The following is a 144,179-nucleotide window of genomic DNA, read 5'->3' on the forward strand; positions in this document are numbered from 1 at the left end:
CCACAAGGTCAAGGAAAATTCAATTCAAGATATGTAAAACGATTTTTGTGAAGGCCAAACAGGCCCTAAATAATCACCCATGAATGCCGGTTTTTTTTTGTTTTTTTAAAATAGAGGATGGTAAGTCTGTAAGAGTTGCAAACAAAGAGGATCTTTCGGAATCCACTCTGAAGTTTGCTATTGTGTCACCCACCAGAACTGCCTTCCCTCCAAAAGCAATTCACGGTTCATGGAGAGGTCGATAGAAATTTAGAAACCCGGCTCGTGTAAGGTTCCAACGACCATGGAAGATATGCACTTTTTAGGCCATTCCCTAAAAGCATCGAAAATCCAACTCTAAACAATCTTTTTTTACAGCCAAATGTAGAAGTTCCAATTCTTCTACAAATTGATTTGATGATGGAGAAAACTCAAGGACAACTTCCTCTCAATACAGAGCTAATTAAATCCAAAAGGACTTTGAGAAATCACATTCAAAGAAAAATTGTTTCATATTCTTGTCAGCCCTTCTGTATAGCACATATTGAAACAAAACTGAAGGACCGTCTCTTTCTAATCGAGTCAACAGGGCATATGCTCCATGCAGTAGCTTCCATCGAAATACTTCAATTTAATTTTTGTAGGCATATTGCACCCTCATAATACAGACCATTTCTTATTTTTTACACCTCTTAGTCTAATCGATTCCCATGCACCTCATGAAGAGAAATTGCTCGAACTCTCGAGGGAGCCCATTCCAACTTATCTTATGTATGCTGCCACAAGATTGAGGAACAGATTTCTTCATAAATGACATCATCTTCAATGAGTTCTCTTAAAGCTTCGATTCCATTGCCCATTTTCCTAAACGTCTCCCACCATTAGGTTGTTGAAGCCCCAAGGGAAAGAGTCAATCAGGGGCTAATCTCTCCTCCAATTATGGAAAAAAGGAGAGGTAGAAGAGGGCATACGAACCAGAGCTCGAGATTGGGATATAGTGTGCTTCATTAGTTTTTGAACTGCATTCCACATCTTTGTGCACCTGCTATAATTTACTATAAGTCCACCAAAAACAATTTGTAGCATATTTTTCCTTTAGATGGTCGATCCAAAACCCTTTACCAGATAAGATCCTCCAAAAAATTTTAACCATTCCCGCCTAATGCACTTCTAAGGAGCGAACCCCCAAACCCCCTTCTCTATTTTTTCAGTTCAGTTCGACCTTTTCCTCACAAAGTACTTTAAGGTGGGTTGTGGGAGGTTCATCCACACACTTGTATTTTTTTCATCGTTCATCAAATTTTGAGCATGAAATTGCCCACAAACAAGACTCAGGCTCAATACACCCAGGCTTCGGCTTCTGTCAAGAAAAGGCAATGAATGTTGTTATTTCAAGAAGAGTGCCGATGATGAATAACACATAAACAGAAGGAAGGCGATAAAAAATTCTTTAGTTATATATATTATAGATACAAAAAACTTGCACTATCTTGTGATCTGTAACGATGCCTCGCGATCTACACTCCTCATACCCCTGGGTGTGCCAACAACACCACCTCTCCAATGCCCAAGTCAGAGCCTTAGAACAAAAATAATATAGAGTTTAGAGGGGGAGAATCTCATACCTTTTAGTTAATTTGTCTATGTATTTATAGAGGTGAAACCCTAGGATCATTTTTTTTATCTACTTTCCAATTGTGTCCTTATCCATTTTAATAAGTTATTTTGATTAGGAATGTGCATAATCCAGATTTCGTTTTTATTTATTCCTTCTATTGGAGGATTTTCCCATAAATTAGAGATCTTCCGAATTTGACTCCACAATATCCTTAATTTTAGGGATTTCGACTAAGTGAATTGTCCTACCATACATCATTAATCCAATATTCCCCGACCAACTGAGATCCAAACCCATGGTTGGTTTGCAATCGAACCACCGACCATACCCTCATATTAACTGGCTCAGATTTCCATGTCTAATCCAAATCCCTAGGTGCTACGCGTCGCCCCTTGATACCTAATGAAAAATATTCTCTACAATACCCCTCTCGAGGGTTTGGACTTTTAGTCCAAGTGTCCGAGAATAAATGAATGGTACTATGCAACACGTGGGTCCCGTTCGATAACACTGCCAAAATTTACTGTCAGATTCTACTGTAAGAAGCAACTGTCAAAAACAACTGTAAAAAGATGGAACACTAAAAAACTTGTTTGATAGAGTCTTTTAAAAGTGTTGTGCTATTTACCAGAATATGGTAATTATTATTTGATACAGCTGCTGTATTCTGGTAAAATGACCAGAATACTCTTAATGTTGATAATGCACCCAGAATGCACCAAAAATGATCAAAATACCTTTATAAATATATAATTACACTAAACATATTAAAATTATATTAAAAAAATTAAAAAAATAATTTTTTTTAATTTAAATAAATTTATAAATTTTATAATCATATAGACATTTCAACATCTCTTAAAAATGGACATATGAAATTTTCCCAATAAAGAAAATACATATATAATTCACAATCTAACATCCATATTACATTATATATACATAACGCATCCATATTACATTATATATACATAACACATCCACATAACATCTCATTTATATTTTGACATTATTTAAACATAATAACCATAGCTAATATAATAAGTAAAATTGAAATAAATAAAAACATGAAAAATATGTATCCAACAAATGCATACAAGATATATTTTTCATTCTTCTTATTTGCCTCCATTACTTTATCTTAAGTAAAATGATCAAAATACTTTTTATGCTGATAATGCACCCAGAATGCATAAAAAATGACCAGAATACCCTAATAAATATATATTTACACTAAATATATATCAATATAATCAATTTATATTAAAAATTATAAAAATAATTATTTTAATTTAAATAAATTTATAAATTTTATAATTTTATAGAAATTTCGACAACATCTCCCCTTAAAAATGGACATGAAATTTTCCTGATAAAGAAAATACTTGCATAATACACAATCCTTTCTTACATCAATGACAACCTTTCTTCCAGTTTCATGGCAGTCGCAAAATCTCTTTCTTACTATTTGCCACATTGAGACCCTCCCGATTGGTCAAATGGATAGTTTTCTTGCCCAAATGCACATTCAAATCTTTTCCTAAGTAACATCGTTAGAACTTATATACTAGCATTAAAGATAGTTCTCTTACATGTTTTTACGCTAAACTTTTATAATCCCACATCAAATAACATTTTTCACAGTGTTTAATAATCAAACAAACATAATCAAACCTTCATACCCATTCTTTTGTTGGACATCCAATCATTAAGCCGATTCAGAACCCTTCATCAAAGCCAGCTTCTCTTTGAGCACGCCTCCTTTCTCTCTGAGACACACCCAATATAAGTATATAAGCTTTCATTATAAGGAAACTACACAGAATAACTAACTACATCTACATAAACAAAAATAAGAAAAGAAAATAGAGTTGTAATAAGGAACCAAAAAACAAATTTCCTTGGGAAAATATGAAGATAAGAAGTATACCCTTCTTTCCCAGCATGGAAGAAAGCAGACAAAATCATAGACTGGAGTAATGGTTGACATGAGAATAGCGTTCACTCCCATAAACAACAAGAGTGCTGTCATAGGCCGTGTTCTATGCGGAGGTGCCATCTTTTCTAATTTTTATATCCTATATCACAGTAATAATCAATTCATGTTTGTGACATATAGAGAATGAACATAAATAAAATTGTAGGCATTTACTAAAATTATAAGTTTCTATTAGAAACAACTTAACAATTGAGATGTTCAAATGGACTTTTTTTTTTTCTCAGTAAGGAATTTCATCAAACAATTGTCTTGCAGTCATTGTATTACAAGTTCCTTGATACAAAATTCTAACAATAAATAAACATAGAAATACCAATGGATTCAATAAACTAATTTTGCTGAAACAAAAAAAAAAAAGAGGATTCAATTCAAATTGAAATCAAAAGAAGGATTCAATTCTAAATTTCTAATTCGAATCGAAAAAAGTACCTGGAGACGTATAATATGGTAAAGCAATTTAATACATCAATGACGTCGATCGTGGTCGTTCTTGCTGTCGGGTTTAGGTTGAACGAAAACAGCAGTGAGCGAGAGAGAAATGTCGATGGGTTTAGATCAATCGGACTTCGTGTCGTGGTTGTCAATGGGGTCGCAGTTGCTATAGAAATCGAAGGTTGACAAAACAGAATGAGAACGAGAGAGATAGAGTTAGGTTTAGTCGATCGGACTCTCCTTGGAAATAACAAAAATGAAGAAGGGTATTTAGGTAATTTCACTTCAACTCCTTTGTTCCGCTCTTCAAAACTGCAATAAAAAAAAAATTAATTCTACTTTTTGAAGCATTATCAGGCGCAAATCGCAGCACGAAATCGCATTTTGACACCAAAAAGATGTGAAAAGTCACTTTTTGAAGCGCTATCAAACATGCACGTGGCTTTTCGCTGCTAGATTAGGTACTCCCTTAAATTCTCATTTTGAGGTCCAAGGTTCGTTCGTAATGTTCATGCCATGCATTATCCGACAATTTCTCCTTCAAAAGCGTGGTGACTATGATTGTCTTGATTTTTGAAATGTTATTGCAATCATTGATCTCGTTGCATACCTCAAGGCATTTTTCCCTATAAATACCTTTATTCATCTTTCCCTTTTATAATAATAAAAATTTTCTTTTATGGACCTTGGTTTTCAATACACCAAAGCTCTTAATCCAATAGATCTGACCCCAAATGGTCGGGTTTTGTTCTCTCACATACCAGTTATTAAAAACAAAAAAGAACAAACCGACCCCCAATGATTGAGTATGGTTCCTTTTATGAACCAAACTTGGATAAACACTTAAACCGACCCCTAACGATCAAACTACACTCCCCTTCCTTAGGAGCCAAGGCTTCCATTGTAAACCGACCCCATTTTGGGTCAAGCTTGGCTCCCTTTACGAGCCAAGTCTTCCATTGTAAATCGATCCCCTTATGGTCGGACTTGGCCCCCTTTACGAGCCAAGACTTCTCTTGTAAACTGACCCCCTTATGGTCGGTTTTGATTCCCTTTATGAGCAAAGACTCCCATTGTAAAATAACCCCCTTATGGTCGGACTTGGCCCCTTTTACAAGCCAAGACTTCTCTTGTAAACTAACCCCTTATGGTCAATCTTGGTTCCCTTTACGAGCAAAAACTCCCATTGTAAACTAACCCCCTTATGGTTGAGTTTAGCTCACTTTATGAACCAAAACTCCCATTATAAACCGACCCCCTCATGGTCGGACTTGGCTCCCTTTATGAGCTAAGGCTTCTATTGTAAATCAACCCCCTCATGGTCAGGCTTGGCTCCCTTACGAGCCAAGGCTTCCGTTGTAAATTGACTCTCTTATGATCGGGCTTGGCTCCCTTTACAAGCCAAGGCTTCCATTGTAAATCAACCCCTTTCTAGTCGGGCTTAGCTCCCTTTATGAGCCAAGGCTTCCATTGTAAACCGACCCCCTTATGGTCGGCTTTGGCTCCCTTTACGAGCCAAGGCTTCCATTGTAAACCGACACTGGGCTTGATTCCCTTTACGAGCCAAGACTTTCGTTGTAAACTCAACCCCCTTATGGTCGGGCTTAGCTCCCTTTACGAACCAAGGCTTCGGTTGTAAACCGACCCCCTTATGGTCGGGCTTGGTTCCCTTTATGAGCCAAGACTTCCTTTATAAATCAACCCCCTTATAATCGGGCTTGGCTCTCTTTATGAGCCAAGATTTCCGTTGTTAAGAGACCCCCTTACGGTCAGACTTAGCTCCCTTTACGAGCCAAGGCTTCCGTTGTGATCGAACCCCTTTATGATTGGGCTTGACTCTCTTAATGAGCCAAGGCTTCCATTGCAAACCGACCCCCCTTAAGATCGGATTTTGCGCTAAGTGATCCCGCATGACTAACTTAAGATGTGGACCAGACTCCCTAAATGAGTCGAGTGTTTCACTAAGTGGTCCCGCACGACTTACTTAGGATGTGGACTGGACTCCCCAAATGAGTTGGGTTGCACTAAGTGATCCCACACGAACGACTTAGGATGTTGACCGGACTCCCCAAATGAGTTGAGTATTGCACCAAGTGGTCCCATACAACCGATTTAGGATGGACCGGACTCCCCAAATGAGTCGGGTTACGCTAAGTGGTCCTACACAACCGACTTAGGACGTAGACCAGACTGTCCAAATGAGTCGGGTGTCGTGTTAAGTGGTCCCATACGACCGACTTAGGATGTGGACCGAACTCCCAAATGAGTCGGATTGCACTAAGTGGTCTCGTACAACAGACTTAGGATACCGGACTTCCCAAATAAATCTTGACTTACCGAGTCGAGGGGATCTGAGTTAAGAGATCAACTTATTAATGAATTTAATCAAACCTTGTTACTTTATGCAAGGACACAAATCGATTAACACTAGATTGAGTATACAATGTTTTTTAATGCAATTTCTATTATTTTTATTGCTTAGGAGATGCAACTTGCAAAGGAATTTAGCCTAACCTGACTCATTTGGGAGTTCGATCTACATCCTAAGTCGGTCGTATGGGACCATTTAACGTAACACCCAACCCAACTCATTTGAGGAGTCCGGTCATACGGGACCACTTAGCGTAACCCGACTCATTTGGGAGTCCGGTCCACATTCTAAGTCGGTCATATGGGACCACTTAGCGCAACCCCCGAATCATTTGGGGACACTCTAATCTACATCCTAAGTCGGTAATGTGTGACCACTTAGCATAACTCAACTCATTTGTGAAGTCCAGTCCACATCCTTAGTTGGTCGTACGAGACCACTTAGTACAACACCCAACTGATTTGGAGAGTCCAGTTTACGTCCTAAGTCGGTCACACAGAACCACTTAGTGCAACTCGACTAATTTGAGAATTTGTTCCACATCTTAAGTTAGTCGTATGGGACCACTTAGCGCAAAACCCACTCTTAGGGGGTCGGTTTACAGCGGAAGCCTTAGCTCGTAAAGGAAGTCAAGCTCGACCATAAAGGGGTCAATTTACAATAGAAGCCTTGGCTCATAAAAGGACCCAAGCCCGACCATAAGAGGGTCGGTTTAAACAGAAGTCTGGGCTCGTAAAAGGAGTCAAGACCGACTATAAAGGGGTCGATTTACAACGGAAGCCTCGGTTTGTAAAGGGAGTCAAGCTCGACCATAAGGGAATCGGTTTACAATAGAAACCTTAGCTCGTAAAAGGTTTACAACAGAAGTCTTGACTCATAAAGAGAGCCAAGCTCAATCATAAGGTGATCAATTTACAACAGAAGTCTTGGCTCGTAAAAAAGACCATAAGGGGGTCGATTTATAACGGAATCTTGGCTCGTAAAGGGAGCCAAGCTTGACCCAAAAAGGGGTTGTTTACAACGGAAGCCTTGGCCCATAAGGAGAGCGTAGTAAGGTCGATTTAAGTATTTATCCAAGTTTGGTTCATAAAAGGATGCATACCCAATCGTTAGGGGTCAGTTAGTTCTTTTTTGCTTTTAATACTTGGTCTACGAGAGAATCAAACTCGACCATTGGAGATTAGTTCATTTATTTTGTTCAAGACTCGTTCGTAAGAGAACTAAGTCCGACCATTGGGGGTCAGATCTATTGGATTAGGAGCTTTGGTGTATGGAGAAACCAATGTCGACAAGAGAATATTTTTATTACTATATATAAAAAGGGAAAGATGAATAAAGGTATTTATAAGAAAAAATGTCTCAAGGTATGCAACGAGATCAATGGTTGCAATAATATTTAAAAAATCGAGGCAATCATAATCGCCATGCTTTCGAAGGTGAAATGATCGGATCACTCATGGCATGAACATTATTGAACAAATCTCGGACCTTAGAATGAGAATTTAAGGGAGTACCTGATCTAGCAGCGAAAAGCCACGTGTTGCACTGTACCGTTCATTTGTTCTCCAGCGCTTGGACTAAAAGTCCAAACCCCTGAAAGGGGGTATTGTGGAGGATATTTTCATTAGATACAAAGATGCGACACGTGGTACCTAAGGATTCGGGTTAGACATGAAAATCTGAGTCAATTCATACGATGGTAAGGTCAGTGGCTTGATCGCAAATCAACCATGGATTTGGATCTCTGTTGCTCGGGGGGAATATTGGGTCAATGATGTATAGTGGAACGGTTCACTTAGCCGAAACTCCTAAAAATCAGGGATATTGTGGAGTCAAATTCTGAAGATCTCTAATTTAGGAAAAAACCCTCGAATAGAATAAATGAATAAAAACGAAATCTGAGCTAGACACATTCCTAATCAAAACAACCTACTAAAATGGATAAGGGCACAATTGGAAAGAGGATAAAAAAGGATCTTAGGATTTCACCTCTATAAATACATGGACAGACGCACTAAAAGATCTGAAATTTCCCCCCTCTAAACTCTACACTATTTTTGTACTAAGATTCTGACTTAGGCATGGGAGAGGTGTTGTTGCAGGCACACTCAAGGGCACAAGGAGTAGAGATCGCGAGACATTGTCACAGATTCCAAGATAGTGCAAGTTTTTGCTTCTACACACATCAAAAATTGATGTGGTTGAAATATATTTCAAAATACCCTCTTAAATTTTATTGCACCTTATTTTTTACTAGCAATTTGAATATGGTTCCATACACGGAATTGTTGCAGCAACACGCCCCACATCCAAACTCCCCCTTTTAATTATTATGTTACGAAATACCTTTTACAACAGAGATTAAAGGGATAAAGTCATAAAACTGACCTGGCGTGTGCGATCCAAATCGAAAACATGGATTTTAGTATCCCTATCCACAAGTTCCAAGTTTTGAGTCGCCAACTCATCAACTAGGTGCTAGGCCACCTTGTTTTTTTTTTTTTTTTCATTTTTCCTCTTTGATGATGTCCCAATCCTATTTACCGCCACCATTAATAACCTTTTTTTAATTTGGTTGTATCATCTAAGATCTTGGCAATATCAATACTTGAACCTCTCCTTGTTGACGCAGAACACATAAAAGGGTTTAATCCCTTGTTGCTGCCAATATATATCTCCAACTCAAGGTTATGCTACATCATCCATGGATGCCCCTTTTTTTAATTTACCTTTCAAATCTTAATCCCCTTCCTTTGGAGGGCAGCCACCATGAACCAGGGAGTAGCTCTCCCATTTTAGACTTTTGTTTTCTTCTTCGAGAACCAAAACTTGTTTGTTTTCAAATTGAAGAACATGTGACCGAATAAATAAAGATCTAGATTGTTCAAAGCATGATCAAACAAAGATTAGATCTAAAAACCCTAGACATGCAAATCGTCGATTTTGCAGGTAACACCCAGCTCTTGATCGAGATCTAAATCGTACCATGAGGTTTTCAGGGTTCCATATTCAAATCATACGGACGGCGCCAAATTATAGATGCAAAAATTTGCACTACCTTGTGATCTGTGACGATGTCTCGCGATCTCTACTCTTCAGTGCCCTTAGGTGTGCCTAGAAGAACACCTCTCCGACACCCAAGTCAGAACCTTAGTACAAAAATAGTGTAGAGTTTATAGGAAGGAATATTATACCATTTCGTGTCTTTGTCCATGTATTTATAGAGGTGAAATCCTAAGATTCTTTTTTTTTATCATCTTTCCAATTGTGCCCTTATCCATTTTAATAGGTTAATTTGATTAGGAATGTGTGTAGCCCAAATTTCGTTTTTATTCATTCCTTCTATTTGGGAGTTTTTCCCTAAATTAGAGATCTTCCGAATTTGGCTCTGTAATATCCCTGATTTTTGGGTTTCGGCTAAGTGAATCGTCCTACCATACATCATTGACCTAATATTTCCCCGACCAACCGAGATCCAAACCCAAGGTTGGTTTGCGATCAAGCCACCGACCTTACCCTCGTATGAATTGGCTCTGATTTCCATGTCTCACCCGAATCCCTAGGTGCCACGTGTCACTCCTTAGTACCTAATGAAAAATATCTTCCACACATACTAACAAAGAAGTCCTAAATTAAATAAGTCCCACCAATGAAAATATAGGATTCAAATCTAATGATTTAACAGGATCATTTGAAGTTGCGTGTCATTTATCTACAACATAAGGATGACGATGCATAGCCTTGTGACTGTTGCTATAGGTCATGGATTTAACTGAAAGGGGACACAAAAGACCCACAAGAACCTACCACAAATGTCCAATTAACCCCAACACATGGTTGCTTGCAAATAAGAACCAAAACTTCTTTCCCTCACTAGGCCATCAAATATCAGAAAAATAGATATTTCAAAGAGGAAACAAACCACTAACCATTCTTAATGCTAGCCCACCATGTATGATGTGAATGGCATTAATAGACACATCCCATTCAATGGACTAGCACTTCATTGAAGGGAAAATAGGAACAAAAACCAAAACTCAATTTAACCATTTCGAAAATCTTTTCAAAGTTTACAATCCTACAACAACAATAACAACAAAGCCTTGTTGACTTTCTTTGTTGCCCAAATTCAATCCAGCAACGACATGACTAGGGTTGGCAAAGACCAGCAAGACACTGAAGTGAAATATCACGAACAACAATAACAACAAAGCCTAGTCAACTAAATGAATCATGTTCGTCCATCGACTCGTTGAGACCCCAGTCTATTGTTATTGGAAGTGAATTCATATTCTCTTTCACTATATCTCCATCCACATTCTTTTGGGTCTTCCTCTCGCTCTTTTAGAACCATCAACTTGAATATTTATTCTAAATTGGGTTGTAATTAATTATCCTTGGTTGAACATGCCCAAAACATCTCAACCAACTTTCTCTGAATTTATCACTATTGGAGATTCTCCTACATTTTCCTGAAAGCATTCAGTTCTAATTTTTAAAATCTTTTCTAGTCTTTCCACTCATCCATCTCAACATCCTCATCTTTTTTATGTCCAATAAATTAATATGATGCTTCTTGAACACCCAACATTTGGCTCCATAAAGTATAGCCAGTCATATTATCCTTCTAATTTGATTAATATGCACTCCGGAAGCACACCTCCACTTTAGCCACCCATTTTTTGTTTTACCAGCAATATCTTCTTTAATCTATCTATCTATCTATCTATTTGTATAATAAACTAAAGATAACGAATGTGGTCACTTTGTGATATTTCTAGACCATCCATTTTTACTGGACTTTCCTCCTATTGGGTGTCGGTAATATATAAACACTCCACATACTAATCTTATTTATACTTATTTTTAAAGCCCTTCAACTCCTACTTCTCTCTTCATAATTCTAGTTTTTTGTTGATTCCCACTCTGAGCGCGTCAACTAATATTTTTAATTTTTTTTATCGATAAAGATAACTTTATTGATAAAAGAAAACAAGGGGGGTTGAGGAGACCAACCCAGAAAAGAAAAGCGACAAGACAAGGAAGGGAAAACAACAACAAAGCGCGAGTAACAACTTACTCTCACAACAATGAACAAACCCTATCCCATCTTATTACGAAATCTTCAAAGAAGACCCCCTTAAATTCTTTATAAAGTTTGTTCCAAGAGAACATGAGCTCCAAAATAGATAGAACTAGACCTTCCCTCGTAGAGACTTTCCCTTCAAAAATACAATTGTTGCGTTCTTTCCAAATTCCCCAACAAATTGCAAGAGAACATGATGTCAACTAATATCACATCATCCACAAATAACATGAGTCGTGATAATCTGACTCAGGCACATGGCATACTCAATCGATGCCTATGACATGGTAAGAAGAATATTTGCTGCCACATCAGACCACTAAAAAAATCGGAAAAAAAAAAAAAGGTAAAACCTACTCGTCAATATCAGATCTGAACAAATCAGTCATTTCAAACTCATTTCGTCTTCTTACCCATGAATCCTTCATTTTCAAACCCATTTCGTCTTCTTCCCCATCATCTCTTCATCCTCTTACTTTTCAGATCCCACTTTTACAAAATTACCCAAATATCCCAGGCTAAAATGCATATCAAATGAAATAAACATCCATTATTTCTAAAAGATGATTATAGAGCTTCGAAAAACTAGAATATGTGAGATGAAGAATTCTTTTACTTGAAGAATTTTAGGCCCTGACCCATCAAATTGCTGTTATTACTTCTACATTTTTTTGGATAGGTAAGCAGGACTTGAACGCATGACAGAACTTTGTTACTTTGAAATGTGTCAAACCATCTAAGCATGAGCTATGGGTCTAAATGTGATTATTAAATTGGACTTATAGTCTATATTGCTAGTCAAGACTTAAGATAAGTTAACCAATTTAGCCTCTATATTGCCATCCTCAAAAGTGATTATCCAAATCCTCCTGGTCATGCAGAAAGCATGGTTATTATATTGTGGAGTTCAAGTGTGGTGATTACAACAGGGCAGGCAAAAATTTTATTGAACTGAATGGTACACCAAACAAGTCGAACCTTGGACTGCAAGGTTGCTTCCCTTCAGAAAAGAACAATACCCATGGGTATCATGGATCGCAAAGAGGCCAGCAGAAAGAACATTGGTAGGAAAGTACTTAATTTCTTCTGTTAGGTATTGTTTTCCTTGAAGATGTATTTATATATGAAACAAGTAACCAGAAGATAACTATACTACTATTGTCTTTAAAAAGAATATTTGATCTAAAAACAACAAAATTGTCTTTCAAGTGGACAAAGAGACGATGGGAAGACGAAATGGGTTTGAAAATGAAGGGTTCTTTAGAAGCAAAGAAATGGGGAAGAAGACAAAATGGGTTTGCAATGGCTGATCTATATCAGATCTGAACTTGACGAGTGGGTTTTTTCTTTTTTCTTTTTTCTTTTTTCTTTTTTCTTTTTTATTTTTTTTATTTTTTTAACAGTATGACGTGACAGCAATGAAGTCAAATAGTCAAATATTCTTCCTACCACGTAAGGGGTGTCGATTGAGTATGCCACATGCCTAAGTCAGATTATCAAGACTCATAACATATACCACAGTATGTGTTGCTAGGACATGAACAGGTAAACACGGAATTGTCCCTCCCTCCCCCCACCCACCACGCACACACAAAAAAATAAATAAACAAATAAATAATTGTGAAGCAATTCTAAGACAATTGGTGAACATAAGTCAATTGTTGCTATCTGCATATGCCTGAACCTGTACCTTTTCAAATGCACTAAGTTATACCTTGCAGTTGAAAAGGGTTTATTCACTTCCAACTCCAGAAGTACCGATAAATTGCCACCAAATCATCTCTTTAGTAGGAAGCCAATATTGCAAGCTGACAAAAAGCAAAGATTAAGTAACGCTGAAATTACAGTAGTCACAAAACTTCCATGCATAGCCAGGCACAAAAATTATTGCGAACAACAAAATACATTGAGGGACACAATAACAACAAAATACATTGGGGTTGCCACTTGAAGGCCAGAGTGAGGCAACCAGTATGTAAGCTGCACAATCACAAGTTTTGGAATCACCCACTCATAAAACACTTTGTGACGTGCAAGGTCACCCAAGTAATCAAACAACAGTTTCCATAGCCATAGTAATTTGATTGTCATCCTCAAAGAGGGAGCCCATACTTTGTGCTGATTTTCAAAATCAGGTTTGTGATAAAATCCAGTTTCTCCTGAAAGAAAGGTTCTAAACTGTGAACAGATTCTCTTAATCATGGTTTAAAATATCGGAATGTATCGGGTCGATACGTATTGGTATCAGCCAAGACCGATATGAAACATTGACTCCAAAACACTGAATGTTTCAGGAATGTATCGGGTTTGTATCAAATGTATCAGCCAATACCGTAACGGTTTTTTCATTGACTGAAACATTCAATCTATACAATATTTTAAACCATGCTCTTAATACAATCAGGTAGGGCAGGACCTTTCACACACTGAAATGTGCCCTCAACTCCTTAATTCTCCTGCAATGCAACTGCCATAGATCATAATCTATTTCATTTTGTTCAGAATAAGTATCATCACAAGGATAATAGATTCATGGTTCTCACGCATTTGTTGCCATGCATTGGGATCAGAAGGGATTCTAGCTTGGCCTGACTTACGAAGCCTACTCCAACTCAATATTCTGTAAAAAGAACAAATATCAGTAGTGTCCATCACAATTTTATATGTAAAGTACGATACTAGAAAACAAAGTCCCTTATAATCAGATCTGGAGTGGTTGCATATGCAAATTTATTCAATTTCAAATGAATTGTTGATTTATTCACTTATTCCAAAGCTGTCTACTGACTGCAGCAAATATTTAAATAAATCCAGACTTAGTATTTTCCAAATCCAAATAACATGACTATAGAGAATCTCCAACTGGTCCCTACATCTTCAAATTTAGAAAGGCTGTCGCAAAATCAAACTCCAACCGCTCTTCAAACTTTAAAGTTCCCCACTATATCTCTATTCTTGAGATCAAACATAGAGGGGGGGAATTTATAAAGGCCTCCCTCTAAATCTGCTATTTACTTCCCCTGAATTTTCATTTTTGTCCTTCTGATTCCATATAACTTTTTTAAATTACATTTTTGTCCTTTAAAATTTTCAAAACAAACCCCTAACTTATTTTAAATTATTTGCATGGCCTTTTGATAAAGGTGAATTTTTTAATCAACTCACCAACAAACTTTAAATACCTTTTGTGTCCTTTTGGGAAAAAAAATCTTTTAAATCAACCCATCTCCACCATTGGATTCTCAACCTATTCTTACACTGCATCCAATACATTTGTCACAAGTCTTGTTTATCAACCATAAGACCAAACATGCTTTCACTCCTCTCATATTCACTTGTATGAAAAAAAGTGTAAGTGGATTCTCAAATTATTCTTACACCATCCAAAACATTTGCAACAAGTCTTGTCAATCAACCACAAGACCAAACAAACCTTCAAGGCATTGCCAACAAAAAATTAGATATGATCGGGTATGACCAATAGAAAGATATAGAGAAATCAAGCAAGATAGAATATTAGATCGCATAAATCGGACCCTGAGGCATTGCCTCGATATTCGCATAACTACTTGTAAGATGATCCTTAATCAGAGCATCATCGATGAGATCGAACTACACCATTGCATAGATCTCGTCGAATAGATGAGAATCAACTATTGGATCGTCAAAATCGGACTCAAAACAAGCCCGGAAGAGCAATCCAAAATCTCATTTATCGAAGGTAACTTTATATATCACTACATGTAGCATACAATAGAAAATATGTCCCTAATCATTTCAAACTGACTGCTTACATCTCGACAACATCATTGTTGCAAATTATTACATATGGTCTTGCATGTAAGACTTGGTTGCCATGCGTCCAACCCACCTACCATGTATCCAATCACTTGTCACTTAAAAATTTAACCCTCTCATTGCTATCCACCTTACCATAGCTGCCAAATCAGATTTCCACTCAAAGAAACCATGTTTTTAGCTAAGAGACAAGTGTGTAATTGACCCCCATGCATTACCCCTAGTTAGAACTTAGCTTGACCATGGTTGCTTTAAACTTTAACCAACCCCAACCACCCATTAACTAGGGTGAAATTCTAACTAATCTTAGTTAACTAACTTGACCCTAGTTAGTTTATCTCCACCCACGATTAAATGTCAACCCAATATATACGATCCTATGTAAGCACTTCTTACAACTTGACACCCTTTATTTAGTCTATATGACTCCATATTGCCACCTCAACTCATAATTCTCTCCATTATATAAAAATTAGGTAAATCTCTATGTCTCTACTCTTTCATGCATTCTTCATTGCCTAAGCATCTCTAGAGATCTCTCATTCCTCTCAATTACCTCCACAAATCTTTTTAACTCAAGTCTAGTGTATATGACTCTTCTAAAGGTCTTCTCTCAACACCATTAAGAAGTTCTAAAGGATTCTTGAAGAAAAATCAACAACCTTCTTATGTCACCTAGTTTGGCATTTGAGAAGAAGTCTTCATTTAGTACTTAATAAAGTGGTTTCCCACTACTACATATTATTCTATATTTTTCATTTTCTTTTATCCAATTCTTATTCCTACACCATTCTTCTTTATTAGATTCTTCCTTCACTTAGAAACTATAACATCAACTCTTCTAGGAGAGTCCACCTTCAAGCATTTTTTAAGAGGAACACATACAACCTTAGGTAAGATCTATTAGTAAAAATTACTTTAGCTAGAATATGAACTATAGACATTCATACTTAATGAAGTCTTTTTTAAATTTTTGCCCAAAAAGAACTCAAGGTAGCGGAACTGGATCACGAAATCGAGACCGAGGAATGGGGGTTTTGCGAGTTGTACTTGCAGTTTGAGAAAGTATGTTCTTTCTCACCCTTGGTAGGCTACCCAGCATGTTTTTAAAATACTTGTATTACCGATTTTAAAACTAATAGTTGTCAAAATCTACTTCATTCAACTTATTTGACACAGGAGGGAAAGATAGTGTGTTTTATATTTCACTTGCCATATGGTAGAATGATTTTCTCGGCTTAATTATACATGACTTGGTTATTTGATATGAATCATTAGAGAAGAAAGTTTCATCCTTAAATGTTTATATACTTCTAAATTATGGACTATTTTCACCATCTTGTTAAACATTAGGAACATAACTTTTCGAATAAAGAACATCACTAGAAATCTTACAACCTACCTCTCATAATTATTATGTAATATTTCTATTTTATAACATAGAAAATTCTTATGTTATTGATGTAATATTTCTGTTTTATAATATGGAAGTACATCATTGTTACCATGAAATGTTAATATAAAATGTGTATGTTTTATAATCTACAAAGTTCTCAATATTTCTGTTTTACCATATAAATATACATCATTTTACCATGAAATACTTATGTTTTATTACTTAGAAAACTCTCAAATATTTCTGTTTTACATCATACAAATACCTCATTTTTATCAAAAAGAATTCTGTTTTGTAACATTGATTTATAATCTAAAACCATCTCATCTCACCCATGCAAGGTATTGTTTTGTAAATCGTAGTAATGTTTCCTATTTACCATAACAAATTTATAATTTATAACTTAAAAACCTCTTATGTTTACTATGAGATATCATGTTTAGAACTTAAAAATATCTCATTTTCTTATCAAATATTTATATTTTGGAAACAAAGAAACCTCTTCTATTTTCAAAGTTTTCTATATAGATGACTATTGTGAAGTGTACTCGTCACATGAATACCCGGTGGTGTAGTTTAGGAGTGATAAGGTGGACAATTTCTTCAGGATTTCTTGCAAATAAAACACATACTTATATTATTTTAATATCCTTGGTGAGCCGGAAAATGACCGTGAAACTACCTTACGAGTAATCCCTTGCCTCTTCCGGAAATGAGAAATTACCTAAGATGTCGATGGATTTGACTTACTTCTTGGTGGTATGGGACGCCTTGGAGACATTCACTCCCAACGAAGTCTAGGAAGTACTGGTTACATCTTTTTCCAATAAACCTTGATTTTGGTTGTAAACAGGTTGAGGTCAGTAACTAGAGGAATTTGAGATTACACGTATGCCTAATAGGCATTAAACACGAGGTTCACACCTGGTTTAGACATGGATCCATCCTAAACTATAGTCATCGAATGGTTGACTGCTATTAGGTTTAGTTGGGCAGCTGACCTTATTGTCAAACGGCAACCTAGACCAGAAAAGATGGCATATTGCGATTGACCCCACGCTCTTTATAGGAGCCAATAGTTACCAAGCCAAACCGAAAAATCAAGACAGGTGAAGACGCCCGACCTGTGTTAAAAGACTAACAATGTTAGAATCCCTCATCGGTAAATTAATGGGACCCCGGTTCCATTATATGCCGATACATAATAGAACTCTACACAACTAGACAGACCGGTTTTGATCGGAAGATCAATCGCAAGCTTGGACCCGTTTGAGATACTCCTCACCTCATGTATTATAATGTGATGTTGTATGCATATTTATTATGCCATTATATATCTAAAACTAATCCAAAATCAATTGGTCATCATTGCAACGCTTTAGATATGCGACTATCATGAGATTTACTTGATTTATTCTATAAGTAAATGAATATAGCATATGCATTTAAATATAGTTAGATATTATTCTCGATTTATGAATCATGATGTTCATAAATAAAATTCATTTCACATACCATATTTTAAATGTATAAAACTTAGAAACTAGATTGTTTTCTCACCCTTGGGTGACTAGCTTAGGGTTAGTCGGTACGTATTGGGCAACTTTGTCGCTCATACCATTTTTTCCACCTTTCAAGTTTCCCTCTAAAGGACACCTTCTTGGGTGGAAGAGTACGTTGAGGAGGAGCCATACTGGGAACTAGAGCGAGAGCCATACTACGAGTCAAACTTTGATACAGAGCTCGTGCCTTGAGGAACCATCTATTTGCCGTTGCTACGATCAACTTTCCTCGAAAGTAGGTCTTTTGTTAGATGTTGGGATGTCTTTTGTTTATTTATGTACATTGTCCTTCGGGACATACTTGGTTTTTTACTTTTGTTATACCCTATGAACTATTCTTTTGTTATTATGTCACTGAACATCTTTATATGATAGTATCACCCATGCTATAGATAAAATTCTTGTGTTACAAATTGTTAACTTGTAGAATAATTAATTCTTCCTATTACAAAGTAATTTAAAATTTCTTTGGGCAGAATGGTCTTTGAGTTACCTCAACTCTAGACCAATAAGCTTTAGATGTTGACAGATCTCTACCTCGCATAGTATTTAGATTTATGCTTAAGTTTCGAGTTTGGGGTAGGGCCGAGTATCCCCCAATCATATTGCCGAGTCGACGTATATTCAGATTTGGGGGGCGTGACATTTCTCCACCTTAAACCACAATTATTTCTCAAACAATGGGAAGACTTTGAGCATTCTTTTCCAACCCTCCCCCCCCCCCCCTCATTCATAAAATCCAGTAGCATTACCACTTCTCCAAACAAGCTTCTTCACTCCATACTTCGATAACACATTTTCACAAGCCACCATCTTCAAATCTGAACCTCCATATGATATAAGAGAAACTTGGATGATCGAGACAAATCACCATAATCAGCCTACAACTCTCGAAAATTTCAGAAATACCCTTCCTCAACCACTTCCCACACCTCATACCCCCTCCCTCAACTTTCTAGCCATATTGTACCACTCCTAGACCCTAAAAATCAAAACCCTCACCCTCCAACAACCACATATCAGCTCCCACAACATGTTTTTCATAACCCCAACCCTCTATATAATGTTCAAAACCCAAACAATCCCTTATACTGATTATCTCGATGAGCTAAATCCCAACTATATTTTGTCACCCACCCAAATCCATCAGGTTGAATATTGGCTTCAAGTAGACATTCCACAATTCAACGTCCTCCACATAGAAGATTTCCTTGATTGGTTGTTTAATGTGGAACATTTCTTGGAGTATAAGCATAGGCATTTCAAATCCTATGAAGGAGATTTGGTGATGGTCCACCTTAACAAGGATCGTTTTCCAACAAGCACCTACAACAAGACAAAATCGAAGAAGATAGGTCCACTCCACATCCTCAAGAAAATCAACAATAATGCTTATGTTGTGGACTTATCGGAAGGCATGCAAATCTTTCCTTACTATCCCGACTATAGAGTTTTTTTATTTGTGCCGAACTTGGGGATGAGTTTGCTTCAAGAAGGGGGCCTAGTGTAGGATATCTACAATTTTAGTTAGAGTCCTAAGTAATTTCCTAATTTTAGTAGGATTTGTTTTTATTTTCTATTTATAGTAGATTACCATTTCATAATTACTTCAGGAGTACTATTCCTTATCAGCTTCTAATTTGTTTTTAAGTATCTATTTTTTTTTCTAAATTCGTTTTTATTCTTCAAGCTATAATTAGAAGTACTTATAAGAGTCCAAATCAAGTTATAATAGATTTAGAAAGTTTCTCTTATGCTATACATAGATTAGATATGTTAATTCTTAGTATTTTAGAAGGTTTCAAAGTTGTTATGATGGAATTATCTATATAATGAGCTTCAAATACGAATTTTTAAATGACAACTCATTCAATAAATTTTGAATTTAACTATTTCAATATTTTCTGGTTAGCCCTTCTTATTCAAGCTTGAATCTATTGATTCAAAATAGTTTTGTGTGTTCCATTGAACACAGTCTCTCAATTCCTTTCGAATAAATTGATTCACATGCTATCGCTACGTCAGTTATATTTTGCATTCAATAGTTAGCACAAGAAGTTACAGGCTTGTTTGATCTTGGAGTTGATGGAAATGTGTTGAATAGAGCATATAAATAAGTTGAGAATTCAATGATAGATATAGATTTTACATTTTTTCATCCGAAGGTTGATATAAGAGGAGTGAAGGGCTTGTTTGGTTTTGTGGTTGATGCACAAGAGTTGTCATAAATACGATAGATAGAGTGTAAGAACAAGGTGAGAATATAATGGTGAAGATAAATTCCTTCTTGCATCCGAAGGTTGATATTAGAGGAATGAAATGCTTGTTTAGTCTTATGGTTGATTGATGATTCACGGATGTATTGGGTAATGTAAGAATAAATTGAGAATACAATGGTGGAGATGGGTTGATTTAAAAGATTCTTTTCAAAACGACGTAAGAAATTTAAAATTTGTCGATGGCTTAATTTAAAATTTTCACCTTTATCAAAAGGATATATAAAAGAATTTAAAATAAATTGGGAAAAGTTTTGAAATTTTCAAAGGAAAAAAAAAAGATACTTAAAAAAGTTGAATGGAAGGAAATGGACAAAAACAAAAATTCAAAGAAAGTGAATCCAGATATAAAGGGTGCCTTTATAAATTATTCCCCTTCCATGTTTGATGTCAAGAACAAATATATAGAAGAGGCCTTTAAAAATTTTGCAAAAGCCTATCTACAGTTGAAAATATAAATAGCAATAGGACATGCTCTCGAAGTGAATACAAAGGAAATGACTACCACCTCAATAATACTGACAATTTAACTAGTTTTTTCTCAATGTATTTTTGTTAGTTTTCTAATTTAAAAATATAAATATTAAACAATTTTATATAAATAACCATATAGGCAGAACATTACCATATCTTTCTTGCAAATGGTCAATCAACATGTTTAGAGTGCCTAATGAGCACCTTTGTTTTTTATTTTTTATGTCAAGCAAGGAATTGTTAGAATCGCTCCATTTCATGTACTGCTATCTCAACATTTGAGATGGGTTCTTGATTAGAACTGACCCAAAAAAAAACATTTGCATACCCATCATGGTCATTCTCGACAATCATGTTGTGCATTATGATGCATGGGGCACAAACATAATAACATGTAGTAATGTTTATCCAAAAACTAATCAAAAGAGAGTAATGCTTATCTCAAAAACGTGTTTGACCCTTAACAATGACAAATCGTGATTGAAGAATTTCAAATGCCCATTCAACGCCTTTCCGACATGCTTCTTGCATCATTGCAAACTATAACTTCTTCAAATCTTAGGGTTGGGAGATGATTTATATAATAGTTGACCACTTTGGGTAAACAGCATCGGTAAATGATAATTGACATTGCATTCTATATCCAAAGGTCATAAGATGTCACTGCCTCGAGAATGATAGTTTGGGATCCATGACATCTTGAATATTGTCTTACCCAAGCTGTTGGATAATTTTTCCAAGTCCAACGCATACAGTTAAGACTTTCCAACGTGAAAGTCATATTATCCACCTTTTCGTAATAGCCTTGCAACATCATCGGCATTGAGTGATCTCAAGTATTCCTTACCAAATACCACGACAATTGCCCGACAAAAGCCTTGCACAAGAAAAGAATCAATAAAGCAATTAACTGCTTGAATCAGCATCCTAATGATTGCATGATCCAAAATCCACATTATCTCCATCTCCAAACTATGAAAAAACAGTGATTCCATTACACATGATCTTGGTTCAAGGTATCATTACTCCATCTCCAAATATCGCATTTGAGATGTCTCGTTTCAATAAAGTACCAATCCATATATCGAAACCATAAAATCATCTTAACTAAATAATCTTCCAGTATATGCATTATAAAAGTATATAAGTTCACTAATATCACACTTAATTAAGCATTTATGCGGATAGTGAAACAGTTCGTTAATCTTTCTGGCCTTCAGAGCCTCATTTTGAGGTCATTTCAACAGTTTTTTTTTTTTTTTTTAGTATTTATTTGAAGGGTAATTCATTATGGAAGAAACCGAGATTTCTGAAACCTCTCTCATTAGGGCAAAATACAACAACACAATCTATCCGAAACGAGATCAGATTGAAGAATTATATATCAGAAAACCAGAATTATTAACAACTATTTACAATTTTCTATGCAATTATAAACCAAAATATATATATATATATCATCGAAGAAATTTAACCAGAACGTTTCTGCGAGTGATTAAAGGTGGATGAGTAGATGAAATTGAGTAAATCTGAACCGTAAATCATACTGGAATTCGATGTCTAATCAACCAAGAAGAAGAGATCTCACCTTTGGAATCAGATATGGACTCTGGATAGAGGAGAGGGTTTGAGGTTTGAGATTGTGTGGGTTTGGTTTTGGTTTTGTTTTGCTATTTCGATTTTTAACTCTTTCTTTTATGGGTAATTTACATATACCCCTCCTTGTTTGGTCAATATTAGACATACCTCTATATTTTTAAACTGATAAAATAACCTAAATGCCCTTATCTTCAAGTCAAATTCATCAATTTTTCTCCAAGAAAACATGGTTTTAAAACTCAGTTTCGCGGCTCGTCTCATCCAGGCCCGATACCGAGTAGTCTCGGACAAGTTTTCCGATACATTTGAGATGTCTCATGAGACAAACCAAAAATTGAACATGAGTCCTAAATCTCGGTCAAAAAAGTGACTTTGTGAGTTGGTCTCGTTCAATTCTGATACCGAGTTAACTCGGGTGATACATCTCGATCTCGGACGAGTTTTAAAACCATGCTAGAAAATCAGTAAGTCAATTATCTTCTTGACTTTAATGACGAAGGTAAACTACTTTTAACCTATTCAACCTCATTTATAATGTATTATAACCCTTGATTTCTCTACTTAAAAATATTCTCTCACTCTCCAAAAATACTCTATTGTTCTTGAGGTTTGGATGTTTCAAGGTTGAAGTAAAATAGAATCTTAAGGTTAAAGACCAGAATAAAAATCATCAAATCGTTAACCTTTAGGATAATACTTTTTAACCTATTCTATCATCATCAATGTGTTATAAAAATCCATGATTTTTCTACTCAAAAATTCATTCTTGTACTTTTTCAAAATCATATTTTGTTGAAGGTTGAAGAAGATAGAATCTTGAGGTAGTGGAAGAGAGTAAAAGAATTTAGCTTAACATTTAGGGTGACTAGGTTTGAGTGGGAAGAAAATGAAGGGGTTTGCAACTAGAGATCGAAAATGAGGGCATTTATGTCACTTACTTTACTCTCTCAAAGAATGCCTAAGCAAGTGGGCATCTAATCAGATTGAAAACATGGCATGTTGACCAAAACATGGAGCTGTCCAAGTCTAAATCACTTATTTTTTAGGAAAAATTACTTAAAAGGCCTTGGTAGAAGGACCTTTTTCTAAATAGTTCCTAAAGTTTTTGGCGCTCTTTTGATAGTCCATTTAGTAAAGTTTTCATTTTCGATGATCTTTGATCATGAATGATGAATGGAGAATGATATTCTCTTAATTTTGAATATTTAGACTCTTTTTTTCGATCATTTATAAAATATAAAAAAATGAAGAACGAAGTTGAGATTCTCAATTTTTTTTATGATTATGTCGTAATTTTTTATTTGCAACTATGATTTGTGCATTTTAGGTATTACGAAGAGATTTACCCAATATCAAACTAAAAAAAAATAGTAAAAAATAAAAAATCTCAATCACATTTATTGTGTCGAGTTCACCACTTTTTATTGTCTACTTCAACATTTTTGTTATTGAACTCACCACTTTTTATTGTCTAATTTAATATTTAATTATTGTCGAGTTCGACGGTTTTTTTTATGAAAATATTGTCAAACTCGATAGTAATTAAATGTTAAACTAGACAATAAAAAGTTGTGAACTCGACACTAAGTAGTGGGTTTAACGATAAAAATGTTGAACTCAACACTGTAATATGAATCAAATTTTTCATTTTTTTTTTTTACTTCGATACTTGGTAAATCTCCTTGAAATACCCAAAATGCATAGATTATAATTGCAAATCAAAAGTTACAATGTAATCATCAAAAAATTAGAATCTCAACTTCGTTCTTCATTTTTTTAATGAAACATCGAAATAAATAAATAAAAATACATCTAAATGTTAAAAATTAAGAGTGTCATCATCCATTCGTCATTCATGATCAAAGATCATCAGAAATGATCGAAATAGCCATTGGAAAACCTAACTAAGTGAAGAAGATGAAAAAAGGATAGTTTGGACATTTCAAATATGTTATAAGCGTGAGATGAGGTCGAAGGACTACTAAGAAAAGAAAATTTTACTAAATGGATTATTAAGAGACAGCCCAAAACTTAGGACCTATTAGATAAAAGTCCCTTCGCCAGGGTCCTTTTAAGTAATTTTCTCTATATTTTATTAGAGTCATGTTGGAGTGATGAAAAGCATCTATGGTTCCCATACACTTTCACGTCAAGAAGTGTGATATGAGGTTCCAGCCTGAGGTCACTTTAGCATTATTCTTTTTATTAAATAAAGATAAAGATAAAATTGAAAAGTGAGCTTGAATTATGATTTTTAATATTGGGTTCTCATCTCATCTAGCACAGACAATATTTGAATGATTCGAACAAGTCATTTCATTATATCGAAAGAGGTAACCGATTTTTTATAGATAATCATTGAAACATAAAGAAGAAGAAGAAATGAATGTGACTTGATCATTTTGTTTATTTGGTTCACAAACGATATCGAGATACCTTGGATGAATGATCTCAATCTCGAACGACTTTCAAGATCATAGGTTGGATACATGTGTCAATATCAAAAACTTGTGCCAATATTATAAAGCCTCTAGTAACTTTTAGTACACAACTTTTGTAGGATACACCAATTGATTAAATTAAAAATAACACGTCAAATAAGGATATGAACATGTCAAAAAATGTCAGCACGATCAAAAGGAGAAAAACAAAAGATATAGAATAAAGGAGCAATTGGAATGACAATCCAAATTCCAAGGATAACTAACTTTTGACTACTTTCTTAAAGCTCTCTCCAAAATATAAATTATGTCACTAGGTAGAATTTCAAACAATTAATATGAAAAAGGGTGTCAACATTGAAAAAAATAGAATGATTATATCCATGCCTCAAACTCGATATTTACTTTTCTTATTGTGCATTTTTTTAAAAACGGTTGTTACATTATCATTCCATTATAGTTGTTGTAGACACCTCAATTTGCACTGGCCCTACTCGAAAAGGTAAAACAAATTGAATTTTAAATCAAAAGCCTAAGGGCCTATTTTTTAAAAATCCTTATAAAATGGCCCAAGGCCTTCAATTGGCAAGCGGACTCACAAATGACTCGTTTTCGAAGCCTCATTCAATGCAATGCATCCGATTCTAAGTTCATCATTTCGAAACAACTAAACCAATCCAAATCAACCCAATTCCAAAAATTACCCTAACCTAATCTCCAACCAAAATCCCCAAAACTAGCCATAAGCCTAATTATAAGCCCAACTCCAACACTATCTAAATTCATTCCATTCAAGGTCCATTGACAAAGGTCAAGGTCCATAAATAATCAAAAGTCTATTCTCATAAAATGGACACATGTCACCATCACAATTAACCTCTTAAATCCATTCCAACCAATCTCATCATCACCATAAAAAACTACACATAGCACTCCCCCACCATACCACGCGTCATTATCAAACCCCCACCACTCCCTTTCTCCTTAATCAACTCAGCTAACTCACACATCTCCATACTTTTTATCACATGTCATCACTATACTCACCCTCCTAAAATCTAACCACTTAACTTTTACAATAACCATTCCTTCAACCGAACACCCATACCCTTTAACTTAACTACCACTCAACCTAGGGGTATGGGTTGTCAAACCAATCCATTTGAATCTTATCCATGGGCATTGGTCAAAAGTAACCCATTTACCTCTTTTACCATATTTACCCTTCCCCAACCTTAAATTCCAAACATTTTTTTACTAAAGCTCTTTTCTTTCTCTAACACCTTCTACCTTGAATATTTTTAACCCTAAAAATAACCCTCAACACATATAAAAACCCATTCTCCTATTAAAAAAAAACCATGCTCTAAAGCCCCCCTCTCTCAACCTAAAACTCTACACAAATCTATATTAATTTCTCCACTCTCTCTCTCTCTCTCTCTCTCTCTCTCTCTCTCTCTCTCTCTCTCTCTCTTACTCTTCTCTTAAAAAGGATTCAACATAAATATCTAACTAAAGACCTAAGAAGAAGAAATAGAATTCAAGCTTCAAGGTGGATTAGATTAAGGTATATTTTTAAAGCATTGTACCCCCCCTCTCTCCCCTCTCCATCTCACTATCCTATCTTTCTCTTTCCTTTCTTTAATTTTGATTAAGGGATCCTTATGATGTAATGTTCACCCTCTCCTACTCCTGATAGATCGGGCCTAGACTTGGTCGAAAGTGTAGGGGTTGAAGCCCATTTCAAAATAAAATCTTACTCACTTTAATCACTACTCACAACTTGCACATACCACTAAAATTGTTTTGAGGCTATTGGCAATTGAATTCTCCTTATTCTATGAGAGTGGGCCCATAACCACCAAAGCCAACATTTTTCAAACTATCTACTTTTAAGGAAAGAAATGGTTATGACTCCTCTCTAAATGAGGTGATCCTTACGATCAAGGCCAATATTAAAGTCCTTTACGTTTAAGGGCACAAAATCACCATTTATTTGGATATTTTTTTCTTAAAAATGGCCATGTTTTAAAAGTTGCCACTTTTTGATGAAAAGAGGGGTGTCTAACACCTTCCTCAATCTCTAATTGAATCTCTTACCTAGATCTTAGGTGAATCGATTACTTTATCCGTACGAGAGTCACTACAATACAAAATAAATTTTCAAAACCAATTTTCGGGTGCCTATTCACATCCTTTTCCAAAAATGAATGGTGATGACTCCAATCCTTATAGTATCGATATTTCAAACTCGAAAATTGCATAGCTACTTCCAAACTTGATCACTTTGTTAAGGCTTGGATCAACACAATCTTAACCGAATCATTCTTAGCACAATACTTGGTATTACATCTACCAATGAGGCATAAGATGTTTTTGAAGAGCTTTTCCAACAACAATCAACATGCAAGACAAAACTATCTCAATATACGATAGGGAACTTCGTCTGCTAGGGATTACTTGCAATGTCTCAAAACTCTTGTGGATTCCATGATTGTTATTAACGAGAAGGTAAAAGACTCTAATCTTGTTGGTCACACTTTGAACGGACTTGGAGTTGATTATGCTTCCTTCATAACTACCATAGAAAATCGTAACCCAACACCTTTAATGAATTCTAAGCAAGAATTTTGATCCATTATCAATGGCTACATTGCAGGTATGGTTCATGTAGCTATGTGATTGTCGAATTCAAAATATCGACACAATGAGGATTGGAGTCACCACCATTCTTTTTAGAAGAAAGTATAAATAGCTACCTAAAAATTCGTTTTGAAAATTGATTTTGTATTGTAGGGACCCTCGTATGAATAAAGTAACGGTTCACCTAAGATCTAAGTAAGGAGTTCGATTAGAGAACGGGGGAGATGTTAGGCACCCTTTTTCTACACCAAAGGGTGGTAACCTTAAAAACATGTCCATTTTTAAGAAATAAAATAAAAAAGAGATCCGAATAAATGGTGGTTATGTTCCCTTAAACATATGGAACTTTAATGTTGGCCTAGATCATGAGGATCATCTCATTTAGAAAGGAGATCACAACTATGTCTTTCCTTAAAAGCACATAGTTTGAAAAATATTAGTTTTGGTGATTATGAGCCCACTCTCATAGAATGAGGAGGGTCCTATGACCTTTAACCTCAAAATAATTTTAGTGGTGTGTGCAAGTTGCGAGTTGGGATTAAAATGAGTAAGATTTTATTTTGAAATGGGCTTCAACCCCTACACTTTCGACTAGGGGCAAAGCTAGGATTTTTTTCCAAAGGGGGAAAACTATAGTAGTCAACTCAACTGATAATATGAATAATAGTCTTACCAATTTTTTTTTGTGTGAATAACAAAAGGAAGTGAAAATATATATATTAGCCAACCCTAATCAAGTCCAATGCCTTAACCCTTGTTTTTTAGGTTGGGCAAGCTAAGTCAGTGAGCTAACCCATCCAATTGTGAGTCCTAAGAATATGGTGAAAATTAATATTTCCTACTATCTTAGAGTCTATGTTCACCAAGAGGTGAAGTGGCTCCAAATTTTTTAACATTCTAATGAATTGTTGGAAGTGAGGTAGTTTATTTGGGCCTTTAATCCTTTCAATGTATTAGTATGTTTAGGAAGCCTTTAATGTACACCTAAATCCCAACAGTTGGACGTAAAAGGTCTTGACCATCTGATTAGGTATTTCTCTAAATAGTTGGAAGTGGGATCCAAAAAATAGTAAAACCTGATGTGGGTCCCAATGATTTTGAGGAAAAAAATCAAAATACAAATGAGTAAATGTTTAGTACTGGCGTATCTAATTTCGACAAAAGCAAGAACCCGTCTTTTCAAGCATTTTCTGTGAAATAGACTTTAGGGTTTAGAGGAATATATTTTTTATGTACTAGAGATCCGACATCATTCAATTTCATGGCATAGAAAGTATTCCAAAACGTCACCTTTGATGTGAATTACAAACCCTTAGTAAAAGGGTAATTATAAAAGCACCCCACGGATTAATAAGGGCAACGCACACCATAGCTGAATGATTTTGTCTTATATGGGTTAAAAGTTTCAGAATGAGCTGATTTTTGGTGAGGATGATCTCTATAATAAGGTGATCATCCTCACAAAAAATCAGCCCATTCTGAAACTTCTAATTAAAAAAAGTTCAAGAATTGTAAATCGTCCATTTTTTTGTAAACCAGTTCTGATGGGGTTAGAAGTTTCGGAATAGGTTGATTTTGGTGAGGATGATCTCCAAACCATAGAGATCATCCTCACCAAAAAATCATCTCATTTTCAAAATTTAAGACAAAAAAAATGACTATGGTGTGGGTTGCACTTAATAATTTATGGGTGCTTTTATAATTACACCAAGTGAAAATTTTCAAAAAAAAAAATCCAGGGTCGACAATTGCCCCCCTAACCCCGTCCCTACTTTCTACCTAGTTGAGACCCGATCTATTAGGAATAGGAAAGGGTGAAAACATCCTAAGGATCCCTAAACTGAAATTAAAGAAAGGAAAAGGAGAGATAGAAGAGTGAGATGGAAAAGGGAAAGTGGGGGATACAATGCTCAAAAATAAACCCTAATCTAACCTACCTTGAAGCTTAAATTTTCCTTTTTCTTCTTATGTCCTTAGTAAGATATTTATATTGAATCATTTTTAAGAGAAGTGTGTGTGAGAGAGAGAGAGAGAGAGAGAGAGAGAGAAAAGAGATAAGTAGAGATTTGAATAGAGTTTTACGTGAAAAGAGTGGGTTTTAGAGCATGAATTTCTTCAATAGGAGAGGGTTTTTATTATAGGTGTTGAGGGTTGCATTTAGGGTTAAAAATGTCCAAGGTAAAAGGTGTTTAAGAAAGATATGAGATTTAGACAAAAAATATTTGGAATTTAAGGTTGAAGATGGGTAAATATGGTAAAAGAGGTAGGGTTAGTTAGGCAAGCCATACCCTAGGTTGAATGATGGTTAAGTGAAGGGTATGGGTGTTTAGTTGAAGAAATGGTTAATGTAAGATGTTAGATGATTAGATTTTCGAAAGGTGAGTATAGTGATGACATGTGGTAAAAAATATGGAGATGTGTAGGTAAAGTGAGTTGATTAGGAGAAAGGATATGGCATAATATGGAAACAACTTGTGATTGAAGTTATGGATAAAGTGATAGTGTTTGATAATGACATGTCGTATGGTGGGGGAGTGGTGTGCGTAGTTTTTGAGGGTAATGATGAGGTTAGTTGATATGGATTTGAGATGTTAATTGTGGTGGTGACAAGTGTCCATTTGATGAGAATGAACTTTTATGCTTTATGGACCTTGAATGGAATGAATTAGAACAGTGTTGGATTTGGGCTTAGAATTAAGTTTATGGATAGTTTTGGGGATTTTGATTAGATTATGGTAAGTTTTGGAATTGGGTTGATTTGGATTGATTTAGTGGTTTAGAAGTGGTGAATTTAGAATTGGATGCATGGAATTGAATGAGGCTTCAAAAACAAGTCATCTGTGAGCCCACGGGTCAATTGAAGGCCTTGGGCCATTTTATTAGGAATTTCAAAATTATGCCCTTAGGCTTTTGTTTGTAAATTGATTTAAAATTCAATTTTTTTGGGCCCTTTCGAGTGGTGCATGTGCAAATTGATGTGCTTGTAATTCCTTTTCCTAATCTTTTGTTGATTGTAGTGTAAAAATAACACTTTACAATGGCCAACAACCACGGGGGCTCTTCAAATCTTAATAACCATTATAATTGAACTGATTTGAGTAAAGGATTTGATGAACAATCTAGATTTGGTCAATCCTTTATTTAATAATCAACAGATTTACACTCCTCGACTGACCAATGGAAACAACTCTCAAGGCCAACCTATTGTTAAATGCCAAATCTGTCATAAAATTAGTCATGCAGCCAACAAATGTCATTTTCAATATGCTGTTAGTCTTAATAGGAACAAAAACAGCACAACTGATCTAACTCAGTCCTTTGCAGTTCTCTTCATGAAACCGTAATCTTCACAGCCAAGAGCATTTTCTTCCCTTAGCGACTATTAGTGGATTCCTGACATTTGATCCCACAATGCTGCAGCAATTTGGCACTTATTATGACTCCAATCACGTCTTTGTTGGTAATGGTACGGGCCTTTCTATTACTTTTATTGGATCAACCTCAATTCATACATCTACTTCTCATTTATTTCTTGATAAAGTCTTAGAGGTGCTAACCATTACTCAAAATTTATTATTTGTTTCTAAGTTGACTCGTGGTAATAATTGTTCGGTGAAATTTTTTTTTTTCTTTGGGGTCTTTCTATCAAGGATCTACGAATAGGAACAACGATGTTGTCTGGTCCTCTCAAGGGTGATCATTTTGCTTTGCCAAGACAACAAGATTTTTCAATAAAAACAAACTCCCATGTCTTTGTTGGAGCTAAAGCACCTGCACATGTGTGACACCAACGGCTGGGGCATCCATCTTCTTGTACTCTACACCATCTTCGGCACAATAAGACTTTAGATTTTTCTGATTTTTTAAGTGTTAATAAAGTTTGTGAGTCCTGTCAAATGGCAATTCAGCAACTACCTTTTACTCATTCCAATAGGGGGCCAGCCCCAATTGCCTCTTTAGTAGATTTCGTTCTTACAATATATTTGTGGATGACTATAGTCAATAAAGATAGATGTATCCTATTCGTGCAAAATCAGATGCTTTGGCTTGCTTCCACTACTTTAAATTGATGGTTAGAAATTTGTTGTCAACTATTATCAAATACTTTCGAAGTGATGGTGCACTTGTTATCCGGTAGATACTCGAGAATCGAATAAAAATATAATTGACTGAGGCTTGTATTGAACACAATGTCTTTAAGACAATTTTGTTCCCGCAACTTGGTGCACACGGATCAATGAACAATTGTCTTACAGGATACAACGATCACACGTGTAGAGGCAGCACTACAATATACACGTCTAGCAAATCAAATACTAAGGTTGTACTCTCAAATAATGCAAACGAGAAATTAGAATGCAAGCATTTTAAAATAGCAAAGAAGAAGAGAAATTTTTTGAATAATTAAAACTAAGGTTGAAATGACCTATTAAAATATAATTAAGAGACAAGGTGTCTCTTGGAAAAGGAAAGTTATAATTAAGAGACATAATATCTCTTAGAAAAGGAAATGTGTGTCTCTTAAGAGACAACCCAAAGACAAATAGGCACCCATGTGTGTCCCTTCAAAAGAAAATTCGGATTCACGCTCAAGCCCAAGCCCAACATGTAAATTAGCAAACGGGCCTATCGTGCGCGCCCACATGTTGAAATCTGCACCTCCTTTGGCCGCACACGCATTAAGGATTTTTTGGACCAATGGATCAAATCCTTTTTGAGCCCATGGGGCTCTTGTACGCGTGCGTGGGCTTATCCAAGTCTCTCTCTCTCATATTCACGTAAGTGATATGAGAAATTCTATATAAGAACTAGACAATTTTCTTATTTCTATCCGATGTGAGACTAAAGAGTTTTACTTATAAACTCAATAGTTCTATAAACCACATACAACAAACCATGGTTAGTAGGGATTGTTTGGAGTTGATTTGTCATTCACTCAAAATGAATTTTTGACAACTAAATACATGAAACTATTCTCTTCAATGAGAAGAATAAGTTTTCAAGTGGTCCTGCCTCAAATAAATAATGAGACCCACTAAAATGTAGCTCAAAAAGACCCACTCGATCACAAAAATCTGGAAAAAACTGTAGATTTTTTCCAATAATCCCCCACATGAATGAAAATGGCGACAACTAAAATGATGATAAAACAAAACAAAGAGAGTACAAAAAGGAAAGATACTACATCGGGATAGGTAGCTTGTGGCTTTGAACCTTCTTTAGTAAAAAACTATAGGATTTACTCGCTAAACAGTGAACATAATGTCTTGAACTGTTCAAGCTTAAGTGTAAATCAAGACAATAGAATTCACATAGTTCCTTTCCTAACATAGTCGATTCTCACGATTATGCTTATTTTAGCCCTGAACATTCATGGATTCATGAGTGGTATAGAGAATTTATGCCTTTATAAATTTTCATGGAAGTGACCCAACTTCACACTCACATAGGTGATTCCTATTAAGAGTACCATATTGTACCTCACTTGATAATCAAGTTATAGGCATCATTAAAAGTAAAACTTATCCTAAAAAACCATTATAGGCAGCATTATTATATCATAAGAGTGGGTAGGAGGATTTATCTCCTCAATGCTTTTGGTGAGTCACACATAACTAGTTGTCCTATTGAACCTAGATCTTGGGATCTCTAGTCAACTAGGTTGGGTTGCCATTGTGATAACCCTTTTGTGTAGACTTTAATCTCATTCCCCTCGATGTGCAGTATATTTGCTCTCTTGTTAAACCTTTGGTAAGCGGATCTACAAGATTTTCTTTAAATTTTATATAATCAATGGAAATAACTCTATTTGAGAGCAACTATTTAACAGTATTGTGTTTACAATGAATATGTCGAGACTTACCATTATAAATATTATTTTCTGCCCTTGCTATCGCTGTTTGATTATCATAATGTACACAGATGACAGGTACAGGTTTTGGCCATAAAGGAATATCTTCTAAAAAATGTTGAAGCTACTCAGCTTCTTCTCCTGCTTTATCTAACACTATAAATTCCGATTCCATGGTAGATCGGGCTATACATGTGCATCTCAAAGTGTAAAAATATATCTACTTGTGGATTTTGATTCTTCAGAATCTGATATCAAATTGACATCACAATATCCTTCAAGTACCGCTAGATATCTAGTGTAGTGTAACCCATAGTCCAAAGTAAATTTTAAGTATCTTAGAACTCTGACTAATGCCTTCCAGTGATCTAATCATGGATTACTAGTATATCTACTCAATTTGCCAACTGAGTAAGCAATGTCTTGTCTTGTGCAGTTCATTAGATACATTAAGCTGCCAATTATACGAGAATACTCTAACTGAGAGATACTATCTCTAGTATTTTTCTTTAATGAAAATTAACTTCTATTGGTATTTTAACTGGACTGCAATCAAATTGATTAAATTTCTTAAGTATTTTCTCAATATAATGTGATTGAGATAATACAAGTCCTTCTGATGTCCTACTAATTTTTATCCCTAATATAACATCCGCAACACCTAAGTCTTTCATTTCAAACTTATTAATCAACATTTTCTTTGTTGATTTGATAATATTTTTGTTAGTTTCTAAAATTAACATGTCATCAACATATAGGCAAACAATGACATAAGCATCTCAATGCTTTTAACATATACACATTTGTCACACTCATTTATTTTGAAACCATTTAACAACATTACACTGTCAAATTTTTCATGCCATTGTTTAGGTGCTTGTTTTAATCAATAAAATGATTTAACAAGTCCGCACACTTTCCTTTCCTGTCATTTGACAGTAAAATCTTCTGGTTGTTTCATATAAATTTTCTTATTTATGTCACCATTTAAAAAAGTTATTTTAATATCCATTTGATGCATTTCTAGCCTATGTAACGCTGCAATAGCTATTAACATGCGAATGTAAGTTATTCTTGTAATTGGTGAATAGGTGTCAAAATAATCCAAACCTTCTTTTTGTTTGAATCCTTTAGCAATAAGTCTTGCCTTGTACTTGTCTATAGAACCATCATGTTTCATCTTCTTTTTGAATATACATTTGTAACCTATAGGTTTGCTGCCTGGTAGAAGATCTACCAATTCCTAAGTATGATTTTGCAAAATTGAATCAATTTCGTTATTCACAGTCTCTGACCAATAAGGTATTTCAGGTATAGACATGACTTCTTTAAAGGTTTGAGGTTCATTTTCTAACAAAAAAGTTAGAAAATTCAGACCAAATGACTTAGTCACTTTAGCTCTTTTACTGCGTCTAGGTTCATTTTCATTTTCTATAAATTTTTTGTCTATATTGCCTTGTGAAATAGTAATTGCAATATCATAAGTTCTTTTATTAGAACTCGTTACTTATATATTTTTACAAGGAAAAATATTCTCAAAAAATGAAGCATTCCTTGACTCAATAATAGTATTTTCATAAACGTCAGGAATATCAGAATTATGTATAAGAAATCGATATGCACTACTATTATGTGCATAATCAATGAATATATAATCAATATTTTTTGTCCTATCTTAACCTTTTTAGGATTATGAATCATTACCTTAACCAAACATCCCCACACTTTTAAATATTTATAAGATAGTCTTCGACCTTTTCATAACTCATATGGAGTTTGATTTAATTTCTTGTGAGGTATTTTTTTTAAAATATGATTTGCTGAAAGGATTGCTTCCCCTACAAGTTCTAGGATAAATCAGAATTTATCAACATAGCATTCATCATTTCTTTTAAGGTTCAATTTTTGCGTTTGACAATACCATTAGATTGTGGTGAATAAAGAGCGGTATTTTGATGAATAATACTATATTCTAAACAGAACTCACCAATGGATGCTTCATATTCACCTCCTCTATTACTTCTTACTACCTTTATCTTTTGACTGAGTTGATTTTCAACTTCATCCTTGTAATGTTTAAACATTTCTAAGAGTTCGTTTTTACTCCTTAGCAAATACATATAACAATATCTTGTGCAATCATCGATAAAAGTAATAAAATACTTCTTCCCACCTCTTATTTACACAAATTTTAAATCATAGATATCACTATGAATTAATTATAGAGGTTTTGAACTTTTTTCTACAGAATAAAATGGTGTTTTGGTTAATTTGGCCTCTACACATGTTTTACATTTATGATTTTGGTCAATATGAAATTTAGGCAATAAATCTAAATTCATTAACCTTCGCAAGGTATTAAAATTTACATGACCTAATCTATCATGCCACACATTGAAAGACTCAAGCATATAAACAGAAGAATTCTCTTTATTTATAGTTGAATATTTGGGTATAATCGTCATTACATTTAATTTAAACAGACCATCAGTCAAATACCCCTTGCTCACGTACATCCCATTTTTAGTAAGTACAAATTTATCAGATTCAAATACTAATATGAAACCCTTCTTACTCAACAAAGATCTAAATACAAGATTTTTTTGGATGTCTAATATGTGCAGCACATCATTTAATGTAAGACTCTTCCTAGAAGTAAATTTCAACACCACCTTCCCTTGACCTTCAATTCTTGAAGTTGAAGAGTTGCCCATAAAGAGTTGTTCATCATTTTCTATTTTTATATATTCTGAAAATAAATTTTTGTCAGAACATATATGTCGAGTAGTCCCTGTGTCTACCCACCATTCTTTAATATTTCTGACTAAATTTACTTTAGAGACAACTAGAGAGAGGTTGATATCAGAAACAACTACAACAAGATTTTTTACTTTTGACAATTGGATTTGAACAAATTTATTCTTCGATGAATCCTGGTCCTTGCGTTTGCGGCAATCCTTGGCTTGATATCCAGGTTTGTTGCAAATAAAACAGGTTCCCTTGAATTTTTTTAAAGTCCTTGCCTTTAGAACTTAAAGTAGAGATTTTCCTCTTTTTGTTGTAAGAGTTCAACTTAGGCTTTTTTTATTTTCACAACATTGGCCTTAGATTCGAAGTAGTTATTCTTCGACCATCTCTCATTCATTCTGTTGTCTTCCTCAATCCTTAACCTCACTATCAAGTCTTCGAGCTTCATCTCCTTACGTTTGTGTTTCAAATAATTTTTGAAGTCTCTCCTAGATGGCGGTAATTTTTCAATTACCGATGTCACTTGAAAGGATTCACTAATAGATATGCCTTCTACATGAATTTCATGTAAGATAATCTGAAATTCTTGAACTTAATTTAAAACTGTTTTGGAATCCAATATTTTATAATCTAAAAATCTACCGACTGTAAATTTCTTATGTCCAGCATCTTATGTTTTATATTTCTTGTCCAAGGATTCCCACAGTTCTTTTGTAGTGGTGATTGGACTGTATACGTTATACAATGTATTATCCAATCCGTTGAGGATATAATTCATGCATAGGAAATCAAAATGTTTCCATGCTTTGATAAAAGCAACAGTTGTACAATCTGATTAATTTTCCTTCAGAACAAGCACATCTTCTTGAAGGAATTTGGCTAAATTAATGTTGTCAAATAAAATAACATTTTCTATTGCTAACACTTGAAATCGGAGCCATTAAATTTCTCGAGTTTTTCTTGGTGATTCATTTTTTAAATCTATGAAAACAGAATAAAAAATAATCTGACAAAATTGTCTTAAGATTGTTATCCGGTAAATACCCGAGAATCGAATAAAAATAGAATTGACCGAGGCTTGTGTTGAACACAATGTCTTTAAGACAATTTTGTTCCCGCAACTTGGTGCACACGAATCAATGAACAATTGTTTCCCAGGATACAACAATCACATGTGTAGAGGCATCACTACAATGTACACGTCTAGCGAACCGAACGCTAAGGTTGTACTATCAAATAATGCAAATGAAAAATCAGAATGCAAGCACTTTAAAATAGCAAAGAAGAAGAGAAAATTTTTGAATAATTAAAACTAAGGTCGAAATGACCTATTAAAAGATAATCAAGAGACAAGGTGTCTTTTGGAAAAGGAAGGTTATAATTAAGAGACAAGGTGTCTCTTGGAAAAGAAAGGTTCTAAGAGACATAATGTCTCTTAGAAAAAAAATGTGTGTTTCTTAAGAGACAACCCAAAGACGAACAGGCACCCATGTGTGTCCATTCAAAAGAAAATTCAGATTCAAGCTCATGTCCAAGCCCAACATGTAAATTAGCAAAAGGGCCTATCGCGTGCGCCCACGTGTCGAAATCTGCACCCCCCTGTGCGCCCGCACACGTATTAAGGATTTTTTGGACCAATGGATCAAATCCTTCTTGAGCCCATGGGCCTCTTGTGCACGTGTGTGGACTTATCCAAATCTCTCTCTCATATTCACTTAAATGATATGAGAAGTTCTATATAAGAACTAGACAATTTTCTTATTCCTATCCGATGTGGAACTAAAGAGTTTTACTTATAAACTCAATAGTTCTATAACCCACATACAATAAATCATGGCTAGTAGGGGTTATTTAGAGCCGATTTGTCATTCACCCAAAATGGATTTTTGACAACTAAATACATGAAACTATTTTCTTCAATGAGAATAATAAGTTTCCAAGTGGTCCTGCCTCAAATAAATAATGAAACCCACTAAAACGTAGCTCAAAAAAACCCACCCGATCACAAAAATCTGGAAAAAACTGTAGATTTTTTCCAACAGCACTTGAGTTAATGTGTGGACCCTCAAAACAATTTTTAGACGAGTTTGGCATTGCTTCTCGTACATCATGTCCTCACACCCTTGAGGAGAATGGTGCAGCTAGGCACAAACACAGGCATATCACTGAAATGGGCTTGTCATTATTGTTTCAAGCACACATGCCAATTATTAATTTCCCATCATGTCATATTTAACAAGATAATATTTCCTTATAGTCACCATAACTCACCTCAATTTCCCATTCTTAACTCCACCATACTTCTACCTATTTGAGTCTCTCTTTTATCTCCTCAGGAGATTGTTAATTATTTTATACAATCAAATCTCAAGATGACTATTATTTTATCTCAATAGAATTAATCAAACACATATCTCAAACACATATCTCAAACAATCATTCATGGACAAAAATCTAGTTAAAGTTATCATTAATTACTTTAAACCATCGCTGAACATTTAATCCAATATTTTTTAAGATGCTCCATTAATCTTCTCTTTCCTCGTGCTTTGTGAAACCTCAATTGGATTGGTCTTTTCTTTAAGACGTACCTTCACCCTACTCTCTATTTGGATTGGCTGAGTTTTGTGATCAATGGATATCACTTTCTTTATCTGAACGTTTTGTGTCTTTTTAACAACTCTAATATGGGGTTAGCCAATCTCTTTTATAGATGAAGGTTAGGGGCTTAGATTAATTATTTTAATAGATTTCCTATCTATCAAAGTCTCCTACTAATTCCTTAAAGAATATAATTCTAATGATATTGAATTTCCATTTAAAATTAATACCTATATTATAGAATCCATGTGTAATTTAGAAACTAAAATCGTAGAAGTCAATGGACCTAGGTCAATAAGGTCAAAACTTTACATGGGTTCTAACATTCTCCCACTTAGCTTATTAAAATGATTGTGCTAATAGTGAATTTCAAAACATTTTAAAAATTAATTTAACTTTAGGATTCTATAATAAAAAATATTTTATATGTGATCACGACTTTTAAAATCATCAATATTCCCAATATGTAATTAGATTTCTTAATGTCATATCTTGATTAAATATTAATGTAAGTCATGGTAGTTGTATGTCCTTTATAATATACTTCTTTCTATGTACCACCGCCATCGATACCCTACCTAATATAATTTTTAATTGTGCCCCTTTCATTTTTTCTTGTCAAGACATTTCCTGTGTTATTTAAATATAAATAAAATATGCATAATATAATTGAAAATAAGAAATAAGTAGAAACAAATTTTATTTATTAGTACTGTTAATGTCAATTATATAATCATTTCAAAGTAATATATTCCATATACATTAAAAAAAATTCTCAAAAGACCAATCCTAGTAACATGTTCTCTGTAAACTTTTGGTGATAACCACTTTGTCAATGAATCAACTATCATTTAGATGGTACTAATATTTTTTAATGACACTAATCATTTCTGGATTTTTTATCTAACTACTAAGTACTTGACTTCCATGTGTTTCGCACCGTTTGAGTATTTTCCATTCTTAGATAAAAACATAGTTATAGTATTATCACAATATATCTTCAGCGACCTATATATATAGTCAACAATCCTAAGTCTTAAGATAAAATTTTACAATCAAAGAGCATAATTCATGGCCTCAAAGCATGTTACGAATTCAACATCCATAGTGGATAAAACAGTAATGCTCTATTTCACGCTCCTCCATAAGAAAGTTCCTCCTACTAGCAGAAATACAAAATGCGATGTAAACTTTTTACTATCAGAGCATCCGATAAAATTTGAATCTAAGTACTCGATTACCTCTAGATGATCTGATCTCTTGTAAGTAAGCATATAGTCCTTCGTTCCTTGTAGATACCTTATAATCTTCTTTGCAACTTTTCAATGATGTATTCCTAGGTCATTTTAATATCTTCCTAACATTCTAACTACAAAATTGATATTTAGTCTGGTACAGGTTTGAGCATACATCAAATTCTCAATAATTGAAGTGTATGAATATCCTTCATCTGCTCTCTTTCTAAATTATTTTGCGAATATTGTAGCAAGTTGAACTTGTCTTCTTTCTCAATAGGCGCATCACCATTAAAACAAGATTATATATATTTTTCTAAGACTCTGTTGATATAACCTTTTTAAGACAACCTTAATAATCTTTAAGATCGATTCTGAAGGATTTTTATGCCAATGACATATATTATCTTACCCATATCAACTATCTTAAAATTCAATGAGATAATTCTTGGTTTCGTGTAAAAAATCAAGATCACTACTAACTAATAAAATATCATCCATATATAAAATCAATATAATAAACTTGTTCCCACTGATCTTCAAATATATACATTAATCAACAGTATTTTCTTTAAATTCGAAAGAGGTAATGGTATCATTGCCATGGAAGTTGTTTAAGTCCGTAAATGAATTTCTTAAGTCTACAAGCTAAATTTTCTTTTTTTTACGAATTCTTCAAGTTGTTCCATGTAGATTTCTTCATCTAAATTTCTATTTAAAAAGTCGTTTTCACATCCATCTAATGTAATTCCAAATCATGATAAGCCATCAATGCCACAATAAAATGAATTAAATGAGTCAAAGAGAAAATATGGTAAAGTTAAAGGAAAGGACATCCTCTTTCGGGTTGAGGGGGGTAAAATTGAAAAAATTAGTGTTGGAAGAGTAAAAGGTGAAAAATAATAAAGTGGATTAAAGAGTATAAAAAAAGTATAGCAAAAATAAAGGAGATGAAGAATAAAAAAAATAAAATGATCCCATGATACTATAGTTTGATGGGAAATTTGTTTCCAACAACATTGTAGTTGATTAGACGTTTGTGTCACATAAAATTGTATTTTATTATATAGATATAGATATAATGATGTGTAGTTCTTATATAAATTTTGGTATAATTATAGCTTGTGGTAGGGTAGGCTTACAGTCTAAAATGTTGATGTGGCCGTATAAACTCTCTTTTGTTATGTTGTTGTTGCTTAACCCCATAAAATTTATATGTATTTTGGCTTATAGATTAGTGCCCTACCCCTTCCAAAACTCAGAATATAAAGATAGCTTTTTTTTTGACATCATTTTCAATATAAAAAAAAAAAAAAAAAAAAAAACGCTCAAATCTAAATGTTTTCTTTTTCGTCTTTTATTTTCTTTTTTATAACATATGTGACTGATAAGTAAGCCCAACATTTATTATTGGGCACCAATTAAAGGGTGGGGTGGTGGGGTGGAATTCATGTCTGTATCGATCTTCTTAGGATGAGTCGAAACAGGTGGATGTAGCTTACTCTTGATGACATATACCCTCACGTCGGCCATTCAACGTTCGATGGCTGTAGAAGGTTCAAAGTTTGTGAAGTTGTCTAACTTAGTTTTAAAATATAATTTAACATTTAAAAAAAGAGTCATTTGAGTTGATTTAAAATAAGATTAGAAAATGCAGTCAACCACCACCCACATTTTCTCTATTAGTTAATTAAAAATAGAAAACTTCTATTAACACATCAACTTTTAGATATAACACACCAATCTATATATTAACCTATTTAAGTTTCAAAAGGATTGGTGTGTTATAAGCTAAAAAAAATATTTAAGCAAAAACAAACGGATTGGTCTGCTCGCCCACACCAGACCCACCAAGCTCAACTTTTAGAAACTCATGCTAGCTATCTTATATTTCCAATAGAAATGGACTGAAGGTTGGGAAAAAAAAAATAATTGAAAGAAGAATTAAGATGCATTAAATTGACGTTTAATGATACTTCAAATGAAATCTTTTTTAATTTAATGTTCTTCACACTCATGACTTTTAAAAGTTGTAGAGTGGGAGAGAACATTTTTTTTGCTATGGCGGACTGTTCGTATCATCTCATCCGACACGTGTACGATATGCTGTAAGTTTGAATCCTTAGATATAACAAGATATGTGAGAAGAAAAATAAAAGAAATATTAAATTAAAAAAATTTATAAGATTCATATGTGCTTTAGCTAAGCCTAAGTCCATTGATGAGTCTATAATTATCTTCTTTTTTTTTTTCTTTTTTTTCATTTAATACAGTCTAATTGAGGTATGAGTTCAACTAAACGAGAGCTTGCCCCGACAAAAGGAATAACAATTTTTTTTTTTTTGAAATGGAAATAGGCATGTCACACACACACACTCATATATATGGTTGAGATCTGTTGACTCTTAAGAATGACTCATGAAAAAAACACATGATCCCAACCCTTTAAACACAAAATCCAATGGTTGCTAAATTATATACATTGTGTATATTTTAATGCATAAAAAGAAAAAGGAAAGTGCTCAAAGTAGGGGTGTCAATGAGTCGATTCTAATTCAATTTCTAAGAAACTTAGAACTATAGCCACTATATATATATATATATATATATATATATATATATATATATTATATATATATATATATATATGTATATATATATATATATATGTATATATATATATATATATATATATGTATATAGCGTTCAATGGCCAATTTTTTGGCAAAACATTTTTCAAAACATGAGTTAGAAGTTTTGGAATGAGCTGATTTTTGGTGAGGATGATCTCTACGGTGAGGAGATCATCATCACCAAAAATCAGTCCATTCCAAAACTTCTAACCCCATCAAAAATAATTTACAAAAAATGGACGGTCCACGATTTTTCAACGTGTAAACATGGGTTAGAAGTTTTGGAATGGGCTGATTTTTGGTGAGGATGATCTCCTCACAAAATCAGCCCATTCCAAAACTTCTAACTCTTGTTTTGAAAAATGTTTTGCCAAAAAGTTGGCCATTGAACGCCACCCATATATATATATATATATATATATATATATATATATATATATATATATATATATATATATATATTGTTTCTGTTATAAAATAAGTGGAATTGGAACCATCAAGAATTACGGGAACCCATCAGTTCTGGTTCTCAAGAATTGAATGAGAAAAATATATTTCAAAAACATAATTAAAATAATCCTTCTAAAAAATAACATATTATCTACAAAGTAATTGACTCCACTACAGTGCGAGCTTTCTTATCTATTTGAAATTTCATACTATCCTTTTATCATAAACAACCAAAAATATGCAAATGGGAGCCCCCTCCTATGAGTGCATAGACTTTGAACACAGATGGTTCTATGAGAGGCCTCCTATGTATTCCACTATCCAAGAGGGCACCCTAAGGCCCCCAAGACTTTAGTGATGAACTAAATTGTATTGTGGAGGATGACGCGAATGGGCGGTCCTGTGTAAGGCTTTGATTTCTCATCTTCTTAGCGGCTGGGGTCTGCTTAAACCACCGATTACCTTCCCAAAAAAAAACTTACGTATAATTTGTTCTATTAAAAAAAAAATTTAATTCATCTTATTTACAAGTAATAAACTTTAAGAAGATATGACACATTTTAAATTCCAACATTTAGTTAAAAAAATTAAAGAACTTTATGTAATAAATGTTAATTTAAAAAAAAAAAAAAAAAAAAAAAATATATATATATATATATATATATATATATATATATATATATATATATATAGAAAAAAAACCGTTAGATCATGTATAATGTAAAAATAAATCGGTTCTTAGTACTGGCGGCTATCCATTGGATAGAACCTAATGGTTCCGATCCATACTAGTTTGGCTTCATATTAGAGCTGGCTCTAATCGGTTCCAATAAAAAAGGACTTAGAACTGGTGTTTTCAATTTTGATTCCGATTTGGTTATGGTAAATGGGTACCCATTGACACCACTAACTCAAAGACCAAAAAAAAAAAATCTTATTATGTGTAGAGTCCATGAAATAAACTCAAATGAGTTTCTATTATTCTACCATACATCTTAAGTCACAATTCTCATGGTTTTTATGTCAAGTTTTCAAAAAAATTCCATGTGTTTCATAAGATGCTTCTCATTACGTTTCCATAATGTTACTAGCAAATTTGACTTTATGATGGAAGGATCGCACAGTACATACATCTTGCACTGTTACAAAAATCAACTAAGGCATGGATATATTTGCTCAACAATGGTAAGAGATTTTTTGTGCTTGCAACACAATATTTGTTTTTGTTGTTTAAAAAAAAAAAAAAAAAAAATATATATATATATATATATATATATATATATAGGTTTATATAAAGACGGGATTTTGATCCTAGATTTGTGGTAGAATGTGCTGGAGTGACACTAAAATTTACATCGTTTCACACATTGCTGATGTGGAGATGCACACAGAACCGTAGATGTTTTTACTATTATTTCGATGAAAATCATCTATGGTTCCATACACACATCCACGTCACCAATGTGTGAAATAATGTAAATTTCAATGCCACTTCAGCATTTTCCTTTGTGATATTAATTACCACACAGACTTTACCACCTCACAGATGTGGCACCATCAAACACACTTTAACATGAGAGTTGCTATTGGCACCTCAACTTTTACTTATTACACACCAATTAAAAATAAAGAAAATAAATGAATGGTCGAGAATAAGTAAAAGTTGGGGTGCAAATAGAAGCTCTCTTGTTTTTTTTTCTTTTCTAGATTAATATTTTTTTTATTTTACAATTTTATATGAGCCTAATCATAATTGTAAACAACTATTAAAATTATTTGGACAAGTATTATAATGTTGAGATTATAATTTGAGCCAAACCTTTGTAATATTTGAATGGTGTATGTTAATCTTTAAATGGACTGTGATTAATAATTTAAGAAATTGGGGTGTAATAAGTAAAATTTGGGGTACCAATAGTAACTCTCTTTAACATTCAAAATTTCAAATATCCCAATCTAGATAGACTTTAAAGCACAATTTCATGGGTGTAAGCAACGTTGGATTTTGTAATTGAGGATGTGTCATTGCGAGCGCATGGCTTATGCATAAACTTAAGAGTCGCGTTGGAGTAACATTGAAATGTACATTATGGGGGACATTTTTGACGTGGATGTGTGTCAAAACCATAGATGCACATCATCAAATTGTCACTTGTATCAAAATGAAAAACATTAATGATTTTGACACACATACACGACAGAAATGTCCCCCACAATTAACATTTTAATGTTACTTCAGCATTATCCTAAATATAATCACAGGAATAATACTAAAGTGACCTTAAGATTGGACCTCACATCACACACCTGACGTGAAAGTACACGGAAAGAAAAAGCATCTATGGTACCTATCCAATTTTACATCAACATATGTGGTATGAGGTCCAATCTTGAGGTCACTCCAGCACGACTCTAAACACAACCATGGAACTTGTCCAACGATGTTGTTTTCTAATTGGAATGACCACACATTCACACCAACCCATCCATGGTGGTTGGGTCATTCATTATAATGAGGCCAACTGGTCGGTCCATAAGAAGAAGCAATTTAGGAAGCAAGCATGATATACAATAGGAAAATGCTGAAGTGACATTAAAATTGACATCGATGCACACATTGTTGTGTATGGAGTCATAAATGCTTTTCATCGAGATACAAGTGAGAAACATCTATGATTCTGGGTGCACCTTCACATCAGTAATGTGTAAATTGATGTCGATTTTAATGTTACTCCAGCACGACTCTATAAAATAATATCTTTAGAATGATTTGATGCAGAGTGCACTATACTGAGTTGCTAGTGCATTTAAGAAGGATCACTTAACTAAGTGGTAAGACTTTGTAGAATTTGTTCTTAAAGGTCTTAGGTTCAATCCTCTTGAACCCCTTCTTATGCTAACCACTAATCCCATTAAGAAAAAAAAAAAAAAAAAAAAACAGAAAAGAGCTCTTCATATGTTAGTGGGACCTAAGATATTTAATTAAAAAAATGAATACAAGTAATAATTACTGTGAAAATCCAATGATTGATTTGCCTACCAAAAATATATATTGAGTATTCAAGAGGTTTTCCATGCTACATTGTCCTACAATTGGGAGAGAACAATCATTCAATAATTGTTCAAGTTCTGGCTGCACACCTACCACACATGGTTTTGGAATTTGAAAAGTGAGAGCCAATATCATTTGTTCGTACCAAAAATCTAAATTTCTCTTGGCCCCATGCCTTCTATGGTTGTCCATTTTTTTGATAATACGTGCAAAACAATTATTTGACATTCGAATCACTCAAAATCGCATTTTGAAGTCGTTTAGATATTTTTTCCTTTTTTAGATGATGTTACTCCCACTTTTCAAACTTTAAAACTGATACGTGGAGGGTGAGCCGCCAAAAACAACTATTGAGATAGGAGAGAATAATGGGAACAAATCCTCTATAATGCGATTCTCCTAAAGTGCTTTGTAGCTCTTATCAACGTTTGAGAGTGTCTCATGTCATCAAGATAATTGCATCAAATCGTTTAAATTTAGGAGTTTTAAGATGGTCTATTTTCAACCATTGACTAAAGCAAAATAGAAAAAAAAAAAACTTTTTATTTTATTTTATTTAAAACTAATCTAAACCATGAACTCAAGAGGTTCATGTTGCTATTTTCCTTCAATGTAATGTTACATGGAGACAAGAATTACAAGAGAAACGGGCTACAAAGAATCCGCTCATGAGAATAAGACGAAGAATCAGTGTTTTAAAAATTGGATTGGACCAACAGGTCAGATCAGGTTAGACCAGACCCACTAACTTCTATAGGTCGAGTCAATTGAAAAAACCTAATTTTATAAAAACCAATTGACTCACCTAGTTCAATTGATTCAACCAGTTGGATTGATGACTTGATCGGGTTTGTGAAAGGACTGGTTCAATTTTTGGGTGATTTTTAATATACCCCTCCACAATTTGGTGACTATTTGAATTGCCCCTTGTATTTTGAAATTGATAACACATCCTTTTACCTAAGGTTTACTCTTGTAAATTAATAGAAAATAGTCTAATTTAGTATGATTTTAATTGTTTAAGGCACATTGATTGGTGCATTGGAGAAATAGCGTTACAACAATCTAAAAATCATGCCCAAACCAAATCAAGACACAAAAAAACATAAAAATATATTTATTTATTTTACTTAATCTATGCAACTCTTAAAATTCAATTCAAAACAATATTGAAAAAGTCTATCTTAACTCTCAAATTCAATTACAATAAAATTATCTTCTTAATTTTTTTAAATTCTTAAAATATCTACATTCCTATGATAAAAAAAATTCTTATAATTTATCTGAAAAAATGTTGAAATGACATAGGGTATTTATTACGATTCTCACAAATTTAATGTGGGATGTGCACATAACCATAGATGTGTTTTCTTGTTATTTGAGTAAAAATCATTTATGATTATATATGCATGTCCACGTCAGAATTGTGAGAATCACAGGAAATCCTGTGTCACCCCAGCACGACTCTATATATCCCTATGGCATTGGATCATATTTATAAAATGAGTCATGCTAGGGTGACAATATTTACTATGATGCTCACAATTTTGATGTTGATATGAATACACAACCGTAGATGATTTTTACTTGTATCGCGAAGAAACACAACTATGATTATGTACTCATCCCACGTCAGACTTGTGAGAATCACAGTAAATGCTTCTTGTCATTTCAGCATTTTTCCTTTTAAAATTGAGTAACTATACATCGCGAAGGAACCCCGAAAACTTAATTAATATCTCATTTTGGGTCCAACCAATTTGGACCGTCCGATTTGATTAAATTGAAAAAGTTGGGTATCCCAATAAAAGCTATAAAGGAAAAGAAGAAAAAGTTGGATTGAAATTCTCTCTCCATTCTCAGCTTCTCATCACTTTCCCCGAAAAAAAACAAAAACAAAAAAGTGTTGTAGCAGCCACGGCTGGCCCACCACTATCGGCTCATATCACCTCTACCGCTCTATAATAACCATTATTTGATAGATTTATTCTCTTAATTTTCGAGCGATCATAATTCAGTTCTAAGAGATCAAACAGAGACAGAGAGAGAGAGACTATTATGTCTGTTTGTTGTCGCCAGATCACTACAATCATCAATTCTTCTACTTCCAAGGCCTTCAATCACCGTCCGATTCCATCTCCCAAACCGTCTTTCCCGAGCTTGATTTCTCCTTTAAATCAACGGAGGAGAATCGTTCTACGATCCACTGTATGGATCATCGAATCTCTAGGTCAACGAAGAGGGGTTTTTCTTCAATCAGACGGTGAGGATGAAGGAAATACGAAGGAATGTTCGTGCGCTTTAGGAGAAGAAAGCATCACAGATGTAGTAGAGAAGATCACAGTCTGTAACAATGTTCGTGATCGTAGGGTGGATGTGTTGGTAGCTGCTTCTGTTACGGTGCTTCTGGGAGTAGGGAATCGAGTACTTTACAAGCTCGCTCTCGTTCCTCTCAAACACTACCCCTTCTTCCTCGCTCAACTCGCTACATTTGGGTAATTTTGGTTAATTTTTTTTAGCTATATTTCGTTAATTTTCTTGAATAATGGTAACCTGAGACGCCAACTAACGTGGTATGTCCATGAACCATGTATTTTCCTCGGGATACTCATTGCACATCTTCATGAATATGTGCAGTTGTTTTTCCCGATTCTATGTACAAGCCACGCGAGTCAAAAACTTAAAAAAACCACGACTCAATTTTCTTACCTCTTCGCACGTGTCACTTTATCTATCAATGGGCCCACATGTCAAAATTTCGACGTCCAACTTACTATCATGATGTCACGTATACAAAATATTTATTTTGTACACGTGGCATTATGCCGATGAGTAAACAGTAAAACTTTATCTTCTGGACCCACAACACACCATTTTGAGGGTGCATGACGTCATGAAAATGTAAATGTGATATAACTAACATAACCCAGTAGTACTATAAAAAGTGTTACTTCGACATTGGTGAATCAATGGCATGATGCAACGTATATAAAATATTTATTTTAGTACACGTGGCATCGTGCCGTTGATTAAACAGTAAAGCTTTGTCTTCTGGACCCATAACACACCATTTTGAGGGTGCATGACGTCATGAAAATGTAAATGTGATAAAACTAACAGAACCCAGTACTACTATAAAAATTGTTACTGTTGCCGTGCAATATCATCATCATGTGTTTGGGTACTATGATTCCCGTACGACACTGAATATCTACCATAGATTTTCGTTTTTTGATGTGTGCTTATTGTGGGCCCCATTTAGGTAGAGTGCGTGGGGAAAAAGAAAAATTCGTTGATTTTTTCTTTGAGTGTGACCGTAGCACGCATTCCCAAATGCTGTGCTACAGTGAGGGCATTATAGTCATTTTATCTCATTTAGTCACAACTCTTCAAGTAAAGCATACGCGGCAAGACATATTTTCCATATGCCCACTAATGAGTGGATGGTCACGGTCATCCGAATCTGGGCGTTTGTCATTGGGCCCACAATTGTCCTGTTCGGATGACCCCATTAGTAATTGGATTGTATTCTTACATGGTAAAAATAGTTCAGGTCTTTTAGTGGTCCATATCATAAGTAGGGTTTGGGCCCATATTTCATTATAATGGGCCTGGATTTGGTCCAACACTTGGGGATAGTGGGCCCAAAGGGTGTGCAACATTGCTTGGAATCCAATGGTAGCTAGGACTTAGATTTGATTTTCTATAATTATTGGAACTTCCGTGTGCCTATTGTCTTTTTTCTCTTTTTTTTCCATGATTTTATCCAAGTAAAATCAACACAATGGAATTTGATTTTCCAACCCTACCTATTTTTCACCACTATTTTTCTATGGATTTCAAATTCCATGGAAAGTCACTTTTCATGCAATCAAACATACCCTTATTGAAAAATGGGGTAGAAAAGGAAAAAAATAAATAAAGTTGGAGGGATATTCTTGGAAAGGGTTTAAAAAGAAAAGGAATAAAATTAAAAGTTATCCTCGAGATTTGTATTGAGATTAAATCCAAATGAGATTTTGATTTCTAAGACAACGAACCAAATAATTTCAACAGTAATTAGATTTATTTTTGCTAAATTTCAACTATAAAACAACAATTTTAAGGCGATTTCGATTAATAATGCAAACATGGACTCAAATGGTCAGAACACTTCAGCCTCCTCCGATAAGAACAAGCCCTTCTACTTTGAAGGGTTACACTTTATGAGGTTGAAGCAAAAAATGTTTTTCTACTTAACCACCATGAGGGTGGCTTATGTTCTGGAGGATGAACTTGTTAAGGAGGGGGAATATGAACCAACCAGGACTTTGGTCTCTCGACAGTGGAAAAAGGCTGACTTCTGGTGTAAGAAGTTTCTCTTGAATGGGTTAGCAAATGATATTTACTATTATTATGTTCCTATAAACAACTAGGGAGATTTGAGATGCTCTACAAAAGAAATACGACATTGAATAAACTGGATAAAAAAGTATGTTGTAAGTCGTTATCTGAAATTTCTGATGGTTGATGAAAAATCTCTAGTATTCCAATCTCATGATCTGCAAAAGATGACACATGAGATCTTGACAGAAGGTATGGTAATTGATGGACAGTTTCAAGTAGTTGTTCTTATCGATAACTTGGAAAGATTTCAGGAATATTTTTTGACATAAATCAAAATAATTTTCAATGGAAAGTCTAATTGTTAGACTCCGCATTGAAGAAGAACTTCATCGCCAAGATCAGACGGAAGAACATAGATCTTCCGTCAAGGTCAAGTGTCTATGAAGCAAGTTAAATCTAAGGTTATCTAAAATCGAACAATATAACCATGAAAAACAAGAAGATTCAAAAAAGAAGTCTGCCCAGACTTATTATAAAAATAAGAACCCTTGAAGATAGGCCAAATACTACAATGATATAGTTTTCCCTATAACAAGCTCAGACATTTGGCGAGAAATTGTTGAAGCCGTAAAACTGGAAAGCAAGTGAACATGGTTGAAGAACCACTTGTGGCTATGATAATTGAGGTACATATGCCCAGTGGATCTGAAGGGTGGTGGGTAGCCACTGGTGCTTCTCAACACGTATGCTTTGATAGAAATTTGTTTAGGACTTATTTCCCATTCAATGAAAAGAAAGTACTCTTGGGAGATTCTCATACTACCAAGGTTCACGACATTTGGGATATTTAGTTGAAGTTTACCTCTGGGAAGACCGTTATTCTGAAGTATGTCCTTAATACCCTAGAGATAAGAAAGACATAGTTTCAAGATTTCTTTTGAACAAGGCTGGTTTTGAACAAACCATAGAGGTAGATCAAGATGTAGTCACAAATAATGGGGTCTTTGTGGGAAGGGTTATGCTAGTGGCGGAATGTTTAAATTAAGTGTAATTGACCCCAATATAACATCTTCTTCTTCTTCTTATATTGTATCTTCTGTGAATGTGTGGCATGTTAGACTTCATCATATAAACAAGAAATACGTTAAGAACATGTGCTCCTTAGGACTAATTCCATCATTAAACAATGATATCTTTGAAAAATACAAGTCATGTAGTCAAGCCAAAACAACATGGTCATCTCACAAAAGTGTTCAAAGTTACAGGAAACTCTTAGAATTAGTTCATTTAGACATTTGCGAGATGGAAGAGATTCTGACTCGTTGGGGTAAAAGATATTAAATAACTTTCATAGATGATTTCTCAAAACACTTATGTGTATTTAATGAAACACAAAACAAATGCTTTTGAAATTATGAAAATCTTTATTTTAAAAGTAGAAAATCAACATAGTGCAAAAATTAAGAGATTTAGAACCGATAGAGGCATGGAATATGATTCTATAGGGTTTGGTAAATTCTTAGATTCATTTGGCATTATTCATGAGACTTCGGCACCTTATTCTCCATAAATGAATGGAGTTGCTAAACGCAAAAATAGGACTTCTACAAAATTAGTAAATGCTTTATTAATTAGTTCAAGAGCACCTAACAATTTATGGGGAGAAGCACTTCTAACAGTTTGCAATGTCCTTAATAAAGTGCCACATTCAAAAACTAAATTAACTCCTTATGAACTTTGGAAGGGTTGAAAATCTAACATAGGATATTTTAGTGTTTGGGGATGCTTAGCTTATGAGGCTAACTGATCCTACGAAACCTAAACTTGAAAGCTGGGCTTCTGAGTATGTGTTCATAGGTTATGCAATTAATAGTAAAGCTTGTAAGTTCTTAGATTTGTCAAACAATGTTATAATAAAGTGACTAGATGCATATTATTTTGAATATAAATTTCCATTTAAATCTAGAAATAGTGGGGGTAGGCCACTTCCTACAATAGAAGTGTCTCCACAATCTAGAACAATAGAACCTAGGGTTGAAGATGTTAAAGAATTTGACTTTGAACCTATAAGGAGTAATAGGGCTAGGATAGTAAAGGATTTTGGGTCAGACTTTCATGTCTTCACTTAAGAAGGAGATCCTTCTTCCTTAGAAGAAGACTTTTCGTAGATGGTACTTTTCTCAATGGTCTTAGACCATATAAAGGGAAATAACCACGCAATTATCTGAGTCATACACGTGTCCAGGTTGGTTAAGTGGTATCATGCGCAGATCAGCATACGGGCGCTACCCAGCAGCAAGGCAGGTCAAAGCAAAGATCTCCTTAGTCTGGCTAGAAGGGCAGCATAACACTAAATAAGATCTGGTCTGCCAAGCAGGGTAGACCAGGTCAAAGAATATCCGTAATCCTGATATGCGCATGTTAAGCCCAAAGATCTCGGAGGAGATCTCCCCAGTATAGTATAACCAATCCAGAAGATGCCCATTCCGTTTGTGGATCTACAGAATTAGGGGATTCCTCGGGATCACCGCCCGTGAGAAGGGGAAACCCTGATTCGTAGTAGGGATCCATAAATAACACAATGAGCACTGAAGAAGGGATCTTTTTGACGGATTGGAGGTCTAACCAGTTCTTTAGACTATTCCTCTGCTTTTCTAACTTGAACGTCGGAGTGATCTTGACAGGTACCACACTGGCACGAGGAGGGAGGTGACAGGAGTGACTTCGGATCAGTGAGGCAGAGTCCATCAGCACCATTCACCGGATTCTGACCGCATAGGAATAAATGAGGAAAACTTAAAAATATATAAAATTATGAAAAAAGAAGAAAGATAGTAGCAACTAAATTACAAGGCATATGATGATTTAAATAACATTTTGGGGCTAGAAAGGTTGGGAAAGATATCTACAAACTTACACAAACTAGGGAAAGAAAAACTATGTGAGATACATTAAAGGTGAAGATGAGAGAGTCTTCATGAAGGTGAAGAGATTAAGAAAATGAGGAATTATTTTCCAAAATCCATTAAATGAAGACTCTACGGGAGGCTTAGGATTAGGAGGAGACCAGAGAGCATATAGCCTTCCGTAGAATTTTGGTATTAGAAATGAAAAAAAATATTAGCAAAGATTAAGACAAGTAAGCTTGTAGGATCAAATAGTATACCCATAGAAATACAGAAATGCATGGGAAGTGTTGGATTGTCTTGGCTGAACTTCTAAATGAAATTAATTCTTGTCTTAGTATAGTTTGGGAGAATTTGGGCATGTCATGGATGATTTCTTTTTCTCTTGAAGTTCCTTTTGTCTATCCTCCACACATAACAGCCTTGTTATTCCTATCCATTTCATGTAAAAGACACATGGTTATTTTCTGGATGACTTGCTTATAATCTGTATCCTACATGCACTCGCATCTGATTTCAACTATTTGAGCCCTAATTATTTGTTTGGGCATACTTTCTTCTTTTTTCCAGATATGTTCTGGTATACTTCTCTATATTGTATTTTCGCTACCATGCTGGCATTGTTACCGATGAAATGCTTTCCATGCCAAAAGCTCCATATCTTGCTGTTGGTCTTCTAGAGGCTCTTGGTGCGGCTTCTGGAATGGCAGCTGGAGGTAAAACATATCTCAGTACTTGCTGGTTGCATTCTATTTCCTTGTTACATGAACCATTATTTCTTGAGCAGCTGTAGACCACTTGAATGAATATGCCAAATTATACTCTTTGAATTTGTCGTGTTAACAGTCATGCATCTCAGTGAAAAGGAATACTACTTCCACGTTGTTTTTTAGAGCTGCTATTGGCGCCCTAACTTTTACTTATTTCACCCCAATTAAAAATAAAAAACGTTAAGTGAAGTGTTGAGAATAATTTGAAGTTTGGGTGCCAATCTCTCTCTCTCTCATTAGATTTCAATATTTTAGGTTTAGGATTTTATGTGAGCCTAATCCTAATTGTGGACAACTGCTGAGATTGTTTGAATGAGTGTTACAATGTTTTGTAATGTTGAGATAATAATTTGAGCCAAACCTTTTTAATGTTTTAATAGTGTGGTTTAATCTTTAATTGGGATGTCATAAATAATTTAAGAAATTGGGGTGTAATAAGTAAAAGTTGGGGTGCCAGTAGCATCTCTCTCTCTCTCATTATGAAAATACAACATTTACCGAATAAATATTTTTATAAAATCTTTTAATTTTTTCATATTTCTTCTATCATAATGGATTCATGTTAAGATGGTAAAGTTTTTATATTTCCATATTTTTCAAGTGGTTTGGTATGTCTTTTTTTCTTCTTCTTATTTGACTCTGACACACTGGCACATATAAGAAGTTGACACCCACATCTATGTGCATTTCACCACAATTGTCAAAAGATTTAAGTTACTCATTTCATACATTCATTTGCGACAAAGTGCAGACTTTACCTACTGTGTATCAAATCTAGTCTGGATAAGATTGAGATCGTTTGTTGTGTTGTTTTGTTTGAGAATTGTCAGATATCATCTAGAACTAGAAATATATATACCACTTAGTCTTAGTGGGGAATTTCCTTTTGTGTAATGATGATGTTTTAACGCCCCCTCTGACACATGCTCCTCCATCACAGAATTGTAGATCATTTACCTCGGGATACGCATAACCCTAAATCTTTTTCTTGTGTATCCAGAGGCAAGTGATCTATGGTTCTGTGATGGGGGCATAGGGGGGCGTGTGTCACAGGGGGGCATCATATTATCACGACTATTTCCTTTTTGGTTGTTTTGAGGATGATCTTTTTTTTTTTTTGGCTAAGTGAAGTGCATGGACAATCTAATATGTCACACTTTTTTCTCTTACTTGGTGCAGCAATTCTTTCTGGGGCATCAATTCCAATATTGTCTCAGGTAATTAAATTTCACTAATCTTTTCTTTGTGGACATAATTATTTTATCTGATACTTCTGTTTATGCTGTTGTTGTTCTGTTATTTTGACGATTTTATAAGTGTAAATAGTTGACTTCAGAAGTAATTATGGTTCATACTTTCTTTGCAGACCTTTCTAGTATGGCAGCTTATCTTATCGTATATTTTCCTTGGGACACGGTATAGATTCAATCAAGTACTTGGATGCGTTCTTGTGGCCATTGGTGTGATAATAACTGTTGCAAGGTAACTAAGTTCATATTGATCTTGCTTGAAGTTCACTTGTTAAGTCTTTCAATGAGTCAAACTTATTCAAATTAATATACAACTTGTATTATGTCTCAAAGTTGTCTTATGAGTGCCCCTCACCAAAGGACTTCATCTTTCAATTTCCAGAGACGGAATGGACATATTTGTTGAAATAATTTGATCAATGTAGAAATTAAGACAATTTTCATGGAAATGATAGAAAATTATGGAAACATTGAGCAAATTTTCATTGAAAGTGTGTGAAACGATAGAAACACACAAAACACAATCAAGACTCATCAAATTTCAACAGACAACCATATGGAATATGGATACGAGTTTCATTAGCATTTTGATACATGTTGAGAGTCTGACAGCCAAAAACAACCGTATGATATATGGAAATGAGAATGGTCATGTTGCCTTAACTGCATTGATCTTAAAATGTCAAAATAAGTTAATATTGTATATCCATCAATCATAAATCATTTAAGTTATGGATATTATGTGTAATTTACAAGTATTTTTCCCCATTATTTTATCAATATTTTATAAATATTTTGTTTTGATAGGTAAAAGAAGATTTCATTAAAAAAGTGGTCGAGATGACCAGCAGAAAATACAACGCAAAGGAAGAACCCAAAACAATCAAGACAGTCTACAGACTCCATCCCATGTCCCCATAAAGTCCTCAAAGAAAACACTTTTGAACTATACAAAAGATTTACACCAAAAGAATAATAGACTTTTAACTGAAACGATAATGCCATCGAACGAGGCGTCCTTTCCGTCAAAGACCCAACAAATTCCTCTGTTTCCAATTGCAAATGCTCCAAGAGATGACAAAAGGAGTGAGGGACCAAAGAATGTGTTTAGCTATAGAGAATGGAATATTTTGTTAAAAATATACTATTCACGAAAATGTTTCGACGAAGGTTCTTGCATTTTTATGCATGACATTTGATTATTTTGATTTAAATTTATTATTCAACAAAATATTTAGGGAAGTTTTTTATGCAAAAAATTTACTATTCACCAAAATATTTCTATGAAATTCTTGCATTTTTATGCATGAAATTTTATTATTTTGGTTTAAATTTATTATTCAACAAAATATTTAGCAAAATGAACACTGATTTCTGTCGAAATACATGTAGAAAGAATTTGGTTGTTGAGCTCATGAAAATGGAAATATTTCTATTTAATAAAAACATGTCAAAATTTAATATCATGCCACTGATACATAATTTAATAGTTTTTTTTTTTTTTTGTTGACATTGTGTTAATGTTTCGACGATTCATCTTTGTTTATTTTGTGCAGTGGAGCTGGTGCTGGGTCTTCAATAAAAGATGCTGGTATCTTTTGGTCGCTTTTGATGATAACTTCTTTTTTTCTCCAAGCTGCCGATACAGTGTTGAAGGTTGGCTTTTATAAAATTTGAATGCCCTTGCAATTGTTTTGTCATTTATCTTTCCATTTATGAGATTCAACATGATGCAGGAAAATATTTTCAAAGGGGCTGCTCGGAAACTAAAGGTATGTATTTTGGAACAGTTAAATTTTCCAAATTTATTATGAAGTTCAAATTGCCAAAATCCCCATCAAATTATCTGTCTTGTTAAATTCCTGATGTTGAAGATGGGCTGAATAATACTCATAGCTTCATTTAGAATGCTGCTGTTGGCATCCCAACTTTTACTTATTACACCCCAATTAAAAATAGAGAAAATAAGTGAATGGTTGAGATTTGAGAATATGAAAAAGTTGGGGTGCCAATAGAAGCTCTCTCTAGATTTCAATTTTTGGGTTTAGGATTTTATGAGCCTAATCATAATTATAAACAACTACTGAAAATGTTTGAACAATTGTTATAATGCTTTGTAATGTCGAGATAATAATTTAAGCTAAACCTTTGTAATGTTTGAAGAATGTGTTTTAATCTTTAATTGGGGTGTGATAAATAATTTGAGAAATTGGGATGTAATAAGTAAAAGTTGGGGTGCCGATAGCAGCTCTCTTCATTATCTATTTAGAATTTACAGTCAAAAATTAAGAATCCAATTTTTTTTTAGCTTTTAAGTGGGATTTGAGCCCATGACCTCAAAATTGCATTCTAACGTGTTAGCCGAGTTATGGGTCCAACTATTTTTCTAATCATCAACTCATAATCCTATATTTCTTACAGGGAGGTTCTGTGGATCTTTTTGTTGTGAATTCCTATGGATCTGCTTTCCAAGTAAGCACACTGAAGTTCAGTTGAATTTAAGTCATAAGGTCTTACATATTTTGAGTTGAGTTCCTTAAATAGTTTCTTGTGCAATTGTAAGAGGAAGCTTAATATGATTGCTTTTATCTTCTTGTAGGCGTTGTTTATATGTCTCCTACTACCTTTTATGTCGAAATTATGGGGTATTCCATTCAGTCAATTGCCAAGTTACCTTAAAGATGGGGCAGCATGCTTTCTAAATTTCGGTTCTTTATCCAATGGTATGTTATATATAACTCTCTACTTTAAATTTAGTTCCAATTTAGAAATTAAATTCCATTTTTTTTTCTTTCCATAGCTAGAGTATAGCTTGTTTTTTGGGTGTTTTACGGATTAGGCTTTTACGTAAGTGTGAGGTGGACTTGCATGGCCATATGGGCTGTTTGTACTAATCCAAGGGGAAGAAAACAATGGACCTTAGAGGAGAGGAAATGCATGAAAGAAAGATGGGAGAAGACAAGGATTAAGGTTAAGTTAATGAACCATTAATAGGCACATGAGCATAAAATGACTTGATTCATAAAATGAAAGTGATGTCTTTTATAGTCGTGCTGAAGTGACTGTGTTTCATACTGTGCTGTCGTGGAGGTGCACACGGAAACATATATACTTCTCACTCGTATCTCAAGGAAAAACATGTATGATTCTGTGCACACCTCCACGTCAGCACAGTGTTATACAGTCACTCCAGCATTTTCCTTTAGATAAATGCACCGAATGGTCACTTGTGCGGGTCACGATAATTTCTTTTTTCTCCAAAAATATGCCTCTTTGGTCCTCTATGTCAATTGTGCTTTTCCACCTCCCTCATGGTCAGTCCTTGGACCACTTCATTTTGCGTAAGATCAGGAATGACATGGTCGGTACAAAATTTAAAGTAAAGGTCATTATCATCTTTTCTTGGCAGTAGGGGTACTTTTTTTCTCCCTTTTTTTATTATTAAATATTAGCTGATGTGGCAAAAAAGATAGCTCGAAATGCTCATTTATGATTTCAAGGAGGGCAAAACACTAAAAAGCCTTTGAATCTAAAGTGTATTCTCGAGATGAGATTGTAAAATCAGATCATAATGTTGTACACTAAAAGAATGACTCAGTTACTTGAGACTTCATGGATGCAGGATGCGAAGGCGCACCACTCTTGCCGTTGCTGTTTGTTGTGGTGAACATGGCTTTCAATGTGTCGCTGCTTCACCTTCTCAAGATCTCTTCTGCCGTTGTTTCTTGCCTTGCATCCACTTTTTCAGGTGTTTCCTCTCTGCCAACTAATCTAAGGCTAATAATACGTAGCTGCTATTGGCACCCCAAATTTTACTTGTTACACCCCACTTTCTTAAATTATTTATCACACCCCAATTAAAGAGTAAAACACACTATTCAAACATCATAAAGGTTTGGCTCAAATTATTATCTCAACATTCATTCTAATAATTTCATAATAGTTGTTTACAATTATGATAAGGCTAGTATAAAATCCTAAACCCCCAAAAATAGAAAATCTAGCCCAAAAAAGAGAGCTTATATTGTCACCACAACTTTTACTTATTCTCAACCATTCACTTATTTATTTCTTTTTAATTTAATTGGGGTGTAATAGGTAAAAGTTGGGGTGCCAATAGAAGCTCTCTAATAATACCATAGCACGATGACTGAGAATACATTTGACATCATGATCCCAATATGTTGGCTTGAAGTCATGGTGTCATGGTATCGAGCTTGACAAATGGCAACATGAAACTGGTCGATATATCGGGCTTTACACTGTTTGGATTGAGAGAAGAGAAGGGAAGAGAAGAGGTGAGAAACTCAATTTCTTTCTACCATGTTTGGATTGACAGGAGAGAACTTGGGACAACTTTCAAATTTTAAAATATCTTAAAAGAGATCTAATTGCAGAGTCGGAATTATAAAATATTCTAAAAGGTCTTTCTCTCCATTTCTCTTCTCTTCTCTCCACTTTAGGAAAGAAAGAAAACTTACCTTTTTTTCTCACCAATTCTTTTCTCTTCTCTCCTACTTAACAATCCAAACAAGAGAAATTGAGAGAAATTCATTTATTTTCCCTTCTCTTCCCTTCTCTCTATTTCTCTCAATCCAAACACAGCGTACTAAGCCATTATATTCATCAACAATATGGTATAAATTATAATATTCGTTGGTGTTAAACTTCGCTTGTTTTGTGTATAGTGCCACTGTCCGTCTACGCCTTTACACTCCCTCTACCGTACATTGGGGTAGCATCATCCTTACCTGCAGGCTTCGTGACAGGAGTAGTCGTCCTCTTTGTAGGACTGCTCACCTATTCGTGGACACCTTCGATGGGGTCCACCACTTCCAGCTCGAAAAGCTCGCTGGACCATCAAACTTCGTAAGGATTCTGTTAATTAGTAAAAAAATCTGATTGGCTGATGGATGGAATAATGGCCTTTGATTTTATTAAGAGGCCATAATTTATTCGCATTGTCGTATAAAAGCAATCAAGAAAGCAAAGCAAGATGGGCAAAAAATGTTGGTGGTGGTGGAGTGATGTAATAAATTTAAATTATCGTTCTTTTAATAAATTAGCGACAAGGGTTCGCTCCCTTTGGTCTTGTGTTCAAAAATGGGTGACTTCCCAACTAACTCTGTTACATGTTGGAAAATTTTTACAGGGTTGGGCAGTCAAACATAGGTACTTGTCCCAATCCAAAGGGTGTAGGATACCCTAGGATAGAATAATAATAAAAGAATAATAAAGAAGGGTGGTTTGAAATTCTTTCTATCACCAGTTATACATCTATAGATCTAATTCATCAAAGATGGTGAATTGTGAATTTGTGACTACCATTTAAGGTGTGTTGATCTGGTATATTATAGTTTTTAGTTTTCCGGGGATGATCTACTTATCCTTATTGTTATAGCTCTTGGATTAGATCACACCCGAAATCCAAACTAATTTTGGATTCTGATAAGGATCTGATCCGATAACCTATTGGATTGATTCTAGATCAACCATGTCTAATGCCTCGACATCTAATAGGGATCTGAGCCATGTCTTGATTTGATAGGGACCTAATCCAATAAAATTTGAGAAAGTATGTAAATCATACTAGAGTTCACCTCTGCCTATAGCACGAGCATCCTCTCTTGGTTTAAGAGGGTAAAAGTGAAAAAAATTATAGTTGAAGGGGGTATTATTATTAAATTTGAAACTATAACTTAATGGAAGAGGTATTATTAAAGGGTGAGGATCCCTTGACTCCCAAGAATGACTCATGAAAAAAACACATGATCCCAATCCTTTAAATGCAAAATCCAATGGTTGAGATTTATCCTCAGAATAAGTATCTTCGAGATTTGTGTTATCCAGATACTCATAACTTTCAACTATTTGATTTTGTATTTAAAGGGTTGGGATAATATTTTTTTTTTTCAATCGTGCATATATGATGTTATTATAGTAAGCAATGTCTTGTGAATTGGTACAAATTATTTGACTTGAAACTTGTCAATTGGTTGGATCTTAAGAACTGACATATGATCGAATTGAGAACTTGCCAATCAGGTAGGGCTGGAGTCATATAAAAAGATGTTCCCCAAGTAAGAACATCTCTCGGTAATAACCTTATTCGCCATTGCGAAAAGATTCACTTCCATCCCACAAAGGAGCTGTTATGACCCCAAAAAATATGGGCTCAACTTTCTGCACCACTAACACCTATGTAATTTTGGATTTGGTGTCGGAACTAGAAACTAGTCTTAGGTTCAAACATTGGAAAGAGCAACATGGGGAAAGAACTACTAAGACCAACAAAAAGAATGGTACCAAAGTAAAAGTTATCACAAATTAGACACATGAGACATTATTAGAAAGGAACACATCCTCTTTAGTATTTATTTCCTTCAGTACTGTGGAATACTCTTCAGATGGTTGAGATAGTACAACATCAACAAAACAGGAAAATCTAACCGTTCGAATTTCAAAGTTTAATGACTGTCAATTTTCAAAACATTCATTCGTACGAGGCCTTTTTTTCTTTCCAACATGGCACTATCTCAACCGTCCAAAAAGTACTGCGACGTACTACAAGAAATAAATACTACATAGGATCCACTCCTAGGGGACCAAAAAGAAGGGTATATATCTGTTTTAGTAATTCATCTAATATATTATTAGTTTTCTGTAAAATTACATTATAGAAAGAAAGATATTAGTTTGGCTTTAATAGTTGGTTACGTTTGAACTCTGTCAAGACTAGGATGTGCCATGCTTCCCAGTCATCTGAATTTTGTTACCCAGAACCAGACCCTGTAATTCCCAAATAAGTAGATCTAGAATAGAATTAGGATATAATCGGTTCCATTTATGCTGGGATATTTCTATCCATTTGATATATTAAAATGAAAAAAAAAAAAAAACACAGATTCATACTTCTGTAGTACAATATTATATAAAAATCAGGTCACCAGAACCTTATTCTATTTCCTATACTGAGAGAGAATTAGAACTGCGATAATCAACTTCAATTCTCATAAGTATTGTTCATTAACAAGGTACATAGTAAGTTAACAAATTCAACAACAAATATTTTAATTTGTACAGAGTAAGCATTTTTACATGATGGCCTACTGTTACTTTTGCTCTATATATGTCCATGGCACAAAGAACGAAGATGCCCGACCTCTTCACGTTGTTCTGCTCTTTTTTCCTGCAACATTTACCTATCATCCTTATAACCACCTCCCCCAACCTCTTTTATAGCAATCAAGAAAAACCATTTTACAAATGAAAGCGAAAGTGAGAGTAGCATGCCAGGTAGAAGATTCACGGTATTTAGGGGTCATGATGGGTCACTAGAGCTCTCATCAAGAACAATATCGGCTGGGTCTCCAATCCAAGGCTTCCCTTCCCTCCAACGGAACTGAATCCTTAGCTTACCATTTGCATCCACACCAACCACCTCTCCCTTACTCGCATGTGTCTCCATCCCCCATCCCCACCTTGGGTTCACCAATTCGCCTCTAATCTTAATTTTGTCACCCACCTTGAATGGTCTCACCCTCTCCATCTCCCAAGCTTTACATATCCATAGTCTCTCCATGAAGCAAAATGACACCCAAAGCTCTCCATCCTCTATCCGGTGCACTACCCCGACACTCAAATGGCTAACCTCACCCCATTGATGGGTTGGTGTCGCCACCGATGCCCTAACCCTAACCCAGTCTCCTATACATAGTTCTTCTTCCTCCACCTTCTCGACCTCTGTTGGGTCGAGCATCCATGATTTTGAGCCCATTGGTGTGTAGATCCTTAGTTTTCCATCTGCGTCTATTGCGGCTATGGTCCCAACACTTGCATGGCTATGACCCAACCAGCAAAACCTTGGTTGCTTCACGCATAGTTTTACTCTCACCCGTTGCCCTACCACAAACCCATCCGTTCGTTCGAGCTGAGAAACTAGTCCGACCCACTTTTCTTGTTCTCCACAAAATGCAACCAGGACGCTTCCATCCCATTCATCTCCTTCATACCCCATTCCTTGTACAATGCCAATGTCACCGGGTTCCACAGATTTCCACCTACTCGAATTAGTTCTTAGTCTCACCCATTCTCCCACCTCAAACATCTCCTCTACTGAAAGATCTGCTGGATCTCCTCTCCACAACCCCGACACACCCAAAAATGCCACTCTCACTTCTCCATCGGCATGCACACCAGCAATTACACCTCTTGAATTGGGGTGGGCACTTCTCCATCCCCACCTGGTTCAACGAGTCCAGCACGGAACCGGACACGTTGCCCAATCTTCAAGCTAACGACTTTCTCAACATCTGTATAGTGAGTCATCGACCTCCCTTTACGAAAACAACATGCAAGCTCCAAATAACCGGTATCTTGCACACTGTGTACCACTGCTAAATTGTCTTTTCCAATGCCATTCCAGTCATAAGTGGCTCTATTCCCAAGACTTGGCTTCGTACGGACCCAATCACCAACTTCAAATCCTGAAAGCAATTCCGCATCTCCGGGAGAAACTTTCCATAAGCTTACTCTCCCAGCCACGCTCACCTACATGGTGATAACCAAATGCAACTGCTGATTTACAAATGTATTATAAGACCAGAGACAGGACTACTAGGAATTAAAATGGGTCGGGTTCGAGCTGGATCTGATTATAACCATATCCAGATCCAAAATTTGCATTAGGATCCAGATCCGTATTTGCCTTGAAGCCCAATAGTTAACACCATACCCGAACCATTTTGACTTCAAAAAATCGGGATCCGGCCTGACCGAATCAGTAGATTTGTGTCAGTGGGGTTGGATAATTTCGGTCCGTTCAACCTTTTTTTTAGGCTATATTCTTTTCTAATTGCTATACTATTCTATTTTACAATTATAATACTTTTATTTACCCGTCAAGGGTGTGGCTTGGCGGTAAGACATAGCGACAAGAGTTTGCTCCTCTTGGTCATGAGTTCGAAACTGAGTGCAACCTTTGGATTAAATTGGCACATGCAGTTTGCTAGTTCAACGTGAGCCCCTAGGGAGACTTAGCCTCACCAGTGTGGGGATATTCCCCAGGTTACCAAAAAAAAATTACTTTTATTTCATAAGAATTCATGTTATATTATAGTAGAAAAAAATATTTTGAAAAACAGAAAAATATAATTTTCAAAGCAATATATCATTCAGATCTAGGCAAGTACAGGGATGGATCCGTATCAGACCCAGATCAGGGGTCATCAACCCATATTCGACCCATTATTTTTATATTCAGGTCTACTCCAAGGGCCCAAAACTGATAATTCAGATTCGGATCACTCGGATTTCAGATAAAATCCAACCCATTTTATGCCCTAAGGACTACCAGTGAGCATGTGTGCAAACACACTATAAGCAAGAGAAGTACTCACATTAAGAGTTCCATCCATATCTATCCTTGAGATCCTCCCAACAGTAGCTGGAGTTTCATCCGACCATCCAAGCCGTGGCTGAGCAACAGATGGCATCACATGAATCTCCTGTCCCTGTTTGAAAGGTTGCACCTTTTCCATGTCCGTCATTGAGCAGCAAAAAGGGTTGTATCTGAAGCAGAAAGCAACACCCATGTCTCCATCTTCCTCAAGGCTATGAATTATCCCAACACTGTTCCTTGTAACATCTTCCCATCCATATTTTGGGGAAGATACTGAAGTTTTCACTCTCACCCAATCCCCAACCTACTCGTAATAAAATTGAGAACATAAAACCAAAAAAAAAAAAAAAATTAAAAAAATAAGACACCCTATCACTACAAAACCAGAAAGACTATATTTCTATTCATCTATAAGAAATAGAATCTAAAAAAGAAGATATTACCTTGAAATCCTCCACCTTGTCCATTTCAGAAGGATCAGCATTCCATTTTGTAGCCCGATTAGGTAATTCAATTTTTAATAGACCATCACTCCCTATCTCAGCTATTCTTCCTACACTATGATGTGTCAGACCATCCCAAGAATACCGTGGCTCTGCAACAGATCTCTTCACTGATACTTGGTCACCTATCTGTAGAACTCCAGAGAACTTATCTTAAAAGAAGGAAAAAAAATAAAATGCAAACAAATTCTTTCCAAGAAACAGACAAAAAATTTCACTTACGCTGAACGGAGCAACGGGTTCAACTTCTTCCGGTTCACAATGCCATGGAAACTCCAAATAGCACAGATCCAACAAAAGACTATTGTCTGGCCTGATACAGTACACTATTCCAATGCTCCCAGGTTTTACAGCTCCCAATCCATGTTTTACAGCTGTTAGAGTGGGGCGAATCCGAACCCAGTCACCAACCCTGAATTCTTCAACCCTTTCAATTTCAGCAGGATCAGCTTTCCATCCTCTTGATGCTCCAGTAAAGCCTATGCGTAGAATTCCATCATCATCATCAACACATAAAATAGTTCCAATGCTGTCAAGGGATTGATTGTGCCATCCATACCTGCTAACACCCGCATGATAATTTCTCACACTGAGCAAATTAAGTATATAAGGCTGAAAAGAGGCAGGCTTTACACTGATCTTGACATGTATCAGAGAGAGACAACGCATTTTATACTCTTCAACACAATTCTTATTCTAAGTAAAACTGACGTTCCATAGAAAACTGAACCACCAAACAGATAATTAAAGTGTAGTTGCCCGTTCTCTAATCTCTAATCTCATGGAAAAATGAGAAACAAAGTGTAGTTTCCCGTTCTCCTACTGAAGTTAAATATCGTGCTATGGCTCTTGGCACTTGTGAGCTTACTTAGTTTAGATCTTTGTTGATGGAGCTAGGCTTTCCGATCTCTGGCTCTTCCACTTTGTTTTGTGATAACAAGTCTGCCATCATGCTTACTTCTGACTCATTTCTTCACAAAAGAAATAAGCATATAGAGGTTGATGTTCACTTTTTCAGGAAGAAAGTTTGATCTGGTGCTCTTCTAACAGTCTTTGTCTCTTCTTCAAAACATCTTTCTGATATGCTTACGAAGTATGTTGGTCCTTCTATTACTAACTCTCATTTTGTCAAGCTAGGCCTAGTTGATATATTTGCCCTAACTTGAGGGGAAGTATTGAAAAAAATGATGTTTTTTCTATTTTTATTATTTTATTTCTTTGTAAGGGCATTTACATCTATTCACTCTTTTTACTAATATATATATACATATTAGTCAAGCTCTCATAATTAACTTGACAAGTACTTTTCTGCAATTCTTCAGGGGGTCCAATCCCAAAACTTACAATTTGGATAATCGTGGTTGGGGGAGAGGACCACTAAGAGAATTTTTAAAAGAAAGGAGGAGGGCGCTCAATCCATCATCCTTAAATATAAAAGGTCTCATGTTCACCTAGTCATTAAATGCAGGTGGTGGTTGTTATTGTTGTGCTTTTTTTTCTTTTTGTTTTTTGTTTTTTGTTTTTTTTTTTTGTTGTTGAGGATTTTGCATTTAGGTGGGAGTTGTTGGACCTTATTGTAAATGGGGTTTGAAACTTGTTTTTCCCTTCCCTGGGTAGGTCTCTCCTCAACCTTCAAATCCTTCTTGTTTCTAATTTTAATATTGCAAACAAGAAAATGCAGCATCATACCTTGGTTCTTTTATGTCAGCTTTAAGTTGCACGTGCTGTCCCCTATCCAACGCTATCACTTTTATGACCTCGTTTGCCAAAACATGAGCCTTTCCAGAGCAAAATGATACAGTAAGATTGTCCTTTCTTGGACATTTTGAACAAAGCCAACACTCTTATGCCGTGCTCCTTGCCATCCATACGTAGGAGTCTCCAAGCTTCTTCTGAATTTTACCCAATCCCCTACCTCATAACTAAAAATCATCCAAAACAAAGTTTGATTAATTTACAAGAAATATATCCAAAGATACAATTAGTGTTCTAAGGAACATCATGAACGATATTAGGAAATGTCAAATCTCAAAGAATGCATCAATGGAAATACAAGAAAACATCATTTTACTCACATGGTCGGAGACAAATGAATTCCCTTGTTCATGAGTGCTTCCATAAGATCTTCTGAAATCCATTCCCGAGGCAAGGCTTCTAGAAAATCACGTAACGTTTTACCCCTGTCAACAGTAATATACTAAATATATCAACAATAGAATGTAATTGATGAAGATTGGAGAGGCACTAATGATCCTTGTGTAAGGCTAGATAGAATAACGAAAAATTGGACTGCTGGGAAATCATAATTCAGAAAACATGGGAAATCTCTTAACAACCAAAATAGGTCAATTTCCAGCCCAAATTCAATGCTCCAAATGCAAGTTTAACTTGCCCATTAGCAACCCATAAATTTGTGTTGTTTAGCATTGTTAGTACTAAAAGAGGACAGGTGGGGGGTATCCGGACTGATCATACAAGTCATTGGTGGAAGGTGCCCACTAAGCTAAGTTGGTAAAGGTGTGAGGAGAGTTGATCCCACAACCTAGGTTCAAACCCCTTTCAACCTACTTTCACGTTGACATCTAACCATTATTTCAAGTTTATATAATATAAATTTTATTATAATTTATGATAAATAGAGAGGGATGGAAGAGGCATGGGCACTTCTGAAACTGGATTTGTGCATGCAGGGGCAAATTTATAGTGGGGGCACTAGCCCCCACAAGAATTTTCAAAGTCTATGGATTAGTAAGCCATTGCGACATGTTTTAGCTGTGGATAAAAAAACAGCCACTATTGCCCCACAATTTTTTTTCCACTTTAGTTGCCCCCGCAACTATTTTTTTTTTAACTCTTAGTAGTCCCCACAAAAAGTTTCCTACTCTTGGTTGCCCCCACATGAACAAAATCCAGGCTCCGCCCCTTGTGTGCATGGATGCAGTGTACAAATTTTTACAACCATTCATGACAAGAAATTAAATTTACAAAAACAAGTCACAGAAAAACAAAAAAAAACATCAATATCTTCACAGAAAAATAATTTTTAAAAGAAAATTTTCCAAAATTTGATTAAAATTCTCAATTTCGCAAGAAATTAAATTTACAAAAACAAAGTCAGAACCTTTGCAATGGCAGACTCGAGTGTTTTCAAATCAACCCTGGAGCAGCAAAAGAAGCTCTAATTCTCCAATTTTTCTTTGCGACCACGAAAATGGCCGGAGTGGCTACTATGAGGGAGGGCACGAGTGAAAAAACAAACATGAGGAGATCGAGTGGCTATTGTGAGGGAGGGCACAAATGAAAAAACAAACATGAGGAGATCGAGTGGCTGCTGTGAGGGAGGGCATGGGTGGCTGCGGTTGCTTCAATGGTTTTATAGGATGAGGGAGAAAAGAAAATGGAGGAAAATAGGAGTGGGGAAGAAGACGATAATGGCTGTTGTTGTGTAGTTTAGGAGAGTGAGGGAGAAGACGAAAATAGTGAGGTTTAGGGCATCAGAGGAGTGAAGAAGATGAGATGAGGGCTGGATTTTAGGGCTCCTTATGATGCGGGGAGGTAATATGAAGTCATGAAATAGAGCACATGCTCTGTTTTAGATCTCGATCGTTGGATCTCTGTTTAATCTGACAAAAGATATCATTTGTGTGGATGTGAATGGCTATATATATATATATGGAACAGGATCAAGAGCCAACATTTTTGTCCTATATGGGTTAAGATGTTTCGGAATGGGCTGATTTTTGGTGAGGATGGAATGGGCTGACTTTGGTGGGTGAGGAGATCATATATATATATGGGTAACGTTCGGCAGCCAAAATTTATCCTATTTAGGTTAAAAGTTTTGGATTGAGTTGATTTTTGGTAAGAACGATCTCTATGGTGAGGAGATCATCCTCACAAAAAGTCAACCCAATCTAAAACTTCTAAGCCTATCAAAAGTGGTTTATAATATATATATATGGGTCGGGTTCATGTGACCAAATTATGGACAAAGATCCACACAAATCATATAAACCGTTGGATCATCACAAATCAAGGAAAATCCAACGGTGCAGTTTTGTTAAGAACCATGTGATACAATTCTTCACTTAAAATTTTCAATAATTTCAAGTACCTCCTTGGAGACAAATAACCCAATTTCGATTTTATCTTTCTATTCTTTTTACCCTGATCCTCACCATCATCTTCTACATTCACCATCCATCCTCACCAGCACAACCAATCCCAATACTCAACTCAGGCGATGACAGTGACTCCTCCACTCATTTCAGCCCTCTGCGACGAAGAAGAAACTTGATTTTCAATAGATTTAAATCTCCTCTGCGATAGCCCGGACCCTCAGGTTTGATCTTTGCTCAAAAAACTACTTTCTTTTTTTTTTCACAAAAAATAATGATCTAAAGAGTTTCTTAAAGTTAACAACCTTCATAATTTGAGAAATCCCTAATTTTTATTTTGAAGTCTATGAAATATTTGATTTAGAGGTGAATCCATCTCTTATATTATATTATTTATCTATAGGGTTCTTTGAGTGACAAATGTGTTTTTAATATTATGTATGCATGTGTTCTTGTATGTACATAAATTTTGGTGGGTTTGCTCACATTTTGACAACACCTCTATTGAGTTTGGTGATTACGATGGGTTGAGGTTAACATCATTTTCTAATTAAAAGATTTGAACATCTTTCTCTCTACACTTTAAAAAATGTGAATTAGTGTTTCTATGGGGCACATCTATTGTTTGATTAATTACCCAATAGTAGGTTTTGGTATTAAGTGAGCAAAATTATATTTTTTCATTTGAAGTTCCATTTAGTGGCTCTTACTTTACTGCTGTAAATTAGTCAAAAGTGTAATTCTTCATGGTCTCTTCCTCAATTAGTGAATTGATTTTACTCTTAAAATATACAACCAGTTTGATTGGTAACATTTCAGAAGTGATTCTTGACCATTGAATTCCCTTATAATTCAAAGTTTTCTGGTACTAGCTTGAAATTCTCATTATAATATGGTAGTCATTATACCTATATTGCATATCAAACAAGTACTGATATAAAGTTAATTGTGTCAAATAAGAAAAGACAATGGCTAATCAAAAAGCAAAGAGACAATGAGTTATCTACTTTTTTCTCATTGCCCCAATTGAGTTTTCCCAAGTTTCATTGTTATATAGTGGTAAGAGAATGCACAATATTATACCGGCTATTTTACTTGCTTGTAATACTTGAAAATTACATATATGTGAACATACTTCAACTGGAACAAGATGGTGTTATGTTTTTTATTCGAAGTGAGTCATAAGTTAATCACATATTTTTTTATTGGTTTTCTTTGATAATTGTTTTACATATTTAGTTTCTTCTGGCTATACCAAATGATCCTATTGACCATGTATTATTCATGTCATAACAAATTATCAATTACTTTCTGGGAGTTAGCAGGTATAATATTGTGCATTCACTGACCACCATATAACAATGAAACTTGGGAACATTCAAGTGGGACAGTTAGAGAAACTAGATAATTCAAAGTCTCTTTGTTTTTTGATTAACCATTATCTTTTCTTATCTGACACAATTAACTTTATATCCGTACTAGTTTGATATGCAAGATAGGTATAATGACTACTATATTATAATGAGAATTTCCAATTAGTACAAGAAAACTTTGAATTATAAGGGAATTCAATAATCAAGAATCACTTCTGAAATGTTACCAATCAGATTGGTTGCATATTTTAAAGGTCAAAGCAATTCACTAATTGAGGAAGAGACCATGAAGAATTACAATTTTGACTAATTTACAGTAGTAAAGTATGAGCCACTAAATGGAACTTCAAATGAAAAAACATAATTTTGTTCACTTAATACCAAAACCTACTATTAGGTAATTAATCAAACAATAAATGTGCACCATAGAAACACTTATTCACATTTTTTAAAGTGTAGAGAAAAAGATGTTCAAATCTTTTAATTAGAGAATGAAGTTCACCGCAACCCATTGTAACCACCAAACTCAATGGAGGTGTTGTCAAAATGTGAACAAACTCACCAAAAAGTATGTACATACAAGAACACAAGCATACATAATATTAAAAACACACTTGTCACTCAAAGAACCCTATAGATAAATAATATGAGAGCTGGATTCACGTCTAAATCAAATATTTCATAGACTTCAAACTAAAAATTAGGGATTTCTCAAATTATGAAGGTTGTTAACTTTAAGAAACTCTTTAGATCACTAGTTTTGTGCACAAAAAAAAAAAGGAGTTTTTTGAGCAAAGATCAAACCTGAGGGTTTGGGCTGTCGCAGAGGAGATTTAAATCTGTCGAAAATCAAGTTTCTTCTTCATCGTAAAGGGCTGAAATGAGTAGAGGAGGAGTTGCCGTCGTCACCTGAGATGAGTATTGGGAGTGGCTGTGCTGGTGAGGATGCATGGTGAGTGTAGACGACGATAGTGAGGATTAGGGTAAAGAGAATAGAAAGATAAAATTGAAATTGGGTTATTTGTCTTTAGGGAGGTACTTGAAATTATTAAAAAATTTAAGTGAAGAATCGTATCATGTGGTTCTCAACATAACCACGACATTGGATTTTCCTCGATCTATGATGATCCAATGGTTTATATGATTTGTGTGGATTTTTGTCCATAATTTGGTCACACGAACCCGACCCTATATATATATATATATGGTAGCAAATGCCATTGGTTATATATATATATGGTAGCAATGCCATTGGTGGGATTCGATCTGGTGTTGGAACACCACATATTATAGAGACAAATCCGAACGGTGGAACATAATCTTCTAGGAATGTTGCGTGAACATAAATAGTTGGAACACTAGCAAATGTTGTAATTTTACTTCTAGGAACTATCACATATGCCAGCACCTCATCAGGGGAAACACTATTAAATACCAGAATAGGGAAGCCGAACAACTAAGAAATTGGTACTGTAGAGGATGCCAGTTATTGATAAACTCTTTGCACATAGAATCAGAACTATTTGGATGGGCTATGGTTTTCAATTAATGAAGTCAACAATAGGTGTTGGCTTTATCTTTATTCTCAGAACTCAATCCCCTACATCTTAATCACCACAAGGAACAAAGGCTTTAGTTATCAATCTCAATCAACTGAATCAACACAAGTTGCTTCAAAGTGAACTAAGGACTTTGGTGCTCTATAAACAAATGACTTGGATGCTAATGACTGAGATGCTTGTTGGTTCTTATTGGGGGCTCGATCTCGATTGGGATCTGAACGAGCTATGGAATTGGATTTGTTTCTTGATATGTTACTAATGATCCATTGTATCTACTTCCCCCTCTACATAGTTCCACAAAACATTAAAATTTTCCACAAAGCTCAATAGAAAATTTAACCAACAATTTCTTTTTGTATACATTTTGGTAGAATTGCTTTTCATTTCACAAAATATTTGTGAACACTATATTTACACTGAAATAAAAATTTCTTGTCTAGATATGCAAGATTACGGTGGGAATTCCAATATACACAATCAAATTGATCCAAATATATTTTTAAAATTTTTTCAAAAGTACTAATGAAATTTATAAAAATAGCAAACATTATAAATTGTTTGTAGAAAGGGTTTGTATTGAATAAAATTCATTAGGATTGGTTAGGATGTAGTACTAAATAGTTTTATCATTTAAGCGAGTGTCTTACACATTAGTGTGCATGTATTTATTGTAACATTATTATTCTCATTTTCATATAATTTTTGGATTGTTTTGCCTGTCAGTTTCTTAGATACCTGCGGCATTGTAGTGGAACACTACTAATCTTCATTTCCATATTCCATATAGTGGTTTATTGTAGTTTTGTGACTTACGAATGTGTTTTGATGTCTATTTCATTATGCCCTACAATTTCAATGAAAATTTCCTCTATATTTTCAACATTTGAAAATTGTCTTAATTTTCATACTGATTGAAATATTCCATTTCTATGCTGACCAAAATAGACAATGAATCAAAATTTAATACCTTGATTAAAGAATACAAATTAAACATGAATCTATTGACGACCATACAGATATATTTTGTAACAGTGTCATTTGTTTTGAAATTGGCTGAATGCCATAAATCTGGGCTTGAATCGCAAATTCAAGATGAGATGGTAACCATTATGTTTTGGTCAATACAAGAATCACATAATATTGCTGTGTTAAGAAGTCAAAAGAGAGGTAGGAATTCACAAGAAAGTCTTGGAGGCGTATATTAGAAAATTATCCGAGAAACCAGTCAGAAATTAGGATGTTCCACTTGAGCCTAAAAATTCAGGGAATTAACAAAAGCCAAGGAATAATTCATCAGGGAAGGAATGTTATGTGGGTGAATTGGTAACTTTACCACCCATTGTCCACACAGAACTTCGCACTTAATGAGAGGGACACATTGAAAGAAGAGGCAGCCAAGTTGAGCAACATTATAGAAGAATCGGAAGATGAAGTTGTTAAGGCATTAACTAAACTGAGTTATGTTCGAAGAAATATTAATCACACCGAAAGAACACTGGTTACAAACCAATATTTTGTGTTAGGTTCGAATATCAAGATCGTGCTATCAATCTCATAATTGATACTGGCAATAGTATGAATGGTTCAAAGTTTCATTTCATTTAAGCTTCCACCAAAACCAAAACAAAACATTGACCCTGAATCATTGGATGTTTTGGTCGAGACCGTATCGGTTTTTCTCATGATCAAAACATTGCCTTGAGACAAGATTTTACACCTTAGTTGTATGAACTCAGTAGTCCAAGAGTTAGTTCACAAATTCAAACTCAAACACAAGATCCGTAAAAGTTTGCAAGAATCAATGACCTTGTGAAGTATGGGAGCAATTTAGTCCGACAAAACCCAGATGTATTGGTCCATTATCAGCCCATAAATTATGGTCTTTTGTGTTGTTTGTATAACACTCACCGAGGGGTGGGGCTCTTGGCTGATTGTAAGGTTTCTTGGTTGATTGTATAGTTCAGTAACAGACCCCATAACAGTCCTAAAGTTTAGATGTGTTAGCATTAGTCGAACACTTAAAGAAAAGGGATTTTAGAACTGGTCAGCAGCACACAAGTGGGTCCATTACAACCTAAAGAAAGGAATTTTATGAGATGTCCGTACATTTGTGGGTCCCATGTTTGTTGCATTTGTAAGGTAAGTGGGGAGTCAGTTAATCATATCCTTCTGCATTGCAATTTGGCCTCAGTAGTGTGGTCCCATTTCTTATCTTCATTTAATCTGGCTTGGTGTCATCCTTTTTCAGTTTCTTCCCTGTTAAATTGCTGGCTGTCCTCAGACTGTTCTGGCAGAGAAAGGATTCTTCGTAAGATTGCCCCCTTTGCCATTTGTTGTAGTCTTTGGAAAGAAAGGAATGGGTGTACTTTTGAAGGAAAGGAATCAACTTCTCAAGAGTTGATTTTGAGCATTCTTGGTTTGTTATTTTTCTGATTTAAACAGTTCAAGGAGTTTAGGGGTTTGTTCTTTGAAGATTTTCTGTTCAGGTGGGATTTTGTTTGTTCTGAACTACAATAATTCCCTCATTGTATCTTTCTGATGACTTCTTGTCCTTTTTTTAATAAAATGTTTACTTATAAAATAAATAAAAAGAAGTTAGCTTGTTTAAGGGAACACATAACACAACCATCTCTCTCTACAAATATGTAACCTCCACTTTATCGAATGAGAAGTCAGTTGGCCTTCATGCAAGTTCACCGAAAAGTGTTACTCCTCTAATTTTGGTGGTGCACCTCCAACGAGGAGGTAAATTAAATAGTTTTCCTTTTAAATTATCTATATGTATCTTCTATTTTCTCTAAGATCCAACCATTGAAAACCCAAATCTGTACTATCCTTTTCAGCCCCCAGAACATCCCTACAACTTCACTCCTCTAGTCCCTCCACCTCGTTAAAAATCACCACACTGCTAGGCCTCTAAACCCTTTAACCCCATCAAATCCTAAATATGTGTTCAATCCATCACAATCAAAACCCGGGGTTTGTACTACAAAAACTAACCACTACATGTCAGCAATGTTGAACAATCACATTAACAATTATGAAAAGTAAAGCATAAGAAAAGACATGAATCAAACAATATGCAAAAGGAGTCCATTTCTAGAAGTTGCTACTTGCCTGTGGTTTCTGACTTCAACATCAGCACCTGGAAACTGCAGCATAACAACTAAAAATTCAAGATTTTCACGAATCATCTTTGCAGCACCAGCTGCTATATGGAAAGCATTTGCACCTTCATCATCCTGAATATGATGAGCAAACACGTTATATGAGTGCAACGCCAGAAGAAGATCCCAACTGAAATAAATATGGCATGAGTAGGTGCCACTCCCTAACTCATGGGTCATAAGTTTTGAATATGCCTTGACTATTGGTGATTATTATGATTTGTGGACCCTGACGCTTTGATTAAACACTAAGATGCCTAAAATTGAACAAAAAGGCTGAAACTAGACTCACAAGATTAACATACAGAAACCAAAGCAAATTAAGCTAATATGCAGATCATAAATTTGTTCAACAGATTCCATGAATATATTTGTCTAGTCGAGTTTATAAGGTCCCTATAACTAGCAAAAGAAACTAACTGTATTGCCTATTTAAAAGAGCCTCATTGGCCTAAGGGTTGTCTTTGGTGTTGAATTCTTGATTACATAAGAACCAGGACCAGTTAGTTTCTATCAGGAGCACAAATTATGTTGAGATTTAAACTTATGCTGGGTCAAAGCGCTACTTATCCAATTAACAAAAGATTTAAACTTATGCTTTCATATACTAAGAAGAAATAGCATACTTGGTATTATGGTTTTGTTTATTCTTCCTTTCTACCTCATCATTTATGGGTTATTCTCATCCTTCATCCCACTTCTCTTCTAAGCTAAATGTGTCTATGTTGAATATTACCTTTATTTCCCAATTCATGGGGACAGACGCGAATTGTTTTATCAAATATTAATAGCAGATGCATGTTATCATGTGTGTACCCATGCTCTACAATATTCAAATAACATTAGCAGTTTTCCAGTTGATTTCATGGCCTAGTTCTGATCCAAGTAACTCAGATTCACACTAAGTTGGAATCAGAGAAACCTCTACACTTACACTAAATAAATTTTTGAACAAATACCTTAGGATGAATATATTTTAGAGGAGAAAGTAATTGACCTGCAAATTACAGTTGGCACCAGCAGATAAAAGCAGCTTGACACATAATTTTCCTCCATTTGCCAATGCAACATGAAGGGGTATTGTATTGTGCATATCCCTGATGTTCACATCAACTCCGGCATCCAGAATAATCTATTTAGACAAGCAAAATGATCATCATTTTAACCTGAAGTATATCTATATAATAAAACACAACTGTAAGGCCCACTTTACTCCAGTTTTGTGGGGATAAACATCCCATTGGAGTGGGTTCCACATTAGCCATTCATTGCCTTTACTCTTCACCCCCTTCAACTTTATTATCTTTCTTCTCCTACCCCCCTTTTTAAAATTATATTCCTCCAATTTTACTATCTTGCCTTTTTTTTACCCCATTTTTCAATAATACCCCTCTAACTTTACTCTCTTTTCTCTTTTACCCCTTTAACCTCAAAGATTTTTAATAATACCCCTCCAACTTTATTATTTTTTCGCTTTACCCCCCTTAACCCCGAAGATGATGCCTGTGCCTATAACTGCATGCACATAAAACTGTGACTTTGTGATAGAAAGATTACCTTGACCAATGAAACATCATTAGCCATAACTGCCATATGCAAAGCTGGACGACAGTGTGTTGCTTGAGCTGTTGGATCCGCTCCAGCTGCAAGTAATATTCGTACTAATTCTCTACCCTCTAAAACATCAAATGGTAGAATTAGTAAGAAAATGGAAATGACTGGAAAGGGGGAGAAAAGAAGAAGCAATAACAATACAGAAAGAACCCAAGGATTCAAAAAAAAAAAAAAACAGAAAAAGGACTTCTTTTGTTATGCAATAAGGAATCTTGGAAACATGAAAAAAATATGAACAAGAAATCTCCATTCATATCATTTATTATTGTTATGCTTGTGCACATTTTGTAGGTACTGTGTTCACTGTATATTCATTTATAAGTTGTACAAACTTCAACTACTGTCTAAAAAGATATCAAATGGGCTAAGAAAAACCAATACAAGAGAGAACTTTTCCAGATAGGACTATTAAATAAGCTGAGTAAAAACTAGCACCAAGATGAAACTTTGACAAAAAGAGGTTACTTGCTAGCTATAATTCTTCATTCCATGTTTATAGTTGGAACTTGGAACATTCATCCTATTATATGATTATTAGTATTCTACTTACACTGAGATGACCATGAGTTTGACCCGTCACCAATACATGTGTTAGAATTTTTTTTCATGAATATTCAACCCACTTCATCTTCGGGTCACAAGACCCAAGATGGGATTTGCCACATGTGTCATGTTGATTTTGGTCCTTAGGGTGTTTCATTTTTTAAGCTGTTTAGTGGATTTTGGGATCACTCTGAATTAATATGGTTTCATGCCAAGGAGGTCAAACTATCATGACTACGTTAGACAATTAATGGAAAATGTTTGAGAGAAAAGTAACAAAACACTAACCTATTTATTAAGCATAGGATAAAATCGCTTGAGAGTTAATTTCATGGCTATTAAGGGAAAAAGGAGTCTTCAACGAGTATACTGACATTATAAGTGAAATGTATAACGAAGTTGTTAACAACAACAACAAAGCAAAGATTTGGAGTAAGCAAAATGAATCTTCTTCCCCCATTCCACACTGTCCAAAGCCAAGTCCTTTGTCAGTGAAAGTGGGGTCATATTTGCTTTCACGATCTCCACCCATGTTATTTTGGATCTTCCTCGGGCTCTTCTAGAACCTTCAAATTGCATATTTCTTCTAACTAGGGCTGTAATCACCCTATGTTGAAAAGTTCAAACTACTTTCGTCAACTTCTCTTACTTTATCACCTAGTGGAACTACTACATTTTCCCAGATGCATGCATTTCTAATTTCATCTTTCCTAGTCTTTCCACTCATCCATCTCAACATCTGAATCTCCGCTAGGCCCAAGTTATTAACATAACGTTTCTTAACCACCCAACATTCAGCTTGCAACCACGGTTTAAATTTTGGTTTTGAAGGGAAAAAATGAAGCATTTCAAGACATAATGAAATGTTCCAAAACACTGATCAAAACTAGCATTTTAGTGATATTATTTTATTTGTTTTAGCTAATAAAATGAATCTTACAACAATTTATGTTAAATATATTACACTTCATGTTGATATGTGTCGGTAAATAGCAATATGCTGAGAATACACTAAGTTTTTTTATTGGTAAAGATTGAGATTGCAATTTAGATACACTAAGTTAGATCACACAAAAGTATGTTTAACGTTTCGATAAGCTATCAAATACTCGTATATAAAAAATGTAAACATGAATTTGAAAAAACTTCCCTATGTAATTATATGAGCCAGGAAAAACTTGAGTATAGTCAGGTCGGCCTAGGCAGTCCCTAATCTAGGATTGGAAATAGCTTGGTTGGTTGGCCTGGCCACTTGTTGGCCAAACTTGGGCATGGCCTTGATTAGACTAGACTTGCCACTATTGGTTTAAGAGGTTTGTCAAACATCCACCTATCAAACAAAAAACAAGAAAATGAAGAAAGAAATCCAATATCAGAATAATTTTGGTGTCCTTGGGGTGGTCCAATTATTCACTGGTCAATGAACCCATTAATCAATCATATGGGTGCAAAATTAACCTAAAGTTGTTTATCCATCCATGTCCCTAAAGTATAGAATCAAATGTTTTCTCATAAAATGACCGAAGAGAAAGAAACCTACTTTTCTCTCTTAGCTTCACTTGTCTAGGGAAACATGAATAGATTTACTACGGCATCTCTCTGACATCTAGTCGGTATTTTGAGAAAAGATGGCCAATATATTGAACATTGCAAGGTGTGCACGCTCATCTTATGTAGTAGTAGAGATAATAATGGAAGCAATGCTAATAAGAACCAAATAGTGATCAAGGAGAAAATAAAAGTCAGGCGAAATAATCTTTATTCAAATCCTTATTCCAAAGGTCTGGGGTCGGCTAAAGGAATAATGTTCATCCAGCAAGTTCTGGCCAGTGCCACATCTTTTGTTATTAAATGTGTGTTCAAATCTGTTTTCACTATCTTAATACACATTGTTTTGGATCTTCCTCTTAATCTTTCGGCACCTTCAACTTGCATATTCTCTGTAATCAGGATTGTAATCAATCTTCATTGAACATGCCCAAACCATCTAAATCGATGTTCTCTCAGTTTATCATCTATTGAAGCTACACTACATTTTCTCAAACGCATTCATTTTTTATTTTTCCTTTCCTAGACTTTCTTCTCATCCACCTCAACGTCAAATCTACTACACCCAATTTATTAACATTATGCTTCTTGATTACCAAACATTCAGCTCTATAAAGCATAGCTAGCTTGTTGTCTCTATATGAAGTTTTCTTCTTAATTTGATTTGCCTGCATAGGTCACACAACACTCTAGAAGCGCACCTCCACTTTAGCCATTCAGCTCTACTTTTGTGCAACATCTTTTTCAATCTCTCCATCCTAGAGAATAATAAACCCGAGATAATACAATGATCACTTTGAAGTATTTCCAGACCATCAATTTTGTATAGTCTTCCAAGGAGTGGAATCCTCTTTTCAAGATATCAGCTTATTGATCCTTAAGCTGTTATTTTTTTTGGTGTAAACTCCTTTTTGAATTCAAATGTGTATTTTTTGAAGAGTTTGTTTTTAGGTGGGAGTCTATGTGCTCTAGGTAGTTTTCCTCTTGCTTTTTCTTTGCTTTCAGGTCGGTCAACTCGATTGCCTTTATACATTATTCTCTTTTTCTGAAATAAAGTGATACTTATCAAAAAAATAAAAATTTATAGGATCTTTCATCTTTATGGGTGTTACTAACTTAGAACTAAATTTACACTCCACATCCACATGATTGGTCATGGTTTTACTTGTTATAAAACCTTTGAACTCCAACACCTTTCTTAGTAATTCTAGTTTTGCGTTGACTCCCTCTCTGGTCTCATCAATTAATACTATATCATCTACAAATAACATATACCAAGGTACATTCTTTTGAATATGAGCAGTTGCTTCATCTATATCACAAAAGCAAGAATAATCAATTGCAGGCAAAAAAATAATTAGGGGACCTAACTAAAATGTTCCTCTAAGAATGAAGGGAATTTAGTTTCTCTTGAAAACCTAAAACAGTAACAAAAAGAAAACCAAATACTAGATAATATATAATTTAGCTTCTGAAAATCTATTATTACCAGTTTCATGGTCTTTCTTCAGAGCAGCTGCCATACACAGAGCAGTTCCATCAGGGCTTGGTATATCAATTGCTCCAACGATATCTTCTTTGGATGCAACTTCGACCCATCTTCTCACAACAGCCACATTCCGTGTTTCTATGCACATGTGCAAGGGTCTGCGCAATAAAAAAGAAATAAAACATATTGATACAAGGCAAGTGACAGCCAAAAGAAAACATAACAAAATATTGAAATTTATACCTAGCCCAAAAAAAAATGAGGCAATATAATATGAAATTCACTACCACTGATTACAGAACTTCATCATTAATAAGGAAACTTGTAAGATTCACAGACATCCACATTCAAAAGTAAAGGGTGCCAAGTATGTAGCAAATGCTGCCCAAAACAGCCGCAGAAGGGGACTATTTTTGTTACTTTTCTCCATAATAACTCAAGCACCTCAACTGACAAACCCCTCTAAGGAATTTGAGTCCACACACCGGTTCACATTTTGGTAGGAAGAAAGTAACAGCAGAGTGAGGCATATTCATAAAACAATGATCAAACCAGTATAGCTACCAATGCTTTTATTTAGATCTAGTCCAAAGACTTAGCCTCTAGAACAGCATCAGTCCCTCCCTCGATAATTTCTCAAGAACAAGGGGCCGTTCTTGGAAAATGTCAGATGGTGCTATAACTGTCAATGAGTTTATAGATTCTAAGTGGCAGGAAGGTAGTCCGACTATAGTATGGAAAGATGATAGAGAGAAGGATTACAACTATGCCAATTGGAATTTTCTGCACGATATGTTTGAAGAATGGGATTTGGTTTTTAGAGAAGTGGTCCCAAAAGTGTGTTTTGTCCACTACTATGTCTTAGTGATTGATTCTCCGGTGGATCTTTTAGGAGTTATAGGGGTTTGAAGCAAAGGGATCCTCTTACGTTGTTTCTATATATTGTGGCACTGGAAACCCTGGGGAACATGGTGACAAGAGAGGTACCTAGAGACATGTTGGTATTAGTATTTTGAAACTATAGATGAAAGCCTAGTTTTAGCAGATGCTTCAAAATTGAAGGTAAGGTTACGTTGCTTCAAGGTAGTGTCGGGATTGATGATTAAACTGGCTATGGAAAGTTTATGGGGATTAGTAAAGTGGATAATATTGAGATTCTAACAAGGCCATTAGGTTGTGACATTGGTAAGTCACCCACCACTTAGCAACTAGAAGAGCTAGCTATTGATCTAGAGCACTTTGGGACCTTGCTTTGGAGTGCTCTAGTAACAGGCTGGCCATTTGGAAATCTCGAATGTTATATAATGGTCGTAGAGTGGTGTTGATTAAGAGCATTCACTCAGGTTTGACAATGAACTACACATCCCCTTATTATATTAAGTTTAGTATTGCTAGCGACCTAGAAAGAACAATTAGATTTTTTATAGAATGTTGTATGGGATTCTCACAAACATATTTTGGAGAAGTGAAAAAGGGGTGTGTTCTTCTATGAATATAGGTGGTCTAGGAATTTGGAAACTTAAGGTGATAAATTCAGCTTTCTAGAGTAAGTGGCCCTAGACATTTCATATTGAAGCTACTAGTTTTTTGAAGAGGGGTACATCCTCCAAGAGATGGTATTAACTATCAACATATTTCCATGAAATGTACCAAAATATTTCCATGTCCACACGGCTTTAGATGAATTTTAACCGACAATTTCTTTTTGGATATACTTTGGTTTAAATTAGTATCCAGTTCACAAAATATTTTGCTAAATAGTAAGTTACAATATAAATAATCACATTTAAGGTACAAAATGCAAGATTTCTATGAAAATATTTTGATAACAATAAAATTCAATCAAAATATTCTTTCTTTTCAAACAATAATATTATATAATAACAAAAACTATAAATTACACGAATTATTCATTCATCAGTAGAAAAGAACTATGATTGATCACATATCTAAATTATTTTGATGTATTCTAAGCATATTAGCACATTTATATAAGAACACACAATTGTCCATGCTATATCTTATTTTTAATTAGTAATCATCCATGTTTTAATTAGTTAATATATATTGGAAATAATCTAGTTATTTTAGCTCTAGTTGTTATTTAGATATAGTTTTTATTTATTTATAATTTGTAAGGGCATTTTTGTCTTTTGACTATTTTATTAATATAAATTCCAACCAAGCTCTCACAAAGAGACTTGACTATTATTCTTTTCAAATTCTTTTTGATATTAAAGCCAAGGAATTTCATCCCCTCTCCTTGGTTCCCCTCCTCTTTCTTCCTTGCTTTCTTCTCCTCTTTATTCACTAAGCCCTAATCTCGAGTAGCTTTCTTCAACCTTCTCTTCTTCAAGGGTCTTTTTTTCCTTTTTTTCTTTTTCGCATGTTGCGATAGGGATTTAATCACATGTTGCGATAATTTTTCTGCGTTGTGTTATTACCCTACTTCAGGGTTTGATCATCCAATTAAGCTGTTTTTATGCCCTACAACAGCCCTATTGACAAATCTCTAACCTACGACAACCCCCCTTGGTAGTTTGTCTGCCCCCACGACAGCAGTAGTTGTTGTTTAGGTTTGTCTGACAGCAACTAGACCACTTTTCTGGGGTTGTGGTACCCCAGCGACGGCAGCAGGTTTGTCCGACAACAACTAGGTCACCTTTCTAGGGTTATGTTACCCATGCAACGACAACAGTGGCTGTGTAGAGCCTTTCTTATGCCCTGCGATAGTGTTTGGGGCTGTGTTTGGTGTTGCCGACAGCAATAAAGGTGATTTTTCTGGGGTGCTGTTACCCCTACGATAGCAGCAGTTGCTGTGACAGGGTTTGGGGATGTGTTTGGTGCTGCCGACAACAACTAAGTTTTTTTCTGGAGTTGTGTTACCCCCATGACAGCAGCAGTTGCTGTTTAGGTGTGTCCGACAGCAACAAAGGTGATTTTTTGGGTTGTGTTAACCTTGCAACATCAGCTAGGCTGTTGTTTGGTGGTATATAACAGCAACAGACTCAGATTTGTGTTGTTGCCTTTGTTTTTTTGTCCTTATTGCTGCCCTTCGACAGTACTACAACAGGAGATCTCCCTTCGATCCAAAACTTTGTTGCTCATAGTGTGCCACGACGACAACCAACGAGACCAAGGATTCCGACACAACTCTTGGGGCAAATTCCTCAGTCCAGCGTATAACCAATACCCTACTAGATGGTCGGAATTTCCAGTCCTGGTCTTGGCCTGTACGCCTTTATTTGGGTAGTAGAGGGGAATTTGGATGGATTTTGGGCACCGTTACTAAACCACCCCTTACTGATCCCAAATTTAAACAATGGGAGATCAATAACTGCACTATTCTTGGATAATTATTTAATTCAATGGAACAGTAGATCTATACCATGTTTATGTATCATGAAATTGTTCCATCTTTGTGGTCAGCTTTCACTCAGACATATACTCACGCTAGGAATGACTCAAGGATTTATGAGCTTTACCGAGACATTGCCCAGGCTCCCCAAGAAACACATAGTGTAGCTGATTATTTTGGGTTTCTTCAGTCCCGTTGAGAGGAGCTCTCCCATTATGAGTTTATGATTGAGTTATCTGCAGAAGCAACCACGTTTGTGGTTAAGAGAATTGCTCGACAGTAGACATACCAGTTTTTCATGGGTTTACACTCTAAGTTTGAGGCACTTAGGACCCAGATCCATAATACCACTTCTTACCTCCTTTATTTGAGATATTTGTCACCAATGACAGTGATTAGCATCATCGTTGTATTGTTCCTCCGCAAACTCAAGTCCCTAGCATTCTTTCTACTCCAACTACATATCAGATGGCTGTAGCAACCAACTCGAGCTTTTCCAACTCTCATACACCGAGATCTAGGAATCGTGGTCGTGGTAAAGGGAGTGACCTTAGTTATAGTCATTGTGTGGGAAGGATGGCCATGAGAAGGCCCGCTACTTTCAATTCTATCCCCATTTGTTACGCTCTCCATCTTTGGGACAGTCTGCTCCTCGCGCCGCTACAGTGGAGTTGTCATCCAATCCTCTCATTGATCCTCTTTTTTCACTTGGTACTATTGATTTGCAACAGCTACAGACTCAGATTGCTACTATTGTTCAGGATCAGATTCATGCACATACTCACTCATCTTCGATTCTGGCCTCAGTTACTACGCCTTCAAATATATCCTCTGTTTTCAATGTCACTCAGTCTGGCTTTGCTCCTCTAACATGGATTATTGATCCTGGTGCCCATGATCACATGACTGGTGAGTCTAGCCATTTTACTTATACTTTTCCCACCACTCATAGAGAGGATCGCCTTGCTGATGGATCTCTTACACCTATCCACAGCAAGGGTATCAGCTCTTTATTCACTGGGATTTTCCTAGATTCTGTGTTTCATGCCCCTCACCTATCTCTTAATCTTTTGTCTATGAGTAGTATTACTAAATCTCATAATTGTTCAGTTACCTTTTTTCTTACTAACTGTATTTTTCAATACTTGACTTCGAGAAGAATTTTTGACAAGAAGTATGAAAGGGATGGACTGTACTTGTTTGGATCTCAGCCTACTGTTGTTGCAGCTTCTGTGGTTCCGCCCTCTGGGAGTCACACGTTTTCATCCAAACTCTAGATTTATGGCATGCTCGCTTAGGACATGCTAATTTGCAGCACTTATATTCTTTATTTCCTACTTTAAAAATTTGCCTGTAATGGGCACAAATTTCAGTGCTCTGTGTGTGAACTTTCTAAATACACACACATTTCTTATATTTTTTGTATGCATCGAATTAATGCAATATTTGATTTAGTTCATTCTGATGTGTGGGAGTCTTCCCCTGTTACTGCTTTTAATAGTCATAGATATTATGTTATATTTATAGATGACTATTCTCGTTGCACTTGGATTTATCTGATGCATTCTCGTTTTAAGTTGTGAAGGAGTAAAATAACCTCTAAAGTTGTTTCGATTTGCTCTTAGTAGGTCTACTCGACCTTCATGAGCATTCTTTGTATTTCCTTTGTTGTTCAATAAATAATACTCCCAAAAAGAAAGGGGATTGCTTTAATGTTGGGAAATAAATTTTCTAGCCTGTCTAGTTAATGACATTTCTAAACTTCTTGTCTCTCCTTCAATGAGGATGTTTGAGTGTGAAGGAACACAAAGAAATGTTGTATGTCTGTTTTTTTTTGTAAGTTAGAATTTATTGATGAGAGGACAAGAAGTCCTCAAAAAGATATGACAACTACTCCCTAATTACAGTTTCCCACCTAAAAATAAGATCTTCAGAGAAAAAACCAGTAAACTCCTTAAACTATTTACACCAAAAGAATAACAAGCCAAATATGTAAAAAATAAGCTCTGGAATGTTTCTCTCCATGCCGTTGAACGTGCGCGGAATCCTTTCTTTCTAGAAACCCCAACAAATTGCGAAGAGCGTTAACCTCTACAGAATCTTCAACCTGCCAGGAAAAGGAAGTGGATTTCCAACCAAAAAGAAGAGGTGCAGGATGATTGGGTTGACGCCATGAGAATTTAAATAAAGGAAAGTAAATGGTACCAAACATGAGAAGCCACCTCACAATGAATTAGAAGGTGCTCCACAGACCCACCACTCAATTTACACGTACAACAACAATCGACCAAGATGAGACCCTTCCGTTTTAGAAGATCAATTGTTGGCAGTTTATTCAAATACGCCAACCATAAAAAGAATTGACACTTTTGAAAGAACATTAGACTTCCCAATAAAGGAAGAAGGAAAACACGAGTCATGTGTACCTTCAATTAAAGAATAGAAAGATAAAAGACCATCACCACTTCTTTTCCAACTCTGGCGTTCCACCCTATCAAGCGAAAGTCTTGTAGAGGCTAGCAAGTCAACGAGAGAGATTGCATCCTTTTCTCATGGACAACAAGTACAAGCTAGGGGAACAAAATTTGAAGCGAGGTATCGCTACACCACTGGTCCTCCCAAAAACGCACACTATCACCTCTTCCCATTTCATAGAGAATATGATAGCCCAAAGAAGCTCCCAACTAAGAACTTCCTCTCCAAACACCACACCCAAAAGGGAGTCTATTCTGTTTGCACTCCCAACCCAAATGATCCTCCCCAAACTTAGCTGCCATCAAAATTCTCCAAGGTTCATCTTTTTCAATACCAAAACGCGAAAGTCAATTCCCCGACAACACTTTATTCATATCCCTAAACCTTCTAATCCCAAGACCACCTAGTTCCCTCGGACGACACATTAACTTCCAATTAACCAAATGAAACTTACGATTACCACTCCTATCATTCAAAAGAAAATCCCTCACCAACTAATCCAATTGCAATTCAACACTGCTAGGCATGACGAGCAATGGGAGAAAATGAGTTGGGATGCTAGTCAACATGCTCCTAATCAACATCATCTTACCCCTTTCAAAAGTTACTTTGTTTTCCACAAGCCCAGCCTCTTCTTAACCCTCTCCAAAACCTTGTCCCACACCAAAGAAGATTTATAAGTCGCTCCCAAAGGAAGGCCCAAATAAGACGTGGGTAAGGAACAATCTGGAAACCCAAAAAAATCTGCCCAGGCCTCAATATCAAGGACCTCCCCAAGTCCATAAATCTTGTTTTTCCTCAAATTTATCAGGAGACCGGACATTGCTTCGAACCAACACAGAAGACCCCTAAGAAAGCACACCTGACTAGGCCCTACGTCCAAAAAACTAGCGTATCGTCAACAAACTTAAGATGGGTTACTTTAGGCACCGACTCCGAAACTCCAAAACCTGTCAAATCACCCACTGAAGTAGCCAAAACAAGCATCTTCCCCAAGGCTTCAACCACTATTAAAAACGAAAGGGGAAAGAGGGTCTTTTTGTCTTAACCTCTAGAGCTTTTGAAAAAAATCAGTCGGGCTATCATTCACCAAAAAAGAAAATGAAGCAGAAAAAACACATTTACTCATCCAATTCATCAATTTCTCACCAAACCCTATTCGATGCAAGAGATACAAAAGAAAATTCAAATTGACGTGATCATAAGTTTTTTCAATATCCACCTTACACACTAGTCCCGCTTTCCCTGATTTTCTCCTAGAATCAATGCACTCATTAGCCACCAACACACCATCCAACATTTGCCTGCCTTTTATAAAGACTCCTTGCTCCTTACCAATGATCTTGGGGATTACTAACTTTAATCTCGAGGCAAGGGTCTTCACCAAAATCTTATACGTTAAAAAGACTAAACTAACTTACTAAAATCCCTCAACTGCTCAGCCCCTTCTTTCTTTGGGATCAACTAATGTAGGACATCTACAGTTCTAGTAGTTTCCTAATTCTAGTAGGATTTGTTTCTATTTTTTAGTTTTAGTAGGATTTATATTTTCTAGTTATAGTAGGATTTATATTTCATAGTTATTTTAGAAGTACAATTCCTTGTTAGTTTCTAATTTTTATTATTTAGACTATCATTAGAAGTGCTTAGAAGTGTCCAAATTGAGTTATAATATTATAGTAGCTTTATAAAGTTATTATTATATTATAGATAGATTAGAAAGTTACTTTTTAGAATTTTAGAAGGTTTCTAAGTTGTTATGATGGATTATCTATATAAGGAGCTCCAAAAACGAAATTCAATGAATTCCAAAACATATCAATGCAATTCTCTTTTATCTCTTAGTTACTTTTTAATTCTTTGCTTTATCTTATACGTTAAAGAGACTAAACTAATTTGCTAAAATCCCTCAATTGCTCAGCCCTTTCTTTCTTTGGGATCAACTAATGTAGGACATCTACAGTTATAGTAGTTGCCTAATTCTAGTAGGATTTGTTTCTATTTTTTAGTTGTAGTAGGATTTATATTTTCTAGTTATAGTAGGATTTATATTTCATAATTATTTTAGGAGTACAATTCCTTGTTAGTTTCTAATTTGTTTTAAAATTCGTTTTTATTATTTAGACTATCATTAGAAGTGCTTAGAAGTGTCCAAATTGAATTATAGTATTATAGTAACTTTATAAAGTTAGTATTATATTATAAATAGATTAGAAAGTTACGTTTTAGAATTTTAGAAGATTTGTAAGTTGTTATGATAGATTATCTATATAAGGAGCTCCAAAAACAAAATTCAATGAATTCCAAAACATATCAATACAATTCTCTTTTATCTCTTAGTTACTTTTTAGTTCTTTGATTTATCTTCTTCAAGTGATGACTTGTTTATTTTAATTCCTATCAAATCTATTGATTCACACGCTTCTGCTACGCTATAAACGCTGCATTCGAGCCAAAATTCAAAAAACCTTCCTCAAAGAAATCTCTAAAGGCCAACAACAAGTCCTTCTTGCTCACCTCCCAACATAACTTATAAAAACCCATTGTAAAACCATCAGGCCCAGGCGCCTTGTCACTACACATCCTACCAATATATCCTTTAATCAATCTAAGTTTATATTGCATGGTCATTCTTATAAACTTCAATCATTCGGGTTTCATTTACATCCTCTCAGGTCGAATTTAGAGAAGACGAATTGAGCCTCCCTAGTAAAGCAACAATGATGTCAATCTCCTAATCAAAGAGGTTCCTTCCTTCTAATGCTCATTTTCCTAGATGTTACATCTTGATCCCTAAATAACAATTGATCAACTGATGCATTTTTATCCTCAAAAGAGCACCAATAGAAAGGAAAATTGAGGCATAATAGAGAACCGTTACACAAAGTATATTTGAAAAAATCCCATAGCTCACCCTAAACATGGAGAGACGAATACTAGCATGAATGGAGTTGCAAAGGTTAGAAAAATGTTTTTCGATCCACATCCATAGGAACCTCTAGGGATAAAAGAGAACCAAGCGTTATCAAAAGACCCAAATTTGAAGTAAGCAATTTTTCTCCGAAGGATAACCCTTTTCTACTCGTATGCGCAGTTCTTTCCCCAAGAAAGCTACATTTATCTTTTTACGAAACTTGATCCACATACCTCCCTGGTTTATTGGAAGGTAGACCTTTTTCTACAGCCATCTCTACCTCCGAGCCTGGACAAAGGAGAGACAGCAGTCAAGATCCTTCAACAGAATTGAATGGAGACAAAAAAAATTCATTCAACCAACTCAATTTTTTTTGGACAAGACTTTGATGATGATGATATCTTTGTCATCCAATAAGAGCTCCTTGAATCTCTTTTCAATATGACTCAATAGAGCCATTTACAAGTAATGACTTGATTCAAATAGAGCCTCACACATTGGCAGCAGTGATGGAAAGGGTGAACCATAAACAGGGTCAACATGTGATTTCACAGCTCAAACTCAGGTTGGGGAACTGCAAAGCTGCAGCTGATCCAGTCACAAAATCCTAATATGGCAGCATGGTTGAAAAATCATTGAGACTTCATCTCATTGCAACAACTAAACCCAAAAGAAACCAAACTTCATCAAGTTGCAATGTTTGCACTGGTAATGCAAATCGGAATGATTAGAATGCTAGTGGGCCTAACAAAAGACAACTGAGGTGTGCAGTATGATGAAGCATGGCAACCCTGTTGCAGCCCACTTAAAACATCTTGATTTACAGCTTGGTGCAGGTCTCAAATTGATGACATCTTGGACATGATGAGTCAATGCTACATGATGGTTAGGGTGTTGCAATTCAGTACAAGAAAATAATGTTTGGCTTCAAGAAACTTCAACTATAACCATGAGATTTCAAGCAACAACAGAGAGGTGGGTCTATGCGTCTTGAAGATCAGGTACCGCTTCAATCATTTAATGGAAAGGGGCAGCCACAGAGGTGTAGTTGAGTTTGTCTTGAGCACAGTAAGGTGTGCCTCAACCTCACTACCATGGGTTATGTATGGTCTTGCAACTCAGCAAATCACAGTAGACCATAGCAGTCACGAAAGGTGTGGAAACAGAGGGGTTTCCCATATACCTGATGTGCACATGGGTCGCTGGCTAGTTCGTCAATGAAGGATGAAAACAGCTCTAAACATATCCCGTTTGCTTCTGCCGAGGTGGCGATGATGTTGTCAGGCAAGTAGGATGGTGATGGTGATGGTGATGGCTATGGCATGAGCTGAGGCTGAATAACCAAATCCTGAGTTTCCCACTACTATAGGGCAAATAGTGAGGTTAGGTCTGGTAACTTGGTTTTTTTTTTTTTTTTTTTTTTTGATTAATAGCAGGAAAAACAGCAAATAAAGTGGGGAGGACAAGCTGACCAACACCAAAAGAAAAACATAAGAAAAAAGAAGCAAAGGAAAAAAAAGAACACCAAACACCAACCTAGGCCTCTGACAGAGTACAAATAAAGTTTCAAAGAACAAAAAAGTCCTCGAAGAACACCCCTTTGAACTCCTTAAAGATCTTGCACCAAACTAAAAAAGCCCAAGGATCGACATTCATAACTCTTGAGAAGACTTCTACTTTCCTTCAAAGATTCTAGCATTTCTTTCCTTCCAAACACCCCATGTAATCACAAAGGGAGTTAAGCTCCACATCAACCTTTTAGAAGAACACCCATTACCCAACTGAATCCATGCTCCAAAAACTTCTCCCACAGTGCCCGGCACACAAGATTCCACTCCGAACGTAGAGAAGTGTGCCCACACCTCTTTTACCAAGGGGCAATGCAAAAAAAGCAAGGTGATTTACCAATTCCTCATCTGACAAACACATGCAACAACAGTTCGGGCCACAAAACCCTCTTTTTCTTAACTGATAGACCGTTAAAATCCTCTCCTTCACTGCTGTCCACACAAAGAAACCCACCTTAGAAGGCACTCTTGGGCCCACGTGGCCACATGTGGGAAGGTTGGGTCCCCAATCCTATTTAGGTCGTTGTAGATGTCTCTCACCGAAAACAACCCTTTGCTATTCGTGTTTTCTTAGATGGATCCATATGAATGACCAAGTACAAATATTTGTACTTGATAGGCATGCCTACCCATATCAAGTACAAATATTTGCAACTACAGCCTTACTTGTTTGCCCCACAAAAAGAAGCAAACAGAAACTTTTACAATGATATGCCGAATGTGATTGTTTGGATGTAAACATTTTTGTGGGCCCCACCGTAAATAACCGTGACATTTCATAAAAAAATCATCCAAAAACACCGTAAAATTTTGTGGAGCAAAAACCTCCACAAAACTCTCTCTCTCTCTCTCTCTCTCTCTCTCTCTCTCTCTCTCTCTCTCTCTCTCTCTCTCTCTCTCTCTATCCTTCCCCAACATGATTGTTCACATTTTGGTAATTAAAATGAAAAGTGGCTGAAATCATAAATAACTCATTTTCAGCTCACGAAATAGTAATTCACCCTATATTTTTATTTTGCTTTGGCGGGTCGCACATATCAACCACCCTAGCATGTGTTAGCAGTTAAATATAGCTACTTTTTAAGTTGAGGGGCCTATGGAGATTCAAAGGTATGACCTGGGAGCATACCCAATCGCCCTTACCATCTCAACTAACCCCAGATGGCATGATTCAATGTATATGAATAGCTTAGTTAATTGACAATGAAGGTGCCACTTAGCTAAGTGGTAAGGCTTGAGAAGAGTTGATCCCATGACCTAAGGTTCAAATTCCCATTAACCAATAATCCCTTGCTTGCTTAGTCACAAAAAAAAAGCTTAGTTAGTTGACACATTACATATCAACCCCGCTAGTATGGATTATGTTAAATATAAGCTCATTTGCTCATGTTAAAAGTCTGTTTGTATTTGGTTTCTACTAATGAAAATGGTAGGTTTGAGATTTATTTTATTTATTAATTTAGCTTTTTGGTTTGTTCAAATTGGAAGATCTTCCAAATGCTTTTTCAATGGGTAATCATCTTTCAAATGTTAATCCCTTGTGGAAATGAATATTGGTTTGTAGTTTTTCAATTTGTTTAAAAATGATGAAGCCAAATGTCAATTTCTTTAAATTTTAAATTAGATCTTATAAGAAAATAGGGTTTTTCAAAGAAAACATAAATTGCATTTTTTGTGTGTTTCCAAAATAACCAAGCAAGCACAAAATTCTGCATTGGACACAACCAAGCACTCTAATTGCAAAATTACGTAAAATCCAATAAACGTAAAACTCTGTAACCACAAAATTTTGCGTTTACAGTGGTTTGCGATGCAAACAAGCAGTGCCTACAATTATGCTTTTTACGAGGTAGTATTTACGTATATTATATGTTTTTTACTTTATCATACATGCAGAAACATGTAAGCATGTCAGGGTTTGGCATGCTGTTACTCAGACACCTTGTCTCTGTGTTATACCAAGACAAATCCCTGACGAAGCTAAACAAGTTTTACAGAAAATAATCTAGTTCATGCTAGCACTTAATTATAGCAGTCATTCTCCAGTACATATTTATCATGTTAATAAACAATACCAGCTTAATGAGAGTTCCTATGAAGTAATAAGGAATAGAAAGAATGCCCTCAAGCAAGGAATACTTGTAAGAAAGAAGACTGAATTCAGGCAAGTATAACCTTAAATATCGTATTCAAGCATGCAAGCAAGGGTGACAACCTTCAATAGAGTATAAGAAGCAGACAAGCAAGCTATAACTTATAGATCATTCTTTCGAGTTCTTCAGAAAAGCAATAAAGTGCACAACAGAGAGCATTAGTTCTTACGTTAAATTTTTCGAATTCAGAACACCCATTGAACTGCTGCCTCCATTTTCCAATAAAACAATAGCACAATCTGTGTATTTCTTGGCAATAGCTCTGTGGAGTACAGTTTCACCTTCATCATCCAATGCACTTGGATCAGCTCCTGCCAATAATAACTCCTGTGATAATTAAAAACAGATTTGAGGAATTTCAAAAGGCATAACCAACAAAGTCGAACAAAGCAAATAACATTATCAAATGACAACTTACACGCATGCAATCTGGTTGACCATGATAAGCACAAACATGAGCAACAGTTGGACCAAAGCCTTCCCTTAACCTAGATCTAACATCAGCAGATCTTCTGATGAGAGCACGAACACATTCTGGGGATCCGGCCGCTAAAGATAACACAATAGGAGGGTCTCCTTCATTGTCCAGAATATCCACATCTGCCTCTTTGTACGCCAAAATAGCTTCAACCATTCGGACGCAACCACGTCTGCAAGCCATGTGCAATGCAGTTTGCCCGTCGGCATTTTGTGCTTTTAATAGAGAACCAATCAAACTGCTATTGTATCCTGATGCAGCTCTTGCAAGTAGATCTCTATGTATACAAAAGAAATGGGAAGGTTAGATACAGAATTAAAGACTTTTTGGATCTATATCTAATACAAGTGCAATGAGTACGAAACTGAACCTACCTAACTCCATCCAGATCCCCATCAGATACAAGTCGATGAAGAAGGTTTGGGTTAGCTTGAAAAACATCTGAGGGAGATGTAATGGGCGGTTGCATGGAATTTGCCCCAGGATCCTTGGTAACGAAGCTGCATTTCACAAATAAAATAAGACAAGTCTACTTCAGTCATCGACAGAACAAAAAAAAAAGAACCTTTAAGAAAGTTGATAGTAATAGTATATGTGCTTACATTCATTTCTTCAACCAAGTGTATATTTCTAATTTTTGGAATATTCACTTAAAAGGGACATGACTGTAATTATTTAATTCTTCATACAAGTATGAGTTAAAGGGGGGAGAGAGAGAGAACACAAGGAGAGTCTCCTCTTGGTTCTCCTCTCTCTTTTTCTTCCTTTCTTCATTAGTCACACAAAACCTAATCACATCGAATATGGTATCAGAGCAATAATATTTGACTTTTTTACAGTTTTCTTTCTTCTTTTTTCCTTTATATCTTTCCACTTCAATACCCCATTGTCTTCTATGGTTTGATATTTTTCTTCTTGAATTATGGGATTTTGATCCCACCCTGTTTTCTGTGGCAAAGTGGTGTGACATCCCTCTTTTTGTTAAGAAACAGATAGGGGTATGAAATGTTTCTCTTTATTTTTAATGGCTTAGTTGATGGACATTAAGTAAAGATACATGTGATGTTAAAGACATCATAAAGGTCAGTGTGCATGTGTTTCCTTGTGGTATTTCAATTGTATAAGTGTTGGACATTAAAAAAGCGAGAGGAGGAGGGGGGAAGTCTTATCTTGGTTCTCTCTCTCTTTTTCCTCCTTTCTTCATTCGTCATAAAAACCCTAATCCACATTGAATATTCAAATATGATATCAAACATTAATACTCGATTTGTTTTAGGTTTTTTTTTTTCCTTCTTTTCTCCTTTACATTCCATTTTTTATCTTTCCATGTCAATATCCAACTGTCTATTGACGCACCCACTGCTTCTCTTATTCCTACTGATACTATTAGTCCTACTGAGACTTCTGCTCTTGAGTTGCCTATTGCTCTTCGTAAGGGAGTTCGTAAGTGTGTTACTCCTTACCCGCTTGCTAGGTATGTTTCTTACCAGGCTGTTTCTTCCCCTTATCGGGCATTTCTTTCTGCTGTTGACTCTGTGACTATCCCACGCACGGTTTCTGCTGCTCTTGCTGATCCTGCATGGAAAACTGCTATGATAGACGAAATGGCTGCCTTGCAAAGTAATCAGACATGGGATATGGTCTCTCTTCCCCCTGGGAAGAAAACAGTGGGTTGTCGCTGGGTCTTTACTGTTAAGCATAACTCTGATGGTAGTATTGCTCAGTACAAAGCTCGTCTTGTTGCTCGTGGTTATCAAGTGTACTGCTTCTTCATCAGCAGGTAGGGAATCCATTATGGCATGCGGTTTCGGAAAGTAGGAGCACTCAGAAATAGTTAGTAATTTTCTCGTAAGTTTAAAAGAAGGTGGGTTAGTGGCTAGAAGTTCACGACTCTCCACTGGGCCAATGATTTCTTATGAAAAACCCATAGCAAAAGACTAGATTGTCTGAATACACTTAGCAGAGAATCGGGGAATGAGAAATTATAAATTTTCATGATAAAGGAGTCAAGGAGGTAGAAAGCGGTGTCGGGCTGTAATTGAGCTCGAGTTCCTTATGATTATGGGGGCAGAAAGGGCAACAGTCCCAATCAAAGGCCGGATTATCCTCCCCTACCCATATCCCTAAGTTCACTCCTGCCTCAAATCAAAGATATCATCACGTTCCCAAGGTTAAGGTGGTAACCTTTACCATAAAATTGGGACAAGAATCACACTCCTTGTGATGTCCTTTTCCAAATCCACAATGTCTATGGCAACTTGGACTAACATTTCCATGGGAAACTCCGGGTTTTGCAGCAAGAGTTTGGATCCAGCCCACTGAATTTATTGCTCAGACTTGTTGGAGTCGGCCTTCGGTTGCTGCCGAGGCAGCTCCAGGTCAATCCTGGGATTTTTGGGATTGGCCCCTCCCTCAGGAGGGGGATCCAGATTTATTTTTCTTCTTTATTTGAGGGATTTCGATCCCATTCTACTTCTTTGTGGAAAGGTGGTGAGATATCCCTCTTTAAGTCAGAAAAACAAATAAGGTATGACGTTTTTCTCATGAATTTTAATGGTTTAGTTGCTGGAATCAAGTAAGATAGTTATGTGTGATGTTAAAGACATCATAAAAGTGATTGTATGTGTTTCCTCGTAGTATTTCAATCATAAATGTTGGACATTAAAGAAGTGGTTGACAGAATCTTGTCTCATAGTTGTTGGTCATGTATGGTTGGAAACTGAAAGAAAATAAAATCATACGATGTTGGAAGTTCTCTAACAGATGTTGGATCTGATCATTTGGTGTAAATGACTTTCTATTTAATATTCCAGATCGTCCAGAACCTTTTCTTCGTATTTCTTAACTTTATTCTCCATCATAATGGAAACCAAGACTGGAGTTTTGTCCCATACTGATTCAGGTCTTGATTGAATTTCCAATATAACTTTATGGTTCAAATTACCTCCAATGAGCAAACGCTATCAAAGTTTTCTTAACTGCTCGACACGTTTCTTACTGTGGGAAAAATAAGAGAAGACTACGTGACATACAGGGCTTGGGTACATGATGATGACCAAATTATGACATGATTGTGGAACAGTATGGAGTCCTCCATTAGCATTAATTAATATTTTTTGGACACTTCGAAAGAAATATGTAACACATGAAAGGATATGTACTCTTCAAATAAAAATATTAGCCATATTTTATCAGTTATATCAAGAACTTTTTAATGTTCAAAAAGGGGTCAAGTCGTTGGGAGAATATTATTCTAAATTAAAGGGTAAGTAGGAAAAACATGAAGCAGAAACTTGGCAGTCCTTCAAGGCTAAAAGATCTATAGAGGTACCTCGTAGTCGTAAGCCTCTTAAGAAAGTGGCTAGGGAAACACAAGAGAGTGAACCAGAGAACTTAGAAATACTCCTAGAGGTGGAGACAAATGTAATTAAATGTATAACAAAACTGGTACAAGGATGAACCACTACATAGTTCTGCTCTGCAAATTATTAAAGAGAATTTTCTGGCAAGATGTGGTAAAAATAGAAATGCTCTGTTGACAGGGAATTCTTCTGCCAATCGCTTGTCAAAATTGTATAATATTATAGCATTTTACTCATATAAAAAGAATGGAACAACTCTTCAATGGGGGTGTTGAAAAGTTGGAAGATTTTGGGTTTAAACTTGAAAGAAAGAAGCCTCTGGTGCTTAATTCCTTTTGCTATTTGTTGGGGAATCTGTATCAAATGGAACAGTAGAGTTTTTTTAGGGGAAGGAGCACACTATGTAGACGGTGGTGTTGTCAATTTTGGGGTTGCTCTTCTCTTGGAGCAAACTTTCAAAAATGTTTAGAGGGTTATTCTTTGAGGATTTTTCGTATAGATGGCATATTATTTGTAGAGCTTGAGTGTTGCTTTGTTTTCTTATATTCCCCTTTAGATGGCCTCCGTGTTTTCTAATAAAATTTCTTCTTTGCCTATCAAAAAACAAAATGTCTTCATGTGGATGACAGTGTCACAAACCTATCAGATAGATTCAAGAAAGATATATGAAATTACCACAAACAAAGTTGTGTATAAAGTTGTCCAAAAATAAAAAAATGAGGTCAATGGAGCAAGTAGTGTAAGAACTAAGCAATGACCGACGAAACAGTGTTCTATAGAACCTGACATAACTTTCAAGGAAAAACATAGGGAAGAAATTTCGTACTTATCAGGGCTTGCAGGAGGACTCCGAGGTATCTCTTTTAAATGGCGAAGAAATATTGTGAGCATTGTATGGAAAGTTGGTCTCTTTGATGGCTTGAACTGAAGACAATCACCAATCATCTTCCATAATTCCATAGGAATCCCAACACCTACTACACTTGCATACTGTGGTGGCTGTTTCCGAGCCTTGACAACAGCTTGATAGATTTCCTCTGAATTTAAACCAGCCCATCTGCATGAAGACCATAATTTTTAGAGTCCGACAAGCCTTACTAACTTAGTAAGGAAAAAATGCCTCACTGAAGCTCATCCACCATCAAAACAAACCTCGAGATTCGTAAAAAAAGCTCGTGGTTTGTTTTGACGATGGATGAGCCTTAGTAAGGCCTTTTTACTTACAAAGTTAGTCAGGAAAGTGTTTCTGTAATTCTTACTGGCAGACTGCATTGTCAAGCTACCAGAAAATACAAGAACAAGGTTACATCACATACGGAACAGAACCCGTGCACATTTCCACGAGGGTACAGCCAAAACTCCAGGCATCTGATTCTGCAGATATGCCAATTGCGTCATCCCAGAACCTCAATGACTTCTTTAATGGTTCCCATGCCTCGGGAGCTGTGTAATGTGGACTCAGAAGGGTACAATCCATGCATGAATGAACTCTTGAAGAGTCATCCTCTGGAGCTGATTGAGCTTTTCGGCATGAAGGTTTCTTTAGAATCGCTGGAAGACCATAATCAGAAACCACTGCCCGACCACTAGCGTCTAAAAGAAGATTGGATGGCTTAAGATTCATACATACAACACCCGCTGCATGGAGCTCAGCCAATCCGCGGGCAATGTCTGCCCCATACCTACGATGGGAAGTCATAATGAGATAGTACTCATACCACGTGTAACTTTGGAATTCACAAGATTTTAATGAATAAACAAATGATATTCTCTTCAAAGTAGTAAGGACGGTCAATGAACATATACATAAACTGGCAATAGAATGTAAAAAGTACAGAAGAAAAAGAAAAAGAAAAAAACCTAGACTTCACAAGGGGCTTGTGACCAATATTTGCTGCAAAATAAGCAGTTCCACATTTTCCTCCAAAAACCAATTAATAACAAAACTTGCTAGCAGAAAGAATAAGACAATCCTGGATCCAATTATTCGAACTCCTTTCTTCTCTTTTGATAATATATTATATCTTACTTTTTTCTAATTAATATACCTTATATCTTATATTCAATTAAATAAAATAATCTCCACTAAATGTACAAAAATAAACAAACTACATAGAGCAATTCGTAGCAACCTAGATAATAAAAAGTAAGAGTTAAGAAAGATCGAAAAATGTTCGTAGACTAACAAAAACCAATATATCGTATAAGAAGCATAAGATTTTTTTCTTTTTTAAAAAAAAAACATAAAACAAAGCATTTGAAAATGATGCCAAGATAAAAAGAGAAAATTTTAACAAACTTTGCATATCTAAATTATATTGCAATTTCCAAGAACCAAAGCCTATCTAGCTTATGTTAAAGTTGGACACACTGCATACATGAGATAGGGGAGTTAATCATTTTTGAAGGGATATGGAGGTGAGGTGATATAATCTAGAAAAAGAAGAATTCAAAAATAGCCCCTCAATACCAAAATCTGAAGCTTGAACTTATTTACAATTAGCCATTTAAGAATTCTCAATTTAATGATTGGGAAATTCAAGAGGTCTCTAGCCTAATTGATTGTATATCTCAAATTCAGATTAACTATTTGGAGTAAGTCATTGGTTCAGCAGCTAGCAAAGATAAAATGTTCTTGGTGAATTCTTTCTACAAATCAATGATGCCTTCGAGTCAAAATTCTTTCCCAATCTCGGCCATTTGGGAGGAAAAAATTCCTTCCAAAATATTTATCATCTGGACAGCCTCACTTGGGAAAATCCCTACCCTTGATACAATTATGGAAAGGGGGATATTTTCGGTCAATTATTGCTTTATGTGTAAGTCATGTGGGGAATCGGCTAACCACCTTCTTATTCATTGCTCTTATTCTCACGATGTTTGGGCTCATTTCCTTTCTTTATTCCGTCTATTGTATTGCTTCCCTTCTTTTGTGTTGGATTTATTTCAAAGTTGGAATGTTAAATTTCCATCATTAAAAAAGTTTATCCTTTGGTATTTAACCTCTTTGCCGTTTGTTGGGGTATTTGGCTAGAACAGAATAACGGGGACTTTGAAGGGAAGGAGCATTCTAAACACAAGGTTCTTACATCTATTTTGGGGTTGATGTTCTTCTAGGCCAAGAACTGCAAGGAGTTTAGAGGAGCTTTTTTCGAGGATTTTGTTTTCAAGAGGGACCTCATTTTAGATTCATGAGGACATAGTAGTTTGTTTTTTTTTTTTTTTTTTTTTTTTGGCTAAGTGATAGAAATAGTACTAAAAGCACTAGTTGAGATAGCCAGAAAAAGTATTTACATGAAAGAGAATGGGAACCTCAAAGCTAAAAGCTAATTGTCCCCCTCCAAAGTACAAACTCTATCCCCTCTAAACATAAAATCCTCAAAAGAAAAAAAAAAATTTGATCGATCTCAAAGAAAATCCCTCTAAGTTCTTTAAAAACTTTGCACCAGAAAAAGAGCATATACAATGTAGAGGTAATAATGTCCTCCGTCGAACCCTCTTTATCCTCGAAAATTCTTCCATTTCTCTACTTCAAAATTCCCCAAACTATTGCAAAAGGTAAGACACTCCACAAAATCCATTTGAACTTAGTGAAGGAAAAGACCAAGATTCCCAAACCTCTCTAACAGAAGAGGATATGCAGCCTTCCACCTTGAAAAGAAAAAAAAATGTCGCGATACCACAGTGGAATAACAAGTGATCCACTGATTCTTCAGCTCTCCTACACATACAACAAATGATTGGGCCACCAACTTCATGCCTTCTCAACTGATCCGCAGTCAAGATTCTCCCACAGGCAGCCCACACAAAGAATGATATTCAAGAAGGAACCCTCGAACCCCAAACTGCCACATGAGGAAACGAGGTGGACTGAGCTGTCAAGTTTAATTGATGGTAAAAGTTCCTTACTGTAAAAAGCCCTGAATTTCTGCCAATCCAAAACCTTCCATCCTCCCTCCATGCACTAAACTCCACTCCAAAAATCTGATGAATCAAGGAAGCTGCATCCGGAATTTCCCAGTCATTGAGAGCTCTACGAAACCCAACGTCCCAATGCCTGTGATCTTGACCTCTACACTCCATCACCAAAGAAAAAACAAATTCTCCTTGAAAAATTAATCATTTTGGCCGACCCAAAACCTTCCATCCTTCCTCCCATCGTAGTTTTTTTGCTCCCTTGCATTTTGCTGTCTCTTTTTCTTTTTTCTTTTTAATTCCTATTGTTTTTGCTTATCAATAAATTCTTTTGGCCTATAAAAAAAATTAAAAATTCTCAAATATGCTAGTACTAGCAAAGCAAAAAAAATTGCAACCAAGTGTTCTCCAAAGAGGTTAAAGTTTCTATAGGAAAATATACTAATAGAGCAAACAACACATTTTTTATACTTGTTCTGGCCTTTGTTTTGCGAAAGCTTAATTGAGGAAAAGTACTGGGATAAATGCAAAATATGCTAATTTGAGCCTGACACACTATATCTAATTATGGAATCATCATAATATATCAAAGTATTGGGCTTCGCAACGTCAATCCTATTTCACCAGGCAACTCTATCTTTTTTTATGATGGAATAATTTGAAATAAATAATATCAATAAGAAAAGTAAAGTTATTGCATTTTAAAGGCAATATTTTTTCTATTGTAAGCAAATCGATTGACCTTTTCTCTGATCCATAGTACTAGACATATTTCCACGAAATATGCCGAAATCTTTCCATTTTCAAAAGGTCCAACTCAAAATTTAACTAACAATTTCTTTATGTATATATTTCGATAAAAATCAATACTTGCGAAATATTTCGGTGAATAGTAAATTTTGACTATACATCAAATGTTACGTATAAAAATGTAAGATTTCAGTGGAAATATTTTGATCAAAATTTACACTTCATCGAAATATTCATATAGCAAACACATGCAATCGTTTATGTTCTAATTAGTGTTATATATATATATATATATATATATATATATATATATATATATATATATATATATAAACAAGTAATATATTCATCTACTAGAGTACACTTGTGTCTACGGCACGGGCATCCTCTTTAAGGTTAAGGGAGGTAAAAACAGAAAAATAATAAAGTCGTAGGGGTAGTACTAAAAATCTTTTAGGTTAAGGGGGTAAAAGAAGAAAAATAATAAAGTAGGAGAGGGATTATTAAGAAAGGGAGAGATGAGGAAAGACAATAAAGTGAGTTAAAGGGGTAAAAGAGGAAAGATAGTAAAGTTAGAGTGGTATTATTGAAAAAGTAGTAAAAGAGGAAAGATAATAAAATTGAAGGGATATTATTGAAAAAAAAAAAGAGGAAGAGAGGAAAGACAGCAAAGTTGAACAGATGAAAAAGAAAGGCAATAAAGTGAGTAGGGTGGACCCCACAAAACTGTAGCAAAGTGGGTCCTACAATTGTGTTTTATTATATAGATATTTTAAAAACAAAACAATACATATGATAAAGTGAGAATGTAGATTATAAAAATGTGATATTAGTACATAATAATTATTCGTTTAGAAAGTGATACATATTAAAGTATTTGTAGTCATGGGATATTATTTTTCTTATTTCCAATAAGCATATTGTTGTTCAAGGTGTCAGTCTTTTAGATACTCATGCCAATGTGTAGCAAAATTTTATTAATCTTCATTTCTATAATTCATATGATTATTTATTATATATTTTTTTGGAAAAAATGACTTTTAAAACCAAATTTATGAAAACGTGGACCAACAGGTCTTCCCTTATAAAATATGGACCATTCGAGACCCTATTTCTCAATGGTGTTCTTTGAAAGACCTTTTAAAACTTCCATCCAATTATTATAAATAAAATACCGAAAATGCCCTTTTAAAATTAAAATACCTAAGTTAGTAATCAAAAGAGTTGTTCTAAACTTTCTTACACTAAGCTGATGTGGCAAAAGAATCCTTCTCCTTCACAACTCAAAAGAGTTATGACTCAAGATCACATACCATGTCTCGGTCCTATACAATAGGTACGGTGACTATGTGGCATGTGTTTGGTTGGAGCTTGAAACACATCAGGCTCCTAATCAAGCCGTTTTTTAGTTGAACGCAGCTCGATGTTTTTGCTCTCCAATAAATATGTGCCACGTGGACACCGTTGGTCACTCTAGGTACAGGACACCATTATGAATCACTGCTCTCTCTCTCTCTATATTGCAACATTGGATCATGTCTAACCTCCCTTCACACCTAGCATAGGTTCAACAAGTTTTTCGGTATGTCAACTCAGAAAAGGGAGAAAAAGTTCAAAAAGATGTTGGTTTCCCCGGGAACTCACCCAGTTCTAGTAATGGAGGAAGAGGAGGGCTGAGAAACCATTCTAGACAAGATGTTGGCTTCATTACTAGAAGGGTCTGTAGGCTTCAATGCCTTTATGTTCTTTCCTTTATATCCATGTGCAGGCTTCACATCATTGGGCATCTCGGCAACAACATCCGTCGTGTGTTTTCATTTATGTTTTATTATTTTCTAAACTTTCAATGAAACTTCATTAACATTTCTATCATTTCATAATATTTCCATCATTTCCTTGAAAATTGTATTGATTGCCACATTGGTCAAAATATTTCCATTTCCAAGATGACCAAAATAGACATTGAAACCGAAATTTACTACCTTGCTCTGATCTACTAAACTCATATACTTATCAAAAAACAAAGCAAAACAAAAATCGATAGAGAGAGAAGAGAAATACCTAAGGATCTGCTCCAGGGTGAGGCGCCCTTCATTCCGTTGCATCTCGGACTGAATCGAACCATAATACTTATCCATTACAAGACATAAATATCCATCCGTCCTCGTAGCACCATGAACCATACACACATTCCTACACCACAAAGATGCCCTTCGAAGATTCTCAAGATCACTCAAAACCTTAACCAAATCCATCTCATCCCCAACTTTCACTCTCTTCACCGCCACCGAATGCCGACATGTGCCACCTGATAACACACCAGACCACATTTCATCCCCAACTTTCCTCCCTTCTCCAATCCTCTTCACAAGCCTCAACTCATGTTGCGCCGCCAGCCCAACAACCGAGCCGCTGCCGCTGCCACAGCAGCCGAACTTGTCTTTGGCTTCATCATCCTCTTCATCTTCGTCTTCGTTTTCGGTGAAATCGGAATCGAAGGCGGTTGTGGTGTTGAGGAGTGAGAGAATGGCGAAATTCTTGCGGAGAGATTGTACGGAATTACCAATTAGAGAGAGATGACGACATTTAGGGCAAGAAAGAGTGGTTTTGGGGGAAGAAGAGAACATTTTAGAGAGACATTCTTTGCAGAACGAATGGCCACATTCGAGTAAAAGTGGAACTCTTTCTTCTTCGTTGTATCTCGTTTGACAAACTGAACAACAAGGGACTTTCTTCTTCATCTCTCTCTCTAGAACTCTCTCTCTCTCTCTCTCTCTCTTCTGGTTCAGAGGGTTTATCAGAAATCAAAGTCAACTAATCCAACGGTGATCAATCAAATTGATCGATCAAACAAACCAATCGATCTAGCGAACTGAACAACACTAGATCCTCTCTCTCCCTCTCTCTCCTCTCTCTCTCTCTCTCTCTCTCTCTCTCTCTTGATTCAGCAGCAGAGGAGGAGGTAGAAGAAACGGCAGTAGAGTTTTGTTTGGTTGGTGGTTGTAAAACTCGGACGAGTCAAAACGGAATCTCACTATGATTCGGTAACATCGTTGACTCGTTCGTTCAACAACCGCGACGATACGTCGATACTATTTGAAATACTTGGCCAACGCGATTAGTTTGAAATTTTTATTTGTATTTATGTAATATAATACATAGAGAGGTTGGTGGGATTGAAGCTAGAGTCAAACTCATACCTCATTTGTGGAAAACATGGATTAGTTGGACGGGTTATTGCCCACATGTAATCCAATGGAGAGGGTTCTTTGAAAATTTTGTGTCTTGCCCCATTTGGAAAATCAATTTAATTTGTATGCCATAAGATCATATTCATTAAGTGAATCCTCGTAAATTCAAGTTTTGGAATCAAAATGCTTAAGAGTTGTGTTGGAGTGATCTCATATTGCAGAACTTGATGTGAAAGTGGATAAGAACCATAGATGCTTTTTCATTCATATCTTGAGGAAAAGTATTTATAGTTCCCATGCACTTTCATGTCAGGGTGTGCGATGTGAGGTCAAATCTTGAGTTCACTTCAGTATTATTCAATGCTTAAATCTCATTTTCTTTTAAACACCTAATCCTTTGTAATGTTTTCATATGAATTTGAGAAGGTTTGAAAAAATTGGATTTGAGAAATCATAGTTTTAAAACTAATCTACCTATGAATGCTAGTTTTTATTCCAGTGGTGTGTTTTTATTATATAGACCCTAATTTTTCAGCTAAAAATATTTCTTTTAAAGTGTATAGCAATGGTGTTTCTATTACCAGGTGTGTAGCATTTGTGCCTATTACCCACCACAACATCAATGCAACATAAAGCACTTTTGACGAAGGATTTAAGACTGGCTTTTTTGAAATTATTTTTTCGACACATTTTTGAAATGAAGATTTTAGTCTCCCATAGTTGATCATAAGATAATTTTGGAAATAAAATCGGAACTCATTTTCAATCTTGTTAGTTGCATTAAGTTTGTCTTATCGAAATGGAACTAATCCAATTGATTTTTCATTCATTTCTAAAATCATTAAAAGCATAAATATAGCATAATACTAAACATGGTTCCCCAGAACATATCTAACCCCGCTTTTCAAGTATGTCACTTGCATTAGGTCTATCTTACTAAACCAAGACAAATACAGTTGGTTTTGTTTATTTTTTATGTCATTTGCTTGTGTTGGACCCACAAACTAAAAATTCTCAAGTTTTAAAGGCATGTATAGCCTAGACCTAAACCCATGTCTCAAGTACAAATCGAAATCTGATTCTCAATTCAATCAATTGCATTAAGTATGTTTTACCCAAAAGGAACTAATGCAGCTAATTTCGTTCATTTAGGAAGTCCTTTGCCCATGTATAACCTAGACCTAAACCTAGGTCTCGAAGACAAACCAAAACCCAATTTTCTATTTTGTCAGTTGCACTAGGTCTGTTTTACCAACACGAAATTAATGTAATTGATTTGTATTCATTTCAAAAGTCGTTTGCCTATTTTAGACTCCAAAATCAAAAAAGTTACAAGCCTTCGAAGGCATGTTACAGCTAAAACCTAATTTCAAGTCCTAAGAATAAACAAAACTTAGTTTTCAATTCCAATAGTTGGATTAAGTTCGTCTTAATAACATAGAGCTAATTCAATTAATTCCATTAATTTTAGATGTCATTGGCTTGATTTTAGTCATTTCAAAAGTTGTTTGCCTATCTTAGACCCCAAAATCAAAAAAGTTACAAGCCTCTGAAGGCATGTTATAGCTAAAACCTAATTTCAAGTCCTAAGAACAAACAAAACTTTATTTTCAATTCCAACAGTTGGAGTAAGTTCGTCTTAGCAACAAAGAGCTAATTCAATTAATTCCAAGTATTAAAAGTGTGTATAGTTTAGACCTAAACTTGGGTCCTAGGAACAAACCACAATTTGATTTTCAATTCCATCAATTGCATTAGGTTTTTTTCTACCAAAATGGAACTAATGCAATTGGCTTCGTGCTTTATGAATCATTTGCTTGTTTTGGATCCCAAAATTGAAAAATTATGAGTTTTTAAAGACATGTTATAGCCTAGACCTAATTTAGAGTCTGGAGAACAAACCAGAATTCAATTTTCAATTCTGTTGTTTTAGGTATGTCTTACGAAGATTAAACTAATGAAATTGGTTTCGTTCATTTTAAAAGTCATTTGCCAATTTAGACCCCAAAACTGGAAGAAAAACAAAATTTACACGTCTTTAAAGGAATGTTATAACATAAACCCTAAATACAAGTCCAAGGACAAATCAGAATCCAATTTTCTATTTCGTCCATTTCATTAGGTTTGTCTTACCAAAAGAGAGCTAATATAATTGATTCCATTCATTTTAGAAGTCGTTTGCCCATTTTGGTGCCCAAAACAAAAAAATTATAAGTTTTTTAAGGCATGTTATAGCCTAGGACCTATTTTCTAGGTCTTGGAAACAAATCAGACCTTGGTTTTCAATCCATCAATTTCATAAATTATATATTACTGAAACGAAACTAATGCAATTGATTTCGTTCATTTTGAAAGTCATTTGCTCATTTTGGATCCCAAATTGAAAAATTATCAAGTCTTAAAGGTAAGTCTTAAAATGGGTCGAGTTCAGATCGAGTATATCTATATTCAGATTCAAATTTTTTATTCATGTTCATATCCATATCCGACTTGGATCCTTTTAGCTACAACCATTTTACTTCACTAAGTTCGGATCTGACCCGATGAAAGCGCCCTCGATCCGCGGGGTGCGCGGATCCGCTTTTGACCCTTGAGGTTTGGGAGTCGCCACCTAGTTATTACGGTCTAGGAACCAAATTGACCCTACAATGGATAAAAAGAACTAATCTACTATAGAAATCTGAATCCGGGGATCATGTTACGGGGTTGGAAGGTGTCAGACACCAACCCCGCTCGGCCAATGCCGGTCTCTACTTATCCCAAATAGATCTACATTGCTAATGATAAAATCTAGATTAAAAAAATAATAAAAAAAACCTTACCTTCGATCTGCAAAAGCACTATTCCCTCAGATCTGAAAAAATAGTTCCTTGTACCGTACTCCTTACTTCGTTTTGTCTCCGGATCTGATTTCTGATCTCCGAGGCAAGGTGTCTCCTTCTTGGATCTGAATGCTTTGAATTTGAGGTGGATTTTTGGGATGTTTTTGGGAGATTTTTGGGTGTTTTTTAGGCTAAAATAAGAGTAGGGGTGTTAGGGAAGGAGTTGGGGCTTCAAAATTAGGGTTTTGGAGGGGTTGTGGAGGCTTCTTCACCTACTTTTTCTAGGATTTTTTCTTTGATACGAAAATAGGGTGTGGAGGCTCTTATTTATAAAGTTTTTAGAAGCATTAGGGTTTAATTAGGATTTCTTTTAGGGTTTCAATTAGGGTTTTGACTTAGTCTTTAGGGTTTTAGGGTTTTGACTTTAGTCTTATGAGATTGACTTGACTAGGGTTTTGATTTAGGGTTTTGACCTTGGTCTTATGAGATTGACTTGATTAGATTAGGGTTTTGATTTGGGATTTGACCTTAGTCTTATGAGATTGACTCGATTAGTTTAGATTAGGGTTTTGATTTAGGGTTTTGACTTTAGTCTTATGAGATTGACTTTAATACTTGACTCTAGTCTTACTTAATTGACTTTAATTTTGACTTTGGTCTTATTTGATTGACTTTAATATCTTGACTTTAGTCTTGCTTGATTGATTTTAAATTTTTGGAGAACCCCTTTCTATTATACCTTTAATTCTTTGGACCCCCAAATGGAGGGGTCCTTAAAGAAATATCCCACGAACCCTCAACAATTTTGCCTGAGAGTCCAATTAATCGATTTTTTAGGTTCAAAATTTTAAATTAATTTCATTAATGTTTCACTTTAATTATTTAATGTTTTATTTATTAATTTTGAATTTTTTAATTATAAAAATTGTGAAATTACCGTTTTGCCCCCAGAGAGGACTTTTCACGTTTCAAGTCAGTTTTTAATGTTCTAGGATATTTTAGAATCAGTTTTTCGTAAGAAATTCAATGAGAATGTTGGTTTGTGTCATTTATGAAAATTTTTATGTGAAATTATTGTGAACTTTATGAGGGGCATTTTCGTAATTTTGTCAAATTCTATTAAAATTGGTGAAATGATTTATTTGGTTCCGATTTGTTATTTTATGTGTTCGAGAGAGTTTTCCTAAGCGTAACGTAAGCTCTAGGGTTGTTTTGAGGTTAGGGGTATTTTGGTAATTTAATCATTTTTAGTGATTTTTATCGTGAAGCTTCTTTTTGGTTTGCAAGATGATGATTTTTATGTTTCTGGGGTCGTATTTTCCTAGCGTAACGTGGTTTCTAAGTTTTGTCAGTTCGAGATACCTCATCCGGATTTCTGAAACATATCTGGTAACAAAATAAAGCATTGGAATAGACATCCATCATTGGGAACCTTTGCGATCGGGTTGACGAGTTGATTAATCAGGCGAATGCAAAAATGGGGTGTCTACAGATGCCCCTCTTTGGCAGAGGGTTGAAGCAAACTAGATAGCAAATCTATTTTGGTAGAAAGTGCGATATCCGAATGCCAAAGCTAGTGACAGTTCATTTTGCAGCCTGATTTAGCAATTCGTCGGGGTGTTCGGATCCTTGAGGGTTAAACTCTCTCCGAACTAAAAGGTTGTCAGGTCCTCGAGCGAGAGCTCTCACTGATGGCGTCAGATCCTTGAATTTTAAAGAATTCTCCCTGACTAAAAGAACAAGTGTGCAAGTGTGTGCACTGTGTGAAACTGAGTAAAATCTGAGCATAAACTAAGCATAACTGAGCATAAATTGAGCATAAAAAAATTGAATGTCTTACTTTACCTACCCTGGGTGAAAGAGTAATAAACAATTTTTTTTTGGAAAGTTTTACTCTACCTACTCGGGGTGAAAGAGTAATAAACTATTTTTTCTAGGAGTCCTACTCTACCTACTCGGGGTGAAAGAGTAATGAATTCTTTTTCGGGAGTTCTACTCTACCTACTCGGGGTGAAAGAGTAATGAACTATTTTTTCTGGGAGTTTTACTCTACATACTCGGGGTGAAAGAGTAATGGACTTATTTTCTGGGAGTTCTTTTCTACCTATTCAGGGTGAAAGAGTAATGAACTATTTTTTCTGGGAGTCCTACTCTACATACTCGGGGTGAAAGAGTAATGAACTATTTTCGGGAGTTCTACTCTACCTACTCGGGGTGAAAGAGTAATGAACTATTTTCGGGAGTTCTACTCTACCTACTCGGGGTGAAAGAGTAATGAACTATTTTCGGGAGTTTTACTCTACCTACTCGGGGTGAAAGAGTAATGAACTATTTTCGGGAGTTCTACTCTACCTACTCAGGGTGAAAAAGTAATGAACTATTTTTTCTGGGAGTTCTACTCTACCTACTCGGGGTGAAAGAGTAATGAACTACTTTTTCTGGGAGTCCTACTCTACCTACTCGGGGTGAAAGAGTAATGGACTAATTTCCTGGAGTTCTACTCTACATACTCGGGGTGAAAGAGTAATGAACTATCTAAGTATAATCTGAGAAAACTCTCGGCGATATCTGACTAAGCATAATCCGATAAAGCCCTCGGTGGCAACTGGTTGAGCATAATCTGAGCAAACCCTCAATGACATCTGGCTGAGCATAGTTCGAGCAAACCCTCGGCGGCATCTGAACATAGTTCCGAGAAAGCCCTCGGCGGCATCTGAGCATAATTCCGAGAAAGCCCTCGGCGACATCTGAGCATAATTCCGAGAAAGTCCTCGGTGGCAACTGAACATAATTCCAAGAAAACCCTTGGCGGCATCTGAGCATAGTTCCGAGAAAACCCTCGGCGGCATCTGAGCATAATTCCAAGAAAACCCTTGGCGGTATCTGAGCATAATTCCGAGAAAACCCTCGGTGGCATCTGAGCAAAATCCAAGATAACCCTTGGCGACAACTGAGCAAAATCCAAGTTAACCCTTGGCGGAGACTGAGCAAAATCCAAGATAACCCTTGGCGGCAACTGAGCAAAATCCAAGATAACCCTTGGCGGCAACTGAGCAAAATCCAAGATAACCCTTGGCGGAGACTGAGCAAAATCCAAGATAACCCTTGGCGGAAACTGAGCAAAATCCAAGTTAACCCTTAGCGGCAACTGAGCAAAATTGGCGAAGGAATGAAGGACTTTTGGGAAAGAATGAATGAATTTGGAAAATACTGATCAGAGTAAATTGAATAAATCTGGAAGATACTGAATCTGGAAGAGAAATGATCGAATCTAGGAATGATTGGATCTGGGAATACCATATTAGTTGATCTCTAGACACAGTCAAATGTGAGATCCGAAGTGCTTTTGTTTGAACCTCAAGGATTTATCCAAAAGTTTTATGAATTTAAAACCTGAGTTTTTATTTCTTTTAAACTTCAAGAGTTTTTCGAAAAACTATTATCAAGAGGGTAACCTTAGGTTTGAAGTTCTCATCATCTTTTAGGATTAACATTGCTCAAAAACAAAATGCCCCTAGTTTGACAATGTACGTGGCATTGAACACATCATTAAAAAAAATGCCCCTAGTATAAGGGGGAAATTACATATTTAGAGGAAAAAGAAAAATGCCCCTTGTATGAAGGTTTGAAATATTTGATTACCACAAGTGTAATAAAGATCCAACTTTTAATTTTGATTAATTTTATTAAAGATTTTGAGTCAGGCTCAAGAGAACAAAATATTTCCTTTTGAGACTCATCATAGAATTCACCATTCTCTCCATTGGTTCATTTGGGGAAGTAAGAATTTTCAGATCGATCGTAGACAAGATACTTGTGACTTCTGAATCTATGCCTGGTTTAAGCTGAGTATTGAACTTGATTATTCGGATTTCTGATGTTTCAGCTCGAACTGCTCTTAACTTGGGATTTTCTTCTATTATTTTTTTTTGTATTGCTCTAACTTTTGCCTAGATCGCCTTTCCAGGTTTTCAATCTATCGAGCTTGCTCTAACTTTTGCCTAGATCGCCTTTTCAGATTTTCGATCTAGCGAGCTTTTTCTTTTTTCTTGGCTCTGATTGTTACCAAAGTTGTCATTTCAGATTTTCAACTTTGCGAGCTTGCCTTAATTTTTGCCTAAGTCGCCCTTTTTGGGTTTTTAACTTAGCAGGCTTCATCATTTTTTTTATATCTTTTTCTTCTCTTCTGAAGTTCTAGAATTACTGTCTGATCATGCTTCGCTACCTTCCTTGACTTTTTCACACGGTACTTAGGAGGACTTTTATAGGTAGGCTTGAGACTAGGTATAAAAAGAAAGGAATTTTGATGCTAAAAAAAAATCCAAATGCCCCTTGTGTGGCATTTCATTTAAAATTTTTTTTTTTGAACTTTCTTCCCCATTTTGGATGATATTTCTTTTTCTTTTGAATTTTTTCTTTTTAGATTTTTCTTTTGTCGGGGAATCTATATATTTTTTTTATTTTGATGTGGTCGGGCCTAAATTAACTTCTCAAGTTGCCTACGTACCCCAAATTTTTGGGATCAGACCAAAACGTAGTTCAGATTTTCCCTCCCCTAGGTTAGGTGATCGGGCTGAGAAAGAAAAAGGCATCATTTTTTTTTTTTTTGAAAAGGCTGCAAAGGGCTGAGAAAGGAGATAATGAACTGGGTAGCAGGAAAATTGATTCGGCCAAAAATGGCCTCCTTAAATGTAGTACCGTTTGATTTGGTCAAGGTTGGTTGGTTCTGGTAACTCGATTCCATCATGATCTTGAAGTCTGACGACTTTTCCAGACAGTATTTCCTTCATGAATGAATTTCTCCAATTAAGTTCAGACTTTCTCCTATAGTTGGGGAGGAGTGTTCAATTTTCTTTGAAGTCTGATACTTAAATCCTTGACTTGTAAATGATGAGCTTTGACCTTTTTTGTCAAATACACGGGTGACTCTTCTTAAATAAGCTTGCACATGGTATAGGGCTTTAACTCGTTTTCTTCGATCAAGTTTAATTCTTCATACTGCTGACGAACCCAATCTGTTTCTAACAAATGATTTTCCAACAAGACCTTGAGAGACGAAATTTCTATTTCAACTGGCAAGACTGCTTCCATGCCATACACTAAGGAGTAGGGAGTAGCTCCAGTAGAGGATCGAATTGAAGTTCGATATGTCCATAGTGTGAATGATAATTTTTCTGACCAATCTCGATGTGATTGACACAATTTTCCTGATGATAGTCTTGAGACTCTTACTACCTGCTTCAATCGTTCCATTGATCTGAGGACGGTAGGGGGATGATTTGTGCTTCCGGATCTTCAACTTTAAACATAAAGTAATGATTTATGCTTTGAAGTACGACCCATTATCAGAGATCAGTTCAAAAGGTACCCCCATATCGACTGATAATATGTGATTTGAAACTCAAGATGTAGTAAGGATAGTGCTGATACATTTTATAACATCTTCTTTGATTCCATCGATATAGACGAGTATCTATTTCGTGTTGAACAACACCCAAGCTTATACCTAACATACCCTCATATGATCACACGAACAAGTCTTTTGAAATTTCTGAGTAAATTCATTATCCCCTCGTGTTCCTTTAGGGATAAGATGGTTTCTATTTGAATCTCTTTAGGAATTATTTTTTGTTTCGAGGTCAAAGACCTTTCCTTTCTCGATTAAAGGTTGAGCCCGACTCTTATCTTCTTGTTCAGAAACGAAATCTATCAAATTATTAGTTAATTCGTTAATGCGCTCGAGGTATTCAAAAATTTCTTTTATCCGATCAATTTCAGATAGGGCAACAGACACCTCTATAGACTCGATGAACTAACTTGACTCAATAGGAAAGAGTAGACTCAATTTAAGGAAGACATGACCTTGCTGGAAAAAGGGACTCGAGCTAACCCAAATGACTCATGAAAACTCAAGATAAGTACTCACACGAGTTTGATTAGGATTGAGGACTGAGATATTGCTTATAACCGGTAGGATTGAAGCACTATGATCTTTAAAGAACAACTGGACGATGTTGAGGTCGTTTTTGACTGTTGATTTGATATTGACGTTTACTCTAACTGACCGGATTTACAACCCTACCTAGACGATGGACGATTGAGCTTAGACACAATGATAACCCTTAAACCTTTTTGAAGGTGAATTTAACCAATTTCAGTGTCACCCCCTTGATAACATTTTAAATGAACCCTGAGATTTTATTGAATTTTGTGCACCAATCCATTAAAAAATTCATCCATTCAATGATTATTCAAAAGAAAAATAATTATGTTGCACTCTTGAATCTGATTATTTTTTTGCAACATTTTTTGGTAGTTTTCCAAGGTCTATAAAAACTTTTCATGCAAAAATAGATCTTTTGCAAATTATTTTTCCTTCTTTTTCTTTTCTTTTGGAAAATATTTTCTTCTGAAAAATATTTTTTCTCTGAAAAATAGTTTTTTATTTGGAAAGTATCTTCTCTTGGAAAATATTTTTTTGGAAAACGTTTTTTCTTAGAAAACATTTTTTTAGAGAATAACACTTTTTTTGGAAAACACTTCTTTTGGAAAATATTTTTTCTGGAAAATACTTTCCCTTTGTGAACTATTTTTCTTCTTTGAAAATTTGATTTCTATTTCGATTTAAATGGCCCGATCCATCAGGATTGTTGGATCGAGTTGGGCTGGGTCATTTGCAAGAGATGGATTTTTTATTGGGTCGGTGCACCCATTTTGATTTTCAAAAATAACATTTTTTATCCTTAAGGACAATCATACACTCTGATCTCATCATTCACATACATCCATTTCATCATTCACATGCATTCTGATCTCATCATTCACATACATTCATATCAATCACATAGTCTCATAAGATTTCATTCAATGAACAACCCGGGAACACCCACGATAAGTTCGAGTCGTGACCTACTGGGAAGGTTTCTAGACTCTAAGCTTACTACGTGCAATGCATTTTTATCTGGCCACCCTTGCCCAAGCACACCTATATACCTTTGGATACGTGGTGACTTGGTTTGATATACCGTATAGGTGATAATCTAAAACCTCAATTCACTTCTCTGAAGCCAAAAACAGCCAGTTTGATCTCCAGTTGAGAGGTGGCGCACAATGCTGAGCAAAGGCCCACTTAAATACCTCTCGTCTAGAATAGACATAGTCTATCCCCCTCGTACAGTAGGGTACAGCGGGGCAAGATCTTGCTTAGGCACCGGTTTTGACAAAAAAGTGCAATTGATATACTTAGATTATCTTTTATACCTACGGGTACGAGTCAAGAGTTGTAGCTTTTATAAATGGTTTGGCATCCCACGAGGGGATCGACCACGTACTAGTACTACGTTGTCAATCGGGACATGTGACTGTGTGACTTACAATAGGTCAAAGGCTCAGGTCGCTCCAGCCTGGGTACATCAACATACTTCTCAGAATCACCTGATCAGATGGTATTGATGCCCCCAGTTTGATATACCCTAAGGTACGTGACTGGAGTTGTGGGTTTCATGAATGACGTCGCATCTCCGAAGAGACCGGGCCACGCACTAGTGCCACGTTGGCTAAATGGGACGTGTAAGTGAGTAAAGCGGTAAACGTGCATGTGGTGTGTGCAAAACAGGGTGGGGTGTGCCCGGGGCTTTTTTCAAACAAATGGGCCCATGGGCCTGATCATACCATCATACATCGAATTATGTGAACATTCAATCAAGATCGACACCATTCAAATCATATGAATATTTAATCAAGATCACATTATTTTCATCACATAAGCACATCAACGTTACGATCAATATCAATCATGTATCTCAAGCAAGATCATGGTAAATTAATCAATAAATATGACATATGATAATGAATTAAATCCGATCATTGCAATGAGCATAATTTTTATAATTTTTAAGGTTCAATCAATGATCACTTTTGGGTGATCCAAAATAAATCGAGATTCCAATTGGTGTTACATTGATGATAGAATGACAATGGTTGAGATGAGCTCACTCTCAAGAACATTAATTGTGCCAAAATTAGATAAATTCAGATTTTCTGTGAATTAGGAAAATACAATCTGAACTTGCATCAATGATATCTAAGGCTCCCGATAACGAAATCGAGTGAACTCAAGCTCTAAATTAATCTACTCGATGAGATCTGCATTTTATTAATAGGTTCCCAAACTTAATTCTCACTAGAATGTTCTGTAAAAAAGTTTTAACGTTGCTGTCCCAACTTTCATTCAGAAATAATTCCAGATTTACAGATTGAACTTGCGTCGATGATATCTAAGGCTTCCGATAACTAAATTGAGTGAACTCAAGCTCTAAATTAATCTACTCGACGAGATCTATGTTTTATTAAAGGCTCCCAGACTTAATTCTCATTACAATATTCTATAAAAAAGTTTTAACGTTGCTGTCCCAACTTTCATTCAGAAATAATTCCAGATTTACAGATTGAACTTGCATCGATGATATCTAAGGCTTCCGATAACGAAATTGAGTGAACTCAAATTCTAAATTAATCTACTCGACGAGATCTATATTTTATTAAAGGCTCCCAGACTTAATTTTCACTAGAATATTCTCTAAAAACGTTTTAATATTTATGTCCAACCTTCATCATTCCATCATTTTCATAGGTCAATTTGAATCTTTCATTATTTAGGGGTCATCAAAAAGTGATCCTTAATTGAAAAAAAAAAAATATGCAATACCCAAAATCATCTACAATCAAGATAAAAAATAAATAAACAGAAAAATAAATAAAATAAATCCAACTAAATAATAAAAAAAACTAGGTCATCTTGGCAATGCTCCCATACTTGGGGTTTTTCAAGTTTGATCCTCAATAGTCCCCAGTGGAGTCGCCACTGAAAGCGCCCTCGATCCGCGGGGTGCGCGGATCCGCTTTTGACCCTTGAGGTTTGGGAGTCGCCACCTAGTTATTACGGTCTAGGAACCAAATTGACCCTACAATGGATAAAAAGAACTAATCTACTATAGAAATCTGAATCCGGGGATCATGTTACGGGGTTGGAAGGTGTTAGGCACCAACCCCGCTCGGCCAATGCCGGTCTCTACTTATCCCAAATAGATCTACATTGCTAATGATAAAACCTAGATTAAAAAAATAATAAAAAAAACCTTACCTTCGATATGCAAAAGCACTATTCCCTCAGATCTGAAAAAATAGTTCCTTGTACCGTACTCCTTACTTCGTTTTGTCTCCGGATCTGATTTCTGATCTCCGAGGCAAGGTGTCTCCTTCTTGGATCTGAATGCTTTGAATTTGAGGTGGATTTTTGGGATGTTTTTGGGAGATTTTTGGGTGTTTTTTAGGCTAAAATAAGAGTAGGGGTGTTAGGGAAGGAGTTGGGGCTTCAAAATTAGGGTTTTGGAGGGGTTGTGGAGGCTTCTTCACCTACTTTTTCTAGGATTTTTTCTTTGATACGAAAATAGGGTGTGGAGGCTCTTATTTATAAAGTTTTTAGAAGCATTAGGGTTTAATTAGGATTTCTTTTAGGGTTTCAATTAGGGTTTTGACTTAGTCTTTAGGGTTTTAGGGTTTTGACTTTAGTCTTATGAGATTGACTTGACTAGGGTTTTGATTTAGGGTTTTGACCTTGGTCTTATGAGATTGACTTGATTAGATTAGGGTTTTGATTTGGGATTTTGACCTTAGTCTTATGAGATTGACTCGATTAGTTTAGATTAGGGTTTTGATTTAGGGTTTTGACTTTAGTCTTATGAGATTGACTTTAATACTTGACTCTAGTCTTACTTAATTGACTTTAATTTTGACTTTGGTCTTATTTGATTGACTTTAATATCTTGACTTTAGTCTTGCTTGATTGATTTTAAATTTTTGGAGAACCCCTTTCTATTATACCTTTAATTCTTTGGACCCCCAAATGGAGGGGTCCTTAAAGAAATATCCCACGAACCCTCAACAATTTTGCCTGAGAGTCCAATTAATCGATTTTTTAGGTTCAAAATTTTAAATTAATTTCATTAATGTTTCACTTTAATTATTTAATGTTTTATTTATTAATTTTGAATTTTTTAATTATAAAAATTGTGAAATTACCGTTTTGCCCCCAGAGAGGACTTTTCACGTTTCAAGTCGGTTTTTAATGTTCTAGGATATTTTAGAATCAGTTTTTCGTAAGAAATTCAATGAGAATGTTGGTTTGTGTCATTTATGAAAATTTTTATGTGAAATTATTGTGAACTTTATGAGGGGCATTTTCGTAATTTTGTCAAATTCTATTAAAATTGGTGAAATGATTTATTTGGTTCCGATTTGTTATTTTATGTGTTCGAGAGAGTTTTCCTAAGCGTAACGTAGGCTCTAGGGTTGTTTTGAGGTTAGGGGTATTTTGGTAATTTAATCATTTTTAGTGATTTTTATCGTGAAGCTTCTTTTTGGTTTGCAAGATGATGATTTCTATGTTTCTGGGGTCGTATTTTCCTAGCGTAACATGGTTTCTAAGTTTTGTCAGTTCGAGATACCTCATCTGGATTTCTGAAACATATCTGGTAACAAAATAAAGCATTGGAATAGACATCCATCATTGGGAACCTTTGCGATCGGGTTGACGAGTTGATTAATCAGGCGGATGCAAAAATGGGGTGTCTACACCCGATCAAATTACTTGATTCATGTCAGTCAACTAGATTGAGCTGCAATTCGAATCTTCTTCGTTAGAAAAAGAGCATTAGATTTGAATTTTCTACTTAAATTGAAGAAATTCAAAGATTTCCTCAACATAGGCTCCAAGAAAGTTGCAGAGTTGGGGTTCACCTCTTTCAGCAAATTTTTTAATCGAAGCTGGGTTGAGGAATTTAGAATCCCTCGAGCATTCTTGATGATATTCCTCATGAGAAAACAATTAATTATGTTTCCTCGATCTAGTCTTCTTTGGGAAGCCCAAATTAAAGCAAGACTTTTTACTTCACATATTTCTTTACCGTCTTAGCACTACTCACATTAGATTTATAGTAAAGATCCTTAAGATCGTTCAAAGAATAAATCGTATTGTCGTCTTCATCAAAATAGCAAATCTAATCAACGTCCCCTTGGAAGCAATCTTGATCTTCGCTCACGATGCGGATCATTTTTTTTTTTTTTGAATTGCCACTTAATTTTCGGTCTAAGAACCATAAGTTAACTCCGAATGGAATTTGGGTTGGTCTACGATAAAAACAATGGGTAAGAGATCATATTATAGGTTTCAGAAGGTATTAGATACCAACTCGCTCAATCAAGATAATCGATCTCTACTGCAATCAAAGACTATCTTATGATCAACAAGTGAAGACTTAAAATCAAATTAAGGCTAAAAGTCAAAGTCTTCCTATGTCAAACCTAAGGTCAACTATAAGACTACGGTCAAAGCTAAAAGAAGCTAAGTTAAAGTTAAAATAAAAAATCCTAAATTAATTGTCATTCAAAATTGGGCTGAGTCAACTCATAAAAATTTGAAAAAAATATTGGTAAATCAAAATAATAAATAAAAAAGGAAAAAAATTATTTTTATTGTGGCGGGCTTGAAGTGATTTCTCAGGTTACCTACGTACCACAATTTGTTGGGATCAGACCAAATGTAGTTAGGAAAATGGCGTGTGAAATCTCGAAAAAAAATCGAAATCACCAAGTTGACTCAATAGATTTTACAATCTGATAAAACTCAACTTAGACCACGAAAAATATTTTTAAAAATCTTGAAACATGGTTTTTCGAAAAAAAAGTGAGTTGACTCATAAAAAGCTTTTATGCATCGAGTTGACTTGATGGAAAATAGAAAAATTCGACTAACCTTATTCGAAACAAAAAAAACATTATTTGTTGTTGGGGTCCCTTCAGAATTGAGAAAGTCAGGAGTCATTGTATGAGTTCGAATACGTGACAACGAGAATTATTCGAGGGTACGACTCAAAAAAATGACAAGATAGGGATGAAGTGAATCGTGAAAGAGAATAGACTAAGGAATAGCTTAATCGAATGGTTCTAGGATTGAATAGGACTACTAAAGAGTTGATGAATAAAAAAAATAAATTAAAAAATAACTAGTTCGATTTTAGAATAAAAATGAAAAGGAATGTACTATTTAGGTTTATAATAAGAAACGAAGAAAAAAAAGAGTATTGGTTTACTTTTGGAATAAAGAAAAAGAAAAGAAATGAAGGGTGCCGATTGGTCTTATGAGTTGTTAAATTGTAAAATGAAGAAAGTGAGTAGGATGAAGAAGAAAGATAGGAATTGCAAATTGGAAGAGGCGTTGTTCGATTGGGTTTATTTTCAATGGCAGAGAGATGGGGGTTGATGGTATGGTTCAATGGCAGCAAGGTGGATGATGGAGGTTAAGTGATGGTGACAATGGTAGAAAGGTTGTGAAGTCTGATTCGTGGTGACAATGACAGAATGTAGGTCGTGAGGTCTAGTTTATGGTGACAATGGCTGAACGAAGGTCGTGAGATCTAAGTCGTAGTGACAATGCTTGGATAGAGGTCATGAGGTCTGAGTTCGATTTGTGGCTTGAAGGAGAGTCTTCTTCTTTTTCTACTATTTTTCTTTTAACTTGAATTTTCCAGAGATTTTTCTTAGATTGGATTTTTGAGAGCCAAGAAAACATGGGAAGGAGGTTGTTTTATAGAGTGAAAGGGATGGAGACGAGTCCCACAAGGACTCTCTCTCATTATTTTATGTAGGAATGAGGGAAAGAGTATGTAAAGAACAATTTCTCTTGGCCGATTCTTGGAGGTTAAGAGATCGAGTCTCACAAGGACTCTCTTTACTCTCCCTTTCACATCCTTTTTCACTTGGCCAAACATATATAAAGCTTTAAGATAGTTGGGTTATTGGGGGATTGATCCCATGTTTCTTAGGTTTATATGTTATGCACTTCTTTCCTTTATTAATTCATTTCATTTGATCCATGCTCAATTAGTCTTAGATTTGGAAATCGATTAATTTATTATTATTTTTTTAAATCTCACTCATTGATAGATTGATGATTTTTCTATTTTAATCCTTTTAGGCTCGATTTGGTTGGCCGATGCATGATTGGTTAAAATTTTCCTTTAAAACTAATCGGCATGATTTATTCCATTTTGAATCGAGGTGTGCTAAGTAAAAAATCTATATTTTGGCCGACAAAGTTCCAATTATCAATTTTAATATTTTAATTTAAGTTTTGCATCAAGATTTCAATTTTCAATTGTGGTTTTAATTTTTTTTGAATTTTTAATGCATCGACCATTTCAACCTCTAAATTTAAATTTTGAATTCATTTTTCGAACTTGAATTCTTTTGATTTCAAGTCAAAGTCTCAATTTTCAATCGAATTAGAATTTGTCATTTTATGCAAGCGGTTGATGTAATTCTAAAGAAATGAAAATTTGTCATTTCATATAAAAATTTGTTATTTCATATGAAATTTTTTGATTTTCTTAAGCGTTAGAAGTCTGTAAATTTCTTCGATGTGCGCAAATACCGTCAGACGTTTAATTTTCAGTTTGAAAGTCAAATGTTTAGGGGAATTTTGATTATTTTTGTAATTTTCATAAATTTCTTCATTTATTTCGATTTTAGAAATCACATTCCAAGAGTAATGAAAATACTTTCGAGACATTTTGATGGTATGAGATCCATTAGGTGAATTTTCGTTATTTTATCAAAAAATTTAAATTTTGGTGAACAATTTTGTTTGATCACGATATGATTATTTCTAAGTTTAAATGTAGTATTTTCCTAGCGTTATAGGATCTCTGGGTTGTCGAAACATTTAGTGTTTTTAAGTGTACATATTCGCTAGTTAAGTGTAAATGTGCAGCGATCCTAAGTATGCGTAATTTTCAAGTTACAAGTTTCAAGAAGAAATAGAATGAGGAAAAACTAGGAAAGGGACTTTTTCAAGTTTTCGGCTCTTGCATATATCATGCACTCTTCATTAGGGATGCACAACAATTGAGTGACGAGTTGTCAGATTAGGGAATAACAAAAATGGGGTATCTATAAATACCCCTCTTTGACAAAGAGAATAAATTGGATGACAAATTTATTTGGTAAATATGTGGCATCTGTATGTCAAAGTCAATGACATTTCATTTTCCGACCTGATTAAGCAAATCGTCAGAGCATCCGGATCGTCAAGGGTAGAGTTCTCCTTGAACTAAAAGATGTCAGGTCCTTGAACGTGAGCTTTCGCTGACCAATGTCATATCCTTGAATTTTAAAAAATTTCCCTAATTAAAAAAACTGAGTAAAATATGAGAAAAACATAATAAAATTTGAATAAAACTGAGTAAAAGCTAAATAAAATTTGAGTAAATCCGATCAAAACTTTAATGTGAAATGAGATTAAACTGAACATAAAAAACGAACACAAAAAGAATATAAAAGTGAGCATAAAAGAATCATCGAACTGAGCATAAAACAATCATAGGACTGAACATAAGTTAAGTCTAAAATGATTATAGAATTGAGCATAATTATCATCAAACTAAGCATAAGTTGCGCTTAATAATCATTAAACTCAGCATAATCATTGAACTAAGCATAATTATCATTGAACTGAGCACAAAAATGATCAAATTGAGTATAATCATCATCAAACTAAGCATAATTATTATCGAATTGAGCATAATAAGTTTTATTTTATCCACTTTGGACAAAAGACGTTGCATGAAGGATTTTAAATGGTGACCCATTTATGCTCAATTCAAGGATTTTGAATGGTGGACTAAATTTTAAATGGTGGCCCATTTATTCAAGTAGGGCCCACCTAATATTTAATAAAGAACCATCCACTAGGGGTTCCAAAGAATTCAGAATAATTTAATAAAGAACCCTCCATTAGGAGGTTCTCCAAATTTTAAAAATTCTCATTCTACGGTAAGTCAAAAAATAAAATATAATTAAAATCTTATCTAAATAATTTAACAAATTAGTTAGAGATAGACCTTATCTCTAAGAAACCTAATCAAATCCTAATCTTATCAACAAAGCTCTTTAAAAAGGAGTCTTCACCACCTAATTTCGAAGGTCAACAAAAACCTTAGAAAAGATAGTTAAAAACTCTCCAAATACTTCTCAAAATCTTAAATCTGAAGTTTCAAGTCCATACATAACCCCCAAGCTAGTTTTCAATCTAAAAATACTTAGAAACTCTTAAAATACTCTAAAAAATTAGTAAAACATCCAAATCTAAAGAAAGAAAGTCTTATTTCGAAGGTCAGATCTAACAATAGAAATAAAGTGAGAAGATTCACACGATGAATGCTCTTTGCCAGTTTATGAGAGAATCGATCGTTGCATTCACTCAGGTAAAAAAAATAAGAATTATTTTCATTTATTCTAGATCTAGATTGTTTTGCAATGTAAATATTTGGAAAGAGTAGAGACTGGTTTTCGTCGAGCGGGATTGGTGCCTAAAACCTTCCAGTCTTGTAACTTGATCCTTGTACCCACAGTTTTTCGTAGTTTGGTAGTTATTATTCCTTAGAGTCATGTTTTAATCCCTATAATGTAAAATTAGGCGACGACTCTCAAAAACATAAAAGTGGATCCAAATCCGTGGTTCAAGGGCACTTTCACTTCTGATCGGTATCTTGACTTTCTTTGAACCTCAGGGGTTTTATATTGGCTATCCAAAGGGAGAACCTTAATTGGGGTCAACCTTAGCATTTGGGATTGAAGCGACATAATTAAGTAATCTTGTGACCAAAGATTAAAAAATACTTCCAATTTCATAGGGGAACCTTATAAAACAGAGCACGCATTTTTTAAAAAAATGTCCCTAGTATAAAGTGAAAATTTTGAAGTCTTAGACTAAGAATAACCTTTCAAGAAGTTTAAAGGTTAAGAAATTTTAGATTATCAAAGTAATATACCAACTTATATCCTTGCCATTAAAGTGAAGATTTTTGAGTCAGACTAAAAAATTAGAGCAACAAGTATATCCTTTTGAAATTCATTAAGGAATCCTCTTGGCCCTTGAGTTCATTCGATAAAGTGAAAATATTAAATACTCATAAATGAGAAGCTTGGTTATCCGAGTTTTTTACTTGGCTTTAGTTGGGCATTCATCCAAGTTGGCGATGTAGTATTCTTCAACATCTAAGCAAGATTGAAGGAATTTGTTGTAGCTTGCCAATCTTTAGGTTGTTTGTCTTCTTCATCCTTGGGCCAATTCGTCTCAAAGAAGTTCTCAAAACCAAATAAATGAATGCTCGTGATATGATCAATTAATGGTTTTAAAAACCCACAATAGGAAAAATATTTCCTTAGTTTCACAAAATAGTCGTTCAACGTCCTACGGTAATAGTTTCACAAAATAGTTGTTCAACGTCCTACGGTAATGTTTCATCTTGATTGTATCCTCAGTACGACCTTCCTTTTTTTTACTTATACTAGATCTCGTTTAGTTTTTCAATACTAAGCTCAATCTTCTTTAGTAGGTTCATATCCAAGCTCGAAAGTGCCAGCAACTTCTTTAATAACTGATGTGGCTGTGATTCTTTACTATCTGCAACCTAAGTCCATTCAAGGGAGGAAACATATGTTTTTGAATATATTGGACACAAAGCAATTGAAGGTATTTTTCATATGATTTTTTTTCTAGGTTCATCACAATGAACTAAGCAAACTTTTCAAATTCAAATCCACTAAACTGTATACTTTGATGCTTTGACTGGATTTCATGTAGGGGATCACTCTTGATTTCTGACCCATTCAAGACTCCCACAATTTCAGCATCTCTATAAAGAGTGATCATAAGGCCACCCTTGATGGACTTTATTTTCTAATACAATGTAGATGACACAGCCTTGATCTAATGCTACCATAGTCATCCCAATAGTAAATTAAACGAAGGTTGTATATCTAGAACTTCAAATTTTACAAGAAATTTGGTTATGCCCGTGGATATCCAAAGATGTAGAACTCCTACTACATCCTTCTTAAAGTTTTTATATACCCTGACACCTTGATTAGTTAGTTGTAAGTCTCGTGATTTAAACCTTAAATTGATAACATTTTTCAAAGGACAAACATTAAGTGCACTTCTATTTTCAATCAACACTAGAGGGACTTTCATTCCATTGTGATCAATGATGATGTGCATCGACTTCGTGTGGTTTGCTCCTTCTTTAGGGAGATCAAAATCAAATAATGATAGGATGTTATTGGCATAAATCGCATATACTATGCTTGCCAAGTGATTTGGAGAGGTGTTGAAAGAAACCTAAGCTTTATTCATCACTTTAAGGACTACTTCCCTATGAGTGGTAGAAGCCATGAGTAGACCCTATACAATGATATTAACATTCAATTTCTTCAATTGCTTAATTACTGCATTACCCTCTTCAATAGCTTCTTTTACAAGGTTTAGTTTTTCTTTTTCGACCAAGATTGTGAGATTGTCATCACGGAGTTCATGTGGTTTGAAGAATCTTCCTGCTCGAGTCATATGTCTGACTTCATCACAGTAAAAAAAATGTTCTTCTTCTTTGGTTAATATATAAGCATCCTCTTCTTTAGAAGGAATAATCTCTTTGGGATTCATCTAGGCTACTAGGTAACTAGTAAATGTGGGACTATCATAATGAGGTAAGGATAAATAGTAGGTTTCAGAGGATAGATTGAATGGTTTGAGGTCAGTAGAGAAGACCTCATTAGTGAACATAGATCTGGAAAAAAAAGTAGTTAGGTGGTTTGAAGGAAATTGGATGGATAAGAAGGACTAGGTTTAAAGGTTAACTAAGTAATGGATACCATGCTCAATGATTGGAGAAGTTGGAATGTTGACAAAGGTTTTGTATTAACATTTGGCTGGATAGGAGTAAAGACAATTACTTTTTTCGTATCAATGAGATCTTGAATATGACGACGAAGAGAAATGCAGCGGTCTATGTGATGACCAAAATTCTGATGGAATTCAAAAAATAGGTTAGGGTTATGAGTAAGAGAAGAGGGTTAGGGGCAATGAGTCCTTCTTAAGCAATTTTTGGAATGTTTCACTAAGGGTCATCCTGAAGGTAGTGAATCGTTTATTGGTTTTCGCTTAATTAAGGACTGGTTGATTTGAAGGTGGAGGTTGAGTAAAACATTGAGCATAAACAACAAAGATGGCAGATGTGTTGGCTAGGTGGAGTTGATTAGTTCTGGATTTGGGGTTGAAAATGACCTTTTTCCCTTTATTATCTGAGGAGTTGACAAGGATTCCGGAAGCAAATGCATCCTCAAGTTGACTTCCAGCTTATAGTAAGGACTTGAATGTGAGGAGATATTGAGCCACGAGATGTTGGACATAGATAACTATTTAATTTTATTATGATCCTTATTTTAGGCGTGTACACTGTTAGAGTACAAGTGTTTGTTAAAGTATAATTGTTTAGGTATTTTGGTCTTTTCATATTTGGGCATATTTATTAGCCATTATCTAATGTATTCAGCCAATGTTGAGTTTCTAATAAAAGAGACAAAAACTTTGTTTAGGGTTTTACATGGTATCAGAGCTTCCATCATAGGGTTGTTTGCACTCTTACAGTTCAGATTGGACATTGATTGCATCGATTTAGATAAAACAAACTTTGGATTCTAAGGTTGTTGGACCTTTGTAAATCAATTCTAGAGTTCTTTGCACCTTTACAGATTAGAAATTTCATATTTACTTCAGATTCTACGACTGCTGCATCTCTACAGATCATAAACTTCATATTCTAAGGCTGCAAGACCTTTGTAGATCAATTCTAGAGTTGTTTGCACCTTTGTAGACCAGAAACTTCAAATTCACTTCAGATTCTAGGCTTGTTTGCAATCTTGCAAATCGATTCAATTGATCAAACACACTAGATTGTGACTTTGCAGATCAGAAATTCTTCCAAGGAAGAAGATTCACGGTACTATGCCTTTCTTTTGAAATTTGTTCTAATATCAAACTCTTGTTCGATTTTGTATTTATTATTTTTTCTTTGGATCACCATGTCTAGTGAACGAGATGATTCTCTTCAATCTATTAGTGTTCAACTTGATGACAAAAAATTATCCTTATTGGAGTTATATAAGGAAGAACTTTTTGAAAGGAAAAAAGATGTGGGCATATGTTTCTGGAACTATGACCATGCCACTAATAGAAAAGCATAAAATATCCAGATTTGTTGGTTACTTAGGAAGTCAATAATTATAAGATTATCACATAGTTCAATAATTCTATTGAATAGACTATTGGTACCCAACTTGCCAAATATGAGACGGCTAAAGAAATTTGGGATCACTTGATCAAGTTGTATACTCAATCCAACTTTGCCAAACGATATCAGTTGGAGACATATATTAGAGCATTTTGACGAGGAGATAAGAATATTCAAGATTTCTATTCAATAATGACTGACCTTTGGGACCAGTTGACTCTCATTGAGTCTACTGCTCTTAGTTCATTTCAACCCTATTTAACTTATAGATAGGAACAACGACTTGTTCAAATTTTGATGCCTCTTCATGATGATTTTGAAGCACTTCGTGGCTCTATTCTCTATCAGAACCCTGTTCCTTCTATTGATTCTGTAGTTAGTAAGCTTTTGGCGGAAGAGGTGCACCTCAAGTCAAAATCTGGTAAGGGTATTCTCTTTATACCCACACAGGTTGTTTTAGCGATTCCTTTTACGTCACCTCCCAATACGTAGAGTCAGAATTGATATAGATCGAGAGTTGGCATTAATGCGTGTAGTTTTTATAAGTAGAAAAGTCATTGGAAGGTTCAATGCCGTATGCTACTTAGTCGAGGCCAGCAACCTCAATATCATCAGTCTTAGTATCAGCATGTTTTCAGGCCCAAACAATATCATACTACAATAAATAACTGCCTCTTCCTGAACCCGCCACCATGATTGTCTCTTCTTCTATAGATCTTCCAACTTCCACTTCTACATTGTTAGGACTTGTAGAGTAGTTCCAGAAGTTCCTATTCACTCAGGCTCAAGGTTTCACATCTTCTTCGTATGCAGATTTGTCATCATCCGCACCCTCAGGTATATCTTGGTCTACCTAGGTCTTCGACTTAGGAGTTTCTCATCACATGATATATGATTCCTCATTATTTGCTTATTTATTTCCATCTTCATCTTTTGTTCCTATTATGACTATTGATGGCACTTCTATGCCATTAGCAGGTGCCAGTTCTATTATCACTTCTCGCTTGACTCTATTTAATGTTTATTACATTCCTCAACTTACTTTGAATCTTATTTCTATCGGTCAGTTATGTGACTCTGAATATTTAGTTCACTTCACACCTACCTCTTGTGTTGTGCAGGACTTATATTTGTAGAGGCTGATTAAGACAAGCCATATAGAAGGGGGATTATACTTGTTGGAGGAGCTTCATGTTCCTGATATTGTCGCCTCAAGTGTTGATTTATCTTCTTTTTGCTTTAGTTCTACTTCATCTTCTTTTTACTTATGGCACTCTCACCTTGGACATGTGTCAAGTTCTTGTTTGAGATATTTAACCTTTACTGGTGTTTTGGGAAATTTGCAAATTCATGACATTTCTTCATGGAGTGGTTGTAAACTTGCTAAATTTTATGCCTTACCTTTTAATAATAGTATCTCAATTTTGTATGGATTTAGTTCACTCTGATGTTTAAGGACCTGCCTTTATTGCTATTAAAGGAGATTCTCAATATTATGTTTTCTTTATTGATGATTATATACGTTATTGTTGGTGTATCTCAGAAGCGTCGTTATGATTTTCTTCACACCTTTAACACTTTTCATGCACTTGTCCAAACGCAACATTTAGCCACTATTAAATGTTTTCGTTGTGATTTGGGTGAAGAAGACACTTCTAACAATTTTTCTAATCTTCTTGCCTTTGATGTAACCATTCATCAATCTTCTTGTATTGATACTCCCGAGAAAAATGGCGCTGCTGAACGCAAAAATAAACATATTGTTGAGACTGCTCAGTCATTTCTTCTATCTACTAGTGTTCCTAGTGTGTGTTGGGATGAATCAATTCTCATTACTGTTCATCTAATTAATAGGATTCCTATTGCTCCCACTTCTAGAATTTCCCCATTTGAGAAGTTATATGGTCAAGCCCCAGATAATACCTCGTTGAGGGCTTTTAGTTGCACATGCTTCATTCTTAAACCACATGCTAACCGTTCCAAGTTATTTGCTCGTTCTGCTATATGTGTCTTTATTGGCTATGGTTAGGGCCAAAAGGGTTATCATTGTTTTGATCCCAATACACAAGAGTTGTATGTTTCCCATCATGTTGTGTTCCTAAAACTCATTCTTTTCTTTTCTATTCCTACGAACTCTCATAGTTTTACCAATTCTGATCTCATATGCATTGATCTTTTTTTTTTTTTTTTTATGATGTTGATGTATTGCCTATTGATTGTTTCACCCACACCTATTTAGGGTTTTACATTTGTTAACATGGACGAGCTTGGGTTTTACATTAACCTCCTTGATATCAAGAAAAAGTGGTATGAACTGATCTTCAACTTGTTATTTCTTTTGAAATTTATCCATGAATTGAAATTTTATATTTTTTGGGTACCTCAAAATTAACTTCAAGGAAAAGTTGTCACATTATACACTGTTTAAGACTTATTATGAGGAATTTAGGATTTAGAGTCTATTATAATTAAATTTTTCTATCATTTTTCCATCTAATTTCAACCAATGGACAACTCTTTCGAGTAGGATACAATAGCTTCTTAGCCATCATGTGAAATATCCTAATGTCATGTGTTACAACTATGTGGATCTAATAGGCCATTGTCTAGAATGTGATGATGTAAAACTCCTAAGCTCGTCTGGTTGACATAGTGTGGTTATTTAAAATTAGCTAGTGAAATTGTTTAAATAGAGTGTGATAATATTTTGTAATGTAAATGTTGTGTTTTATTCTAATTATGGTGTGATAATTAATTGAAGTATAATAAGTAAAATGTGGGGTGCCAATAGCATTTCTTAAGAAATTAAAGTGTGATAAGTAAAATTTGGGGTGCGAATAGCAATTCTTTTTCTTTATATAATTGTAGATTTTATTTTGAAACGAAAAATTTAATAAACTTTTTTTTACACCATTAGAGGTCGTTTTAAACTACCTAAAATAATATTTATTTAAATAAATTTGTTATTGGGGGTGGTTTTAATCCGTCAGGTATAATTCATCTAGTTATTATAGAAATTAATTCGAGGTGGTTTTAAACCACCCCTAGAAATCTAACAATCACCTTAAATCACATTAATTAGAGGCAGTTTTCAAATAGCCTCTAAAAATATAACAACTACCCTTAAATGACATTAATTAGAGGCGGTTTTAAAACCACCCCTTAAATTGCTATTATTAGAGGCGGTATTGTAACCGCCGTTACTAGGCCACTAAAAGTAATTGGCGACACCTCTATAGTGGGCGTTTGACTAAACTTCTCTTATATATATTGGATGCGATTTTCAATAATTGTTGGCAGTTTAAAACCACCACAAAAAACTTCATATTTTGTATTGCCAAATGAGAATCTCAATCCAGATTCTAAATGGCCCTTCAACAGTAATGTTTTAGTCACAACCCAACACCTGTTTAACATATGGTGTAGATGATGTAAGTAAGAGAGAGAAAACTTCTCTCTTACCCACTGTGGAAAAGCAAAATTCTTGATTAGATCATCTTGTGGCATTCAAAAACATGATCCAAGACCATGGTGTTGCAAAAGATGAAATTCCATAGATTTAAAAAAAAATATAAGAAAATATTTATTTTTCACTGTTAAATTTCAATTTTAAATTTGGGTGCTTAGTAGCTGTCCCTTTTCAACACCTTAGATAAAGCTTGGAAAACATTGTTTTTTTTTTTTTTTTTTACCATGAATGAAATCTAGAAGTCTATGGTGTTCAATTACCAATATGATAATCCATGAGGACTCGACAACCTTTTTAAAAATTTGAAATCTTAAAATTAAAATTGGTGTGCAGAGGATGTGCGGGCAGGAGAAAGAAATTTTCTCTCTATCGCTTACGTCATCTATGTTCATATGTCAATCAATTGTTAGGCTGTGAGCAACAAATATCACTCGTCCTTCAGTCCACTCGCACATATATGAATCATTAGATCATGTAGATTCAACCAATAGGTATTAAAGATATGGCATGAGACACATATTTTAGATGGGGTGCGATCTGGATCGTTAGATCTAAGATTAGACACGATCCGATGACTCCTGAATTATGAGACATTGAGACATGACTCTTGGTCAACAAAAACAAATATGACTATGAAAAGTCAACCATAAATTAGATTTCTACACCGAAAAATCATGTCATCTCTTATTTCTGAGCTTAAGAACTTGGCATCTTCAATTCTTAAAAATTTCTCAGTGTTTTAGGTTAAATCAGATCGTACATAATTTGGAGTAAACAAATAGAGTGTAGGCTTCTTTGTATCCTGAAGGCAATTGGCCTTAGATCCTGTGTACTGTGATTTTAACCAGAAGGGGAGAATATTGTCTAAAAAATATTGAATCTTAATTCGAGTCTTAAAGGCTTAAACTTTCCTTCATTGAATTATTCCATATTCATACACTTTTTCTAACAATTTTAACTTTGGTCACCACAATATATAGTCTAAAGCTCTAATATGTACTTATAAAAAAAATCTAACTCCAAAGTCTCCAGAGAAAGTTTCCAAATTGGATCTTGCCTATGTTTCTCTGTATAATTAATTCCAATAAATTTGTTATTATTATTTAATGAAATTAATATTAATTTTTGTCATTAATTGCCAATAATACTAAATATTTATATAACTAAAGGAACATGGTATCGAGTTTAAAATGGCCAAACAACAATCGGTTTCTCCTAGTAGTTTACAATGATTCAAACAATATAGAAGAAGGTTGATCTCATGGTTTTGAAAATCTGACCTTTGGTGCTACATCAATCTACTAATTCTTTGGTGCATCATGCACATCATGTGGCAAACCAAAAATAAGTTTGATTTGTGACTCCCAACCATTGTATTAATGGATTATTTCCCTTGGGATCACTTCTGACATGTTTATAAGCAAAGATGGACCCAAAGAATTGTGGGGGCCAATCTAATGGTATGAAGATGAAATAAGAAAAATTCATTATAAGATAATTTTAGAAATTTGACTTTCTACATAATAAAATTAAAAAAGAAGGATTTAGAAGAAAAATCTTAAAAGAGAGAAACGATGGCTTCTAGGTTTTTTGTGACTCAAACTCTCAAAGTGAAGAAGTGGATAAGACAAACCCCAGCAATTAGTCCCTTGTCCTTTTGACCCAAAGACCCTTTATTTTGAAAGGGAGCGGATCCTTTGCAGCCCATATTTTCTATAGCTCTCTGTAGCTGTTATCAATGGTGAAGGATGTGCCACATCATCAAGATGGTTACATCCAACCGTTTAAATTTAAGAGGTTAGTAACCATCCATTTTCAAACTCTTGATTAGAGCCGAAAAATGAGTTTTTGATTTTTTTTTTTTAATCTAATCAAAACAATTAGTGCAATAGGAATGTGTTGTTAGTTTTCTTAAATATGATGTTTTATGGACTATAAAACAAGAATTCTGGGCTACGGAGGATCCGTTCCCATTTTGAAATCCCCGCTAAAATTGTCAAGTAAAATTGCCTTGATTCGATGAGTTTTAAATTATGATTTATTGTTTTTGTTTTTCCTCGTATCTTATATATAAAAGAGTTATTCTAACCTTAGTAACTTGGTAAGATTACAAATCTTAATAAAGGTCGTTGAGTTCATCTTGTAGTTAAAAAAAACATGATCGGATGCCTTAGGGATGTAGAGGAAAAAAAATCTACGTACTTTAAAATAAATGTTTTTTACCATTGAATTTTAATTTTAAGTTCAGGGATTTAGTAGCCGTCTATTTTCAAAGCCTTGGACGAAAGAAATTATTTTTTTGGATTTGAGTTTTTCCATGAAATATAGAGTGGTGTAGTTTTGAATTCCAATTTGGTAGTCCATTTGAACTCAACGATCCTTAGTAAGATTTGAAAGTTAATAAGGAAAGTGTTTCTTGTGTAAAAATAAAGAGTTTCTATTGTCACACCAACTTTTACAACGAGAATTCTAAGATGTGTGTTGTTGTAAGGTTGGTTTCACCAACTTAGAAAGATTTCAAATCTTACTAGTCGGGTTCCTATGGATTGCCACGTTGGCAAAATAACATAACAGCTATATATGCGAGAGTTCATGGCCTAGTCCAGATATCTAATTAAAAAGAAAAATGGCTTGATCAAAGAGTTAGAAAATTGATGATCACCGAAATTTCAAATTTCAAATACAAATCTAAAGGTGAAACTTTATATTTTTTAAAACTTTTTCTCTTCCAAAGTTCTTAAAATCTTGTGACACACATCCCTATGTCATCCAATCATGTTTTTTAATGCCACGTGGAGATATGGCCATTTAATTTTCCTTGCTAACTTGGTAAGGAAAATATTTTTTCTAACTAACCATACAATGATTGTTGAAAAAATTAACGGGAGTAATTCGATGAAGGAAGAAAAATAACTTCTAGGCTCGAAAAGATTCGATCTCTTTTAGACAAATATTCTCCCATATTGGTAGAACCAAAGTACACAAGGGATTGATGAACAAATGCCTTCAAGATACAAAGAAGCCTTACATTCAATTACTAAATCAGATTATGTACGATCTGATTTAGCGTAGAACACTCGAAAAAATAAGAAATTAATGATACCTAGATTTTAAGCTTAGAGAGAGGAGAACACAGAATTTTTAAGTGAAAAAATCTAAATTCTGGTTGGCTTTTTATAGCCATTTTTGTGTCTGTTGACCAAGAGTCATGATTTAATGTCTCTTGGTCTAATAACTGTTAGATTGTGTCTTATCTAAGATCTAATGATCCAGATTGCACTCTATCGAAGGTATGTGTCTCATGCCTTTTAACTAACACCTTTTAGTTAAATCTGTTCAATCTAGTGGCTTTGATCGTGTCCGATCAGTTGTCATTTGATTTAACGGATCCGATCATTCCTGATCGGATACTAATCATGAACCAACACACCTAATCGATTCTGATCGGGTACAATCATGAATCAATGCATCTGATCATTTCTAATCAAGTACTATATCGATCCATCACACCTGATCATTTTGATCAGGTACTACCTTGATCCAACGCATCAGATCGTTCTCGATCCGATATTATTTCGATCCATTGTATCTGATCGGTTCTCGATCGGATACTGACTTGATCGTGCGGTGCTGATTGCACCCGATCCATCACACGTGATAGATCAACCACAATTGTTGGATGGTTTCATATCCCGAAAACTAAGTGCAAAATGCGCCTCAAAATGCCTAATGCGCCCAATCGCCCTTTCGCACGTGCTCGTGCGCGTGTGGTGCTTCGCACCACCTCAAAGCACTTGATCAAAGCCTAAAGGTGTGACACAAATACAACTAACTATGTTGGCTATTACTTATAAAGTACACTACTTTCTTACTTGTGAGCGATGTGGGATTAAATCTTATATACACAAAAAAACTCAAAATCTAACTTAAGAAAAAACAAATCAAAAAATCATAAAATACTTATTTTATTTTGAAAATATTCAACAATGATAAGTCTTGATGAATGCACATGGTAAATCATATGCGATCTGTACATGGTTGACATGGCAAGGGCATGTAACCATAGATCTTTTTCTTCAGGATACACAAGGAAAAAATCTGCAGTTCTGTGCCCTTATCACATCAACCATGTATAGGCCGCGTATGATTTACCGCGTGCACAATGATCTTTCCAAGTGACGTGTATTAAGGTATTAGAGGATTATGTTGCAAGGTATTAAGGTGTATGCTCGATGCATTACAACATAATCAAATACCTCTAATAGAATGCATCTTAAGTCAAATCTAGGCTTTATTACCCTTCACCTTCAATATTTGCATCTTCGGAATCTTGGACTGTGAAGAATGGTTACCGCATAGAATCAAAATTATGTTCAACATGTGGTATGAATTGAAAGTGGTTTCTTTGAAACTTTGAAGCATGTATAGTCTTGCATGTGTTGGGCACCATGCTTTTTAAACTCGGTTTCGCGTCTCGTCTTGTCCAAGCTTGATACCGAGTCGTCTCGAACGAGTTTTCCGATAGGTTTGAGACGTCTCGTGAGACAAATAAAAAAATTCAACGTAAGTCCTAAATCTCGATCAAAATATGACTTTGTGAGTTGGTCTCATTCAGCTCTGATACTGAGTTAACTCAGGCGATATGTCTTAGTCTCGGACGAGTTTAAAAACCATGTTGGGCACTCACATGTAGATCATGCACGTGGACGTGCGTGACACAAACGAAGACACAAAGGTGACAAAATGATGTGGTATGAATTGAAAGTGGCTTCTTTTTCTTTGAAATTTTGAAGCATGTATAGTCCTGCATGTGTTGGGCACTCACATGTAAATCACGTTGGATGTGGATACATTACAACATAATCTAATGAGTCGTGCTGGGGTGACACAAAAAGAAACACAAAGGTGACAAAATGATGTGGTGTCCACTACGTGAAAACTGGAAAATTCAACATAAAAATTTGACGGGCCAAGGCCCACGAATTTTAGAAACTGAATTTTGACGGTCTAGGATCGTCGAAATTCTTGATGTTCCTAGATTTGATGGCTTAGAGCTGTCGAATTTCTCTCATCCTACATAATTTGACAGTTTCGGCCCGTCGAAAAAAAAAAATTTTACTATGAAAAATTTGACACCAATTTGACCTCTTGGTCCATCGAATTTTATGAAACTTGATAGCCCAAGGCCATCAAATTTGAGCTTTTTTTCACATTGTGATCACGCACATTACCATAGATTCTTTTCCGCGAGATATGAGTGAAAAAGCATCTACGGTTATGTATGCGCCACCACGTCATTTTTTTGTCACCTTTAAGTCTCCGTTTGTGTCATTCCAGCATTTTCCTAATCTAATACCTTTGATAGCGTGCATCTTAAGTCAAGTCTAACCATTATTAAGAATGGTTCCTACGTAGAGGCAAAAATAAGTGGAACAAATGGTATGAACTGAAAGTGATTTCTTGGAAATTTTGAAGCGTGGCAATGCTGCTTGGCCGAACCAAACACCTTGGACCCCACTCTAGTTTTAAAATATCTAATAATCAATCTAAGAAAACACAAAAGGTTTGAAATCTACACCTTCGCCGAAATACCTGTGCTGATCTCATTCTAATAAAAAATAAAAATAAAAATCTTAGTGTGAAAACTGAAAATCTTGACAAGAAAATTCAATTGGTGAAAGTCCACAAATTTTAGAAAGCGAATTTTGACGGTCTATGGTCCTTGAAATTTTTTATGATCCCCAATTCAACAGCTTAGAGTCATCAAATTTCTCCTACCCTCCATTAATTTTACAGTTTGGGTCCTTCAAAAAAAAAATTTTTTTTTGACGCCTTGGTCCGTCAAATTTTATGAAATTCGACGGTTTTGAACTTTTAAATATGGGCCTTTTTCATGTTGTGTCTAAGATTTAATAAATTAAAAAGAGTTTAATATTTAAAAGGAAAAAATTTCCAGTGCTTTGGCCCAATCAGACTTGGGGATCAAAACAACACTAAAAATCTAATTATTGGCACCTATTCCTGAAGGGATACATTGCAACTAGGTTAGTCTGTTTCTTACTTCTTTTGTCTTTTTTTGTTTCATAGGGAATGAGTGATGTAGATTCATTAGTTTTTCTTTATTTTGAAAATCATTGCATGTTAAATCATTAGGATTTCTGTATATTTTAGAACAAATCCAAATTGTATAATTTTAGTATTTCAATAGGATCTTCATTATAGGATGTGCATGTTATTTGCATCTTTTAGTTTTCCTTTTAAAAAAATGTTTTGGTGTCAGTACCATCCAAAAGTCACCATTGTGAATGAATAATTATTCTGATTGGTGATCAAGCTAGCCAAGGGAGTTGAGTCACTACTTTGGTGAAGTTGATTTTGGTATTTTCAATTTTATTTTATTTTGCCTATCAAATTGGAGTTACCTGTTGGTGCAAAATTTGGAATTTTAATGTGCACTTCCGAGTCAACTCGATGATTTAAGGCTTGCATGAAAGTTCAATTTTTTCAGGAAATGCATTGAGTCCATTGAGGGTTTGACTCACTGACTTGATGTTTGCCAAAAGCAGAGGTGGAGCGAGGATTTTGCCCATGTGGGGGCAGTCAAGAGTAGAAATTTTTGTGTGGGGGCAATTAAGAGTGGAATTTTTTTGTGTGGGGGCAATAGTGGCAGATTTTTTTATCTGTCGTAATAGCTCGCTGATCCATAGACATTGAAAATTCTCGTGGGGGCAAGTGCCTCCACATCACCCACTGTAAACCCACCCCTGGCCAAAAGGGTAAATAATTTTTTATTTTTTATTTTATGTTATTTATGTTAATCATTGATAATGTCACTGACTACATTAGACTATGGAATTTTTAGTTTTGATGAATTGATATCAAATTGTGAAGCTAAGGTGAAACATCAGATCCACTATTTTGGCATGATGTGAGACATTTGAACATTATTAATATATTCCATAAGTTAGGTTGCATTTTTATTATTTTAGAATTCTTATTAAGGAAAATAGTTTTTTTTTTCTTCCTTTAGTGTCGATTGCATTATTTAATTCATGTTTGGGGCATATTTGAGCATGTACCTCATCGATATTATGTTTCGTCTGATAAGCTTGTGCAATTTTATTTATAAGATTTTATCAAAAATAATAGCTATGAGATAAGCTTAATTCTCCTCCATATAATTTCTCCTGAACAATGAGCTTTTGTGAGGGGGAGAAACATCTATGATAATATCTTGGTTGAACATGAAATTATCAATGATGTCAACAACAAAGTCTATGGGGCAAGAATATCACTTTGAAGGTTGATATATTAAGAAGACCTACGATAGAATTTAATGGAGCATCCTGTTTGCGGCCTTAAGGAAACTCGGGTTCTTAGAGAATTTCTTGAAGTAAATTGAAAGTTGTGTTAGGAGTGATTATTTCTCGGTGCTTGTAAATGGAACAACTCATGATTTCTTCAGCGGTTCTAGAGGTCTGAGGCAAGGAGACCCTCTTTCACCAAGCTTTTTTATCATCGTAGAGGAAGCTTTGTCATTGGAGCTAAATCCTCTAGTAAATTCGGGTGAGGTTGAAAGATTCGTAGTGGCAAACAATAGGGTCGCACCTAGTCATTTATCGTTCACGGATGACCTTATAATTTTCATGAAGACTACTCATAAATCATTAACTGCAATCAAGGAGTTCCTTTCGAGGTACAAGGAAACTCCGGGCAAAGGGTGAATATAAAGAAGAGTAGCTTTTTCTTGCCTAAGAACATGGGAAATAATAAAATTTCTGTGGTTCGTGAAATTTTGGGCTTTCCTAAAGGTGCTCTCCAATCTAATTACCTCGGAGTCCCCCTCTTCTCCGCGAAAGTTTCAAAAGATAGGTGTGCTAGCTTGGTCTCAAAAGTTTCGAGGAAGGTTGAAGGGTTTTAAGCTAAGTCATTAACTTAGGGGTGGTCGGATTACCCTTTTATCACATGGTTTTCCACAATTCCTATCCATCTCATTTCTATCCTACCTCTCCCAAAATCAATTCTCTTCTTTAAAGTCTTGTTTTGCAAACTTTTTTATGGAGGAAGCTTTGTTAACCAAGGTTGAAGGGGGTTTGGGTATTAGGAGTCTTGAAGAAAAAGGTTTTTGGTCTAACTTCCTCAAAAATAAATATGTGAAGATTCATGATTGGTGGATGTCTAATACAATTAATAGGGGGAGCAAACTTTGGCGAAGCATTCGGGGTCAGATGCAACACATGTTAACTAAGGCTAATTACTTGGTTAATGATGGCAACACTACTCCTCTCTTACTTGAAAATTGGCAAAGTAATAACCATTTAGTCTTTCATTTTCCTGGTGCTAAATGCTACTAAGGCCTTGAAAATCAGTGATGTGTGGGCGAATGGGAGTGGTTTGCTGTTCGGATCAGACTTCATTTCTTCATTGCTTGAAAATCTTTGAGAAACAAAAATAAATCTTAAATAAGAACATATCACGGAAGGGCATGCAACATGTACCTACTTCCATCATATTAAAAACACAAAATTGAATTTGTTCTTTTAAAATCAAAACTATTCTGCATCTCGTTTTTATGTAAACCAAAAGGACTATTTTTCCAATCATTGATCTGAAGAATAACAGTTCCTTGAAAATTGAAAGGAAGAAGATTAGACTTCCACTAAGCCCCAACAACCTCAGATGGCCTCTCCACCTTCACACCGACATTTTCTGAGTAATCACCATGAACCTAAACAACCAAAAATCCAAATCATAGACTAATTAGATTAACATCACTGATCCTCCTACATCTATCACCAATGACCCATATTATAACCACACAACATAGGGAATTCATTCTATAAAGAGCTTCATATTTGGTTAAAATTATAGGTAAGCATTCATGTCTGTTTTATGGATTACATAAATATTTTTGTGTCAGAAATTAGTTTTTCTCAAAAAGAGCCCTTCAAATCAATTAGTAAAAAAGCCATCCAAATGAGTCCAAATAATAAAATCTAACAAGTAAAATCTTTTGCCTCATATAAGCATGATTTGGTTCTAAAGAACCCACTTAATATAAGAATATTTGAAGATTTGGCATTAATATAAGAATAAGGCTTACATGACAAACAAGACAAGAAAACTTAATCTATAAAGTTGGGAAACCAAGTTCATTCAGACCCTGAAGGAGTTTGTCAAATAACATGAGAACCTTAGTTGCCCAATTCACACTTTGCTCAATTTCTACCACCCTCGCAAGCCTGGCTTGTCTCATCTCTTCAGTTTTCACGTGGATGTCTGTCACGTCCGTCATCTTTGTCTTTATCTTATCTATTTTGGCAAGTGCCTTATCCTCTTCTAAAACCAATTTCTTCTTCACATCATCAATATCGTCCAAATGTTTGTAGGTACAGGCAATTCGTCTTCCAGGGCACTCACCTCATCTTCTAACTTCTCCATTTCCGATACAATTTTGTTCATAATTTCATCCTCCATGCCCATTTCAATGCTTAATGTCAGATTTTGATCCTCTAGATCATCCAACCCCAGCTCGCACTTGGTTCAAACGCAAAGGCACGAGATATAACTGACATCGCTAGAGACTGCTAATTACAATGACACTCCCTTTATTTTAATATTGATTGTCTAAAAAGATGGGAGATATTAGGATGATTGAAAAATTACCATTGGAGAAGCAAGTGGCCCTTCGTGCGTTGGCGTGATTTGTAGCCTATTATCATGAGCATTGGATGATTTGAGGAAAATCTAGAGTACTTGATTCTAAATGCACAAATATTTGATATAAACAAGTAAACAAATTACTTGTACTATATCCTTAATAAAAATACCACTTACAAGTTGAAGAAGAAAATAACACTCTATTAAGAAAAACACACTTTTACAAACACTCACACTTTTTACAAACTTCTCAAGACCTTTTACTCACAACTTGTTTTCTTACTACTTGATACAAAATGAGAGGACTCACCCTTATTTATACTAGTGGCACCTCCTTAATTAATGGCTAGGATTGTGCCAACACATTTTTAATCTAATGGTTACAATTTTGTCATCTAGAACTTTCTAAAAATATCTATTAGTCTAGAGTTTTCCACCAAAATATCTACTATTCTAGAATTTTCTACTTTTCTCTTATCTAAAAAATAACATCTTGATTTTTCTTTAAGAAGATTCTAGAAATTGGGCTTAAGTAAAAGGTTTGGGTTTTTTCAATTGCTGGTGTTGGATTTTAACAGATGATTCTAGAACAGTTTATTGGGCTTCGATCAAACTCGAGCCCTTTTCTTGTTCATTTTGTTGCGACTGTTTAGCTGCCTTGAGTAAAAGATCTACTCTTGATTTCTCTACTGCAAGAAGTACACGAGTAAGGATGAATTGACAAGTACACCTATGGGAACTTAATTTATCTATAAGATATGGATACCTGATTCGCTAGTCTCTGGGTCCTGTTCTGCGTACCTCTCAACAATTGGACTCGGATGGATTCCCCTTCCTTCATACTCCTCTTTGACTCGATCAAATAGTTGAATAAACTCAAGTTTTTAGTCTTCTTGAGAGTGTTCTAGAGAATGTTGGGGTCAATTATGTAGAAAGTCCTCTATAAATGCAAAGTCATATGATAGGTAAGAGTCTTCCATATAAGTCTTTGAGGTTGTACCTTTCTCCATCTCATATTATTCCTTACCAGTATTGCTTCTTGGGGTCATCACATTGTGATCATCGGTATAAATTTGTTCTTGACCTAAGCATTTTGAACTTTCTTCTATCCTCTCCTGATGTTGATTGTCTGTTTGAGAACACAAGGAGTTTTAAACTAGTGTGTGAAAAGTTCCTAATTGTTTTAATGAATCATGTCTTACCAGAAGTCTCACTTGCCATTTGTTGCGTTTCAATAATTTTTTTCCTTTATACACCACAGAGTCTGTGAGCATACGTGCATTTATATATTATATTCGTTTTCTTACTTCTTCTCTGGCCATTTCTTCTGTCAGGTCTTCATGCTTTTCCTCCAAAGCTAGGAGACTTTCACCCTGCCTTTAACATTCTCTCATCATTTCATCCCCATCATTTTCTTTTTCTTGTGTTCCAATAACATTTTCTTCTTCATCTCTCTCTTCTCTTATCTCTCCTTCTTCTAAATTTTTCCCTTGTTTTTCAACTTCAACTGCCTTTTCATTGGGAATCATCTCCTCTTTCCTATGTTCTTCCATGATTTCATCATCTTTTCCCCGCTTCATTGGAGCATTGCTTTACTTTTCAAGTATTTCTGTAAAATAATTTTTTATTTATTGTCAAAATAGTTATAAATAAAATGTATATTTCGCAATTGCATTTTGTGTGACTTAATAATAATGAGAACCTATTGTGTGTCTTTCTTTTTTTCTTTTATTCTAAGGTTCTCATTATTATACTTTGGGTGCATGCGTGCGTGTTTTTATATACCATTTTTATCAATTCAGCCATTTTTCCTAATTACCATTGAGCCTTTGATTTTGAAACAGTGCACCAGTTCTTATTAATTTCCCCTTTAGCCACTTTTTACAAGAACATTGCACTTAATGTTCTCACAGTTTCACATCTTTTTCAACATCATAACTTGGGAATCAACCTATACTGCTCAAGCTGTTGTAGCTGAAGGACATTGGTCACTTGTTTCTTTCTAGCCTTCCTATCTAAATAAACTAGTGTTTGGGTCTTCCCTACCTAGTATGGTCAGTCGAGTAACAAGAGTTTAAAGCGGTATTAGCCTAAACCCTTTCTTTCCATATTTTTTATTACCTATCTTTAGGATTTTTATTACTCAATTGCATACCTTCATTAATTTCCTGATCCAGAAGTTGTAGTTTTCTGGCCGCCTTGTTTTTTCTTTTCTTTCGTTTTGGCTTAGCTAGCTCAAGTATCTCTGTTGCTTTTGTTTTCCTCTTCTTCACTTCCCTTACAGCTTCCACCTCTTGTTTCTCTCTCATTTCCACATTTTCATTATTTTGCTTCGCCTGTTGCTTCAGTAATTCTCTCTATGTTGCCATTCTTTCTTCTTTCTCTAAGGCCACCTCATCTACATTGGTCGATTTCCGGAATATCTTGATTTCCCGTAGTCTACCTGCCATGAGTACATTGGTGCCCCTATCCATAATGTTTTCTATATAAAAAATATGTTGTCTGATAACCATTTCTGATGAGTAGGAACTTTGTTGGTACAGTCTCTTTCAGTCTCCGTGACATCAAAAATCAGTCCAGACGTGAAGCACCTCTCACACTCTGCTATCATTTTTCCATGTCTTTCATCCCTGGCAACCCATATTTTCCTTTTAATCTTTGGGAGATAAAAAAATTGTGCCTTTTATGGCTGCCGTCTGTGCGTTGTCAATTTTCAACCAAGAATAGGGGACTTCTTGATCATATTTGAACTATCTGGACACTCTATGGGGGCTATAGATAAGGTGTGTTGCTGATTCGTCTATTTCTCTCATCTGAACGTTTTGGGCATTACAACGACATCCCTATCAGATACCCCGAGGCAGTGAATCGATAAATTTATAGCCACTCATATCCCTTACCCCTCAGCTTCCCTCCAGCTCGAACAATTGTTTCCCTCTGTAGTCGTTCTTCTCATATGGTCACCACATCAATCTTGACTTTTTAAAATACTCTCCAAAGTACTCACTGGTATTCATCAATTTTGACTTCTCAATATCGTGACAGCAAGCCATGTATATGGCGGATGGCATGATATCTTTGGGTAGTAACAGGGCAATGCCTTTGAAATGTTGGTATGCCCACAACTGCAATGCCCAAAAAGCTGCATATGCAATCTCTGCACTCCGCTTCACTTCTACTTTTTCGGCTCTCTTGGTCATCCTAATGGTCACATCTCTGTGGTAGTCATCCAAGGCTTGGTATAATTGTGCAACCATCAAGCTGGCCAAGCACACATCTTTCCCAGCTAAGATGCGAGCTACTATGACAAACATCCATGTTATTGATGTATCATCCTGCGGCACATAGGCAAACAAACACATTGAGGAAGTATACCAAGAAAGCTGTGAAATGTGTCTCTTGGTAATAGTAATTACTATACTTCTCTCTCCAGCTCTTAAGGGAAATTTTGCCTCTTTTCGCAGATGTCACCATCATGTGCTTCATGACATGTGGCCTCTTCATCTTACCCTCTTCGATCTCGTCTAGTTCCCAGCTGGCACATTTGTTAATCCTGTCCCCATTGGTAACCTTGCCAATCTTACTACATCTTCGATGGTAAATGTGAATTCGTTGCCAACAGTAATAAACGTGTGTGTGTGCCGGGATTCTAGATTTTCGTCAATGCATACAAAAACGGCTTATTCTAATGCCCTAATTGCCTCAACCTTTTCTTCATCTTCTTGTCATTCATTACCATTTTTACTCAATCTGCCCATTGGGATGACTCCCATACCCTAATATGGTCAAACTCTAGAGTTGTAAAGAATTTTCTTTTGTATAATATGCTCAGCCTTGGCCCCCTGTCTCAATTTACTCTTCCCCAGACAGATGAAAGACGGGTGATTCCCAATCACTATACTTTATAATCTCGGTAACATATGCAATCGGGTCTTCTATCCACTCTTCTGGTTGTGGTACGACTATAGGAGCCTGTTGTGTGGCTTGTTGTTTGTTGTGATTTTGAAGTCACTGATGTGGGATCGTGCCTGGGTGTTGTGCTCTCTTGCTGCCTATTCTATTTA

The 144,179-nt window shown here is 35.3% G+C and overlaps 3 protein-coding genes across 9 annotated transcripts; 1 reads left to right on the forward strand and 2 right to left on the reverse strand.

Annotated features, from left to right (window-relative positions):
* Positions 1-442: 442 nt before the first annotated feature.
* LOC147384227 (uncharacterized) lies at positions 443-22,684 on the reverse strand. 7 transcript variants are annotated; one of them, XM_086426970.1, is made up of 6 exons: positions 22,580-22,684; positions 13,902-14,105; positions 13,200-13,293; positions 3,528-3,675; positions 3,280-3,366; positions 443-1,339 (listed from the first exon to the last, which is right to left on the reverse strand). In XM_086426970.1, exons 4-5 carry the CDS (start codon positions 3,654-3,656, stop codon positions 3,316-3,318), a joined length of 180 nt encoding a protein of 59 aa, XP_086283096.1. In that variant the 5' UTR covers positions 3,657-3,675; positions 13,200-13,293; positions 13,902-14,105; positions 22,580-22,684; the 3' UTR covers positions 443-1,339; positions 3,280-3,315. The 7 variants fall into 7 exon arrangements, with proteins under 7 accessions (XP_086283096.1, XP_086283095.1, XP_086283093.1 ...); XM_086426969.1 differs by lacking the exon at positions 443-1,339 and adding an exon at positions 1,347-1,558; XM_086426967.1 differs by lacking the exon at positions 443-1,339 and having other exon boundaries at positions 2,939-3,366.
* Positions 22,685-48,214: 25,530 nt separating this feature from the next.
* Positions 48,215-60,577, forward strand: LOC147384228 (protein CLT1, chloroplastic-like). Its single transcript, XM_086424931.1, has 10 exons — positions 48,215-48,739; positions 54,047-54,192; positions 55,426-55,463; positions 55,613-55,728; positions 57,053-57,152; positions 57,233-57,268; positions 57,918-57,968; positions 58,096-58,219; positions 59,119-59,244; positions 60,185-60,577. Exons 1-10 carry the CDS (start codon positions 48,303-48,305, stop codon positions 60,367-60,369), a joined length of 1,359 nt encoding a protein of 452 aa, XP_086281057.1. The 5' UTR covers positions 48,215-48,302; the 3' UTR covers positions 60,370-60,577.
* A 1,908-nt stretch (positions 60,578-62,485) lies between these two features.
* Positions 62,486-104,724, reverse strand: LOC147384229 (E3 ubiquitin-protein ligase KEG-like). Its single transcript, XM_086424930.1, is given in 18 exon segments — positions 62,486-63,740; positions 63,743-64,046; positions 64,895-65,200; positions 65,340-65,528; positions 65,622-65,958; positions 67,089-67,212; positions 67,215-67,321; positions 67,475-67,579; positions 75,570-75,694; positions 76,617-76,751; positions 77,177-77,295; positions 80,814-80,971; positions 93,451-93,608; positions 93,700-94,036; positions 94,134-94,259; positions 97,948-98,178; positions 98,438-98,803; positions 103,848-104,724. Coding segments are annotated over 18 exon segments (4,830 nt in total). The 5' UTR covers positions 104,528-104,724; the 3' UTR covers positions 62,486-62,817.
* Positions 104,725-144,179: the final 39,455 nt, after the last annotated feature.

Source organism: Akebia trifoliata, chromosome 15 (genome assembly GCF_017979445.1).
Source record: "Akebia trifoliata isolate Shusen 1 chromosome 15, ASM1797944v1, whole genome shotgun sequence".
Classification (NCBI taxonomy): domain Eukaryota; kingdom Viridiplantae; phylum Streptophyta; class Magnoliopsida; order Ranunculales; family Lardizabalaceae; genus Akebia; species Akebia trifoliata.

Coding starts and splice junctions, on each gene's coding strand:
- LOC147384227 (XM_086426970.1), bottom strand. CDS start 3,656: ATGGCACCTCCGCATAGAACACGGCCTATGACAGCACTCTTGTTGTTT. Junction 3,367..3,527: donor TTCCATGCTGGGAAAGAAGG/GTATACTTCTTA, acceptor GGTGTGTCTCAG/AGAGAAAGGAGGCGTGCTCA.
- LOC147384228 (XM_086424931.1), top strand. CDS start 48,303: ATGTCTGTTTGTTGTCGCCAGATCACTACAATCATCAATTCTTCTACT. Junction 48,740..54,046: donor GCTCAACTCGCTACATTTGG/GTAATTTTGGTT, acceptor TCTTTTTTCCAG/ATATGTTCTGGTATACTTCT. Junction 57,969..58,095: donor CCTATGGATCTGCTTTCCAA/GTAAGCACACTG, acceptor ATCTTCTTGTAG/GCGTTGTTTATATGTCTCCT.